Source organism: Paramisgurnus dabryanus, chromosome 12 (assembly GCF_030506205.2).
Source record: "Paramisgurnus dabryanus chromosome 12, PD_genome_1.1, whole genome shotgun sequence".
Classification (NCBI taxonomy): domain Eukaryota; kingdom Metazoa; phylum Chordata; class Actinopteri; order Cypriniformes; family Cobitidae; genus Paramisgurnus; species Paramisgurnus dabryanus.
Genome location: NC_133348.1, coordinates 14,635,251 through 14,779,429, shown reverse-complemented (window position 1 = coordinate 14,779,429; position 144,179 = coordinate 14,635,251). Strand labels below are relative to the sequence as shown.

The 144,179-nt window shown below is 37.5% G+C and overlaps 7 protein-coding genes and 1 long non-coding RNA gene across 9 annotated transcripts in view; 4 read left to right on the top strand and 4 right to left on the bottom strand.

The window, feature by feature from the left end:
- sesn1 (sestrin 1) overlaps positions 1–2,193 on the top strand; it is a 45,351-nt gene extending 43,158 nt beyond the window's left edge. For both annotated transcript variants that reach the window (XM_065256768.2, XM_065256769.2), the window contains 4 exons: positions 1–107; positions 189–379; positions 470–614; positions 698–2,193. The exon at positions 1–107 is cut by the window's left edge and continues 6 nt beyond it. In XM_065256768.2, the coding sequence (XP_065112840.1) occupies positions 1–107; positions 189–379; positions 470–614; positions 698–784 (530 nt within the window). In that variant the 3' untranslated portion in view covers positions 785–2,193. The remainder of the gene's footprint in view (positions 108–188; positions 380–469; positions 615–697) is intronic.
- On the bottom strand, positions 1,989–24,618 carry armc2 (armadillo repeat containing 2). Its single transcript, XM_065256770.2, has 18 exons — positions 24,548–24,618; positions 23,491–23,771; positions 23,316–23,388; positions 23,068–23,236; positions 21,505–21,634; positions 19,866–19,903; positions 19,259–19,357; positions 17,131–17,321; positions 16,903–17,005; positions 16,557–16,813; positions 13,265–13,410; positions 11,589–11,688; positions 7,965–8,247; positions 6,412–6,534; positions 6,216–6,329; positions 6,005–6,137; positions 4,555–4,694; positions 1,989–4,134 (listed from the first exon to the last, which is right to left on the bottom strand). Exons 2-18 carry the CDS (start codon positions 23,691–23,693, stop codon positions 3,995–3,997), a joined length of 2,442 nt encoding a protein of 813 aa, XP_065112842.1. The 5' UTR covers positions 23,694–23,771; positions 24,548–24,618; the 3' UTR covers positions 1,989–3,994.
- Positions 24,564–25,051, top strand: LOC141279863 (uncharacterized). Its single transcript, XR_012334694.1, has 3 exons — positions 24,564–24,722; positions 24,825–24,885; positions 24,974–25,051. It is a non-coding gene; the product is annotated as an uncharacterized lncRNA (long non-coding RNA).
- Positions 25,052–36,628: 11,577 nt separating this feature from the next.
- Positions 36,629–65,643, bottom strand: foxo3b (forkhead box O3b). Its single transcript, XM_065256767.2, has 4 exons — positions 65,118–65,643; positions 64,262–64,923; positions 39,585–41,011; positions 36,629–39,340 (listed from the first exon to the last, which is right to left on the bottom strand). The coding sequence occupies exons 2-3, from the start codon at positions 64,778–64,780 to the stop codon at positions 39,599–39,601; spliced, it is 1,932 nt and encodes a 643-aa protein (XP_065112839.1). The 5' UTR covers positions 64,781–64,923; positions 65,118–65,643; the 3' UTR covers positions 36,629–39,340; positions 39,585–39,598.
- Positions 65,644–66,904: 1,261 nt separating this feature from the next.
- afg1lb (AFG1 like ATPase b) lies at positions 66,905–91,613 on the bottom strand. Its single transcript, XM_065255977.2, has 13 exons — positions 91,475–91,613; positions 90,933–91,270; positions 89,995–90,046; positions 89,771–89,872; positions 89,114–89,241; positions 85,898–85,997; positions 79,878–79,936; positions 72,225–72,307; positions 71,753–71,823; positions 71,391–71,491; positions 69,807–69,947; positions 69,598–69,711; positions 66,905–67,733 (listed from the first exon to the last, which is right to left on the bottom strand). The coding sequence occupies exons 1-13, from the start codon at positions 91,581–91,583 to the stop codon at positions 67,611–67,613; spliced, it is 1,521 nt and encodes a 506-aa protein (XP_065112049.2). The 5' UTR covers positions 91,584–91,613; the 3' UTR covers positions 66,905–67,610.
- A 922-nt stretch (positions 91,614–92,535) lies between these two features.
- On the top strand, positions 92,536–112,861 carry snx3 (sorting nexin 3). The gene is made up of 4 exons (XM_065255978.2): positions 92,536–92,760; positions 108,731–108,826; positions 109,150–109,274; positions 112,044–112,861. Exons 1-4 carry the CDS (start codon positions 92,599–92,601, stop codon positions 112,147–112,149), a joined length of 489 nt encoding a protein of 162 aa, XP_065112050.1. The 5' UTR covers positions 92,536–92,598; the 3' UTR covers positions 112,150–112,861.
- Positions 112,862–116,241: 3,380 nt separating this feature from the next.
- Positions 116,242–123,261, bottom strand: nr2e1 (nuclear receptor subfamily 2, group E, member 1). Its single transcript, XM_065255705.2, has 9 exons — positions 122,810–123,261; positions 119,635–119,780; positions 119,121–119,208; positions 118,524–118,759; positions 118,246–118,392; positions 118,043–118,139; positions 117,688–117,837; positions 117,402–117,507; positions 116,242–117,246 (listed from the first exon to the last, which is right to left on the bottom strand). The coding sequence occupies exons 1-9, from the start codon at positions 122,865–122,867 to the stop codon at positions 117,084–117,086; spliced, it is 1,191 nt and encodes a 396-aa protein (XP_065111777.1). The 5' UTR covers positions 122,868–123,261; the 3' UTR covers positions 116,242–117,083.
- A 14,039-nt stretch (positions 123,262–137,300) lies between these two features.
- ostm1 (osteoclastogenesis associated transmembrane protein 1) lies at positions 137,301–140,973 on the top strand. Its single transcript, XM_065256764.1, has 6 exons — positions 137,301–137,747; positions 138,254–138,368; positions 138,499–138,593; positions 138,708–138,818; positions 139,115–139,280; positions 139,482–140,973. The coding sequence occupies exons 1-6, from the start codon at positions 137,370–137,372 to the stop codon at positions 139,535–139,537; spliced, it is 921 nt and encodes a 306-aa protein (XP_065112836.1). The 5' UTR covers positions 137,301–137,369; the 3' UTR covers positions 139,538–140,973.
- The last annotated feature ends 3,206 nt before the right edge of the window (positions 140,974–144,179 follow it).

Below are 144,179 nucleotides of genomic sequence, written 5' to 3'. Positions count from 1 at the left end.
AGGAGAGTGTACCGTCCAGAGATGTGTCAAGACACTTTGAAGATCCAAGTTATGGCTACAAAGACTTCTCCAGGAGAGGAGAACACGTGCCCACCCTTAGAGTGCAGGTAGAGGACGTTGTGTCACATACATAAGTAGCTATCGCAATGGAGAATGGAATAATGATGGTTTGTTTTCTGCATCAACAGGATTATAGTTGGGAGGATCACGGCTTTTCCCTTGTGAATCGATTGTATCCAGATTTTGGACAGCTGCTTGATGAAAAGTTTCAGATTGCTTACAATCTGACGTATAACACAATGGCGACACACCAGGGTGTGGACACCTCCATGCTCCGCAGAGCCATCTGGAACTACATTCACTGCATGTTTGGCATACGGTGAGTCCTTTGGGCTCAGTGTTTTGCAAGAATATTCAGCATTGTAGAAATGTGCTCATTCTCTGTATTTTTATTTTATTTTTATGGCAGATACGACGATTATGACTATGGGGAAATAAACCAGCTGTTAGACCGCAGTTTTAAAGTCTACATCAAGACTGTGGTGTGCAGTCCAGAGAAGATCTCCAGGAGGATGTACGACAGCTTTTGGAGGCAATTCCAGCATTCTGAGAAAGTAAGGAAAGCAAATATGAACAGAAACAGATCTGATTTAAATATTCTTGCGACTAATCATCGTCTTTATTTTCTCTCCACCAGGTTCACGTTAATTTGCTTCTTATGGAAGCGCGCATGCAGGCGGAACTGCTTTACGCTCTGAGAGCAATCACTCGCTATATGACATGAAGTGCAGTTCTCGTCTACCTTTTAAATTTAAATTTTTTTACTGTTGTTGATGTTGCTATCATGGGACACTTCAATAAAAGTAAAAACTACAAAAAAAAAGAAAAACGAAGAATAAACGACGGCCGACAAGAGGATCGGATTCATGGTTGTTTTGGTCAAAGAAGGAAAAACAACCGAATCACTTGTGTGGCTGCTCAGCTTGCAGGGCCAAATCTGGCCACTAGGGGGCGTCTCAGCATATTAAGCTCAAACTGGGGCTGCACAAGCGGACAACCTGAGACTGCGATTCAAGCTTTTGGAGGTCAAACCTCCTTTTAGTATTTCAAATGCATCTGCGATAAGATGCCGTATAATCATATCTTCTTTTTGTGAGATAAGAATAAAAAAACACACACATGTAGTAACTCCAGCACGGTGCAGATAGACTGCACTTAAATGCCTATCTATTAGTGTGTTTCCATATTGTTTTTATATTGTGTTTTTTTTATTTTAGCAGTGGCTAGAGATAGAAGCATCACTGATTTTGCATAAACGCGTGCCTAGTCATGCGCAGCACTGGCAACAGATGCTGATGTGCCATCTGTCCAAGCTGCTTTTCTTAATTGAGAGGCCTCAAGATACCCAAACCATCACCCATTTGTATAAGCTAAAGACTGTTCGTGTGCATGAGAGAGCGATGAATGCGATTCAAAAGTCGTAGTGGTCTGAGCCCTTGTTATAGTTTACTGTACGACACCACTTTGTCTCTCATCATTTCCAACGTGTGAATGTTGTAAGAAAAAATCTCATCATAGGCTCTACGATTTTGTTTTTGGATGCATTTAATATATCAAAGCACTTTTTTGAAATGTCAAGATATGCTTCAGCTGTTATGTAGCTATTGTTTTATTTTTTTGATGACTGTTTCTGTCTTTTATTTTTGTTGGCTGTGCTCAAAGCAAAAAGGTCTTCCTTCCTTGCTCTGATTTATTTGCCTTATCTGTCTTCCCTTTAATGCGTGGTCAACGCCTCAAGCTTTTAATTTTGGGGTTCATTATAACTAAATACCTCCTGTTATGTATCTTTAAATATCTAAGTGCTGTCTGGTGTTGTGTACAGACGCTAACAACCAGGCAACCCGAAACGACTGCGCAGTTTTGGGGTTAAATAATGCTCGTTCTCATTTCAAGTGGAACTAAGATGCGTTTTGTTTTGTGTGTGTGTGTTTTTCAGCAGGGTAGATTATCTGTTGTCTTTTTTTTGTTTATTAAAACCAGTCAAGTACTGCATTCTGATGGTGGCAGGACTAGTTGAGGAATGGTACTTTTTCAAGATGGATGTGAGGATGTTTTTCAACAGACTGATGTCAGTTACTGACACTTTTATAAAAAAAAAAATGTGATGAAAAGAAATAAAACATGGTTTTTAAATGGTTGGATCATTTGTAATTTAATCACACAAAAAACTTTGTTCCCAAAAAGTCACATTAAGAGCTATTATTATGTCAAACAAACATTCAGTATTAAATAGAAAAAGAATTGAAACTAAGCCTCTCGTGAATTTAAGGAGCTGTCCATATTATAAAAGCTTCAGAATATACTTCATATACATTAGATATCAGGACACGTGAGCAATATTTTATATTGGTGAACATCAACTCACAAGCAGAGAGTATTGAAGAGGTGCAGCTCAGAAAAACTAGGGTTATAGAAAAAAAAATGATTTAAACAGAACAGTGTAAGGATTAAAGGAAGTAACAATGTTGAAATGAGAACCATTACTTTATGAATTCTCCCTTAAAGGGACACTCCACTTAAAAAAAAAAAAATGCTCATTTTCTGCTCTCCTAGAGTTAAACATTAGATTTTTACCGTTTTGGATTCCATTCAGCCGATCTCCGGGTCTGGTGGTACCATTTTCAGCATAGCTTATCACAATACATTGAATCTGATTAGACCATTAGCATCGCGCCTAAAAATAACCAAAGAGTTTTTATATTTTTTTCTATTTAAAATTTGACTTCTGTAGTTACATCGTGTACTAAGACTGACAGAAAATTAAAATTTTCGATTTTCTAGGCCGATATGCTAGGAACTTAACTCTCATTCTGGCATAAAAATCAAGTACTTTGCTGCCATACCATGGCTGCAGCAGGTGCAATGATTTAACGTGGTGCCCGAAAATAGTCCCCTGCTATGGAAAGTAACCAATCGCAGCTTTTAATTTTCTTTCAGTTTTAGTACACAATGTAACTACAGAAGTGTCAAGTTTTAAAAAGGAAAAATCTCTTGGGTTATTTTCGAGTGCGATGCTAACGGTCTAATCAGATTTAATGGATTATGCTAAGCTATGCTAAAAGTGGTACCGCCAGACCCGGAGATTGGCTGAATTGATTTCAAAACGGTAAAAATCTGTTGTTTAACTCTAGGGGAGCAGGAAAATTAGCATATTTTCAAAAATGTGGAGTGTCCCTTTAAACTACTGGTAATTTCCTAATCTGTATCTTTGAATGTCTTTCCTTATGAGGTTTTGTTAATGCCAGTAAAGGGTCATCTTAAATGGAAATTACCACCAATGTCACTGGCTTATTTTCTGGAAGTCCCTTAGAAACTGAAAAAGTTGTTTCTGCCTATACACACTGGACATTGAAGGGAAAAAAAAGTTTCTTACCACAAACCAGTTAAACAAATTACCACCCATTACATGTTTTGGTCATTGGCATTTGTACATTTCTGTATTCCAATCACCTCTAGAGCAGCTGTGAACTGTATATTATTTCATATAGACTGTAGCTGTGAAGCGTAACTGTTGGTTGATTTAAGAAAACAGGAGTGCCATATTATATCCATTTGATGTGATTGTATTAAGAAAGAATGACAATGTTTCTATTCTGTGTTCCTTAAAACTGTCTGTTTAATAAAGTCTTTGAGATCACTGAGATGACCATTAGTGTTTTATACAAAGAACAAAATTTTTTTTAAACACATAATGCTTGTATAAAACACAATTTTTTCAATCTAAGACAAGTACAGCTTCAGGTTGCATATAATAGACCACCAATAGAAGTTGTTTTGCACATTTGTTGGTCATAATTACTTATTATCATTTACAGTCCAAAATATGTTTTAAATATTAAAAGTGACAGAGTATTAAAGTGCAATATATACACACAATACATTCATATTCGTGTGTGTGTGTGTAGACTGCAAAGAACGTGTGTATCAGACAAGCTTACTGACTGACTTCAGTAATGTCTTCAATATGTAAACGTTGTCTTAGCCTCTCAGCTACAGGCAGAAAGAGTAACTCCCAGCATGCTTCCTGGACCTGTCTGACTCCATCATTAGCAGACCACTGCAAACGCCCTCTGTCTGTCAGAAAAGAAGCCAAAACATCAACAAATGAAGAGCATCGATATTATACCTTTAAGTGCATTACAGCGCTTAAACATGGAAAAGTCAGATTTTCATGAAATATCCCCTTTAAATATGGATTTTCTCTTACAAAATTACAATGATTACTCTCAGAAGACATTTATTTATCCTCCTGGAGCCGTGTGGATTACTATTGATGCACGTTCTTGGGTTTGAAGAAAGTAGACCCCATTTTAAACCATTATTTAAACCGCATTTTCTGAAATAACTGAAAGTGTGTTTGTTTAAAAGATGATGGACATGTGTATCTCAGATGGCTTTAGAGTGAGTAAATCATGGAGTAATTTTAATTTCTGGGCGAACTATCTCTTTAATAACAGGTGTTCCCAGGGCCTGAGTATGATTGTGTTTGTGCACCTGTGTAGAGCTGTAAGATTTCTAGTAACTCTTCAGTATGTTGCAACTCTCCATCTAAAAAGCAGTTCCACAGGGTCTGACACAACACAGTAGCCAGATGCCAATCCTGAGGTCCAAAGTCACGCAGACAGTCAATCAGCCTGTAATAAAACAAGAGAGAGCCTATCAAAAACACAATGAAGAGATAGCAGTGCAAAATTCATTTCTTGATCTTCTACCCTTAAAAGCAGGGTGCACGATTTTTGAAAAACACTTTGGAAAAGGGAGTCGGGCAGAGTACCAAAAAAAACACTTGCAGCCAATCAGCAATAAGGGGCGTGTCCACCGACATCGCTGCCTAGGTTGCGTTTGTGTCGGGCAGGTCTATCAAAAGAAGGTCCAGATTCTATTTGGTTAGGGGTGTGTTTGTTTAAGTGATTTCAAATGTCAACATTTGCTTTAAGAGATCGTGAACCCCGTCTTTAACATGAAACATTAACTAAATATAATTAATTTATATATAATATAATTATATAATTTACTCACCACCATGTCATCCAAAATGTTGATGTCTTTCTTTGTTCAGTCGAGAAGAAATTATGTTTTTTGAGGAAAACATTCCAGGATTTTTCTCATTTTAATGGACTTCAATGGACCCCAACACTTAACGGTTTTAATGCAGTTTAAAATTGCAGTTTCAAAGGACACTAAAGAATCCCAAACGAGGCATAAGAGTCTTATCTAGCAAAACAATTGTCATTTTTGGCAAGAAAATAAAAAATATGCACTTTTGAACAGTAACTTCTCATCTTCTTCTGGTCGTGTGACGTGCCAGCCCCACCTCACGTAACACGTCTTCACGTCAAGAGGTCACGGATGACGTATGCGAAACTACGCCCCAGTGTTTACAAGTGTGGAGGAAGAGGACCGTTCCGACGTTGTTGTATGTGGAATGATATTAATTAATGTCTTTGTGTCAGTTTATTGTTTAAAATGGTCCGCAAATGTGCGTTTCATATATGGAACACGTGACCTTTCGGCGTCATTACGCAATTACGTGAGGTCGCGCTGGTGCGTCACACAGCCGAAGGAAGACGAGAAATTGTTGTTTAAAAGTGCATATTTTTTTATTTTTCTTGCCAAAAATGACAATCGTTTCACTTGATAATACCCCTATGCCTCGTTTGGGATCATGCAGAAACTGTTAAGTGTTGGGGTCCATTAAAAAAAAATTTTTCTCAAAAAACATAATTTCTTCTCGACTGAACAAAGAAAGACATCAACATTTTGGATGACATGGTGGTGACAAAATTATCTGGATTTTTTTTAAGAAAATGTACTAATCCTTTAACATTTTATTATATATCCAACAAATCCTATCTTAGGCTATTAAGCTTTGTTACTTAATCCAGTTTTAGCGTGATTAATATAATTGATTGGAAACCAACACTGAAATAATTTTTTAAGTTACTTCTGCATGGTTCCCTCAACCCTCAGTAGAGCCCTGTTTTCTGGATCAGCAGATAAATTGATGAGAACTCCACATGAAGAAAAACACACATCGGGGTTCTTCGAGTCCAGGAGGGTGACCATGAACCGATGCACTGAAAAGACAAACACAAACTTAGAAAAAAAGTGGCGGAAAGATGTTCGTCATGTTTTTATCGAAGAACAAAACGCACCTTTGTGCTGCATGATGAAGCGTCTCACATCTTCGATCTGAGAAAGATTTCCAAACACCCGTGTGGCCTCCAAAACACCTTCCATACTGGAGCCCAACAACAGCTTAAGTAACACTGCAATTGCACATGACAAGAAAAAAATGACACATTGGACAACACATACAAGATTTCTCCCACACAAACACACTTGTCTTACACTGCAAGATGTGTTTGTGCTGGGAACGGACCACTGAGCTCTCTCCCTGGTAGAAAGAGAGGTTGTTGATGGTGGCCACGGCATTAATCACAAGCTCCTCATTCTCCAGCACACACCTTGACTCTGAGTAAAAAAAACACAGGAAACAGCGTGGGGTGTGAAATATCATCAGCTGTTTTTAGTCCATCCCATCTGTAGCCCTCATATGGAGAAAGTCTGAATGCCCATTTGCCTACCACCCACTTATTATTTCATGTAAGAAAATTATGGTATAAGTAAGAAAAATTTAAAAGAAAACCCCTCCATTTTGTCTCTCGTTGTATAGGAGAAATTATTTAGATATTAAAGATGTCTTATGTGATGTTTATCCCCCAAAACAGACTTGTGGTCTCCATTTGATATTGAAGTGCAGTTCAGTACAGTAAACACAGATTTCTAATCAGGTATCACTTCTTCCTTCAGAGCTTTCAAAATCAATCATGCGTGTTTCCAAGTTAGTATTTCATGATAAATTTGTAAATGAAGTAGTCAGAATTTGAGTGCGTGTGATTGAAATTATATCCTGTATTTCCCGTTCAAAGTGCGGTTTTCTTTGTCAGTATTTGTGCGTCATGCTGCAAGTGTGTCTGTGTTTCGAAATGCCTTTTGTTGTGGCGAATGCTCTGTCATTGTTACCCTTCATTTCTCAGTATCTTTTAAATTTTCACCCTCTTCGATTTTTTATTTTCATAACAGGATGTAATCAGATATGTGAGATTACAGTTTTTTTTTTTTTTAAGCAACTGCATCCTCTAAGATCTTAGCGTAAATCCGGTGAGGGTATTTATTTTCTGTTTTCATATCTAAAAATGTCACTGGAAAATCTTTCCACAGGATAAAAGGTCTGTATTTCAAAAAGGAAACGTGCAACCACCTCTTCAACACAGCATACCTGCTAACGAAACTTTCATACAGCTAACCAAACCTTTGCATCCATCACCTACAAACCACATTGCAGCATCTCAGAGACACCAGGTATTTCAAATCAACTAAGAGCCATGCATTGTAAAACTGGCTCTGGGAAATGACAACTTTATAGTCTGCTTATTCTCGTCATTGGAGAGGATGCAATAACTTGAGCGTGTACCAGTAACTGACGTGAAGGGGACGACGTGACTGCAAAGTGCAGAGCGACTTGCACCATCGTGCATCTGAGCTCAAGGAAGCACATTTAAGATCTTAATGGTCTGTGTGTCACATTGCTTCTGCTAACATCAATTATGGTACACAGGTTTGGTAGCGTGAGAACTAGATGTCTAAAGGCATCCTGTGAAAACTTGCAGCTATGAACAAAAAACATGCATGCCAAAGTTTAAGACATAATGGAGCTATGTGTGACCCTATCTGTGAAATGCAGGCTAAAGGTTCATAATCTATTGTGAGTTTGCACTCAGTCATTGATCTAACATAGGTTTTAAGCTTTGATTTCAACATATCAAGATCACAATGTTATCTACATATTTATGTAGTAAATCAATTGAATTAAAAGATTTAATCATGATTTTGTTTTGTACCCAAGACTTGCAGTAGGAGCTGCACACACATAGCGTTAGCAGCCAATGCTGTGCCCACTGTGGGATGAATGGCTAGATTGGCCAACAATCTGATGAGTTTGACCAACACGTCCTCTCTTTCAGGGGAGGGTTGTTGCTCAGGAGGCGATGGTGCTTTTTGGTAGATCTGAAATAGATCTAAGAGGACATCTATCCCCCCTTTCTCCTCGTAGACACGTTCTCTGGCTTCAATGCTCTTGGCGGTCAGGTTCCCTAGTGTGAACAGGAGACGCACTACCAGATCCTGCAGAGAGAGAAAACAGGAAATAAAACAAGGGGGTGTATAAGAATTGACAGTCCACTTTATGCTAGAGGTCATTTTAGTTTTTTTTTTGTAGACCTGTGGATCGATTGCTTTTTTGAAACCGGGGGTTAAATGGTTAAAATGTTGCACTTTCATTTTGGTTCGGTTTGCATTCACAAGGCAATATTTCCAAATGGACCAGACTTTGATAATACAAGTCACGTTCGAGCAGTGTTGGGGGTAACGTGCACTACATAATAATATTACTTTTCTGAAGTAACGAGTAAAGTAACATATTACTTTATAAATGTACACATTAATATTTGAGTTACTTTTTTAAAAAAGTAATGCGAGTTACTTTTCAGTTTAATCAATTTGATGTAAAAAAACAATGTACTGCATTAAACTAAACAAATTAACGTAGATTTACGCACTCTATGTGGGCGCGCCTAAGCAGGAACAGTTTCAGTCAGAAATAGTGATGGCAGGTCAGAGCTTTACATTTTTGCGATGGAAAATGCAATTTCTGAATTTGCCTGAAAGAGATCAAGCCTCAGCCAAGTAAGAAAAAGTAACGCAACTTAAGAGTAACGTAAGCATTACTTTCCATAAAATTTTACTTTTAAAAGTAACTTTGCCCAAGACTGCGTGCGAGTAAATTATGCTTTAATTGGTCACAGTGTTGATTTATTTTCCAGGACTCCGCATAAAGTTGTCATCCATCAGATTGGACAGACAGCAGTATCGTGGGATTACTGGCTTTTTGGTAACTGTGGTTATAATACTTCGTTATTTTGAGCAGGAATCAAAACTTAGGTAACTTATTCTTACCATGTACCTATTGTGGAGAAAAGCAATCAGAAGACATGTTCACCAAAAAGCTATCAGGTATGTTCATGGTTAATCAAGCAATCAAAGTCTGTTCATTGGTCCATTGCTTTCACACTTAAACCGAAGCGAGTTCGTTTGTAGTAGGGCCGAGACCACCTCCTTCAGGCGGTCTCAGAGTGATTGTTTTGGTGCAGATCCAAGCGTGACTGCTGTGTTCACATATGCCCAAAAGAACCGAACCAAGGAAGAAAACGCACCAGGATTCAACACATAGACTCAGGTGCGAAAACACCCTTAATTAAAGGGACACTTCACCCATTTGCATAAAGCTTTGTATAGTTAGAACCCCAGTCATGTTTTTGAATGGTCATGCATCATTTCCTCAGTTGCCGCTGAGACAGGAGAAATACAGATTTAAGTGTTGCACTTCCTTCTTTCAATGATGTAAAAATCATCATTTTGCATCATTGAAATAAGGAAGTGCAATATCTTTTTTGAGGGGATGAGACTACAAACACCCCTTTTCTCTGTCAAATAGGCACCAAATTCTAAATTTCGACTACAAATATGACACACTTTCAATAAAGATGAATGTTTCTACGGGTGAAATGCTCCCTTAAGCAATGTTCTACTTTTAATTTCTGGAGCTTTACTGGCATTTAGGGTTCCCACCATGTCAAATTCCCTGACTTTCATTGACTAAAAAGCTGAATTTCCATGATCTATGTCTGGAAAATGTAGTGTACACCGTGAGTTTATAAAAATGTAGCTTAGATGAGCACCAATTATCCTATTCACGATTTTACATTTCCTTTCGTGGGTAAGTGTATTTTAGTACATGATGTTATCAATATGCAAAAGGTACAAACCCCAAAGTAAAAGATGACGCGAGTTATCGTCTCCAACATAAATCTCTTTTCTTGGACTACAACAAACACAAGGATTGTAGGCAACAGTGTACTTCCTGGGATAAGTGCCGTGAACAAGACTGACATTATCATAATTCCTCCCACTTTGACTCACAGTCTGTAAGTTATCACCTCTTAGTACTGCATTGTGAGCAAATCTTTCAAACATGGTACGGAGCGTCACATTTTCGGCTGACGTCAGAGGTATTCAGGCCAATCACAACGTACAGATTAGCTGGCCAATCAGGGACACACATGAATCTGGAAAATCTGGAGCTACAAAAATGTACGGTATGTGGAAAATAATGTGTTTTTTGAACCATAAACCACGCAAACACATTGTATTATACCACATACACAAAATAATGTTGTTTTTTAGCAATGAAATAGGTGCACTTTAACAAACCTATCACATTTTTATAAATGGATACTAAAATTTAAAGCAACAAACAAAAATCTTAAAATGTATGACTTTAAATGTATGGAAGTGGAAAAGACCTTTTAAAATTCCATGATATTCCAGAAATGTCATGACCCCCTGGTATTGCATTAGTAGTGCTAAGCTAAAGTGCAAAATTTCGGTTTCCAGAGGACACACAAACAGATAAAAACATATACCTTGATGACACTTTAATTTGCACTGCCAAATGCATACTGAATGTTAAATCATGAGTTCGCATTAACATTGATGGGATAAAGCATATTTGGCGTGCTGTCCAACGGGAGGGCTCTGAGCTCGGAATATTTTAGCCCAAACCACCTCTTTAACTGGGATAGATGAAACTAGCTGAAAGTGAGGTGATGGGATTGAGGAGGGATGCTGCAAAAACTGTTATGGGATAGAGGTAAGGGACAGCTATTTATAGGCACATCTTCACGCTGATTGTTTGGATCACATGACCATGCTTCTCCTGAACTTTAAGTTAAACAAACTTCATTAAATATAAATGAAACCTTTAACTCTGGGTTAAAAGCCACAAATTCATAAACAATTGGTATATCATAAACAATTTTAATTGTATAAAACCTATATGTGTGTTTACAGTAGTGCTTGGATGAGCCATTATACAGTCCCAAAAGATCCTTCCTATGATCCATCAGCCTTTAATGATTTCTGATTTTGACAAACAGGTTTCTATCGATCAACTGGTTGTCAACCCTTTTTGTTTTCAGAGACTGTATACATAAGAGAGGGTGAGACCATTCATCTAGAGGACAGTTTGTCCTTATGTGAAGTGTGTGGGTGGGACTGTGTTTATGATACCTAATACACAGAGTGAAGCATGTTTATTCTTTATGAGATTAAAAACACATGATCTCATAACTGTCAGAGCCAGCAGGCAAGTGAGATGAGCACATCTGAACTGACTGTACAAAAATAAAATGAACAGAAAAACACATGCAACACACACGCACACACACACACACACACACACACACACACACACACACACACACACACACACACACACACACACACCTTACTGGACCATTGCTCAAGTTTCACTTAAGAGCAGAAAGCGGAACACGGCCCACATGCCTATAAGTGTGCATGTGTGTGTGTGTGTATTGACACTGCACATATACTTGGGTTAAACTCACCTGTTTCCTGCTGTGTTTGCTCAGTAGGTCTGAAAATAGGCCGAAGCAGTGTGGTGTCTCAGCTAGTGCATAACAGCACTCGGTGTAGGTAGACAGCTTGCTGGTGACCAAACAGATATACAAAACAAGCATGTTCTCACACATCAGATGGCACTACTTTATAGAGTATAACGACAGTATATGAAAGCAACATAGAAAGGTTGGCATAGTACTGAACATGGGAGTTTTTAAGAGAATAGCTGAGTATGTTAACCTATAAAACCACTCTGGTACATTTGCACAACAAAGAGGATGTCATATGTGGTTGCCTGGTGTCTTTGTAGCCGTAAGACAATGATTTAACTTGAACTTTAACAGGCATACAAAAATCATGAGGGATGTTAGACATTATATTGACCTAATGGTTCCCTTTTTATTTACAGGCAAACACTTAAAGGATTACTCCATTTTCTTTGAAAACAATCTAGATAATTTACTCACCACCATGTCATCCAAAACGTTGATGTCTTTCTTTGTTCAGTCGAGAAGAAATTATGTTTTTTGAGGAAAACATTCCAGGATTTTTCTCATTTTAATGGACTTTAATGGACCCCAACATTTAACAATTTTGATGCAGTTTAAAATTGCAAAGCACTCTAAACGATCCCTAACAAGGCATAAGGGTCTTATCTACCGAAATGACTGTCATTTTTGGCAAGAAAAAGAAAAAAATCAGCACTTTTAAATCCTCCGGCTGTGTGAAGAGCCAGCGCGACCTCACGCAATTGCGTAATTACGTCGACAGGTCACGAGATAAATATATGAAACACACATTTGCGGACCATTTTAAACAATAAACTGATACAAAGACATTAATTAACACCATTCGACATACAACAACGTCGGATCGGTCCTCTTTCTCCACAATTGTAAACACTGGGGCGTAGTTTCGCATATGTCATCCGTGACCTCTTGACGTGATGACGTATTACGTGAGGTCGCGCTGGCGCGTCACAGGACCGAAGGAAGACGAGAAGTTCTGTTTTAAAAGTGCATATTTTTGATTTTTCTTGCCAAAAATGAAAATCGTTTCGCTAGATAAGATCCTTATGCCTCATTTGGGATCATTTAGAGTCCTTTGAAACCGCAATTTTAAACTGCATTAAAACTGTTAAGTATTGGGGTCCATTAAAGTCCATTAAAATGAGAAAAATCCTGGAATGTTTTCCTCAAAAAACATAATTAGTTCTCGACTGAACAAAGAAAGACATCAACATTTTGAATGACATGGTGGTGAGTAAATTTTCTGGATTTTTGTTTAAGAAAATGGACTAATCTTTTAACGCAAATATGCATTTCAGATACTCAAAAATCACTTCTTAAAAAAGATTACAATATAAACAGGGAACAGGGAATTTGCTACTATACTGCAAAGTGACAAAAGTTGAATATGAAGTGACATACTGTGTATCTTATAAATATACCATGATAATAGGCATATACACAGACCTTTTAATGTATACAGTTAATACTAATCTGCCAGTACTAACTAATGTACTAACTCAGCATTGTTGATTTATACGCATAAAAACAATATAACAGTACTTTCCTCTTTCTTCTCCCCTTTCTAAAATTTCCGAACTCCTGTCTTATCTTTATCCATTAAAATCATAATAACCGACAGATTTTTCCATTACCTGAATATTCGGGCCACATTAATGCAGATATCCAGATCACTGCGATGGGTCTCAAGGATCGTGCAAAGAGTAGCGAATGCCTTGCTGGACAGGAAGGAAGGCCGAGACTCAGACTGGTCAGCTATATTTCTCAAAGCTGCAGTGACCTATCAAGAAGTCCACACAGAGGGTTTAGATTGTTAAGCCAAATGTAAATAAATAAAAAAGACAAAGACTACCCATTGTAATGTATGACAAATGTGTGTATAAGGGGAACTGGTTATGTTTAGCAGGTGTGCTGCATGCAAGGCTGTACATAGAGAAAACTTAAAACGTTTCACCAACGCCTAAGGAACACAGATGCATGTAAGTGCTTTGCCGTTTATAATTAAGGAAAAATAACAGGAGGTTTTAGAAAGTGCCCTCATAAATCTCTCCATCAAGAATTTAGGACACTGATTAGGGGACATGCAGCCTGCCTGCTAGGGCTGCACTTTCATAAGAGCCCTCATTTCCGTCTGCCAACAGGCTAATGAGCAGGATGACTATTGACGGTGAACATCAAACCATGCATGCCGAAAGGAAGTTTGTTTGAAATCATTCCTGTAAAACACACTTTGGGTTGGAGAAGTATAACGGGAAATATGGACAAGTGGAAAAAAACAAAAGCAGCCTCGAAGAAAGTTAAAATCCACCCTGTATTTCGACCCTATGTTACCCCACCCCTACAAAAAGCTCATATTTTTTCCATTTCATTCCCAGGGCAGATTTTTGAGAAACATTCGGGTGGGGTTCAAGCATGCTGAATTCCTTCTGTTTTAAAGTCACCAAAACACATGAGAGATTTATCATGTTTGCATAGCAAACCTATTTGTTTATCTGTGGCGATACAGTATAGCACTGTTCCAGCATACAGGAAACACACCCTCAAGCACTGTAGAAAGGCATTGTGGGATCCTACAGGGTTTGTTAACAACAAGGAGGAAATTCACACCGCAGATTATGATAAACCAAAGAAAAAAGTCCTTTCTGTCCAAAACAGCTGAAATTTATATTTCTTCCACTGAAATATTTTAGCTGATCTGTGATTTAATTGGTTTTTGTGTGATTGCATATGCAGGGCCCTAAAATACAAACCAAACACCAAACAATGACAAATAAACTGGCAAACATACGTTGCCATATTAATTTTCTGACCAAGATACTTCTTTTTTATTAAAGTCCCCCTGCAGTCAATACATTTATAACTTAAAAATCATCTTTGGCCTATGGCTGTGATAGTTGGCGTAACCACCGCGGTGGGGTGTATGTAACAAACTAGGGCTGTCACAATGATTAAATAATCATCTCATCACGATTGTTTGACCCCATCGCAATGATTTCAGATCACCACAATGATTGCACATCTCTCTAAAAAGCACAAGGGGGAGCTGCAGCGCCTGTATAAACAAGACAGTATCAGATGGCGCTCCTTAACTGACAGTGCAACGTGATACATTGCAAAGCCATTCAATACATGTGTACTAATATGACCTTAGTAGGATTGGCTACTATTTAAGGTCTGTTCTGGTATAGTCAGTTTATTTTTGCATTTTTATTTTACGTTATTTTTCAGACACTTTATTGTGTTTATTTCTTATGAAAAATATTTATTTATTTATGCTATATATCTATATAAAAGATATATTTGTGTGAAAAACAAGCCAAAAATGTATGAGAATTAAATTTCAAAGCAATAAAACAGACAATTAATCGTCATAATTTATTAAACAATTAACCGTCAGTGATATCAGTGATGACCCGCTGGGTTGGGGGCGGAACAATGAGGCAAGATATTCTCTCTTGGTCACGCAAGTTTGCAAAAAAGAATCAATCTGCGCTACCAGTACACCGTCAGAAAGTGTTTTTAGCGCGGCTGAAAACATTATAACCCCAATAAGATTGCTTACTTGAACTGTGTGTTGTTTCATGGATGGAAGTGCTACAGTAGACAAGCACATAGGCGCCGATCCCGTGTGTGCTCCGGGGCTCACCCCAAGCACCCACCGATATGCAATATGCTCAATTACTTCCCATTTCGCGTCTAAAACACCCAAACACACTTTCGATAACTGTAAAATACTGCCACCGTCACAGCTCTATGTTGAGCATCACAATAACATCTGTAAAAGTTTTTCCTGTAACGGTAATTTCTTCATGCTTTGAAACAGCTTGAATGTACCTCTACACCCTTGCCTCATTTAGTATAAGCATATTTATAAATATGTAAATTAGTTCCTGTTTCTACTCAATTGCACAGCTCAGGACATAGATATGAATAAGCAAATTAGTCCCAGCTTCCACTATTTTGCACCTCCTTGGACCATAGATATATATGTAAATAGATGCTGCATCTGCAGTTTTGGACACATAACTGCTAAGTCCGGTTTCACACAATGCATACATGAACTGCGCGTTTTAGCCCTAATGTTTACAGGTTAGAGCATTTACACCACGTGTGAAGAAGTAATGCTGAAGCAGCATGTTGCGATCATTTTAGCACCGAGTCTATGTGGCATCCATACATAATATCTATGGCTCAACTACTGATCTACTCGTACAACTGTGGTGATGTGATTGGTTATTATTGTGACGTAGGAAACTGAGGCGATTAAAAAACTCAAATTGTTTGTAGAAAATACTCAGCAATGGTGTTGAATGATGAATTTGCACATGGTTTGTCTTAAAGCATATTAAAAACAGCATATAGGCATATAAACATAAATAAAACTTGATTGTCACCCCAAGTTTTTATATAATATTATATGCCGTTCTTATGCATCATATACAATATGATCCACTAAGGAAACTTTCAAGATGACACATAATGCTTGTTTTCCTTTTATTTTCTCGATGGCTTAACGCCAGTAATACTTCTCAGATGTGTCACCAAGTTGTGGCAATCTAGATAAACTTCTGATGGAAAATTTTAAGTGTGGTCAAAATGGTGGTGATACAACAGATGTTTTTTTTTAGTAGGTATGTCTTTGATTAGAGTCAGGCAAGTCATCAAGGGTCAGATTATTGTTCTGAGAATTTAATTAAACCATCTAGTTCCTAATAAAGTTCCTGCAATAAATATTACCAGCCAGCTAGCATTTCATTCACTTGCCAAAGCCTTTGGCACTTTGTGAGTGCTCGTTTTGGACCCTGTGCTTATGCATGTTTTGGCTAACACATGATCACAATAATAAAAATGGGATTATATTTTATTCTGTTACAAATTTGACTCCTTTGATCAACCCAATCCAATCAGCCTTCAAGAAGTACTCGCCTGTACCAGTACATGTCCTGCAATGGTATGCTGGCCTTCTCCCTCTGCCCTGTGATTAGTTACATTAGAAGAAGTTGAAGGTGTACTGTGAATAAGCTTCTTTGAGAGCTGTAGCAGTATGCTGATGAAGTCTTTAACCAGCAGCAGACTGCAGAGGGCGCTGTTTCCTGAGAGCAGCTTCAGTGAGCCAACGCAGTACAGCACAGCCTCACTTTTACTCCATACATCCTCACACTGCAGCAAAGAAAGAAGGGAGTCTGTGGAGAAATGCACACATGGCGGGTTCAGGTTAAATTAGTTAATCACTGATGAGAATTTGAATGAGTTACACTTTAATAAAACTGACCTAGGATGGAGCTTGTGAGGAACAGGGCATCATTACTAGCGTTGCGGCTGATTTTGAAGACGAGTTTGCAGATGTTCAACAAGTTGTTTCCATTCACATCAAGCTTTTAATATAAACATGTAAGAAGAATATTACAGAGACAAAAACATATAAACAGGCCGTAGCCCCAAATCTGCTTTTGCTATGCAAAAGTTTGTAAAAGATGAAATATTGTGTCTATGTACTCACTGCCAAAATGAGTTCAGCTACGGTTAGGTTAAGTCGATCTGATCCCATATCTATAAGTCTGAATAGTGTTCTTAGGATGATGGACCTCTTTTTACAGTGCCTTCCCAGCATGCCTCTCTCTGCCAGGGCATTATGGATTTTGGTGCATGCATTACACATTTGTCCCACAATCTCTTCTGACACTTCGTCTCCTATAGTTTTATTTTGTAAGAAAAAAAACTCATCAGAATATGTTAAATGTAGGGCACAAAACAAAATCCTAACTGCAGCATTGCCAACTGGTCCTTCAAAAGACTGCGAAAGAGGAGTAGTCTGTGGGTAACACAGCCTCTTTCATTCAGCTGAGCTGATGTGTACACAGCAAAAGGCTTACTGACATTTCACTGACATTTGGCCCACATGTCAACACCCACTGACAGAGTTAACATGGCCCTTAAAGCCAAACCCATAGCCCCAAGGATGGTATGCATTATTAGTGTGTGTAAAACAACTCTTTCACATTTCAAATAACAACATTACTGAGTAACTTTAAGCTAATGTAAAAATTGACATTGATATGATTTATTGTGGGTTATATTCCCAGGAAACACACACATACTAAAAAAAAGTTAGAGCTTGGCATGAAAATCTGACTTTTTCCATGTTAAAGTGCTATATTTGGGTCCCCAGTGCTTCTATCACCTAGAAAATGTGAAAAAGATCAACACAGTAACTTTTTGGTAAACCATTGTCTACAAGCACATGAAACAAGCTCTTATTATAACAAAACCACCCCTTAATCTGCACTATCCAACCACAGGACTAAGCATTTAGTGCATAGTGAAAGAGAGAGAGAGAGAGAGAGAGAGAGAGAGAGAGAGAGAGAGAGAGAGAGAAAATAATTCACAGCACAATTGAGTTTCAATTTCAACAAACCACCATCATGATGATCAGTGTTTGCACTTCATCTGCTGATTTGCATTTTAAAGGACACACCCAAAACGGCACATTTTTGCACACACCTACAAAGTGGCAATTTTAACATGCTATAATAAATTGTCTATATGGTATTTTGAGCTACAACGTCACATATGTGCTCTGGGGACACCAAAGATTTATTTGACATCTTAAAAAAGTCTTGTGACATGGCCCCTTTAAATGCACTTTAAGTTGTTTTGGATAAAACTGCATGCCAAATGCATAAATATAAATTTAATATTAATTAGAATTTGATACGTTTATATCAATAACTGAACATTCAACTGAATTATTTAATCAATAAAAAAAGAATTAATTTTATTCCCAAGCTTTTTTCCTTTAATTAAGTGTAGATCTAGCTTTTATATGGCTTGCAAAACAATAATTATCCATCTTTACATGGTCTCTGACCATTGTGTAGATTGGCAAGTGCTATAGACCTAACTTGCCTTTAGGGGATAAGGCAAAGGCTGCAATTTCAAAAGCTATTTTTGCTAAAACAAATGTTGTTCCTCAGTTCTGTTTCCAAACTGGCTGGCATATTCTTCCCATCTGCACCCTCTGATGATACAAAGGAGAATATGAATGGTATTTTATGCATGAACTGAGAGGCTCCTGGCACAATAAATATTTGATATTTATCTTTCAAATGAATTTCTATTGAATTTTGAAAGCGCTTAAATATTTACTGCTATTAGATTGCATTTCATGGTTCTTTCCCCCCACATGCTTTGACTTTAAAGGCTCAATACTGTGCCAAGCTCAACACAGCTCTGTTTTTCATTCCTCTGCATTCGGATCTTATGTTTTCCTTCTGCCTGGCGTTTTGCTTGCACTCTGGGACACGTTCAAGTGCCGAAGAGCAGCTCCTTAGTACGAACTTACATAAACAAAATTCAATAACCTAAAAGTTGGGATTATCTTTCAACGTTTAGTAATAAAACAAGTACGATAAATCGTTTAAATAAATTTTTTTGGACCATCAGGAATATATGTAAGGTTGAATGGATAAAAGGATTTTTTTTTTAAAGTTTATTTTTGATATGATTGAATTGATCATATTATTATCACAAATAGCGCATGTGTAATGATATGAAAGCAGAATACAACCATTTGCTTGTAAGTGTCAACAAAATATTATTAGTTTTTATGTAAATAATTCTAACATCACCTGGGGCAAAAGACTCAATTTCCTGAAGGACAGGAAGGACCTTGCAGTTCCAGAACTGAGACTCATCTATGTTATCGTCTTCTGTGTCACGCTTTGTTTCTACAGCAGAAAACATATAATAACAGACATGAGGACACATAAACCTTTAGATAAAGAAACTTATTTATGCAGATAATTGACCCCAGAAGTACAAAAGAGACAGCAGTTCTTGCTCTTAGGCCAAACGTATGTAAATACAGGATGCTAAACATCACAAAAAAAAGGTCAGAGCTTCACACCTACACATCTTTCTTTATTATCTGTTCTGTATACATGCTCTTTGTACATTTGCATTATGAACGAGCTGCAGGAAGCAGTGGGTTTGCGAAAACAACAGAGAAACAAACTGCTATCATCTGGTATCTGGTTAAAGAAGGCTTGAGAACAGCTATAGGAAATGTGGTTTGGGTTTCCTATCTGATCAGATGTGGCCACTGGTAAATAAAGCTTTGTTTTGCTTTAGCACACCATTAATCAAAAGGTGGGAATGTGTCGCAAAGCAATGTTGAACTGATGAGCAAAATAAATTAGATAAGTGTAGTTATTTATGCATGAAAATACAACAAACCTGGTTTTGATCCAGTTCTGGCTGACTGTAGCATCCTACTAATAACAAACACATACAAAGACACATGTAAACAGCAAATAGACTGCATAAATGAAATCCATGTGTTTAAAAGCGTGTTAAAGTAAAAAAATATATTTTAGAAACATCAAACTAAAATTACAGTAATATCAATCTCAATATATATATATATATATACATATAGATTAACATAACCACTGCTTTTTCAATATTTGACTTTACATATCTATTTTAATGGCAAACACACGGGGTCGCTGTTGTAATATCCTGCTCCATTATTGCATTGCCCAATTTTTTCATTTTCTCTGTTGCCTTCATGTGAGAGTTTTGCAAAAATCAGTTATTGGGTGAAACATTAAAAAGGTTTCATAATGCGCTTGTATAAATTGTTTATGAGAATGTTCGTGCATGTGAGGGCTACTGCAACAGACAGGAAACCACAGTTCACGTGCTTGTTTCAGATCGAGCCATGCACTGTCATGGTAAGTTTTATCTAAAAAATCAAGATATCCGTTAACACGGCTTTAACATGTCATGCCATGTACTCTCGTAATCTGTGCCATCACTGGTAGTAGATTAAAGTGACATATTATGTTGTACGTTATACAATTATAAAAAAGAATATAAAATACAATATAAAACGATTTATCATTATAGTACACTATCTCAAATGAGTGTTTCTAAGGGATTGTGGCAATATTTGGATGAGCATTTTTGTGGCATTGATCGTATTTAGGCTTTGTGCTGCATCGATAATGCCTCTTTGTTGATGGGATGCCTCAGCCCGAGACGTGATGTCATCTTGTGAATCTCAAATGAGACTGTACTGGCGGTCAACAGACCAGCTATCCAGCCGGCCACAAACAACCCGCATAATCTAATATTGCTCCATTAGCGACTATAACATTGAGATGGGCGAGAGAGAGGTAGAACAAGGAGGAGAAAACAGAGAAAAACAGAAGAGAAGGGGGGTTGATGCTTTGACTTATTAAATTCCAAAGTATCTGTAAATGCATCTAAATTGGAAGCATTGTGATTTTCATGAGTGGGAATACTGGGCAATGAATTAATAAGAGCTCTTGGAATGGAATAAAGGATCCTTTTATGCGCCCTAATGACGGATTACGCAATTCTGTTGCATATCCCAGAAGATGTACATGTGGTTCGTGAGCACAACTCACAAAATAGAACATCCATTTCTCAAATCAGTTAACAATAAATAAATTTACTCTCTTAACAGGGTTTTATGTGAGACAAAAAGCCTATAAAAATATTTTTATTGCTGTTCCTCACAAAGTCTTAATTGATTTACTGAGAATGTTTATTGGTGCATTGTTACCAAAGGTTGCTATAATAAAGCCTACACCTGATGTGGGTCCCTGTTATAAACATGGTGAGATCTCCAAATTTCAAAATGTCTGTCTGATAAAATTTAAATACACAAATATTCACTTGATGTCACCAAGCAATCTATGTGGCACTATGTCGCATGGGTGTTTCTTAGGCCAACTGTGGCGATATTTTGATTGTATGGATCCAAATCTCAATATGTCTGTTTGATGAAATTTAAATACACAAATAGCCACTGGACACAAAGCAAAATTCATGCTCAAATTCCTACCTGTGATTGGAAAGTGTGCACAGGTCCGTTTCTGAGGATGCTTTTGTCTTATGCTCTGTAACATCAGCACAATGCAGCCTTTCTCCATCTCCTGGTTGGTCTGTCCTTTTCTCTAGAGACCTGTTGGAACCTTAACGTTGCAAAAGGGCATAAAGACACACAATAATACTCACTTATCTAATCTATTTAATCTAATCAACAGGAAATTGAGGCATTGAGAACATGAATCTCTTTGCACATACTGTAAGCTAGACAAGTTGAACTTTAATTAATTTATCACATTACATTCTAGAAGTCAAGCAAGCAATCAATCTAGGAAATTATACACAGGACAAACATCTTTTGTACTCTCAATAAAGTACACCCACAAACACACTCGAGGCAGAGTTTCATCCTGGGAATGTAAACTGATTTATATCTGATTTTTTGAAGTCTATTCATTTGGGTTTTTTTGTGAAGCACTTAAGCACTGTTGTAAAAACTCACTGCCTTATAGGGCAGATTCCTAAACATTATTCATAATAAGTGTTTAAAAGTGATAATTCTTGAATTGTATACATAGGCTGCAACCGCGATCATGTGATTGTCATCATTTAAAGGTGCAGTTTGTAATTTTTAAAAGGATCTCTTGACAGATATGCAAAATAATATACAAAACTATATTATCAGGGGTGTATAAAGACCTTTTTATAATGAACCATTATGTTTTTATAACCTTAGAATGAGACAATTTTATCTATACACTGTCAGAAATAAAGGTACAAAACTGTACCTTTTCTGTCACTGGGGCTGTACCCTTTCAAAAAGTACAGCTTTGCACCTAAGGATTTCATTTTAGTACCTCAGAGTTACATACTGGGACCAAAGACAGCTTATTAATACCTCAAAAATACATATTAGTATCTCAAAGGTACATATTGGTACTAAATGTTTACATATCTGTACCTAATGGTCCATAAAATGACCTTTTTAAAGAGTGCTGCCCCACTGACAGCTAGTGTACATATTTGGACTTTTTTTCTAACAATGTAGGTCCTTAAGGTACGGTAATCTGCCCAAAATTGTATTCTGTTTTGTATTCCTGTAAATGTACCAAACAGAAACTTAGGGTACAGCCCTAGTGACGGAAAAGGTATAGTTTTGTACCTTTATTTCTGAGAGTGTATACACCGAGGGTCCACTTACGCGGAAGTCGCCGTTTTGTGCTGCCATGTTTCTACAGAAACCCTTAATGGACAGACTATTTTACTAAGTTGTCTTCGTCAATGAATTTTTTTTGGTGGTTACTGTAGCTTCTCCTCTATGCGTTTCAAAAGCGAGGGAAGAGCAGTGGACTGAGCCATTGGTTGCAATTCGCAACCTCACCACTAGATGCTGCTAAAATTTACACACTGCACCTTTAAACCATATTCATCAAAAGAGCTTTTTCTTTCTTTACAAGTCACTGTAATTTACTTCATACAACATGTCTAACTTTACCTTTGTCATGCTATGCTGACTGCTGTTTTTTCCTCACTCACATAATCCTTATTTTACTTTGAAAGTCGAAATTTCCTTTCTTACTCTTTGATTGTGATGCCACAGGTGGCAGCATGTTGATGGATGGCGTTCTAAGATGTCTGGCTCGAGACCCTCCCGAACCTCTCCTGGTATTCCCTCTCTCTGGAGGTTTGGGAAGGACTGCATCATCCTCATGACCATCCTCATCCAAAAACACAGACAGCCTGGGTTTCTGTTATTGAGTAAAGAGTATTATTAATAATTCCTGTTTATATCTGAACAGTCAGATACAGTGTTGAAAAACCTCTTACGTGCTCCAGTGGGCTGAGGCGGGTTCCAGAACCAGGTCTAGAGTCAGGAGCTTCAAAATTTCGGGCATGAAGACTAAAAATTCAAATTTTTTATTAATTATTAAATGGCTTATATAACATCAAAATTTTGTTATATGGGACAACCACTTAAAACCTTTATACGCATTGTTCATACCTAAATGCAGATGGTGGACGGCCGTCATGTGGACGAGAAGATGACTCTCCGAAGAGCTGCCGTTGCTTCTCCTGAGGTGTGAAAGGGCGTTGTGTGGCAAGAGTCCTAAGAGAGCGACGAGCTTCTGATACTATCTCAGCACTAGTCGGCCTCCTGGTGTAGATACGCTCACTCTTGTCCGGTTGGAGCGCCATTAAAGCCATGCTTCAGTGGTAAGGATGTAAACCAGTATTAGGGGCTTGAGACATTGCCCATCCCTATAAACAAAAAGGAAAGGAAGGCTGCATTCCCATGGTATAAGGAAAAGGAACACAAAGGTAAATTTTTGTTTACAAATTTTTGTTTACAAAATTAAATTGTTTGAGACATAACATATCCAACTTAAGTTGTCATATACACAAGAAGATGTCAGTGACAATACATTGAAAGGTTTGATGTGAAGCTTATGAATTTTACAGCTGTACAAAAAGCCAAGTAAAACACTAATTTAAGATAAAACAGTAACTGATTAAAATATATACAAATATATGTATGAATCGTAACAGGGTTAATGTACACGAGCTGCCCTACACACACATAAATAAATACTAATGGTTGGCTGAACAATACGTTTTTTTCATTCATTATCTGTTGTTCATTGCATTTAACAAGATGTTAAGACTTAAAAACCAGCACCATCACCTCAAAATATTGTGAAAATAAGACGTGAATTCGTTCATCGGCATGGAAAGACGAGCATGCGCGTTCACGCACGCACCATCACCATGGCAACACACAACGCTGTTACAGGGACTCGAGTATGACAACAACACCAAAACATTAAAAATCGCAAACGCCAAGGATTTATTAAACTTAAAACATACAAATCTAACATTCGGGACCTCATATCAAGATATTCGACAAAAATATCAAAGTAAACCAGTGCGGCTGTTGAAGTACAGTCATAGTTAAGTTTACCTACAGCCACTTGTTGCTCACATTACCGCGTTTTAACTTAAACAGCCCATATAACTGCAAAGAAAAATGCAAAACAATATTTACTTTTGACTCGGGTTACCTTGCTTTCAGTTAGGTCTTCCACTATTGTAACTTGATTATCCTCTACTTCGCAAAAAGGAGCCTCACACTAGAAAGAGAGGTGCACGCGCTTCGCGCCACAGGGTCACTGCCACGCGCGTTGTCACGTGACACACGAGAAGCTTTTGTTCTGTGAAACCCTTCATCCCGTTTCTGTGAGGAAAAACTAACATTTTCCTCGATTTGTTTAAAAACAAATGTTAGAAAGAATTATTAGTGGCAATAAATTATAATTTTAATGGATTCTTGCATTACAGGACAGGTGAGAATTGATCCTCGCTGGAGGTTGTCAGTTATTTACAACGGACAAAACGACAGGTGAGGACGTTCAAACCACAGCGTACTACTATACCAGGCAAATATTTTCATTGACTAATTCTTAATCCTTATTCCTCCTCAAAAACAGTATTTGCCTGGCCTTTAATGAAATATACAGTTCAGAGTAAGTTAAGGAGAAGCAGTGAGGCGAGAGATGACAGGTGAGCTGATCCTATACAAACAGGGGCACTATATAGGCTTTGGTATCATTATTGCAATGAAAACAACACAATCCGCTGCTTTCTGAAGTCATGTAAAATGTGAAGTAGGATACACAAAATAATGAATAATTTATATTTTTGTCTAATATTCAATTTATATTCATCTTCTATAGCTGTTCAATGGGTCATACCCTGTTACAGCAGATAAAAGTAGTTAACCTTAAATGTTGTTTCTACCACACCATACAAACCTTCTGTTTCACATCTTTTGGGCTCTGTGGTTTGATTTAAATAGTCCTACAAGGTTCATTCTCATAGATACAAGGAGAGTCATTGGTGAAGTGTGATTGGAGAAGCTAACCAATGAGGAGTTAGTACGAGGGTGCCGATTGGCCAATGGCTGCATGGTTGCTTTCTTTTATTGTCACTAGGTAAGGTGGAGTGTGGTGCCATAGATGCCAATCACACATGATAATGTTGTCATCCGTATAACATTTCTGTGGAAAGATGTAAGGGATGTCATATTGCATAGGCACACATTTGCATGCATTTAGAGAGCGGTTTAAGCAATGTGAAGATATTTTGTGAACCTTAACACATTTGTATAATAGCACATCACTGACCCACATTGCTCTTCTTCTACGTCACTGAGGTAAATGGGTTTGCTTTACAAGGACCATCATATTTCTTGCTGCTGTCTCCTTGGCAACTAGCTCTTGGTGGGCAGTCTTTGGACGCACACTTACTCCTTCACCTGGTGATAAGGAGAATGCAATGATGGCACACGTATGTGTGACAAATAGGTTAAGAAATGTGTTCGCTCAGTCTTTCCTCACAGTGTGAGGGACCATCTCTGTGTCGAAAAATGTAAGAATTGTTGAACACTTTGAGCTTTTGTCAACACCTAGTGAAGATCTAGGTCAAACATAAAGAAATGTCAACAGTTTGTTGTTATTCAAAGAAGACTTTCGGATTTAGATGTAGGGAAGAGCGGGACACAAAGTAAAGCTTTTTGGCTTTGGCTCTATTATTCAAAAAATATTTAAGTTAGATAGTCAACTCACACATTTCTGCTACAAATGAACAAATGAAGTTTGTTTGTGGGACCTACCGTTATCGTACAAATACACTGAAAGTTTTTTTCAGTGTATTTTAGCAAATGTTAAAACTTAGCCCATAGGCTAAGAGGGTTTGTTGTAACACCTGCTAGAAAATTTTGTTTAAACACAAATAATTCAATAAAATTCTGTTTATATACTAAAGACGGATATCTGTCTATGGTAGATGGATATCCAAACATTAATCCAACCTTCATCTAACCATCCTTGTATTATGCATCAATGCATATAAATAGATTTATTCATAGTTATCAGTTATTTCCCCTGATATTGTATTAACAGTTATCATTTTAATTAATAGTATTCACATCGTTTTCATTTTATTACCATTGTAACGCTGTGTTACAACTAACCCCGCTGTGTAAATTTTTTTAATCCCAGGCATCAGTTACTAGGAGTTGATGACATGTGTCAAAATGGTGTTATGTTGTAGGTAACAAGACCGTGATTACAATAATATAAGGTTGGATTTGATGACTTATGCACAGACTTGAAAAGCGCTGTGTCCCTGATTGGCCAGCTAATTTGTACATTGTGATTGGTCTGAATACCTCTGACATCAGCCGGAAATGTGACACCCCTTACCATGTTTGAAAGATTTGCGCACAATGCAATGCTAACAGGAGTTAACTTTGTGACAGGCTGTGAGTCTGAAGCGTGAGGAATTATGATAATGTCGGTCTTCTCTATGTCACCAATCCCAGAAAGTACACTGTTGCCTACAATCCATGGGTTTGTTGTAGTCCAAGAAAAGAGATTTACTTTGGAGTTGATAAGTCGCGGTGATAAGTCATTGGTTATTTTGGGGTATGTATTTTTTGTATATAGTTAACATGTACTAATACAAACCAAAGGAAATGTAAAATTGTGATTCGGAACATTGGTGCTCTTTAATGGATTCTGCTAACAAACCAGAATTTCTGAATGACCTGGTGCCAGGAGTAATCAGATTGTAAACAAAAATAGTATTCGATGAACGTAGTATATGTGCCAAGAGCATTCGATTAATATCATTATCTCATTTTTGACAGAGGTGGCGTTTAGAGGTTTTTGCATCTGAGCTCTTCAAATGCTTATTCACGTTTTGAAGCTAAATAAATCAGTATTTATTTTCCTTCATGATCATGCATCAAAGGGTTTTGACTGTGTTTGATCCATGAAAGCCGACTGGATATATAGACTGTGCCGGAAATGTCACCAATTGAGCTGAAGTGTAAAGATCTGTAGAGATACAGTGGTCATGCCTCAGTAGAAGAAATAACCAAATTCCAGGAAACTTAGCTGTCATTAGCCACTTCTCCACCGCCGTGCCAAACCAATCTCATTTTGTAAGTGTCTGGCATGGATATGGTTTCATTTTCCACTGTAGGGCTGATATTAAGAGCAGTCTTGGCTTAATGGTTAGAGAGTCGCACTTACTACCTAAAGGGTCGTTGGTTTGAGTCTCAAGGCAAAACATGTTTGCTCCTGGTCACTGCAGCTGCCCACTGCTCTGGTGTGGGTGTTCACAACTTGCAGAGCATGTATTTACTTCTCACTGGGATGGGTTAAATGCAGAGGTCACATTTGCGAGTATGGGCTACAATACTTTACAGTCACTTTCACTTCACTTAATCTGGTTTCATGATGTAAGAAATACCGTTTCCGGGGCCAAGTGTGCACTAATTTTAATTGAGGATTTTATTTAAACAGCAGTTTACGACCATTATTTATTCATATCACACATATAAGCCAAATATTTATACACTGTATAGAGTGTACACTGCAGTCTCCAAGCTAATGGACAGCAATAATTTGTAAAAAAAAAAAAAAAAACAGTGTCCATGATGAGTCTGGTCATCTCTGATTTAATTGTGGAGATAAAAATTGGGATTGGGTGTTTTTGGTTGTTTCGCATTATGATACGAGTGTATATAAGCATGATTGTTTTGTTATTTCCCTATGGCATTTGAGCATTTGATGTCAGGCTTGACAAGCAGATAGCATTCACGCGTTGGTCATTGCCTTGGTAGCATAGGAGTTTAATGATGGTATGCAATGTTAAGAGCGAGCACATTATGAAAGATGATGGTTTATTTTTAGGACTACTTTTTTCCTGATCATTATTTACTTTACTCAAACAATGTGCTTTACCTGCTACAAATAGAAACTTGTAGCTAGGCAACAGACACATAACCAATCCTTATAACATAAACAAAAGTACTCATGTATGGGTTTAAGACTTGTTTTACATTGCTCAGTGTACAGTAAATATATATTTAACCTCTATATTAGGGTGGTGAGAGACAAAGGACTGGTGTGTTTTGAGAATTACATAGACATAAATATAACTTGAGTTTGGTGTTGCTTTTGGAAACATATTTGTTGACTTTTACATCTTAAATAATCATTTGCTGAAAGAAAAAGAACTATGGCCAAGCAACAGACTCTTTTCTGCTCTAACATAATAGCTTTGATTATAATATAGTGACAAAAGACTGCTGATTGACTCATTTGCTCACAGTGCGGTCCAGAACAGTAAGACACACATTCTCATTTCTCATGTCACTCTTTCACTTGTTCTTTGAGATCTGAATGGGATCTAGATTTGAGATAAACAGGATAAATTCAGCTCATGTTGCTGGAGACACAATGTAATTCCACGCTGACCTCAGGTGCTTGAATGTTGATATGATGGAATGTGAGTTAAAATGAAAGGGTGATAGTGTTATCATTTGATCATGTCTTTTGTCAGTGTGGCACACCTCTGACGCCTTGTTCTTCTGTGGGTGTGCAGGGCAAATCATAAGCCTAAAGTTTGTCGCACCCAGCTACACCTCCTCATACAAAACATAAATTAATATGATGCGGCCAAAGTATTTAAGACATGGGTTGTTAACACAGTCAGCCTCAGAGCCTATTAAATGCAGTCATTATAGCAATTGACATGATATGTCATCTAACATGAATGTACTTTTTATAATTAAAAAACTTCTCATGTAGTCCGGCAATCGTACAGACTTCTCCAATATACAATATACAAACATGAATTAAGGGATTCAAAGATTATTATTTTTCTAAATAGTGAGTACTATTTTGTATTTTTATTAAAACTAGGATTTCACATTGGACACAATGAAAGTCTTTGTTTCACATCTTTGTGTGGTGGTGGTGGTACAATACCGTTGTTTTCCTTCCCCCTCTCCCCCGACCCAAGATTTATGTAGGTAGAGCATTTCTCCCTTAACTGCTGACTAGAAGGGTCCCTAAGGAGTGTCATAAATGTGCTTTATCTATTCTTTTTCTTTCCTCCATCTCTACTTCTGTCCTTCCCCCATCTTCTTTAGACACATATCACATATTACTCTGTCCATTTTATTTCTATGCTTATGTCCATGGGTCTGTAGGTCATATAATGAATTGAATCGGTGGCTCTCATCTGGCCTGGGAAACAAAGAGATGTGTGTGTAGTTGGTGTGTGTGTGTTAGGACGGATTGAATGTATCTAATGTTATGTGATAGATGCACATAATGGTGCTTATAAATCATGACATCCCATTTTCCTTTTGTGATAATGTCAGCAATCACCAGATTATTTACAGTGGATTATAGTGCCATTGTCTCACAGGCAGCCATAGGAGCTAATTTATTCTCCCAGTAAAGGAGATCGTAAAAAAGGAGAGAGGTGGTTTGGGGAAGATGAAAGGAACACAAATAATCATGGATCACAACAAATAGTTTACCTTTATGAGGAAGGTCAAAATAAGTTAGACGTAAAAAATATCTTAATGCTAGAGTCCATAACTTTGCTACAGTATGTATTTATTTTTTTTTTTACAAAATTGTTGCACAAAACACAGATTTAGACAAGATTAAAATCACATAATAAATATGTGTAATAAATATATCTAACATCTAAAGTCCCAATTGAGTAAGGCTTTAAACATTTTATTATTTAGTGCAGAATATAACCTTGACCTCTCAACTTTATTGCCTAATTTACAATTACAATGTAGGCTATAAACTGTGACTAGACCGCATTAGATATTCTGTGGTGATTATCATGGTTAACCTTGTCTGAAATGCTGTACAGGGCAATAAAAAGAGATTACAAAGACAGTGTCTTTCAAGAGATTATCTCCCTTTGACTGCTTGAAGCATAGACAGAGTTAGTAAATACCAGTTGCTGCTAATAAACTGATTATATGTAGATACACTTAGATCAGGTCTCTGTTGTTTGAAGAGATCAAGCGAATACAGAACTGTAAATGTGCTGCTGATTGAGTGGATTGATGTGTCCTTCACTTGACGACTTCTCTGTCTGCACTGATTTCAGGTTCTTACTGATCACAGAACTGCACGTTATCCTTACCATTCATCTGCTTTATAAAGACTCTATCACTTCCAATTTGCTTTTTATGTCTCTCACAGAGGCATATAAAAAGCTTCTTTTCTTTTACTTATGCACAAACAAAATTTTTAACTCTCTGCTTTTTACTTTGGTATCAGTGTGTCAATTTATACATTTGGAATTAGTGTGTTAATTTATATGTTTGCCTTTCTGTGAGGCACACCATCTTGTACAGATTCTCTTGCTCCCACTTAAAATTTTCTAGCTAAGTGCTGGACCTTACAAAGGTGTGCTTCTTATGAAATTCTTAACAAAAGTTCATGTGGAACATTGTTTATTCTGAGTGGAAATTTAGAGATATGATCTTTGTATTTGTTGCAATCTTGATGACTTGATAGTCAAGTTTCCCATCCCTACTCTAACTGTTGTGTGTGTGCATGTCCGTGTTCTGCAGATGTACTGTACGTGCAGTGTGTCATAAAGCCAGAGAGCTGGTTGTCCTGTTGCTTTGAGGCAGATTGTATTCTATTGCTTAATGGATAGTAAACCTGAGATCCCTCAAGCACAATCTCTTTCTTCTCTCTCTCTCTCTCTCTCTCTCTCTCTCTCTCTCTCTCTCTCTCTCTCTCAGTCTCTCTATCTCTCTCTCTCTGTTTTCTCTGTTGCTCATTTGACCATGTCACACTATCCATTCAGCAATGACATCACCACACCACAGCCTAGTTCTCAAATCCCCTTGTCATCAATCCCTCTTCAAATAGCATTGACCAGTCAGAGCACAGCTCTGAGAGTGCAGGCCTCACCTGAGGAGTCACCGAGTAAATGACATTCATGGCATGTACATGATTCACAATATAATCTTCCATGAGATATTTTAAGCACATTACTTGTTTTGTATACCCACATGCACTTCTCCCAAATACCTTATGCCATGCATACCTTCCAATTACTAATTGCTTTTACTGTTGTCTGTTATCTATACAGTATATTAATATACTCACAGATGAGAGGGAAGGAAATATCACAAGGCAAGTTGGGTCTTTATAAAAGTGATGATGTACCGTAAATAATATTATTCAATCGTGACGATATAAACTAGTTTTAAATTATATATTTATTTGTTAGTTTGTTTATTTATTTTAAAGGAGTGGTCATCGTAATTAAATAAACATCCAGAACTGAAACCATCCTTGTCACTGAAGTATAACTGTATTTGGCACCAAGCCCAAAAATACCAGGTTCTGGAATGTACGAATCCATGACGTAGATGAGATTTTAAACACCGCCTCCACCGGTCTTGCCCGAAGCATAAGCGAACTTAGCGGCTGCTTGGGGCCCGGTGGCCACCAGGGGGCCCCCAATATTTTTTTTTGACAATTAAATAACTTAAACAATCAATATAAATGATTGAATACGAATGAATAAATCAGTAATTCAAGACTAAAAAATCTGATTTGCAGACAACTGCTGTGTGTCTGCAGTGCTAGCGTTTGAGTCATGTGCAATATAGACACCTCGCGTGCATTGACAATTCGCACCGGCATGCAAGTGCGCGTAACTGTAATAAATGATAAGCCATGCCACAAAAAAGTATGTATCCTTCTGGTGAAGAAAAGAGAAAGAAGAAAAGGACAGAGCAGGAGAAAAAAGAGCAAGATAAAGGTATGTTTGCATGATTATTTACAGTATGTCTAAGTTGTGCAGCAGGAGCTAGTTGTGTGACAGATCGTAGTTGATCCATGATTGACCCACGGTTAGGCTCGCATGCGATTTGCGGATAAATACACAAATTTAAATAGGGAAAGTTGATCATTTCACGTGTTTCTAAACCAAGTGATTTTAAACCATTTAACCCGCAAAAAGGTGCTAAAGTGTCCAGATGTAATCCTCACTATGCCCTTATCAGAACTCTTGATCTTTTAAGAGAGTCACGCTTCTGTGTGTCATACTCTAGTCCATTTACATACATTTGAGGAATAAAACACGGAAAAACAACGTAACGTTTTTATACTGCACCACTTGTAATTTGTCCTCCATCTGTGTGTGTGTGTGTGTGTGTGCGCGTTTAAGTGCACTCAGTAGTGCACACATGGAGAGATGCGTTTCAGAAAGCAAGCGAAAATAAAATCTTTCTGTTCTTGAGATGGCACATTCAAACAAAATGATCGCCACAGTATTCTTTTTCCAATAAAAACATTTGTGTATGTCTTAAGTTTATGTATAGATTAGGCAGAAACCAGGTCCGTGCTTCTCTTAAAGAGACAGTAACCTCAATTAACCTACTTAAGTCTGTGTCATTAATGTTAATCAAACAATCCAAGACAAAAAGAAAATCACTTCTGTAGCTCAAAAAAATTATAATTATATTTAATTCATACAATAAAGACAGTGTTATGATTCATTTGATTTGATTTCTGTACCTAATGCTAATTTTAGCCCTGACTTAATGTGCAACTTTGTTCTTTTTATAAATGTTTGTAATTTCTTTATTTTTTTTAATAAAAAAAATTGGTGAGAGGGGGCCCCCAAACATGTTTAGGGCCTCTAAGAGGCTCGGGCAAGCACTGACCGCCTCCAAGGTGGAATGTGTTTGAAAGGTCAAACATTCAAAAAACAAAGCTTTTTTAATCATATCTGGGGTAACGTTACGTGTTCATAAGAGTAACCTCACAAGCACATTAGAAATATACAAAGTTAGTGATAAAGACTTACCAGCCGCGATTAAGATTCTGATGCCCGCTTACTGTGGTGTTTACGGTAATTTAGGCAAGTTGGCGTTTGAAAGGTCCAACACTCAATAAACAAAGCTTTTTTATCATATAACTGTGGTATGTAACGTTACGTGTTCATAAGAGCAACCTCAAAATCACATTAGAAATATACAAAGTTAGTGATAAGGTCTTACCAGCCGCGATTAAGATTCTGGTGCGTGCTTACTGTGTTGTTTATGATCAATTATTCACGTCAGGTTTGAAGATTTGTTGCTACTTCTCCATACATATTGTTGTTTATGTGTTTCATATCTAGCACCCAAAACCTTTTGTGGCTCGAACATGTATATGTTCGGCTACCATTTTTCCACATCTAAGATTTTCAAAACTATTCCCCACATGTAATGACGGTGTTTACTTCAAGGTCTTCAGTGAGGCCCGCCCATCAAAACAGAGCATTTCTCAAGCCAGCCTCAAAACCAGGGTACAAAATATCCTATTACTAATTGCTTGTTTTTGAATTTTAAAACAGTGTTCCTGTTTAGCTCAGTGGTAGAGCATTGCGTTTGCAGCACAAAAGGTCATGGGTTTGAACCCAGGGTCCTCAAGTACTGATAAAAATGGATATCTTATAATGCACTGTAAGTTGCTTTGGATAAAAGAGTCTGCCAAATGCATAAATATAAAAATAAAAACCACCCGAACGTCATAAATAGACGTCAGACAACAGTGGAAAACAATAAAAACAGCTGATTCATCGTCCCTTTAACAGGTGCAGCTGTGAGTGAAACAAATATGTGCACTGTTGACACATTTTTTTTCTAGATGTGTGCACATTATTATTACTAATTATGATTTTATGACTAGTTAGAATGATTCTATTTATGATAAATTACATTGACAGGTGTGGCTGAAAGGGGATTTTGGAACCTGGTAGTAAGTGCGGTGACATACCATCGTGTTGTGCTCACAAATTTTCCACTGGCCTTTACTGTGAATTTAGTCTGAACAGACAGGTTGAGTGAGCTAAACTCATGCACAGACATGCGCGCACACACACATGTTGAGGGGACATCATTGAAACTCATTAAAGACTTGTCTGATGTTTTTAACCGTCTAATGACATTTTTTATTCTCTCTATATATTTACAGTATTGAAAAATAACCCATTTAGATTTTTAAATCCATTACTCTCTTTTCTTCTTACACATTCTATGTTAATGCATTAATACATCAATATACAAATCAAACTTTCCTTCCAGTGTCACTTTTGAATCCCTACATAAATTAGCAAATCTGACCAGTTATTGTTTTTCTCTATTAATATCATAAAAAATGTTATTACAAGGATATTTAAACGATCCAAAACAAAATCACCACAACCATACCTGAAAATCACTGGTAATATCAATAGATTTGATCACACACAAAGTCAAAACCAATATCTATAGGAAAGTATACTTTCTCTTTCTTTTGTTGTTTGGTTGACATTGAGACAGATAACTTTAAGTTCTACACTGTAATGCGAGGATCTAATATAATGTTACACATCAGATATTTTTCCCCAACAGTTAACCAAACATTCACTTAAGACAACAGATTATATGTGTGTAAATTCTTGTAGAAACAGATATTTTTAGAACTGTACTTCTGTATAGCTATACTGTACGTGTATTTGGGGCCGCATGCTGTCTGAGAACCTTTATTTCTCTTAAAGGTGCAGTGTGTACATTTTAGAAGGATCTTTTGAGAGCAATGCAAAATAATATAGATAACTATTTTATCAGTGGTGTATAAAGACCTTACATAATGAACTGTATTGTTTTTATTACCTTAGAATGAGCCATTTTTATCTACATACACCGCGGGTCCCCCTACATGTAAGCCGCCATTACGCGCCGTCATGTAGCTTTAAACGGACAAACTGCTCTACAAAGCGCAGTCGTCACTACGTTGTCTCAGATGATGACATGTCTGTCCTGTGACGGCTATTGTAGCTTCTCTATGTGCTTCAAAGGGAGGGGTGCAATTCGCAACCTCACCACTAGATGCCGCTAAAATCTACACACTGCACCTTTAATAACTCTTTTTACATCATATTTTCTCATTACTGCAGTTTTTAAAACCGAAACCAAAACATCGTAGAGAATGTTATTATAAGGATATTTAAGTGCTTTGCTTCTTTTGTATTAGGTTTAAGATGTTGGACAGAACAGCTGTTAGAAAACGTGTTAAAAACATAATTTTAGATGTTTAATTGTTGAATTTACAAGTCATTTCAACTTAATATTATTTATCTTGACTAGAGATGAGTTGTTATAACTACAGATGAGTTGTGATAACTTATAAAATATAGTTGAAAAAAGTCAACTTCATTTAAGTTCAAGCAACTCATCTCTTGTCATGATAAATGACAACTTGCTGCCACAGGATGTGCAAAACAGTGGTAGTCTCCTTGTTTTTAAATCTCGCCTTAAGACCCATCTTTTCCGGGTGGCTTTTATGTGATTTTTTTAGGTTTTAATATTGTTTTTAGGGTTTTTTGACATTGACATTGTGTATATCATTACTAATGCCTGTTTTACTGTGTTGTAAGGTGTCCTTGAGTGTCATGTAAGGCGCCTAAAAATAAAATTTATTATTATTATTATTATTATAAATAATATACATGACTTAAATCTTGTAAAAAATTAAGGCAGCAAGGATTTTTTACAGTGTACTATTTGCAGCATTGGGATCCCTAGACGAGGGCTTAATGTATTTATTTTTATCAAAACCTCAAATCGAGATTTTTGCACTTCTTTTTTCTGTAGCTCAAAATTAGACCAACGCACACTGATACTATGTCACAGATTTTAGAATGATTTTAACCCTATCCAGTTCAGTTGAAGGAGACCTTGTAACTTTTGAACTCTTGAGTGGTTTTCTGAATCAGCGTGTTGTTCCCACAGCAAACACCACACCTTAAATACACACACATACCCATGATAAACAGTATTGGCAAAACAGATTTGACTTTAGAGTTATGTAACAACCCTTGACCTTTTGGCGCGGTGGCCTGTGAATGTGTCCGTGTTTCAGTGGGACAGGTGGAGGATTCCAGACATTTCTTATGGATCTGTGAGAAAGGGAAAGCCAACACTCTCTTTTGGCTGTCAGATGTTTCTCATATAACTTGTACATATAAGGGATTTGTGAACTCTAAGCTATAAAATTTAACTTTATGTACTTAAACCTAGCACTTAAGGCATACCACAGTTCAATGAACTGGTTAAAAATAAAGCTTTCTATGGGCATTGCATCATATGTTTACAGGGAACGTCCAAAGATTAAAAACTGTAATAGAAAATCAAGATGTATGGATTTCATGTTGGTTTAACATTTAAATATATGCATTTTCAAATAACTTCCAGTAGAGGCATATAGCTCAACCAAGCTTTATTTACATGCGCAACATTTCTTATACAAACTAGGTAACAATTCAAATGGAGTACACAGGAAAATACTCACAAACGTCTAGTAGAGAAGCCATATGACAATGAGATAAAGAGGTAAAAGAGCAAAGGTAATAAGAAGGAGATGAGGGAGGAAGGAAGGAAGGCTATAATCAGAGTGACAAGATGCAGAAATAGTGGTATGCTGATTATCACTACGGGTATAGTAAATAACACCTGTAACGTTTAAAGATGTGACTGGTTTTAATTGGGAAGACAGTGGCTTGAAAAACAAATGTAAAATGTTTTCTTCCAATTAAAATGAGGTGTAAAAATACATGCAAGGCAGTTATAGGGGAATTAATGATATATTAATTATCTGAATCAATTTATAGCGTAAGGTGTTTTCTACTGATGATTTTTTTTTTAACTATCACTTCACTGTGTACTGAATGTCATCAGTTACAGTTTGTCTGAAACACATAATGTAGACAAGGAAGGCAGAAATGGGTGTGGGATCATGCTATAAACCAGGGGTGTCAAACACAAGGTCTGTGGGGCATCTAGTCTGGCCTGTTAGATGATCTAGGAACAAAAAGTTAAATTATGCTGAAGACATGATGTACAAGGGATAATGTAGGGGTAATAAAGTAGTGAATTTCTCAAAGTAAAATTCTACCAAAGCTATGGTACATATTAGGGAAGATTCACATTTGGCGTCTTTTGCACATGCAAATATAATATTTCAAATGTAGCTGTGCGGCAAGCGTGCTCAAACAGAGAGCGACGCGGACGCGACAGTTGCCGCAGCCAGTTGAAGATACTTCAACTTTTTAGAATGCCGCTTTGAAAGCATTTTCCGCCCAGTTTAGACGTGAAATGTGAACCGCCCCTTACTAATTCAGTACTGTCAGAATCTGGTTTGTAACTAAACATTCTCTTTACAGTTTCTTAAATCGTGACCTGGTGCTTTAGTTTCTTGTTAATATTGCTGTTTGATTAATATTCCCTAAATACCATGGTAAATGATTATTGTCACCCCATTTTATGAGTATGCAACAAAATAAAACCTGGCCTGCATAAAATTGGATTTAATCTAATCTGGCCCACAATCTAAATTGAGTTTGACACCACCGCTATAAATCATGTCTGACCAACTCCCCATATAACAGTTGATTTTATTTAAAACATGTACTGTGAAAGATTTATCAGTTTTATCACTACATTACATAAGTATAGCAGGATGTGTATATATGCATTTCACACGATGCATATGCACATTTACATGCATGCATGGACGTATGCAATGAAGGGTCAAAACACCAAACATTAAGATTTGTACATGATTTGTGATAATAACAATGGGACAAAACAATGTTTAATACAATGACAATCCTCTCTGCCCACCCCCCAGTAAAGACATCAAGAAACTGACAACAACACAGGATGGATTCCTGTTGATTCATGTACAAATGTTCATAAAACATTGTTTTAATTGTATACAGCCAGGTTGCAGTTAATTCAAGATGAGGCTCTGATGTTGTAATGGAGCCCCCACTCTCCCCTGAGCAATAGTGATGCATTTTGCATATAGGAACAAAAGTCCCCAAATTTCACTTTTTGTGTTCTGTGATTTTGGCTGCCAGCATCTCCTATAATTTCAAGTAATTTGGCAAATATACAAAAGATAGCTTATTGTGTTCACTCAGTAAAGACGGCTTCCAGAGGAAAGTCCCATCCGTCGTTGAATGCTGCCATTTGCTAATGCTAATCATTTATGCTATGTCCTTGTGACCAGGGAAACACAAATGCCACAGAGGCTTTAATAAAGCACAGGGCTCAACACTGATAATTTAGCACCTGGTATGGCATGGAAATGTCCACAATGCAAGTAAATGTATATATTGTTTATTAATTTTCATACTTTTGGCTACATTTATATGTTCAACTTCCATAGTTTTTATGGCTAAATAAATGCCTTCACCTGCTAAGCTTTGAATTTTGTCACTTTTTCAGTTATAGACATTACACACAAATTCATTACTTATACGGTTATATTAAGTCAAATCAAAAAGTGATTATTTATTTATTGTTATTATTATGAGGCAACTATATTTTAGATTGGGAGCTAACTTCGTAAGGTAACAACGAACAAAAAATTAAAGCGAAAGGTGAAGTGCATTGTGTCTATAATGCTACATTACTCCACCTGATTACTACACCAGGTTATTTGTTGAGCTCTAGTTGTATTTTCACATTGATCAATGACAAAATTAGTGCTTAGAGGATGACAAAATTGCCAATCATTTAACAAAAATGTTGGGAAAACAGAGAAAGAGTATAGAGACCTTACCCAAAGAAAAGTAGATTATGAGAGAAAAGCTACAACAGGGCTCCGGTTCTCTTTAAACATTTAATCACAAAATTTTTTGTTTCAAACATTGCATAATGTTGCATAATGAACTTTAAGTTCACTATTCTGTTTGTTTCTCCATTGGGCAGTCTTTTGTTATAATCTGGGTCTGCTGAACTGAAGGTAAACATCTTGGGGATGTTGTAGTCAGATAGGCCTGTTAACAGGCATTTCATCCAGTGCTTGCTGCAGACAGCATACTTGGCAAAGGATACTTCAAGTCTGTTGGATTTTTTGTGCAGGATTTTAGTTATTCTTTAATTTGTTGTTTTCACTGCAGTTTTGAGCCTAGATAAGACATGGGAAGAAATATATGTGATGAAATAAGTCATAGTAAAAACATTATAATTTGTAGATCCAATAAACATTATTTTTGTAGTAATGGATCTAAGGAAAACTAAAAAAAAAGGGAAAAAAGGCAGTTGGTAACTCTTTAGTTATTTAAGTCTTTCTCTCTTTCTTGCTTTCATGACTCTCATCTGTCTTTTAGTTTCTACATAAAACGGACTGCTATGACTACCTTTTGGCTCACCTATGTAAATGCTATCAACCAGGCACCCAGCTTTGATTGGACTGCTTTGTCCCAGTGAAGTTTCCTACAGGATTCAGGCTAACAGCATTTTGCACCAATGCATCAAAGTTAAAATCCAGACTATCAGAGTCCATTAGTTCTGAGCGGATTATGGAATCCACATCACACTCCAGACTCCCGTTAAACATGTCCAGGTCCAAGTCTGTAGGAAACCGGTCTGATCCTGAGATCCCCATCCCATTACCTCCATTTAGCCCAGAGTAAAGTGTCTCGCTCATCAACAAAGAGGACTGTGGCTGGAGGTGCTGCTTTGCAGAGACTATATTATTAGCATCGTTAGCTAGACTTTGAACCCTGTTGTTGGAGAGGGAACGCAAAGAACCCTGGGCACTTGACCCCGGATGGTGTTGCTTAATCTGAAGATGGCTACTTCGACCATTTAACACAGAGCTAAATGATGACATCATGGGGTCATTACGGAGCATGAGGCCATTGCGAAGGCGAGAGTTTTGAGAGGTGATGGCAGTACTGGCCTGTGATATGAGCGGGTCCGACTGCGTCATCATGACATCACTATGATTATGAGAACCCAATGAATCAGAGTTCAGAAGCTCCTGTAGCGAGTTCCCAAAACCAGGAATGCCAGAGAATGTCGTTTGCTTGTTTTCCTGGATGGTTTGCATGGGTGTCTGACGAATGCCTGCCGGCGAAGGCCCAAAAATGGGGTTGGTGAGTCCTGCACTGTTGTTGCCCCCAGTTAGGGATGAAGTTGAGCTTGAGGGGCAAGTGGTGGTTTTGGTGCCGAAGGTAAAAGCAGAACCTCCTTGAACTACCTGCCCCTGTGTGTTGATGTTGTTCAACAAACCATCCATTAAGTTGTCAGCCTCGTTGAGATTAATTGTGCAAGTTAGATCAGCTAGTCCTGGAAGTTCAGCTGGGCAGGTTTTGGAGTTTGATGAGGAGGAGGAGGGAGGAGAAAGACTGCTGGGGCTGGAGTAGAGCATTGGGGAGAGAGGAGGCCCATCTGTGACATCGTCAAGCTCTGGATTGGCAAGAATGGGTGACAGGCGTCCACTCAGGGTGCTAGCATTGGAGTTAGTTCGTGAGCGGAAGTCAGTCCAACAGGTTTCTAGTTCATCACTGCTACGGGAAGTGGGACTTCCTGGCCATTTGGACAGACCGCCACCAGATACATTCTCCAGCGAACCCTCTTGGGTCGCCTGCAGGGCTGCCTTTTTCTTGGCCGCACGCCCACGTGCGCTCTTGGTGTATTTGTTACTATTGTCCATGGAGACTGCACGTCGCCTTGGTGCTTTGCCTCCCCGACCCCCTTCAGGATTGATCATCCACCAAGAGCTCTTCCCAGTTCCCTCGTTCTGTACACGGATGAAACGGCTATGCAAGGACAAGTTGTGACGGATGGAGTTCTAAAAAGAGAGCAGACAGAAAACAGGTGGTTATGAATCTTCCAGTAACCAACACACAGTTTAGTAAAGAAGTTTTAATGTTATTCAATTTATCTGGTGCTTCAAACAGTCTAAATCTTTAAGAAGTTTTTTTTTCAGAATTTGCATGGTACTGTTTATAAACGCTTCTGATTTTCATTCATCTTTACACTTGCACACTTGCATTCAGCTAGAACTCCTGTTGTTACATAAGTCAGCTTTGTTGAAAAAGACGTACAGATCTATACAGATTATATGAACCATTGATGTAACACACAAGAGGCCATAATAATGTTCCTTTCATGGCTGCCTTACTCACATCTGAAGAACAGGTATTTTTCAGTGTGAGTGAATAGGAAACCAGTGGAAAATAGATGCCATTGTGTATGAAGCATACAATGTGATCTCGAGAGGTTGAAAAAGGACAATGTGCTGTGTAACTATAGTAACTTAGCAGAGGAAATGTTTTAGAGCCATAACCTTGGGGGGTTGAATCTTCTAAAACATTGTTTTTTTTTCATAATAATAGATGCTTAATTTGTTTCTGCAGCTCAGTTGGCAGTGCATTGCGTTAGCGGTGCAAAAGGTTGTGGGTTTGATTCTCTGCACGGATAAAAATGTATAGCTTGGATCCACAGGAAGTACCTTTGGATAAAAGCGTCTGCCATAAACGTAATCTAAATGTAGTAGGCTTAAATTATTTTTCTAAAGGGACATAGAAGTATAGTGGTAAATACTAACAAATATATATTATTATATTAATATTATTTCAGATAATGTGCATCTTAAAACCAAATCTGTCAGTTTAAAGCTTAGTTGGTGTTTTCTTGAGTTAGGATGAACACTACCACAGATACTGGTGTTTACAGTGCACCAGTCAAGTCTCTTGAGATTAATGACATAATGTTTGTGTATGTGAGCAAATGTGTAAGGGAAAACGGGTTGAAGGGTATGACTAAAACCTCAATGGAGTAACATGTTATGAATGAAGTCATTAAGAACTATAATTTTCCTTCTCCACTAACTTGGCAGCTCATAACAAACATGGTGCCATTGACACCAAATGCATTTTCTTCTTTCTTCCTCTACTACGTTTAAAGGACAGTTCACTAAAGAAAAGAAAAAAACAACAACACTGTATACTCAATATGTTTTCTCACATAAAAAATAAAAGATGCAAAAGGTGCACACACCCTATAACCCCTATTATTATCCTCTCAGTCTCAGTTAGAGAGCATATACCCACAGTTTCCTTAATTCAAAACTCAACCTTTCCGCAGAAACTAATGAGGCATAACAAATTCCCAAAGAAGATTACATCAAATCAAAACAATACCACCTGGTTTAGATTATCACCTGTTCCGTTTAAATTTCACCCATGTTTTGTTTGAATGCCTAATCAATACAAATGCGTAAGATCTCTATGCATGTGTGTGTTTGTATGTGTAAGAGGCTGTTAACCGAGCGCCCAGCTGCACACTGAATCTCCCTGGAACACAGAGACCTTTTTGTCCGTCAGCAACATGTGGTAACAATCCATCAATGTCAGCAGCCACGCAATGCACACACACGCAACTACGGCTTCACTCACATTCTTTCGCTAAGAGATATAGAGGAGCGGGTGTATTTTGGTCATCTGGTGCTTTCCACGAATGTTATTGCGCTTTGGTTTTTTTGTGATGTTAGGAAGCCAGTGCTTCTGTAAATCTAAATATTATAGTGTATTAATAGAAACAATGATCAAGGCAAACTTATTGCATAAAGAATGAGGTTTGGGGTTGCATAATATAGGAACTAGGGCTGAGCGATATAGCTAAAAATATAACCCTAACAAGTAAATACAATTCACATCTCCATAGGAATCCATAAATCTCTTTCTCTCCACACACACATACAGATGATTATTTCAGCAGGAGTCTTACACAAGGCAGTAACTCAGGCAGTAGCAGTACTATTGTGTGAATGGGTTTGGCAGCTGAACACGTCAACTTTCAATGACAATTTTAATGACTATACATAGAAGTTTGTAAGTTTAATAGGGGGTACGAATTGCTGTAATATCTGAAAATGTGCATGAAGAATATTAGCCAAGAGTATTTTATTCACGTGGCATCATAATGCTTGTGACCCAAATAATTCCGTTTTTTAAGTCCATAACAGGGGTAAAGATAGACTAAAAGAAATTGAAATAAGTTGGTTTAGAAATAAACTGAGAAAATAAATACAGCAAAAATAAGGGGAGATGGAGTTTATACATACACTGTCCAAGCACAGAAAACTTGTGCACCCTCCCACTCTCCCTCATCCCATTCCCAGCTGCCTTGACTGCTGGAGAGAAGGAGAGAACATTCCATTCCATCCAACCAAAATGTGCATTTTCTGTCCAGGACAGGACGTCTCTTCTGTGCGTGTGTCTTTTATATGAAAGTGCGTGATTGTGTGAGAGAAAGAATGAGTTTGTATGTGAATTATCTGAAGGCTGAGGTGGACTGCTTGGGGATCCAGTTTTCTCTGGATTACATCCTGGATGTTTTCTGTTCTTACGCTCTATTATTTTTTGGCTCCTTCAGAGGTTCATAAGTCATGTCAAGCCATATAACAGTTTCCTCAGTTCACTAAAAGTACAAACAAGCAATTCTTAAAGCCCAAGTCATTTATTGTATTATGTGGGTAACGCATGACTAACCAGCTAGACATAATTGCTTACACACACACAATCAAAATCTATGGTCATGTTTATTTCCTCCAGAAATGTTATAGTTTTACACAGTACCAATAATTGAAGCAATGTTTCCAAAACATTTCCAGTACAAAGCACGAGAAGCCTGCGTGCAACAGGCACACACTACATATTGTGGCAAATTACAAGACCTCCTTGTTTATCCTTGGACTTTATATCCAGAGGTGGTGGCCTTCCCAGCCTACTCTCTTTAGCCAATAACAGTGCCTGTATACAGACACACCAGTTGGATAGCTAATCTCACAGTAGGTCAGTATGTTTCATTGGTGCGGTCCAGCAAATGTACAAAGTATTTATATCTATGCAAACACAAACATTCAGGTGCACATGCTAGGTGTGCAGGCATTCAAGAGCTAAGCAGACATTCAAGATATTAGCATGTCACGGCCACAGACTCGCCCAGACGCCTCGGTAATGTAGTAATAGTATTATATGGCATGAGTATCTTAGGACAACATGTCTTGGGTACAGTCAGTTCTAATATCAGGCCCATGTTGTGTGCCAAAGAACTGCAAATCCCATCCTTTCAATTCAGCCAGCATAAACAAATACAATTGATGTGGAAAATGGACAAAGGAAGGAAATGTGGTTTTCAAAAATTAGGATTAGAAATTGAATGTTAAATCATTCTGCAATTGCACATCCAAATAATATTTTCTTTCAATTCATGTCCATATTACAGATGAATCTAATGTTCAGTTTATGTTAGATTCTTCTTCCACGGTTGATATATACACCAAATCATACACCAATCAGAACGACTGAGAAATTGTCTTTATCTGAATCTTAGTTACTTTGATTGCGTACGCAGGATATGTAAGGTCTACAGATGTAGGATAGGGTAAAGGAGTAAAGCAAAAAGAGACAGTTGACTATTAAACCCATAAATAATGTCTGCATAGCTTTGAATGTGAAGTTCACTCATAGTAAATAACTCACCCTTGTAGAAAACACACACACACACACACACACACACATATGGCATTCCTTTCAACACATGTCTATTGTGTATTTAGCTTTGCTGCTTAACCCGCTTCCCACGTGTGTAACCCCTTACGATGCACACCCCTTTGGCATCTCTCTTGGAGTATGTTGGACCCATGCACATAAACAACACTGAACAGACATCAGCCACACACGTGATATTTTTAGCTGCAATTTGGAACACCGTGTCCCTTGATGTCCCAGGTTACACTGGCCGAATTGAAAGAGTTGAGAGCCATTTATACACTTGGTTTTAAAAGGTTTGCTAATAAAAGCTGAATTTCGTTTTCGAATGCTACAATAACAAAGCTTTTTCAGGAAAGCAAGAAAGCCAGCTTTCATTGCTCCAACAAATCTGTTCTCAATCATTGCAGTATTTGGTTCACACTTTATCGTGCCAAGGACGTGTTTGTATTGCAAAATGCACCCAGCATGCATTGAACAAGCAACACGTATCTGGTGAGCTACAGCTGCTGTATTTACTCATAATGGCAGAGCTTGTGACATATCAGTGAATAATTGGTTTCAAGAGTTCACATCTCTAAAACTGTCACATGGACGGTATTGCATGACCCTTTCTGGATGATTCACACTGTGAATACTGGAAATTAAGTGTAGACTAGTGTCATTTAACAAAGACTGGGAAAACAGGTTTTCTCTTTTTCTACGGTAATCATATTTTCTTCATAATGAATTTGTTTGTATTGCCATCGTATTCCTGTGGCCTTTGGCAATATATCATTGTTTGGCTTAGTCTCTATGCGAATGTTTGTCACTTTTGTGCACATCTGGGCTTGATTAGAAAAAGGCCCTGTTCTGTTTTATGTTCGCGGGTGTTTGGGATAATGTATTTGAGAACTGCTTTCCTAGCTATGATCATAAGGGTGTGGTTTGCTCATTGGGTTTTTCAATTTTAAGTACTGAAATGACTACCTCATCACTATTCACTGGAGAGTAAGATAATAAATCCACAATTAAATGTGATACTTTTAAAAGTTTGGTGTGCCGGCTTTTACATATAATTTTCTGATATGAACTTTGAGTTAATGTCTGAGTTGTTGTTTTGTTATCTAGATAGGAAGTTTGCACGCATTGCATGGTCTTAATGAGTAAAGGGCGATTTATAGTCGTGCGTAGGTCCTACGGCGTAGCAGGGACGGCGTAGGTTCCGCGTCGGTTTTCATTTATACTTGTGCGTTGCCGTCCGCGTCGACGTGCAAACACACGCGAAACCGCTGGTTGGCAGTAATCACGCGTGTAACCACAGTAGCAGAAGTCGTCGTCACAGAAGAAGAAGCTAAGCAAGTTAACCCACAAACGTAGAAGAAATAGCAACTTGTTGTGTATAATTTGAGAAGACCAGCAATGATGGAAGTAAATAAACAGCGACTAATGTTGCAGTTTGAGTTAAATCACTCCTCAACTTGGCTCATCTTTGTTTTCACCGTCTCAAACGGAAATACCTATGACGCAGCTTTTTTACCTGACGGGAGGGGTTCTGGTGGACCAATCACATCGCTTACGGTCCGCGTAGAGCCGACGTGCTGTTAGAAATTTTGTGAGGTGCGCGTCAGGCTACGCAGAGCTACACCCAGGCTACGGATAGCCTACGCCGTAGCTACGCCGTAGGACCTACGCACGACTATAAATCGCCCTTAAGTAGTGATACTTCATGACAGAGAGGACTTTGGAGATATTTCAGACACAACTTTGTGTTCTTTTTTTAGGATTATGATGCTTTTGATAAAAACATACTTACAACAAACTTCATACTTTTATCAACTTTGTGGTTTCATGGATGCAAGGAAAGAAGAGTTCCGTAAAGGTCCCGTTCTTCCTGTGTTTTTGAAGCTTTGATTGTGTTTACAGTGCGCAATATAACATGTGTTCATGTTTCACGTGTAAAAAAAAAACACTGTATTTTTCACACAATTTACTTATCTGTATAGCACTGTTTTCACAGTCCTAAAAATGTGCTGATTTCTTCCTTGTTCTATCAAGTCCCTTCTTCAGAAATATGTAACGAGTTCTGATTGTGTAGTTTGTTTAGTGTGTTGTGATTCGACAGCAGCTTAGCTTAACAGAGCTGTTTGAGCTTAGCTGGCGACTGACGTATTCCTGTGGGCGGAGTTTAGTTAAAAACTTATATATTGACGTCATTAAAGCAGGAAATAGAGTGCTGTAGGCCAAACTGGCCGTTCGCTGTAGGCTTTAAAAGGGGACTTCTGTTAAAGAAAATATATCGTCTGGCAGTGAACTTTGAGCATTAGCATTTTGCAGGTATTATTTATGCTCTAATGCTGCATTTACACCAGCTGCGGTAGAGGCGTCAAGCACGAGTGATTTCAATGTTAAGTCAATGTGAGGTCTCGCAGAGCAAAAGTGACGTTTGGCACGGTAGACGCAATTCCGCCTCATTGGTGCTTTTTGTGCATTTTGCATTTGACGCGAATTTGCGGCTGACGCCCAAGTTGAAAGATTAAACCTTTGTCGGATTTTCGTGCCGCGCTAACCAATCAGGAGCCTGCTTGCTGCTGTGGCGGCAACCCCATCCGGAGTCACTCATTCAACATGAAGGAACGCTTGATATTGTCCGTGAGCAGTCACCCGGAGCTATACCACACAAGTTCTTATTTCAATAGAGACAGGAACAAAAATGACCTCGCTTGGAAGAGTGTCAGTGAGGACTGGGCAACCTGGTAAGTTGTTAATACACATTTCACTTTTGAGTCACGTGATGTTTATCGACCCGCTGCATTCCCGCCATTTTTTAAACTATTGTCCCCCTATAGTAAGGTGACCAAATAGAAACCGGTAATTCTCTCGATAAATGCACAATCAACATCAGCCATTTTGCAAACGGACAACCGCATAGCACCTGCTCTCCCACAAAAAGCGGATTTCGCCTCTGATGCGCGTCAAATGCTTGCTTTTTCCGCGCGTCTACTTAACTCTAGACGCATGAATGCATTCAAACTGTTCAATTGGCAAACTAGGTGCGGTAGATGCGATTTTGATGCCTCAAACGCGGCTGGTGTAAACGCAGCATAACAGAAACATTACACACTAACTAAAGTTTAAAAAATGGGATCAGGAAGAAGGTGACCTTTAAAAAACTGCCCACCTTCAGAAATTCACCAAAATATGTTTTTCTTATAGTAAGGAAAGCATAAATACTTGGCAATAAGACAAAAATACTCATTAGTGGTCTATAAAAATCTGTGTGCTATATTTTAATATAACATATTGTGTTACATCTTATAATAATAGATGACACGTTTATACCTGGGTGAAAAGAATGCCAGAATAAAGAAAGTTGCAGCTTTGCTTTGCTAAGAAGCTGGACAAGACTACAGCTTTAGTCACACTTTTAAAGAGAACTGACCTTAACTTTTATCCCACTTAACATTACGAGACGTGCTGTTAAAACTGACTCCTAGCTTTTTTTTTTTAATGTGTGCATGTTTCCACCTTTGGAAAACTTGCATACAAACACACATTTCACTTTGCTGAGCTTGGCAGTGTAGGGAGGGGCATCACCCCCCACACATTTTATTCTGCAAAAAGTAGATAAGTACAAAAGGAACATTTCTTTATCACTCCTCACCATGCGACACTACTAATATTACTGTATGATGATTATGCACAGTAAAGCCAGCAGAGCAGGGATCTTGCTAACAATTCATGGGAGTCGCCACAAAAGAAGACAAAGAAACTAGCATTGCAGCTGAGAGGTTTTCTGCTGTACCAGCAATTCTCACTCCCCCTCCTGTAGTTCCTCCAGCCTTGACTTTTGGGCCACATGATTTCCTGTTTCTGCTGATGTGACACACACAAACAATAATACACTCGCTGTTATGCACGTGCATGCAGACACATACACAAAACATTGTATAACACTCAAATCTTTATACAATAATGTGCGGCCTTTAAAGAAACACACCAGGTGACCTAATTCAAAGTAACATCACATGGTCAGGGGAATTGTGGGAACCTACTGCCCTGACTACTATACTAATTAAGCTTAATGTTTGCATTTGTAGTATGCTACTGTACTTTGTACAGTATGTACACTATTCTTCTTACGTGTGATTAAGGGAGATAGAAGGAAAAGGAGAGAGAAGATATCATTGGTTGGTGCAGTGTGGCTTCAGATAAGGTGACAAGTTCATGTTGTCTGTGCAAACTTTGCTGAGTGCAGACTGCCCTTATCTTTAACCTCTCTTATACTGGAAACAGCGAAGAGAGGTGCGTGCCAGTGTCTTCCTTCAAAATAAACTAGACTGATTAGGTAATTAAGGCTGAAGTCATTTTGGCTGTGTACGTATGTGTGTTTGGATAAATAGGAGATTAAGTTCTAAACATAGAAACATTGGGACGTGCAGGAATACGCGTAACACACACCTCTCTCTGGGGAGAATTCAATAAAGAGTTGCGCAACGTTTGCATGTGACATTTTAACCTGCCAATAAACACATTGAAATAGATCTGCAACCTGGGTATTTAAATAAAGTCTTTCCTATACTTTTTAGTGCAAAACACACATGCACAAAAATACAACATGCCCTATAATAAGCTCTCAGAACTCAACCACAAGATCAGGATTTAGAAATTGTGTTCAGGACAGATTTCACACCGTTACTCAATTTGCATAATTATTTTAGTGAATCAGGCTGAATTTGACAACAACACAGGAAGCATAACCATCTGTACACTAACCAGAAAGCCAATCACACATCAGTCTTCACTTGGTAAACAAACCCTTGCTTTCATATACTTGGACAGTGTCTAGGGGTGTACTCACATACCAGAGTACGTTTGACCCCATAGTACAGTTCGTTTGGCTAATGTGATCGCTTCATACTGTACCACTGGTACGCTTTGCAGAGGTGGTCTCGGGTACGGCTCACTTTGATGCGGTGGTGGGACACGCACGCCAGAATGTGAAACTTCAGTTGTTACTGTAAAACACTCTGAAATGAGCTGCACAAATACATACAGCTGTGTGTCACCGCATCCCAAACAACCCCAGGTAACAGAGGTGTGTTTGACATCATGCCCGCTGTGCGGACTAATCGGTTTATGACATTAAAGCAGCTCGACAGTGATTGGAGGACAGACTGCTCCTAATATGCTTTTAAATCTCTCTTATTAATGTCATACGCCAAACAATTTGCACAGCGTGCATGAATTCAAACACACCTAATAACTCCATTGCACATATCTTTAGTTTTCTACAAAACAAACATATCTTTTAATGACGTAATCGTACTCTGGTACGGATCATAAAGTGTAGTGTGAGTGCAGACAAGCGGACGCGTAAGGAGGTTGGAAAATCGCACTCGGGTACAAGTCAGTCCAGTTAAGTATGATTTGAGCACAGTTGGTTGGAACATTCCTCTTTGTGTAAAGGTTAAGGATGCTCTGTACAGTCACCTCTATTTGCTTGTTCATCTTTCTGTCCTTGCTGTCCTATCTTTCATTTCTCTGTCCCTGTTCTGCTTTTCTGAGGCGCACAGAGCCTAAGCACATTCTCACAAATGCTGCAGCTTGACATCATGACGAAACTCACTGAAACATCACACACACATATCTCTCTGAGCTGTGGCTGTCTATTGATGCACCCATCCTCCTTCGCACTTTCCCTTTTGCACTATTTCCCTTTCACAGAGATCTATGACCATCTCTTGCACTCAGAGTCCAAAATTAACTTTTTTGTCACGTCAGCTAATAGTTAGTAATGTCTTAGTAACCATGTATTACTTTTATCATAAAAAGAATATTTCTCCCCTTTGATAGTGTGACTCTGTTTATCATTAAAAGTGTAACTGTCTGGCATGTAACTGTCAACACATGACTTTTATGTTTATTATTTGGTTGACTAACGTGAAGAATTGGGGAAGTTAAAATGCAGACAAGTCACAACTATTTTTTACAGTATTGATGAGATTATAATACGTGCCGATAGCATTCTGTTAAGAGTGAGATGGCATTTAGAGGTAGGAGTGTGATATTGCTTTTTAACAGTTCGACGCACGAGTTTGATACACAAAAACTAGAAAACGACAACAGTGATTTTAAAAACACTTTCTTCTGCCATGCATTTGGAAGCTCAGAATGACAGGTAACCCCTTCAGCCGTTTGTTTTCAATGTCAGTGAAAAAAGATGTAATAGCTAGCGGGTTTTAAGGGGGTCACACGCCGGACGCGCAGCTCAGCGCCGCGTCGAGTCACGTCTAGGACAACTCAGAGGTATCGTAGAACCGGAAGTGCACATTAAATAGGGCGAGCTTACTCAGATAGCGTCTACTTCAAAGTGCAAAATATATGTTAGCAGCCAATGTTAATGATCTGGGACAAATATGATGTTATATAATGTTAAACTATGTAAGTGGCGCTCAGTGGCGCAACTGCGATATGAGCAACTTCCTGAGTCGTAGCTGGGCGCCGCAGACAGGCGCCACCTGTCGGCACCGGTGTGCGTACACTCATAGAAAACAATGTGTTCAATTTTTTAGAATGGTGCGGCGCTGAGCTGCGCGTCCGGTGTGCGACCTTCTTTAGTGTGCCGCGGACCACAGCCTCATCTCGGACACCCCTATTTGATGCTGGATCTGTGTTTGATGGTCAAAAATGAGATCTTGTTTTGGGTTGATCAGACCAGCAGTCTTTGGTCTCATGAATCCTTTATTTGTTTCTTTTATTCATATTTAGTCTTTTTTGTTGCTATTTCTTTGGCGGATGTAAAAGCTATATGTTGGTTAAAAGTAGGTGGTGGTTGAGGAGAATCCCCCTTTCATATGTAAAGCGCTTTAAGTGCTGCAGAAAAAGCGCTATATAAATGTAACAAATTATTATTATTATTAAATCCTATTACTTAGAACTATATGAAACTGATTTTCTATTTAATCTTAAAGGGATAGTTCACCTTAAAATGAAAAAAAATCATCATTTCTTTTTTCTGATGAACACAAAAGAAGATATTTTGAGAAATGATGGTAAACACACAGCAGATAGTGACCATTGACTTTCATAGTAAGAATAAAAAATATGATGGATTTTAATGGGTACTGTCAACTGTGTGCTTACCATCACTTATAAAAATATTTCTTCATCATTTATCAAAACACTTCCAAAATATTTTTTCCCTACTATGAAAGTCAATGGTCACTATCTGTCACTAAAAATCAGAGTCAGAGAGATGTCGTTTCTGCGTCATCTCGTGTTTTAATATTCACATCACCGAAAAAAATCCCTAATGTGTATAGTGAGCCAGTGTCCTTACCAGTGCCCAAGCGCCTGTACACCATACTAGCTGGGTTAATTCCAAACAGCATGTGCCCTTTCAAAGAAGGGGACACGTGGAAACAGACGCTCCAGGTAAAAAGAAAAAAAGATTGTTTTCATTGCTCTATTAGCCAAGTCCACACTATGAGACACAATGACTGTAACTCTCTCAAAAGTTTACACATCAAGACCTCTGATCTTTGAAGGGATTCACGCTGATGTGATGCTCTGTTGGCAGCTTTTTCCAGTCACAGATAGAGCGACTGTATAGCTCAAGTGCCTTCCTCACTCATTTATTACCAGTGGCGGAATGATATGTAAACGATTCGAAATGTATACATATCCATCAACACATCAACAAATAATGTAAACGATACAAACACACACACACACACACACACACACACACACACACACACACACACATTCTGGTTTCCATGTTTAATGGGGACATTCCATAGACATAATGCATTTTATACCATACAAACTGTATATTCTATTCCCCTTACCTGCCCCATTCCCTAACCCCAACCATCACAAAAACCTTTCTTGTATCTTAGATTTTCAATAAACATCATCTTGTTTGATTTATAAGCTTGTTTCCTCATGGGGACATCAAAATGTCCCCACAAGGATACAAAAACACTGGTATTCCTATCTTTGTGGGGACAATTGGTATATACACACATATGATATGTAAACGATTCGAAATATATATAGTTTAAATAGCACAGTTGCCCTAACTATTTAGCTGTTAAATGACATTGGGAGATTAGTGTCATAGTTCTGGTCTGACTCCTAGACCTCATTTCCACAACCGTCAGGAGCTGTTTCTCCAACTATTTCCTGTTCCAGAGCTCATATACAATATATTTAGTGTGTGCAGTCAGTGACCCCAAAAACTATTTGGAAACTTAAGCTAATTTTAAAAATGTAGAAACATCTCTGCATTACAAAACAAACTATCAAACTAAGTAGCATATACAGCACAAAAACAAAATTTTAATACAGCATTCCTAAGAATAACAATAGATTCGCTTTTAAGACCATTAGTATTCAAATTAAGACCATAAGTGTTCAGTTTTCTTATTTTTCTGATCAGTTTCTGATTTATAAAAATTGACGAAGAATGATGAAATGTTAAAATAGTAAAGTAACTGATAAATGCTAAGATGCTTAAAAATAACTAATAAAGGTCTGTCTAGCACCATTTACAGATAACATTTAAATTAATAATTTGGCATTAGTACAATTTATTGTGTGAGTTGAGTGTGTAAATAGCTTAACTTAAACTCTTTAGTGGAGCTCATAGTTATTAAATAAGGAGAAGACACTTTGTTTATTAACATCTGATCTGTTAAATTAAAGGTGTCTATCAATTATGATGTATAAGTTCACAAAAAGTCCTGAGACCCCATGGCAAACTAAAATTCTTCGAAGTTTGCTTGAGATTACTTTGACTTATTATGACCTGGCACATATTTTTACATGACAGCGGTATCTCAGCATAATCTTAAAGGCTGTTAGTGAAATCCTTGATAATAAATCAGTCACACAAGTAGGACATTTGGAGTTTTTTTCTCTACTCTTTTTCCCTCTTTTCTCCCTTCTACCATTTCGACTGGATGACTCCTGTAAAGGGCTTTTCTCTAGTGGAACCCAGAACAAAAGCCTTCCAGTAACAACTCATCTACTGCTGAACTCTATGGCACAGCGCCAATTAATTCACACGCTCTCTGGCAAATCGGACCCCTGCCAGAATCGTTACACATGCACACACATAGATAGCTGAACCGGGCCTCTCTCAGGACTTAAAAAGGGGCGCTAAGAGAAAGAAGTGGACCTCTAAACACAATTCAGGCATATGTGAGTGAGCACGTAGTCCTGGTCACCAACCACTAAAGATCGATATGTGAGCAGGGTGCCACTTTTATAAGAGGTGACACTAGTAATCCCTCCAAAAATTGAGATGGAAAGAAGTGGTTTTGGTTGGAGGGGCAAAAAGTGCTGACAAGTTCTTCAGTTGTGGAGCTTGAAACTTGAAAAACCTGCATAGCAACTCTCTCTGACACGCTCTCACATGTTCGCACACACAAACGTCTACTCCATCATCACAGCATCCCTTTAGGCAAGATATAGCAGACTGTAAATGTACATTTAGGATTTGTGTCTTAACTGGATTTACCACACGCACAGGCACAAATATTAAATATGTATGCCAGGTACACATGCAAAGGTTTTTGACACACCTGCTGCTCAATTATCTCTCATTGCTGTGAATTTGATCTTATTGCATCAGAAAGAAAGCAACAGTATGTAGGCTACTTGGCATTCGCACCAGCAGCAATGACAAAGGTGGTAATTTGCTGTTTTTAAATAGTCCAAAAAAAGGAAGCGAGTTTGTATTCTATTTTAGTTTATAGACACAGACAGAAGTGGTGGTTTGATCACGAGACTCACATAAGCCAACTTAGATGTGCAGGATGTTTACTCCTCGGTTCCTCTTCGTCCATCTGCCTGCGGGGTCCAAAATTACTGTCGTAATGCTTGTGTGCTCTTAAGGTGTGGTTGTCAGCTGAGACTGTTTCACTCCCTACTTGTGTTACGATGTGTCAACGAAACTCTTGTTTGAACGCCATAGCCCTAGCCCAAAACCTGGTGAACCTAGTGACTTGCTGCTTACTGTGTACATAGGCAGATACTTTCATAACACCCACTATTGACTGACAAGTGATTGAAATAGAAAGTAAAATTGTTAATAACATATATACATATGAAGAGTTTGATTCCAAAAGCCATAAACACCTTTTTTTTAAAGTTACCGCCAAAATCAGTACTGTATCAGGTCAGTATTAAAAAGTAAATTCTTAATTTTATGCGAAATCCATGATCAACAACCAATCAAAACAAAAAAATGCCGGTTGCTTGTTCTCACGACAGCATCAAGCTTCTGTCATGCTAATACATTGACCCCAGGGGGATTTTTTGAGAAACTTTCCCTTATTTTACGTGAAGCCAACGAAAATTGATCAGGACCAAAAAAATTTACAGCTGATCGCTTTGAAACAAGTTCAGCGATGACGTCCCAAGTATAACCGCAGCAATGATAGTGTTCTTAATATGACAAAGTAAGTTTTTTAATTAATGCCATTAATGTTTAATCAGTGTATACCACTAGTCAAATAAATGAATATAACATGGCAAAGATGAATGCACATTTATAGATTGATTCAATAGATTTTTATCATTTTGAAAAAAAACTTTTTTATAATAAATCTTTGAAATTCAAATTATGGATTAGTATTTTTCCATGTTTTTATAAACTAAAGATGAAATGTGAAAGTTTGTAAAGAAATTAGTGGTTTTCATCTTGTCACCTTCTTGGTATAGAAAACACGTTTTTACCGAAATTATTCAAAATGGATTTATTGCGTTTTGGAACTAAACTCTTCATATATTGAATGTTTTATATATTCAGTATTTAATAAAACATAAGTTCATTTATAATACACATTTCTCTCGCTTTATCGTCCATTTTCAATTAATTTTTTACTGCGTATCACAGTGAATTCTGGGATTGCCTTACAATCCACAAAGGACCATGCTAAGCTACCTGGGAGCAAAAAAAATGTATAGAAGGCAGCATAATGATGGTTTTTAAATATGTAAGAAGCATTTGCATTAACTTTCTGGCAAAGGCTATAAGGACCTGACTGTCACATCTAAAAAGTATATCACTGCTAACAAAGTCTTATATGAAGTCTGGGTCATAGATCGTATGCCTTAAGTGTGCCTAACAACAGTGATTCATAATTCATTGAAGTGAAGTATGTGCCCACCAGGCTTTTTGTGTTTGTGTCTGTGTGCATACTGAGTTTGTTCACTGTAAAATGCACACACAGAGAAGCTCATGAGACTCTTTGTCTGACCCTTTTCTCTATCCGTCTAGACATCTATCGTCTGGAGATACAAAAGAGTTGATGGTTTCGCTTGTGCCAGGTTACCTTGCACATGTGTGTGTAATGGGATGTTTTTGGGAAGCTAGTTTATTCACTTTGGGTAAGTTTAGCATCTGAACACACTTTCTGTGCTTTTGTGGCAATTGCCATAGGGACTCTAGCAAAAAAATTTACTGTGCCAAAGGGAAGTGTTTTACAAGTGCAAGGGGGACTCTCAGGGCAAAGTCATTTAGAAAAGTGTAGTTTTGGACAACTCTCAAACCCTGCTCTTTCCTCTACCCACTCTGGCATTCCCTTTCACCCGACGCTCTCGTTTTCGTTATGTTTTTCTTCGAAAACACTTTAGCTTTCCAAGTCTTGGGCTGTTCGAGTGGCATGTCTGGTTACAAAAAGGGCTCACACACAAGCAAGAACCACTGTTCGTGTCCTTGCGTATTTATATGTAGTGGTTTGGGTAAAAGTTCATTTAGCTGTCATGAAAACTGGGCTGACATTTTCCGTGGCACAGAAATGATTTTTAAAGGATTAAATGAGTAAGTCTGGCCACAGGATTAAAATCTGTTTTAGAGTGTAGAAAAGTTCTTCTAAATGTTTGTCACCATTCGGGGACCAAACATTAATGAATTTAGTGTTTTCCAGACTGTATAGAAGAAGCCTTGCAATCTCCTCCCTCTGTCCTCTTGTTCTCCCCCTTCCCCCTTATGCTTTCGTCTCTTGCTCTGAAAGAGACCTGGAGGATTGCCAGAGTACGACCGAACAGTACACACACACGCAAGTGAACACGCCATGCTGCACAGCTACACACTGACCTACATATGCATTCACTGCGCTGATTGAGTGCCCCACTGAACCTCTCAGCCAATCAGAGGTGGGGGAGGAGTGCTAGTTAGCCAATAGCATTGTTTGCCCTCAGCACACACTCTCTCAGTATCCGTACAGTTTTTTTAGGCAGAATAACCATTAGCTAAAAATGGATATTATGTGCAAAGACTTTTTTATAGCCAATCTTATAGACAATTCTATTAACAGTTAGTAGTACTAATATGCAACATTTGATACACATGCTTGTTTAATAGCGCTATAAATATAACGGTCCGAATGCAACCTCCGATTTTATTGCATCTATTTCGCAATAACACCACATTTTCAATATGTGACCCTGAACCACAAAACCAATCATAAGTCACAAGGGTATATTTGTAGCATAGTCAACAATACACTGTATGAGTCACAATTATTGACTTTGTATGCAAAAAAATCTGAATATTAATTAAAAATCATGTTTAATGAGGATATTTTGTACATTTCTTACTGTAAATATATTAAAAATGTATTTATCATGAGTATTATGTGTTGCTAAGGATTTAATTTGGACAACTTTAACGGCAATTTTTCAGATTCCAGATTTTTAAATAGTTTTATCTTCGCCAAATATTGTCCTGTCCTAACAAACCATACAGTACATTAATGGAAAGCTTATTTATTCAGATTTCCAAAAATCCGTATAACTGGTTTTTGGTCCAGGGTCACATCTATTTCATAATATATGTCTAATATGTATATTGCCTGTAATATGTATTCAATGTAAACCTGCTTTGCTACAATGCTAAATTGTGAAAAGTGCTAAAGAAATACATTTGAATTGAATTTATACTTTTAATTTAAATTTCCTGATTTATGGTCTGCGGGAAATTTAGTTTGACTTATTTGCACATGAAGAGTGTAGTGTTGCCAAATCAAATGTAGGGCCAGTATACCTTAAACATACACAAAGAAACACAAACTCCTGTGTGAATGTATACACTTGCTAACATACAGCAAACATTAAACAGGGTCATGAGGAGGTCTTATTGTAAAGCATTTTTTTCATAGTTAAAGTCGGAGGGCACAATATTTGAAAGCCAATGTTGATATTTGAAATCACCTAAACATACACACCCGCCCCACACATACGCAACCCCGGCAAGGATATTGGGTAGTAGACACAGCCCTTACTGCTGATTGGCTACAAGTGTGTTTTGGTAGTCGGCACGATTCAAACATTGTGCATTCCGCCTTTAATGTAAGCAAACCTTTGGAGTTTGTGTGGATGAAACTTGTAGCACAATATATGTGCTTCCTGAAAAATTAAAAGGCTAGTATTAATGAAATGAAAGCGAGCATGATTTAAACTAGTCCGGTCATCCTCAAAGGCTTGTCCTGGTCAACAGCTGATAGAGAATTAAAGTGCATCCTTCATCCTATTTCATCTCTCTTGTTTTATCTGTGAGACTCTATAAGTGGCTTTTCGTTTCTCTCTTTTCCTATCCATCTTTATGTTTTGACCTGGTGTCATTTCTCTCTGCAATAAGTGTGATAGATGGTGTGATCGTGAAGCTGATGTAACCACAAAGAGGAGACAACCATGTGATCCATGGCTTTTTGTATGCGGATTATTCTGTGTTATGCACACTGTTTGTGTACATACACACACAATGTACACACTCAGTCAGCTCATATGACCAGTCACCTGGCTAAGCCTCAAGTTTAGACAGACTAATCCTCACACTGCACATCACACCATTAAAAGAAATAATCTTTACAACTAAATCATATCTATATCACACAAGTTTTGTACAAAGTAACACTAATTGGCCAGTATTTTATGCATTTTGTGTCTGCGGACTTTAAACAATATGCTGTGTTTTGGAAAGCTTGGCCATTGCAAGCCATTGTGTTCTCCTGGAAAAACCTTGGATCCCACTGCACAGCTGCAGGAAGGAGAAAAAAAGAAGGGAGTAAAAGGCTGGATGGAGAAAAAAAGAAAAGTAAAACAAACAGGGGGAAAAGTGGGGAGAGGCACACTAACCCATATTTACCAAGCAGAACTGAGAGAGTAAAGAAAATATGCATAGAAAAAATACAACACTACATATGCACATTATATATGATACTTTGAACAACAACACATGGCACTGACGTATTCTCAATCGCATGTGCATGAATCAATCAGTCTAAAAGCCCTTTCAGTCAAATGGTGATGTCATCTTCAGCTAGATCATCAGCAATCCTCTCCCACTGGACCAATCTCAATCTGTTTGTCTTTCTCTTTGCTGTTCTCCGTCTTTTGTCTTTCTTTATAATGTAGCTTTATTGGTAGAGTGCAAGGAGTGTTCAGTGCACATTACTTACAAAAAGCTCTAAATACTCCAAGTTTTAAGAGACTGTCCTTCACTTTAGCAATACCACTTTGCAAAACTTTGCATACCAAACTCACTACCACAAAGCTCTGACCAGAGTTGTTGTATAACTCCACTGCAATCAAGTAACACAAACAGTGTGGTCATTTTATGTTCTCTGGAAATTACAGAGATGGAGTAAAAAACAATGAAAACACTACGCACTTATATAAAGAAATTATATACATTATAACTAAAAATATTCAAATGTATGTGCAAGTGAACAGTTCATACGTAGTATTCATTCACTGTTTCACTGATAAAATCTTTCAAAATATTCAAAGCAACGTCAAAACTGTATGTTCCCCTCGCGGTCTTCATAGTACAACATGGGACAGTGTAACCTCACACCCCCACCCACTTTCACAGTAATCTGAGAGAAAGAGAAGGAGGGAAACTAAGATAAAAAGACTAAGGAAAAGAAAGAAAAAGTAAGGGGCCCCTTTTTGGTACCCCTTAATGGGCCTCTACATGGAGAGATAGAAAAAGCTGGGAAAGACACAGACATATATGGATGAATATGTAATTACATGTATATATATATGAATCTATACACACCACAGGAAAAAGAGAAATATGAAGTTATACATACAGCATGTAGTTTCAAAAACAAATGGGTATAATAAAAAAGCTGGGCTTGTGGGGTGTAGGGAGCGTGACTGTTTGTTAGTGCAGCCTATGAGGAGTACAGTATAGCTACTTATTTAAATATTAGGGATACATTTGTGTATGTTTAGAAAGTGGGTATGTAGGGAACTCTGACATCTAACATCTAATAGACTTTATTTTTCACTCAGTTTTTCTTAAACAAATGAATTGAGAAAGTACTTTCTGAACTTTGCAGGTTTGCAAATATAGTTATACACTGACCCATCCTACAACAACCGTTTTTAAAGTTTGAAAGTGTGTATCTTTATCTATAAACATATGAACAATCAGTCAAAAGTGAAACCAGATTTGTTTCATTTTGAGCTGGTAATCATGACTGAAAGTAAAATTGTGTTTAGTGACTCAAATGTTAATATAGTAACATATATGCAAAATCAGTGGGTTTCTATTGGTAAAAGATTTGAGTCTTTTTGAGAGAAATCACATTAGATACACACTGTCCTTCGCTGTAGGTTACAGTGCACCCACACTGACTGGGTTGAAGCTTTTGATCATTTGTTTCCAACGAGGGTGTAAATGGCGTATGCAAAGACAGATGACTGTACATTGCTTTTAAAGCGAATACAAATGAGAGACAGACAAATGTAAAGAAATACTAACAAAGCACAGCCTTTCAGTAATGGTATTCTAAGTAACACAGCACGTAAGATACCCAGGAGCTGTGGAGCAATTTCATGCCCCCATAAACACTGTATGACACATGGGAGTAGAGAGAGACAGACAGTGGTGGGGGAGGAGTACAGGCAGAGGTAAATGGGCCAAAACTGGACGACTATACCTTAACGACAGGCAGTGTTATATTTAGAGATTACAATGTTTGCATGAGATGAGATGAGCCACATTAATTTAGCCCATAATGATCCTCATAGACTGCTTCCTCGCTTTGCCTGAGCTGGCCGATAACAAGCTGCCGATGTGTCTAGCAGCTGGAACTATCGCAGACTTTACTGCTAAGTCAGCATTTTGGATCTATTCAACTTGATCCACTAGCCTCCCCTGACACCCATATCACCACAGCTGACCTGAGGGCAGGTTAAAGACAGGTGTGTAAACACTGAAGGTGCAGTGAAAAGAGAGTGGACTCTTAGATAACACACGTATGCCGATGACCTCATCATGCATGGGCATGGTGCATACAGTACATACAGTATTGATCCAAAGCAGCTTTACAAAGATAAACCCATTCGTTTTGGAAGATGACAAAACATATCCCCACACATCTACATATAAATTCACCTGACCAAATTTGCCCTCGGACTTATGAATGTAAGCGATGCTCTTCGGACTTCACAATTTGACTACCAAATCTCCAAAGTGCACATGGTCACTGTGGTGTTATGTCAGAGAAAATACATTTGTTTAGTCAAGGTAGCCAACTTCTATTGCATCCTCACAGACTCCAAAGAAACACCTGCTTCACTATCTATTTTCAGTAACCTTTAATCCACCGTAATATCAATGTAATCTGGGTTAATCAATCTAATTATGTGGCTTGACACACTTCACGAACACCAAAATAAAGCACTTGCGTCACCTAAGCTAGGCTAATAATCACCCACGCTAATTTGACAGTGTTTTTTTTTGTTATCTCTCAAAGAGCTGATGCATGAGATTGTCAGTGAAGACATATTTCTTAAAATTGTTTTCTCCGTTTACTGTAATGATCGCTCATTACAAAGCATCTCCTTTCATTACCCTTAGCTTTGTCTGGCCAAGAGCCCCTGACACAGAAAGCTAGCTTTATTGTACTCAATTAAATTTTAACTGAGAACAATTTATCCACCCCTGCTCAGAGCTCATGTCATGACAGACACAAGTAATTGGAAATGACGGACCAGGAAGAAAACAAATTAAACTTTTAAAAGCCTTAGGTCAAAGCTGCTTGCAAGTGCACCTTTACAAAGCAAGAGACGCACGGGTGTGCGATGAAGAAAAGGCTAAACAAGAAAGAAATTCAAATGTCCATACCACAGCGTATATGCTTCGTAGGCGCCACCCGATCAGGAAGTCTGTGTTTTTAATCAAATGTTTTCAAATATGAAAATGTCAGATGGGAAAGGGACAGTATGCATATGTAGGTGATGCTGGTTAAATGTATCATTGGAATTGTATGGCCCATATGTTTATCAGGCTTATCAGTGAGTAAAGGGAAAGTACGAAGGCAGGCTTACACTTTATCAAACAACATTTACGCTGACCTATCAGCCTACCTGTGCATCCATATCAACGTCCTTGTATGTAACCATAGTGAAACGTCTATGATCCCTTAATCAGTGACCCCAATGTTCGCACTATCTATACTTTCCTGTCCACACTTTTCCCTTGTACACACTTTGTGGGTAGAATACTGGACAGAAATGCATTCAAACCATCTTGCCATTTGTAACACAGACACATCCATCAAGTCTACCAAGTGAAATTCTCAGAAAACAGACCCTTTCATTGAAAACCCTTCTGAATGAAACATTTGAATAGGCCTAGCATAGCAGCTCCGAATATTAAGTGTTCCTGGAACAGGAACATGACAGTAGTAGTTTGTTTGTTATAAGTTACATAATCTAATTATGTATTTTAGATTTGAGATAAACAGAGAGGTTGTACATGGTAATAGCAATGAGAAAAGTATACAGAAAAGTGTCTGGTGGGCAAGATAAGAATAAAAATGCTAAGCTGGCAAGTGTGTGTGATTGAACCTGTCTCTTAAAAATTAATACAGCAACCTGAATTAATGCTTGATGGATGAATAATTTAATGGCTTACTTGTTTATAAAAGATAGTACATTATTTAGCAATGGTGGCATTATCTGTCATTATATGAGCTCATTTATTGTGAGGAGAGATTTGTTTCAGGGTTGAGTAGGAGGATCATTACGTAATACCACTTATGCTATAACAGTCAACCCCCTCTTTCTCTATTGATAAATTTAAATCGATGTTTGCACACATCCATCATTTATTGTTTGTGGATCATTAAAAAATGATTGCAGTTCGTAAAATTGTATTTGCATGTTGGCAGTTTAGCAGGTAAACTGCGGGAGAGTTTATCTAAGTTGTGTGGATACGGGTGTCTGAGCTCTGTACACAAATATAGTCTACAGACATGTGCTGGAATGCATGTCATATTTAGAGCATGCGTTAAATAACACTAGCACAAAGTTCATGTGGTTAGACATTTTTCTAATTGACAGAAACAGGCACTTTACGACTAAATTAACAGTGAGAGGTTTGTTTGTTTATTTGTGTGTACTCATGCTATAAAACATGTTTGATTGATGGATAGTTGAGAAACACGATCATTCTGGGGTGTGCATGTATGCGATCCCAAACGTTAGATAAGTCGATGTGCAACGGGATCTGTGCTGAGCTGGAGTCCATGTACTTTGCTGTTGCCACATACAGGCCCAGCAGTAACTCAGCTTTCACTATTATAATTCATGGCTATTTACAGCCAAAGGGACAGGCGAACTTGGGCCACCGCAGCTAACTCAGTCCTTGACCTTGTACCCACCACCTCAGTCTCAACCATACATACCCTCCCCCAACCCACTATCTCTATCCCTGAAATGCCCATATGTCTTGTGCTGGCTATGGCCCATGATAGCAATGACATTCCCTTTGAAGGCAGTTGTGCCCACTGACTGCTAAGGAGAACTTCGCGCCATTCGTAGTTACGCAATCCCTAATGCCATTCAACACCTACATAAACACTTCAGACAGTTTCTATTGCGGCTACTGTGCCAAGTTTTATGTAAGCAATGTGTGTGTGCATATGAAAATAAGAGCATTTGAATATACTGACATTTATTAGACTTGGCACTTTAGATACGTCGGGAATTTTAATATAATCACAAGACTGGTTTTCCTAGAGTACAAGTGTAGAAACCTTTTTTTGTGTATTAATTACCTTTTGTAAAACCACAGTTTTACTACAAAAACTGTGGTTAGTTTAGGAAAATCATGGGTAATTTGTGGTAACCATTGTTCATTTGTTGTTAAAACATGGGTTATTTTCCAGGGCTATTCCTTAATATTTTATTTTTTTTAAAACAAACAAACTTGCCAGTTATGTTTACTCAGACAAGCGTTTTATATACAGTGGAATAATGCTGGCGTCCGGAAAAATGGTTTGTTTACTGGTGACGTCATCCAACTCATACACCACCGAGGCACGCGCACGCGAGCTCCATCCAGTTGCACTTCTCTTTTCGTGCGCGCACGCACATGTCCAAACATACACGAACATGCCAGGACATGTGTTTCTTATTGCGACGTAGCGTGACATGAGTACAGAATTGAGCAGATACACGCGCGCGTGACAAACACGCGCATACATTTCGCACGCGCGCGCGCGCACATTTTCTAACGGAGCACTTACCTTCCAACCAGCGGAGCTGTTGCTGTCGCCTTTGTCTTTAAAGTACGGGACGCTTCTGACCATCCAGTCGTATATCTGAGACAGGGTCAGTCTCTTGTCCGGTGTGCTCTCTATGGCTTTAGTAATAAGGTCTGCGTAGGACAGGTTTCCCCAAGCGTTACGCCGCGAGGAGGTCTTCCGGGGAGTTTGCGGTTGGCTGCCCTGACCGCTCGCCCCTGGGCTCTCAGTGTTCGCAGAAGCCAGCTGAGAGGAAAGCGGAGAACCAGTGTTCTCTTGCCCGCTTGTAGCCAGGCTCGGACTGCAGCTGTCCTCTCCTTCACCCACGCCATTGGCGTTGATTGCCATCGCGCAGTCATCCTCATCGTCCTCTTCCTCAGGAATTATGTCAACGTCATTGTACGCAGGCTTCGCCGAGCTGGACTCCGGCAGTGGCCAAGTGCATGACCTCGGCCGTTTCTGCGGCTCGAAATCCGGATCAATGGCAACGTCCAGAGAAGACTCCAGGGTTGACTCCGCCATCGTCTCTATAGTCGCTTCACTTCACTTGCTAGTTCAAAGTTAGGACGCGGTCACAGTCGCATGCCATGAATGCGTCTCTATTCTAAATGGTGCGCAACGCTCCTCGAGCGACTACTGCAAATCTTAAACTTGAACACCACTCCCTGTGTTTTACAAAGACAAAATGCAACACACACACAGCCGATCATTATACAGTATTAAGCATTATGTATTGACATCTAAATTAGTTGCGCATGAAAAAACTGTACACTTTAAACTGATTATTATATAAATAACCAACATAAAATGTGTAGATACGTATGCATGAACATGATTATGCAATAATTTGCATACGCACCATTCACTCAAATCCCGCTGTGGTCTTTCTCTCTCTTCTGTCGCACTTGGTGCACTGATGTAATACAGCTAAATCTCTCCAGCGCACTTCGCCAGTGTCCACGGACAAAGCGCCACAACGTCAGCGCACGCAACCATCACAAGCAGCAAGTCGCTGTAGTGACAAAAGAGCTGTCAGAGTATGGCACGGCACAAAACGCACGCTAGGGACCAAAACGACAACTACAAGCACCAGAACTAAACTACTCGTGCTTGTCTAGTGCTTTAAAATCGTGTTGCCATTTGTCAGTTTGACCCGTTGTTCCTTCTTCAAGTGTCTTTAATAGTTAAAGCTCGAGACGCGATTGTCACTGTCTTGTTAGGGTGCTCGAGGTCAACGACAGCTTTACTGTACGCTGCGGAAAATTCCAATCCAAAAAGCCCTCTCACCTTATCTATCTAAACCCACAAGAGGACTGACTGGCTAAATCGTCTGTCAGCATGCGAGCCACCTCAATTGAAGACCGACTGACTGACTAGTGGAGAGGAGAGAAACGCAGTGTCTAACGCTGACAGGGACACGCCCCCTAGATTCCGCGCATGGGATCGCCTCTTAAAGGGGCCACTGCTCCTCAAGCACAGCTGCCAACAGGCAAGAGGACATGTTCAAACAAGTCACTTCAAGTGCTGAGACCCATATCAGTTTATCGAATTTCCAAATATAGATTCAGTTGCTAGAAATTGCAGTTCAGACATGCAAACAACAATATCTAGACATTTACGTTGAATGTGCTTATAGATTAGATATCACAAGTAGTAAGCATTTATTAAGGACAGTGCTCAAAGTGATAGTTTGGCTATAACAAATTTGTCTATAATAAGATGCTAGAGTAATTTATATTTATATGAAGAATATAATAACTATTTATTGACAGCAAAAATTAACATTTCCACTTTTAGATGTATTACAAATGTCTTATATTTACCTTTCTCTCTTGTAGGTTCAGCCAAGTTCCTCGCGTTGGCCCTTTAATCGCTGTGTGAAGTCGTCCGTCACGAAACGCCCCCTGCTGCCAACCTCGTTTTATTAAAACACATGACGTAATTTATCATCCAGAAAAGTCTTTGCTGCCCTTTCCCTTATTCAATGACGTACTCAGCATCATCTCATGTCTTACCAAAACACCAGCACGTCTTTGTTCTTCAACAGACGCGTATTTTTAAAAGGGCGCGTTTTGAAGGTGCGCGCTCCTGGTGCTTGTGAAGGAATGCGCGCGCTTCTGCCAATGCGCAACAGCGAATACATACCATTAATCGAAATGCGAGCTGAGATTATGCAGATCTATCCAACCTTTATGCATAGAAATACATGTAAAGCAATTGTGCAAAGTGCCGTTTACGCACGTATCAGTACGATATACGGGACCGTTCTGTGATCCTTTTGCATGTCCTATCTACGCTTTTGCTCATTTGGGCACAAAAGATTTCACACCGCATGGTTTGCACAAACAGTACAGCTAAAGACCCCCGCCTATATTCACTCCTTATCTTTTCAAAATCAACCCTCCCCCTTCTGTCTCCCTTCTACCTCCTCGCTCCTTTGTTCTCATAACCCTGCACAAATAAAAAGTCTACAAAGTCTACAGGTGAACTGTACATAACTGTAAACCCTCACACTAATCTTTGTTAACACATCTAATCATGAAGTCCTTTGTAATTCAATTTTCTGATTTAGTTTTAACGCTGATTTAATATATATAAACATTTATTTCATATTTTGCACATAGTAGTTATTAATGAAAGTCCCCTTTAAAACAGATCATTCTCGAAGAGGAACAGATAGGGAGCTGCATAATTCTCATCTTAAAACAATAACATAAAGCACGTGGGTGCGTTAAAGCAACATAACTAAGTTATGCTGACATCTTGTGACCAAAAAGAGAAATGAAACAAGAAAAAGGTTTGCATGTTGATGCTCATGGCTGATCCATCAGAAGGAAAAACATTTAATTTTAAAATCACTCATGCATTGCAGATTCTTTTTAGTTTGTGGATGTTCATATCTATTCAGTGTAACATTTCATACTTCCAGTCTTTAATGTTTCATAATGTTTATCCATTCAAATATTCAAGCAAGCATAAATCACATTATTTATATATAGTAATAGTATATATACTTTTTCATTACATTTACAATGAACATTTTTCCCTCTTATATCTGTTTTTGAATGATAAAAACTGCCACAAAGTTTCACTATCCACTAGAGGGCACTAGTCATCTTCTCATTTCTCAGCATGTGCACTGTCCCATTAATAAATGTGCTTTATTTTTTTCAAGTCTTGCAAGCATACAGCAAGAATATATATGATTCTTTGCTTTGCAGTTAAGACAGTAACAAGAAAAGGCTCCCAGTATCTGGCGGTGGTGATGGAAGAGTGCTGAATGTTTTGGAAGGTCTGCAAATGTTTTCTGTATAGAGGTAGTTGTTAAAGGCAATGGGGTTTTTGTTTACTTCTAACTCCGGTCACCCCTAACCCAGTACTGTTCAGTCTGCATCTCTGTGAGTCGTGACACCGTCCTCTGGAACGCAAAGGTCTCTTCCTCCGCTGTAAACAATGTCAAACGCCTACTGGCCTCCTGAATAAAACAAGCATAATTTGCAAATCATACGCAAGTCTAATGGGTGCTCACAAATGTTACAATTTGTCAACAGGAGCAAATAGCACATTATTGTAAACTAGTACAACATGATAATTATTTCAATGGGGTCATATTAGGAGTAATCAAATGTTCCATGTATAATGCAAACATACTTTTACATTAGGAAATATCTCATTCTAAAGACCCTAAATGACCGAAATCAGAACCTTCAATATAAATATCAACCACCAATGACCAACCATATATTTACATGACATGAGCAGTGATCAGTTACAGTGTGGTAATACAGAAAAACTCAGATAACACAAGAACTGAGAATATCGTGATACATTAGTTGTATTGTGTTTATAAGCAGCATAACTCTGATGTACTAGTGCAATTAAACAATTCTCCTGGATTAAATTTATTTTAGACTCAATTAATAGCATCTGTGACATATATGTTTTTAAAATAAATAAATATATGTGTGATGTGACATATGACTTTAGCAATAGAAATCTATAAATGTCTAAATGGTGATGCATTGTGGTAAATACTTCGATAGGTGTGCTAGCAACATAATTCCTGTGGGTGGTATTTATTCCACATAAACAGCATGTAGTAGACTGTTATGCAGTACCATGCCTCTTTTTGGTATTATTGAAGAGCTCAGACGCAAACCCCCCAAGTACGTCTCTGACATGTTGTCTTGTAAATGAGCATTTTTTTTACTCTTAAAGGAAAACACCACCATATTTCATTATTTTACTATGTTCTTACCTCAAATTAGACTAATTAATACATACCTATCTTTTATCAATGCGTGCACTTAATCTTTGTACAGCGCGTCGTGACTGTGTTAGCATTTAGCCTAGCCCCATTCATTCCTTAGGACGCTTAAAAAAATCGTCATGTTTTGTGCCACCATACTTACTTGTGTAACTACTCATGTAACAGTCTTTAAATAGGAAAAACATGGAAGTGTTTGGTGGCTTCTAAATTCATCCCTGTTTGGATCCCAAGGAATGAATGGGGCTAGGCTAAATGCTTACACATTCATGACGCGCTGTACAAAAATTAAGTGCACGCATTAAACAAAGATAGGTATTTATTAATTTGTCTAAGTTGAGGTAAGAACATAGTAATATATTGAAAAACAGTGGTGTTTTCCTTTAATAGATTCTGCCAACAAACCGGTGTGTCTGAATTAAGCCTCAAACTAACACACATAGGCCCGGTTTCACAGACAAGGCTTAAATTAAGACAAATCAATGGCAGTGCATATTTTAAGATCTTTTCAGTTAAAACAGCTTAAATATGTGTTTTAGTCTAGCCTTAATCCTTGTCTGTGAAACCGGGGAAACTGCTTGAGTGTTTTTGGCCATACTCAAAACTCAATATGTATTTTTAATGTTTATAACAGTGCAATATACAATATTGCCCCATAAACATCGATTTTCCACATCCAAACCCTATTTTGTCTGTTTTTATAAACTGAGGGAAGTTAAAATAATTTTCTGCAGCAAATATTAGCCTACCCCAGATGCTGTTAATAAAGCTTAACTTGCATCGAACGCAAAACATTTGTTTCAATGTCAACATGTTTGTGCTATTGTTATGATAATATGCAGACCCAGCCAGCATCTGTTGCATTTTCAGCACTGTTTTTGCCAATAATTTGTGGAATGGATTTTAACATAGTAAAATACGTTGACTGGAGCTGGTTATGTTACATTCATATTAATAGCCCAGACCATTGTGAAAACGGTATATATAATATCAAGTTGGTCCTGATGCTTCTAATGCTATAATGAATGTTATGTCTACATGCTTATGGTTACAGTTAGGTTGCCATAATTACATCTGTCAAGCCGAGTTCATCTATCATTAGCCGATCTCTAGCCTCCTCTCCACTCATCGGTCCCTGGTCAAAGAGACGATCTAGCGGTGCATGGGCCAACATCACCACCCTAACCTGAATAAGAGTGTTTCAAACAATGAGCAATGAGATGCTTTGGTGCCAACACATGCTTACAAGTCAATTTGCATTGTGGAATGTCATGACGTTACCTTCCTATCATAAAAGTTGTCAATGAGTGTGATGAGGCGTCTTGCTTGATCCTTCATTCCAACTCGAAGCTGAGGAACATTTCGTATGATGACGGTGTCAAAAAGACGTGCGATTTCCAAATAATCACCGGCACCCAATGGCTTTAACCAACAAATAAAAACACACAGAGAGAAAGAGATGTTAAATAAGGTATTTATTTGTAATACAAACTGTGATTTTATTTTTTTACAAATTCTTGATGATAGTAGGTGAGCCTTATACACATGAAAAACATAAATTCACGTATTCTTGCATCTCCACCTTGACAGCAAGCGAGTGGGACACTTCACCCATGTTGCATCTGAAGCTGTGACACATACATTTCAAGTTTTTCAACCCACCCATTTCTCTTATCTCATGTGCTCCCTCTTCAATTTCTGTCTCTAATCTTCCTTTTTGCCCTATATTTCTGCATCTCCTCTGGGTTACATCTCTCTGTGGTAACGGGCATTAAGTGGAAAGGCGCATTAACACATGCTGACATCGTCCCAACTGCATTAGCCTGACCATGAAGACTAAGAAGTTGAGAACTCTTCAGACGAACACACACATACTAGTACGCACACACGTACACACGCTCTCTCGGTACATTGAAGTGAGCAGCGCTCTGAAAGCACTGAAGGACGCAGAGACAGTACCTCGCCTCCATTAGAGAGCCGCGTGCACGTTCTTTCTTTCCTTCGCGAACAAAAAGGGAGCATCAAACTGGTAAACCAAGTCCAAGGTTACATACATAAACAAGCACACACACATATGAGCAAGCTGGCTGACTAGCTCTAGACAAGGCTGTGATGAAAAATTGAAAGGCACTGCAGGTGTAGCCTAGCGATACGGATAGATGGACAGACAGCGAGAGGAAGACTGAATAGTTTCGGGAGGGCGAGATAATGGCTGCTGGTTGTAGTCGAACATAAAAAAGTGAAAAAAGACTGTAATGAATTAAAGATATTTTAAAAGTCGGTATAAAAAACAAACAATTCTTGATTTTCAATGCTAATTTTAAAACCACAGCAAAAAAGTAATATGCTGTTGATGTTTGATATAAAAAATTTAATTAAATGACTAACTAAAAGGCAGTGCTTGTTATTTTTTAGAAATTGAATAACAATATCAAGAATTCTAGGCCTAAACATTTAAAATTAGAAACTGAAGCCTAAATGCACGGATCTGATATAGATATTTTGACACAAATTCATTTTTCTGCCCTGTTTGCCTTCACATAAACCGAATGTGTTCACATTAAAGGGATAGTTCACCCAAAAATGAAAATTCTGTCATTATTTTGTTCTGATAAACACAAAGGAATATATTTTGATACATGTTTGTAACCAAACCGATTAGAAGCCCCATTGACTTCCATAGTATAATTTTTCCAACCATGGATGCAGATGGGGTTCTGATTGGTTTCGGTTACCTCAAAATATCTTCCATTGTGTTAATCAGGACAAATAAATGTATACAGGTTTGTAACAACATGAGGGTAAATTATGACAAAATTGTCATTTTTCGGAGAACTATCACTTATACACTAAATTTGAACTTACTCGCTCACACAGTTCTTTAAAGGTGCAGTCTGCGATGGTCCCACAGGTTCGGCTCAGGGTAACCTCTCTTCCAAGCACATTTAACACCCTTGGTCTGGTTACTACAAACACAATTTATAGCTAGAAATACATAAATTGCATTAATTGCTTAAATTATCAAGGCAATAGAAAAATCTAACACTTCAATACTGTGTCTAGACATAAAGAGAGTCTAACATACAAAAACCTTACACACACACACACACACACACACACACACACACACACACACACACACACACACACACACACACACACACACACAAGTCATCCATACTTAACCTTTAAACTTCCGCTATGCAAAGGCAAATGAACTTGCTTACCATCATTTTGTCTGTAAGCCAGTTCCTCAAATAGCGTATTGACAGCATTCTCTGCATCAGGCTCACTTGATCTATGGAAAGCGAGTGAATGAGAGAGATAATGGAATATGAAATTAACTAGGTTTGAAGTGGTCACATCAAACAGTGCATGCTAAAGGCCCGTGTTTGAATTTTCAGTGTTTGAATTGAACAGGGTGTTGGATTCAAAACGCAAATATTGGGAGAGTGTGAATAAGAGCGAGCAACAATCATGTGGTAACACAAACACATGCATATTAACATGCCCTGAAGGAGCAGCTGCTGAGATAAAGGCTTTATAATAAGTCAACAGAATTATATTTATGTGCATTTACTCTCTTTTTCATAGTTTTCATTATCAGTTCAGTTTTCTCTATTATTTAATACAGTTTTGTAATAATTAACAATTTAATGCTTTTGTCCACTTCTGTGCTTTAAAAGTGAGTTTTCTTACATGTAGTATAGTTTTCTTGCTAGCTCCATTTCCATTGTCCGGTAGTCTTTTCCAGAGTTAAGAGAGATAGTATGACAGTGTTTCTGTATGGGAAAGGCATGGTTAAAACAGACTGACAATGTAACTGTTTTAAAAGACGCAGTTCATTTCTATTTGCATGCAATTTGCAATTGTCCCCTAGGGGGAGACAGTGCCATATGTAGATTACTATAATTAATGTAATTATTTTAATTGCTAAAATAAAACTCCATGGGAACTAAACCACGGTTTAGCTTTAAAATTTAACCTTTTTATACTCTTTGTGATTTACATTACCGTATTTTAATAACAGTCACATACATCTTTATTATACAACTGATTGAGAATGAGGGACGAAATTTAAAGAAAAACCTTTTGGTAGCATTGCACTGGTTTCAGTGTTTGTTTTATTATTATTAAACTGTTTAACTGCTCAACAATCAAGAACCAAAATAAACAGATATTTAGTTAAAAGTTAAAGTTATGTGAATATAAATGTCAGTATGGTAAAACTTTTAATCAGTCACATCTAACCAAACAAAATGCTGGGGGCACGTCGACAAAAATGACTGATAAAAAAGAAGGGTGATTATTTTTAACAGGATGTGGATAATACGTGGTATTTAGGCGAGAGGCCTTTGCCTGAATCAGTCCTCAATGACAGCTTCAGCGAATTATGAAATCAGTGAATTTTCCGCCACCCTCCTCCTTGAACTAAAGATAATTAGCAATCACCACACGGAGCGAGAGAGGAGCGATCTATTCCTCTTCTTCGTGTATCTCTCGCCTCTTCCCCCCATTCTCCAGCGCTGTCAACTTTTCTCTCTCGAGCGCAGAGTTCCGCGTCCGAGCCAATTGGCTGAATCAGCCGTAATGACAGGCTGACAAATCGCGAGCAGAAAAACACAAAAGGAAAAGTGTCACTTCATCAACCCTGCTCGACCTCGTCAGCAGGCCGCCGTGTAAACAGCCGCCACGGCCTCGACAACCACGCTTCCCCAACAGCCATCATATCGGGTTATTCCTGCGCACACCCCATCCTGTCCATTTTTTTTCTATTCAACAAACTTTCCTTTTCTACAAGTGTATCTTAACGGTTGATGGACCATCTTGAAGCTGAGCAATCGTGAGTAGGGGAGGGGGAGAAAAATACAATCAGTAATGATTCCAGCGCTTGGTTCTGTATAATCAGTTGAAGACACGTCCTCTTGTGGATCATTGCATGATTATGGCCTTTGATGGGTTCATTAAAGACTCATAACTCCTCGAAGATCTTCATTGTTGGTCCTTGTCAACTCAGAATGCACTTTGACACACACAACTCTGATGCCTGTCAAAACCTCCAACAAGGCCCCATGAGACTTATGTGTGGGATCTGCTATCTGACTAATCTTTTTCATTTACATGTATTCATTTAGCGGGCGCTTTATCCAAAGTGACTTTGAAATTGCAACCAAACAAAACATTTTAAGATTTATTAAGAGAGACTTACAAGAGCTATTTGTGGCTACTGTCTAGAGGACGAGAATCATTTACATTGCATTTGTGCATTATCCAAAACAACCTACGGTGCATTATATGGTATACATTTTTCAATAGATGTGTTCCCTGGGATCGAACCAATTACCTTTTGGGTTACAAACATCCTATACTCTGACAAAAAAAAAATTGTCCCCAGCTATCACTGGGGCGGTACCGAAGGGTGGATATTAGGACCTCAAAACTACATATTGGTATCTAAGGGTGCATATTAGTACCTCAAAACTACATTTTGGTATCAAAAGGTGCATATTAGTACCTCAAAGGTACATTGATACCAAAGGGTGAAATTAGTACCTTAAAAGGTACATATTTGTACCAACAGGGTGCATATTAGAACCTCAAAGGTACATATTGGTATCAAAGGGTGCATTTGGTACCTCAAAAGTACACTGATACGAAAAGGTGCATATTAGTTCCTCAAAGGTGCATATTGGTATCAAAGGGTGGATATTAGTACCTCAAAGGTACATATTGGTATCAAAGGGTGCATATTAGTACCTCAAAAGTACATATTGGTATCAAAGGGTGCATATTAGTACCTCTAAACTACATATTGGTATCAAAGGGTGCATATTAGTACATCAAAACTACATATTGGTATCAAAGGGTGCATATTAGTACCTCAAAGGTACATTAATACCAAAGGGTGAAATTAGTACCTTAAAAGGTACATATTTGTACCAACAGGGTGCATATTAGAACCTCAAAAGGTACATATTGGTATCAAAGGGTGCATTTAGTACCTCAAAAGTACACTGATACGAAAGGGTGCATATTAGTTCCTCAAAGGTACATATTGGTACCAAAGGGTGGATATTAGTACCTCAAAGGTACATATTGGTATCAAAGGGTGCATATTAGTACCTCAAAGGTACATATTGGTATCAAAGGGTGCATATTAGTACCTCAGAAGTACATATTGGAACCAAAGGGTGGATATTAGTACCTCAAAAGGAACATATTGGTATCAAAGGGTGAATATTAGTACCTAAAATGTACATATTGATATCAAAGGGTGCATATTAGTACATCAAAAGGTACATTGATACCAAAGAGTGAATATTAGTACCTAAAAGGTACATATTTGTACTGAAAGGGTGGATTTTAGTACCTCAAAAGTACATATTGTACCAAAAGAGTGCATATTGGTACCTCAAAGGTACATATTGATACCAAAGGGTGCATATTAGTAGCCCATAAGTACATATTGGTACCAAAAGGGGGGATATTAGTACCTCAAAAGTACACATTGGTACCAAAGGGTCCTTATTAGTACCTCAAAAGTACATATTGATACCAAAGGGTGCATATTAATACCTCAAATGTACATATTTGTACCAAAAGGGGGGATATTAGTACCTCAAAAGTACACATTGGTACCAAAGGGTCCATATTAGTACCTCAAAAGTACATATTGATACCAAAGGGTGCATATTAGTAGCCCAGAAGTACATATTGGTACCAAAGGGTGGATATTAGTACCTCACAAAATACATATTGGTATCAAAGGGTGCATATTAGTACCTCAAAGGTACATTGATACCAAAGAGTGAATATTAGTACATTAAAGGTACATATTTGTACCGAAAGGCTGGATATTAGTACCTCAATAGTACATATTTGTACCAAAAGAGTGCATACTGATACCTCAAAGGTACATAATGGTATGAAAGGGTGCATATTAGTACCTCAAAGGTACATATTTTTACCAAAAGCGGGGATATAAGTACCTCAAAAGTACATATTTGTACCAAAATAGTGCATATTAGTATCTCAAAAGTAAATATTTTTACCAAAATAGTGCATTTTAGCAGCTCAAAAGTACATAATGGTACCAAAGAATGCATATTAGTACCAAAAGGGTGCATATTGATGCCTCAAAAAAGTACATAATTCTGCATATTATTACCTCAAAAGTACATATTGGTACCAACGGGGTGCATATTAGTATCCTTAAAGGTACATATTTGTACCAAAAGAGTGCATATTGATAACTCAAAAGTACATAATTGTACCAAAATGGTGCATATTAGTACCTCAAAAGTAAATATTTGTACCAAAAAAGTTCATATTACTAATAGTACCTCAAAGTTACATATTGGTACAAAAGGGTGCATATTGCTACATCAAAGGTACATGCTGAAACCAAATGTATACAAATCTGTACTTAAACGATACATATTAGGACCTTTTAAATGGTACTGCCCCAGTGACCCAATTTTTGGCCATTTTTCTGACAGTGTATAGCATGGATGGCCTTAAATGAACTACCTGTATATCAAGTCATAATTTAAAGTGTCACATTAAATTCATATCGACCCCAGCTGCATATTTTGGAAGCCCACAGCATCCCTGCTCAACAATTCAGAATGAGAATGAAGTAGGGAAAAACTCCGTCTCTCGCTCTCTCTCTCTCTCTCTGTCCTACACTTCTCAAAAAAGTTGCCTTTGAGTTTTTCAAAGCAAGGGTTGCCATTGAGCTCCAACAAAAGCCAAGGATAGCTGGCGATTGGACCCTGATGAGGTCCACTACCTCATTACTGACAGCCGAAAACATTTGATGCTTTTTTCCCTCCTGTTTGGGAGGAAGGGGGGTGGATTGACAGAGCCTGGCTTAAGGAGCGCCCGGTGGGAGAACTGAGCAAAGAAGAGGTGGCAGAGGGGGACAGGGCTAAAGGTTGTCGTCCATTCATCTTTGTGTGTCTTACAGCCTCTGCGGTTGGAGAAAAGAAAAAGGGGGCTGGAATAAGGGGCGGGGTATAAAGAGAACGAGAGACAGCTTAAAACAGTGCCTTCATGCTTTTCAGGACGGGACGACTCTAACATCAAAGTGTTTTACCACTGTGGTGTGCGATTTTGTGTTTCTGTCTCTGTGTGTGTGTGTTGAGTGAATGCATTGAGAGATTAGGTGACTAGTGAGTGAGTGTGTGTGTGTGTGTGTGTGTGTGAGAGAGAGAGAGAGAGAGAGAGAGAGCTATGGGGGTGGTTAACTACGTGAACGCACTAATTACGCCTAATTATCTATTCCCTTTACATATAACCGGCTTTGTTAGTTACTCTCAAAACATACTCAAAATGTTCTCACAACCTCTCCTTGCCCTGTCCAGGACTCTTAAAGAAACATCACCTTTGGAACATCTGTTTGCTTTGAAAGCGTGGACCCCCCACACCTCCACAGGGGCCACAGGCCACAGCCCTTGTACTCTCCGTAACAATCACTTTCTCCTAATCTGTCCCTGCGAAAAACATGACTGACTAACTTTAGTGGTGACTTGGCAAAGATCTTTTGAGTGAATGGACTGTCAACAAATGCCAGGACACCTCTAAAAAGTTTGTGGGATATAATATGACCGATACGATTTTATAATGAAACTGATCCAAATTGTTGTACTCCAATGATTATTTTTGTTATTTTCAGAAGCCTTTTCATTAAAATAATTATAATAACACAGATAGGTAACAATATTTATACTGAAAAATCACTATCAAGTTTTTTTTAGATTATCTAATTTTTAAAGAATGTTACAGTAATAGAATACAACGGGAAATGGCCCCTAGCTATCACTGGGGTGGTACTCTTTCAAAAAGTACCACTTTTGCACATAAAGAGTTCATATAAGTACTTTAGAGGTATGTCCTGGGGCCAAAATTATACAAACAGTATACATATCTGTACCTAAATGGTACATATTAGAAACTTTTTAAAGGGTACTGCCCCAGTGACAGCCAGATACCATTTTTTGACAGTGTAGAATAGATTTGTTGCGAAAATGTGACCTGAGTACAGGGCAAGAATTACGATGACCAGGGCCAGTATGAAAAAGTTTTGGTCCAGTTGTCACAGATTTGTCACTTACCCCATTGGATCAGTGATTCTTTATAAATGTGAAACCATGATAATAACAAACTGTATTAATTTTTAATTTGCAAGGCAAGTAGAAACTGTCCGCAAGCAAAAAAAAAAAAAGTATTTATTACTGCTATTACTGGGTCACACTGACCTTACATGAGCAGCTCAAGAGTCACAATTTTCCCCAAACAGACATCAATAACTAATTTCCAACTTTAACATTTACTGACTTTGGTATTTAGGTTGCCATAAAGTTTCAGGTTGAGAGCTGACATTAAGTTACATTAAAAATGCCTAAGTCACAGGGTCAAAATGACCCCTTTACCATCAAAGGATTAAACATAAAATAGGACAGAGAAATAATGACAGAAAGAAAACAGGCATCATGCAATTTCCCGACCTCCTCCTTCTTTTCTCTCTCTATGAATGCTTTATCGGATTAGATTTCTCTCAAAGGTGGCTTGTCCTTATTAACTGCCTTGTCTAATTAACTATCAGATACCCAAGCAAGAATGAGTCAGCTTGTCTTGTCAACTATACAAATCTACGATTTCTTTCTAAATGTTTCTCATGCACATGCTTCTTTATTTAGGAAAAGAGGAATATAGGAAAAGATAAATATTAGAAATAGTAGGTTAAAAATAGATATTTATTTATGGAATAAATGGTTTTAAACCAAGGAAAAGATAAATAAATATTAGAAATAGTAAGTTAACCAAAGGTCAGTGGAACAATAGCGGCCATCCAACATAAATTGCCTCTTTTCATTTTTGCTCAATCTTCAAGATATTCAATCATCAAACACAAATCCTTAGCCAACAGAGACCTTCAACATGAAAACACACACACACACACACACTACGCACACACAGAGCCAAACATATGTACTTTTTAGTGATGTATATGGCAACAGCAGAAAAAGGAAAACATCTGAGCTAAATTAAAGTTAAAAATGTTTAATTAGAATTATTTAATTAAATACATAAACACTGAAGAATTATAAATAAATATAAACGAATGAGAAGATACAGAGTAATATTTTGTAGGGAAATATAAAATATACCACCCTAAAGACATAAATAAGAGGAAAATGAGAGTCAAGAGCTTGCAAGTGCATCCCACACACACACACAAGTTAGTCCATCACACATTATTAGGGTTGACCAGACATGAGAGGAGGTACTCGGGCCACCCCAGTTACCCTGAACTACAATCCCATGTTGCCCCAAAACCAGATGGCCTAACAAAGAAGCTTGAGCAGTAGAGGTGCAAAGAGTTTTCAGCATTCGTACCAGGCAAGATTAACCGAGGCCAGAACAGAGGGTGACTTTAAGGACCCAAGGGATTTAACGGAGACCGAGTAAACCACAGTGACTGTGCTGGGCCACTGACCATAAAAGACAAGGGGTCAAACTAAAAACCTCAAAACCTGAATAAAGAGTCTAGCCGCTTCTTAGTATTCTGCGAAGAGGGGCCTTGAGGCAGTGTATCGCTATTACGATTAGAGACAAGACGGCACACATCAGAAAAATGTTACTGGCCTTGATGATGGTTTTTAAAGCCATCTTTTTCAACTGATGTGTCCAATGTGTGTGATGGAAGATGACTGTCCAAAAAAAGAGCCAGAACTGGAATTAAAAAATATATTTCTTTCTTGATGGTTTCCGTGTCACTATCATAACCAAGTTCCTTCTCTGACCCCTCAAGATAAAACTCACTTAGCTGTTGCTTTAGCACTGCGTGCTGATATCAATCAAATGTGCAAGAATGTGGGCAGCTGTAAAATGCCTGAAAATGATCGTCTGATTATTTATGATGGAAAGCTGTCGCCGGATGATGATAATTACCCAGACAGCACACAGAATAATGCCAATACCTGCTTAAAATAATACAATTAACTTGCAAAGCAGATCAGAGCATCGCTGGCGTCTGTGGCTGGGTACACTTTGAAATGCAAGCAGTTTCATGCAATGCTGTCTCATTCCAGCCAACCCACGCCAGTCATTAAACGGCCTCTATGTCTGTCACACTCTCACTTTCTCTCTCTATTTGTCGCTCTCATCTCCAGGTATGATCAAAGCTGTCTTTTCTGTTTTTGCAAACACATATGGGGTTGTGTGTTTTTACCTGCGAATAAAATACATCAAAAACCAGGCAGAGAAGAGAAGGAAACATAAAGAGCGAGGGAGGAAGATAAAATGAAAGGATAAATAAATTAAAAGAGAGAGTGACTTTGTCTTTACCTTGAGTACACCAATGAAAGGCACAAAAGCAGCCCTCTGAAGCCCGTTTTTGTACAGTTCTGAGAGAGAGAGAGAGAGAGAGAGAGAGAGAGAGATGCTGGTTAGATTCACTCTTTAGCCTCTTCATAATGTCATTTTCCATCTGCGATTGGCAAATAAAGTGTCTACTGATGAAGTGAGGAACAGGAGGGGAGGAGGGACAAAAGGGACGAGGAGAGGCAGAAATTGATTTCTGTGGGCAGCGCAGGAGAAAGGCAGTACATGAAATTCATTACATTCCCAAACAATGAGCTCAAGAGAAGAAGTCTCTCTCTTTCGGCACAGACAATAAACCAGCATCATGGTGAATGAAGACTTCAATTAGCCACACAGGCATGATAAGCCACACACACGCGCACGGATGTAAAGAGACAATGAGGAGTATATGCTGCCTCTCTGGGCTGTAAAAGCTTGTTTAAAGCTGCAGCGAGCAAGAAAATATTAGAATCATAGTAAAAGAGGGATGTTGAGATATAAGCAGTCCAGTGAGGGACTGTTTAGCTGAAAAGTCCAGTTTTCACTCAAAAAATCAAATCACACTGTACGCCTTGTTGGCAAACAGATGATGATCATTCTGATTCAGTCTGGAACTGAATGAGCTCATCCTACAGTAACTTACTGACAGATACTGTTATTTTATCAATTCATATTTCCTCGAGATCACAGTATTTTAGTCAGGACTTTCCACACCAGAGATTTATGTAGCTTTTCATGATATTTTTATATACCATCTCTCTCAAGCTTTAAATTAAAAGGGCAATTTTTGCTGCTGTACCTTAAAGGGGTAGTACATAAAAAATTATTTATCTTTTACCCACCTTTAATGTCATTAAAATTCACTTTTTTTCTTTTGCAGAACACATAAGGAGATGTTTTGAAGATTGATGGTAACCAAACAACATTAGTCTCAATGGACGTCTGTGGTATGTACACAAAACCACTGAGACATTTCTCAAAATGTGAATGTGAAATCCAGTCTCATAATCTAATTTTAAGATTGGGAGCATTTCAATAATTGCTTTCACATTGATTTCAATTTCTTACATGGCCTTACATAAAAATATATCAAGGTTTTATTTTTACAGAATGTTCTTTACATCATGTACTTTAGGAAGATTGTAGAAAACAGTGGGTCTCATTCACTAACAATTGCGTACGTTTTTCGTTTTTATATGCACACTTGAACTTCTCACGAACATCTTCTGCGTACGCACATTAATTTGTTCTTATACTTGTTTTTACGTGAATTTGGGGTGTTTTATATGAGCGACCGCGTGCATTAGGTTGGTAGGTAGGTTTGCCCAAACCAGCTCCATATAAAGGCTTTCTGCTGGGCAGTGCTGCTCCACAGAAAATTTTAGAGCAGTTTGTCATAGAAGCAAAAGTGCTCAAAAAGAAATCCATGATCATATTTATTATCTGTAAAGATTTGTTTTGCTTTGCATTTTTTATTTGGGAGGTTTTGCTGTCGCTGGAGGAAGCCGGTGCTGTCCACCGACCCCAGTAACATTAAACAAGTACTGGATGCGTTAAAAAATATGATATTTTATTAATATGACGGAGACGCGCATCTGTATCTAAAATAAAACATACAGGAGATCAAGTGATTGACGTTAGCACTTCTCATTACATTAACATGACGTTTATATTAGGCATTAAGCAGACACTTTCATATAGAGATTTAAAAAGTGAGTAAGGAAAGCGTGAAGATTTGTCATTAAGTGCATCTTAATGCGGACAGGGATTAGACTAGTTCTAGACTAAAATAAATTTAAAAAATCTCTCCAAACTGAAAACAACTTGCACCGACATATCTTAAAATACATCAGTGCCCTTTACTTTGCCTCAAAATGCACACAAGTAATGTTTTCAGTTAGACATGTTTGTTAAAAATAGTTATTTCCTAATTAAACTAAGGCCTAGTCCTGGTTTAAGCTAATCCCTGTCCGGGAAACCACCCCTTAATGTGTAGCAAAAATAAGTAGACTATAATAATGTATATGTAATGTATATAATAATAATATAGATCATGTATAATAATATATAATACCAAAAATATTATAATATAAAAACCATGTAAATTTATACATCAACATTATTATAAACTTTATAATTATAGCAGTGTATTTGCTATATAGCGTATGTGATTTTTGCATACAAATGGTTTTAGGTTTTCTTGAATTTTTAGTAGAAATTTTGATACGAAAGTTTTTGTTGGATCACGATTTGTTTGTGAAAACATCCGTACGCACATCTCTCGCACAAATTTGTACATACGTATGCTTAGAGAATGAGCCAATGTCTCTAAACATTTTTTAGCTGGGATTTCATAAACTGGGACCCATACTATATCTTGTGTTCTACAAGTATAGAGGGATTGAATGACATAAAAATAAATGTTGACAGATTTTTGTTTTGGGGTACTATTCCTTTATGACTTCAATGTAAATGCCATTTTCTGTGTGAAATGAGGAGAAGTTACGTTAATTAATTAATTAATTAATTAATTAAAAACTGATCTTGATCCAAGTATTTATTCAAGACATGCATTTCCACAGACTGTAAAGTAAACAAACACATCTACATGATCTAGCATTAATCCTACAGCACACAGTTTATTTAACCATTATCTCTCTGATCATAACTAAAAGGACTTAAAGCATCATTTAAAGATTTAAGAAGTGAAGTGCACCCTCTGTGCATCCATTTCCCTCACTTCACCTAAAGAAATAGTACTGCAAACCGCTCCGGATGAAGATGAACAACCACGTTCAATCACGCGAGCCTCTTTAGCGGCTTTTCAGCTCCGCATCATTATATCAATAAGCGAGCAATCTCTCTCCATGCAATCTCGCTCTCCCCCATCTTTCATGTGTACCCGTCTATCCATTAGTCACCTAATTAAAATGGAATAAGATGGCTATTAAGTTTTAGCGTAGTCTTTGTTCTCAGTGGCTGGTTAATGTTAGGAGAGGATCTCTTTATGTAACTGCCGCTCACCGTTTTGTACTCGTCGCACAAGGCCACTTCATACAAGACTTTAGCAGCGCTCCGAGACTGAAACCAGGAAGAGAAAGCCGGCAAGACTGTCTTATCTCTACCCCTTATCACTCTCTTTCACATGCTCGCTCTCCAGTTTAATGTAACATCACAGCGATTGCAAAAAAACCCGACATCTGTTGAATCAACAATGAGGCTGAGGAAGAAAAAACCAGGATTGATGGAGAAAGATAAAAGAGTAACTGTTCACGTTCAAGCGGGCATCAAGTAATGTTGCCTCGTTTGACGCTAAACGGCAAGCAGGCGAAATATCTTTGATGCCAGTGAGACTATGATTTTAATTGAATATGATTTAAGATTAAATGCTAATAATTGATACGGGCTGTGCGTGTTGAAAGCTTCATAAATAACAAACAACCAAGTCTCTCTCTTTTCCTTTTACTTCAAGCACCTCAAACATATACCAAAAAGCAAAAAGGAAGTACTTGGGTGATAAATAACTTGTAGTTTAGGGAATTATTTCGCGAAGGTGACTATTTATTATAACTTATTTACACAATAAGAATAAAAACAGGTTGCCTGATGGGATGGAGACGTAATGATAGGTCAGTACAAGATTGAAAATTAGCTTACGTGAATGGGAAACCTGCTAAACATGTTGTTATTTTCAATAAGACAATGTTAAGAAGTGGCTTTCTGTTAGTTAAAGGGATGTTGTCAAAATTCAAAAGGAAAAGCATTGAACAGGGATAATAAAGATGCATACAAAACCAAACAAACAAACAAACAAGAAGATACCCATGTTTTGATTGAAATATTCAATTATACCCCATTGACATAGTACTTTGGTCCCAGAAAATTTCCGTAAAATTAGCAGAGAGGCTACTGTGTGAACACAAGCAAGTTCCGTAAATGTTTTGGGATCGCTCCCGTAAAGAGGACCTATACATTGGCATAACATTTACGGAAGGCATTCTGTGAACAAGAGGCAGTGTAAATAAGGGGCATGCCGTAGTAAGGATTTAAACGCAACATTCATGACAAGAAATGTCAGCAAACTGGACTGAAGCAGAGATCAGGGAGCTCGTCACTATCCACACTGAGTTCATTCACCAGCATGACAAAACAGCGCATCACATGCTCCTTATAATCTTGTCATAAACAAAAATGCATGCGCCTGGTTATTCTCGAGAGAAATCACGGATAATAAGCAAACTTTAGACGCTGTGGAAAAAAACTACCAAATGCAGAACTTTAAATACGTCACATGTCTTAATGGGATCTTTACGTTATGTGTGTGAATGCACGCACAGATTCCGGAAAATCATTGGCAGTGTGAATGAACCAAAGATCAAATGATCCCAGAAATATCCTGGATGCATTTTTTGTGTATATTCCTAATCTCTGTTTGAAAAGTGCTTTAGAGAAAGTAAAAAATAAAAACAATTTGGAATACACTTTTTAAAATTGCAAAGTTTACATTAAAAAAGTTCAAAATCGATTCAAACCCAGGGCTCAACGCAAATAATTTTTTATGGTTCAGGTTTCACTTGCTCTGCCAAAATTTTCACTGGCCCCAATAAAAAATGTCAGTGTCACATATTTAAAAATAATAATTCAAAAGTCAAATATAATTGTATACATATAGATCGGGCGCACGTGCAGTGACGCGATAAGCGTCTGGTCCAAACTTTACTTCCGGTTTCTGTTTGTTTAATGGTTGCTGAAACTGAACTCTTAAACAAATACCTCGTAGAAAATAACAAATGTTTTGGGTTCTTTGTTGATATTTATTCTTCGCAGAGTTTACCGGAAGTTACGTGATGACATGAAAGCCGCGTGTTTATGTTGTTACTGCTGAAACCGTCTATACAACATAAATGTTCCAATAAAAAAAGGTTCCCAACTTTGCTGCATTACCTGTAAACTGACAGCAAACTGTGCAAAATATTGCATTGTTTCTTTCATCATGTTTTACGCAAGTTAATGTCTGCTTCCAAGATGTTAAATAATATACATTAATGAAAATATATTTTAGCGACTGAGGGTGAAGCAGTAGCCCGATCGGGCAAGTGATTACTTTTTACTGGCCTGAATGTCTCTCACGCTTGCCCCGGGCCACCGGGCAGTCCTTTTATGTTTAGCCCTGAAACCAGTGTAATTTTTTTATATTTTTATTTATAATTCACCTCTATGGTTTTTATCACTTAATTCAAATATTGTAGTGCTCCTCTATAACTCAGCACTGTGTTAGCAACGCAAAAGATCATGGGTTTGTACCCAGGGAACACGCATACTGACAAATAATTCATACTTTTTAATGCACTGCAAGTCGCTTAGGATATAAGTGTCTGCCAAATGCATATTTAAATGTAATACATGTAAAACTGACTACATTTAATTTCATATATTATCTGAAGGAGATATAAAAAGTACTGTATAACAGGAATGACTCACTTTGACCATTGACACTAGATTAGTTTTACATAACCCACCACAGAGAAGCAGTCAATGACAGGTGTGCAGAAGAGGGAGGGAGCTATGACAAAGCAGCACAGCAGTGAGAGACCTTGCACAGAATCATGGCATCAAAATACACACATTAACTAAAGAGTGACTTAAAGGGGTGTGACCTTTAGAAAAGAGTAAAAGGGAGGAAACGCAAGCCTGATATATGAGATGGTACAAAACTGGATTAGAACATGGGCGTACGTGTAGTTTAGGAACATGTTTTACTTTCAGGACACACAAAAGAACGGCAGAGAGTGAGAAAGGGACAACTATCTATTGTTTAAAAGTTGGTAGTAAACAATAGAAGGTGCAAAGGTGTACAAGAGTCATATGTGCTGTGTGTTAACTGTATTGATTGAGAAAATGAAAAGAAATAAAGTACTTTTCCTTAAGTGTCAGATCTGTGTGTGTAAGCAAAAATCAGGCTATTACAAAAATAAGTGCACAACGTTATCCAGGCATCCGCTCACCTTCAGGTGGTCGATTTGAGGTAGCAACAACCACCACGCCACACTTGAACAAGCCTTCAAATAACTGTTTAAGAATCATGGCATCCGCTATATCCACCACCTGAAAGAGAATAAAAACTGATTATTGCTTATATAGCTTCCAAATCAGCTATTACCTTCGTCTTGCTCAACCAGCATCAGTTGACATAAATAGCTGCAGTTAAGTTTATGAGTACATTTATTTGATCAGTTTTTTTATGACCTGAGCCCACTGTCTAATGGCAAAATAATTGATCAGATTTGCATCATCTCTTATGTCGGGTGGTTCTGGGGAGTAAGTTACAAATACGAGGGCTTAGTGACATCACCTGAAAAGAGTTTGCATTGTCAGATATTTTGCGAAGCCAAACTGTGAACCCCATTCATAATAAGACCAAGAATATATTTAAGTAAATAGGGTTGGAAAAAGACACAGCAGTTTCCATTCTGTCCACTCACCAGGACCAGCACAGACTTCAAGAGCTGGGACAGGTGTATCAGCTAAAGATTAGTGAGACACAACCCTCACCCCTTTGGCCTTTCTCTCCCCTGAGCTAATGACCACAATTGTGTGCATGCATATACGTGTACTTGTGCATACGTGCGCATGCGGATGCATGAATGAAAACCAGGTGTCGTTACATTTTAAAACCGCAGGCTCGGCCAAGGTCCTTTGACATCACCCTCCCCAGCACGCTCGCACATACGAGAACCCACACAAAGCCACTCCACCTGACTGTAAAATGGCCACACAGAGCTGCGGCTTTCTGCTGGAGACAAGGACAAGTGGTCAAAGCAGCTTGAAAAAAGCAAATAAATGAATACATAAATAAATAAATAACTAAACAGCGATTCGAGGTAAAATCAGTGGCACAATGACAGCCAGATGGCCACACCGAGACAAATGCACACACATACACGCACAGATGCGCTCGCATTGTGCTCTTGAGGGCCTGGCATAGCTGTCCCTGAATCTCAGAAGCGAGAGGATGAGTGGGTCTTTCATTATTATCATTTTCATCATCATCATTCATTATTATCATTTAAACGTTGCCTTTTTCACAGCAGTGAGCTGTTGCCTCACACACATCTGCAGCAACACAGGGGCTGCTGACCCTCCCCTGGCAAAAGGAGCCCTTTAGTCAATACCACACAATGAGATCTTCCTTTAGCGACTCTCTCTCTCATCTTTCACTGTGTTTTTTATTACTTTCTCAGGGCTGAAATACATTTATACAGAAATGCATTTAGTCAAAAGCAGAATTGATGTACTCTTGTTGTGCAACACTTAATGCTATACACTGTATATGGTCTTATTAGTGTTTTGATTGGATATTTCAATAGCCAAATGTAGGGCCTGCGACGTTTTTGTCATGTAAAAGATGTCATTCATAGTTCTTACGAAGAGACACTTATCACTGCCATACCCCCAGCATATGTTGTTTTTCTTATATTGAAGTGTTTCCCTTTTTTTTGCATATTAAACCTTCGGCCTCATCAAACCCAATTAGAATCTTTTATATCAGCAAAGACAAGGCGCGCGCGTGTGTGCATTGTCGGAAGGGTGGTCTGCTAAAAAGATGAGGTGCTACGGGCATAAATTGGATCAGATTTCTCTTTAACCGTCCCGTCTATTCTTCATTTCAAAGGAGTCATTTAATTATGACCTTTTCATCCGTCCTGTATTTGTTTTTTGTTTGTTACGCAGGCACCACAATGTTTTAGTCTCAGGGTATTGATTGCCAGGTTGAGTGCAAGGAAGCCCTCCGCATGGCTCTTTGGCGTTGTTGTGGACGACAGCGAAAACAACGGCGCAGATAATCAAATGAGCATCCAATTACGGCAGCAAAGAGTCACTTTTGTGTGCTGCACACGGGTGCCAAATTGCACTCTTTTGATCTTAAACCTTTACTTACACAACTCTGTCGATGAGTAATTTCACCCGGCGACTGAGACAATGCCTCAAACGTTTTCTCGTCGCTCGTCCTCTCCCTCTTGCTTTTTCTATATCTCTCTTGGTGCTTCTCTCAATGCCTTGCATTCATTAAGGGAGTGAAGAGGGACAAAAGGGGAAGGCTACAAATTACTGATAATGATGCCGGACTAATGAAGAGAATGGAGAAATTTCATTAGCATTTAAGAGGCATGGATGCATGCGACCCGCCATAGTCACTCTCCATTACCCCTTACTCAAGGAAGCAAAAGGGCCGACTGAAACTCGATGCTTCATTTGCATGCTTAAGTGGCAGTGGCTCCTGATTGGTAAGGGGCTGTCAGCTTCTCATTTAAGCATCGTAAACAAAATATGTGTGCTTTGCTTTCCATATTGCCATTGGCAACGACTGTCGAGCAGATTGATGGTGTGCATCCAAGCATTAACAAGATGCATCCAGGACATAAAAATAAAGATCAGGTCTAAGGTAAGAGTTTTTATTTTTAAAAGCCATTAATAAAAAGAGCAGCTCTTGAACCTTAGTGATAGAAAGAGACTGATTATGAGACTATGTGAGATGAGACTCTTGAACAGAAAGAGTCTGCACAGGTTAGTTGCAAACTGTCTGAAAATCAAAGACAAAGATATAACAAAGCATTAATGACGGAGACCTTATTAAAAAGAAACCAGATCACACTCCTGATATAGAATAAAAAACAGACAAAGACTAAAAATGATTATATTAAGTATGAGTATATAACTAAATAATAAAAGTGTATTAAGATAATATAATAAGAAATATTTTCTTAATAAATTAAAAGTACTGATGACAGGTTAAGCTCATAGACTCGTAGACTTTTTCAAAAAGTTGTTTTTTATCATAAAATTAACTCTTGCTGCTACATCCATATATGTTTTCTATGAAATAATCCCAAACTTCCTTAGTGAGTGCTCCCAGGTTATTTTTTAAACTTGTGTGAAGGTATGTAACTCCACTAGATGGCTCCAAAATGAACAAACCTTATGTCTATGAACTTGAGTACTGTCGGCACTCCAATCAGATAACTGTAGAAATTGCATTTAGCATTGGAATGGCTGTGCTTTAAACATATCCTTAGCTTTTATATTAAATATTTGTGATAACTGTGACACATTATACCCCCACACATGCAAATTTACATTGTGTTTATGCATCAAATAGAAGCCTTGAAAAACTCACAAACACCCTGCACCCCCCTCTCCAAACTCTATACTCCTGCCCTCACCTGAAACTCATCAAAGCATATGAGACAGGTTTCCTCTGCAATCTCCATAGCAACCGGAAAGATGGGGTCATACATTGTCATTTTACCTATCCTTCGTTTTGGCAGGCTCTGTTTTAGTTTGTGGATCCCTGAATTGCAGAAAATGAAGTCAAATGTAAATCCTATCAAAACTTAAATTCAAACATAACAAACCTCTGACTAAATTCAAATTGCTATATTTTCCACTATTATGTTTCATCATAATTATTTAAAGGGGACATATCATGAAAATGTTTAAGAGCTATAATTGGGTCCCCAGTGCCTAAACCTAGAAAATGTGAGTAACTTAGTTTTGGTAAACCATTCTCTGCAAGCATGTGAAAAATTGAAATTTGACTCCCTTTGTGATGTCAGAAGGAGATAATACCGCCCCTTAATCTGCACTATCCAACCACAGCACTGCCATTTAGTGCAGACTAGAGATCCACTCATTTGCATTTAAAAGTACACACCTAAAACGGCACATTTTTGCTCACACCTACAAAATGGCAATTTTAACATGCTGTAATAAATTATTTATATGGTATTTTGAGCTAGAACTACACACTCTGGGGACACCAAAGATTTATTTGACATCTTTAAAAAGTCTTGTGAAATGTCTCCTTTAAGACAACTTACTTTTATGTACATCTAACATGAATGCGTTGAAGTGTACCCTCTTTTTTCTGCTGTTTTCCACAAATGAATAAAAAAGATCCATCAACATTGTTTTTCCAGTGCCTGTTAATTACAAAAACCACAAAATAAGCTATAAAGTTGTTGCCTATATAACAACAAATGTAATTACCACCATTGCTAAAATCTGTTGAAAGTCCTATTTAATAAATCTGACTGAAGCTTACCAACATCACCATGGATATAGAAACCACAGGGAGGTTGTGGCTTTGGGGTCTCCTATAAAAGATAGCAGATATTAATTACAGCAAATATGTGACCCTGTCTGTGAAATCCAAGCTAAAGTTTCAATCTGATTATAAGATAAGGATAAATTTAACAACAACCTAGAAGTGATGTTACAATGTAATAATTTTCCATGGTGCTTTTAAGTAGTGAGGCCTAACATATTGAATGGCACTGTATGACTTATCACTTATATAAGTTGTTATTGTAGCTAGTGGCAGTGGTTCATTTACAGCAGAGTTAACAACACAGTGGGGACAGCGAGCTGGAGAAGACACAGAGCCTGTCAGGGATGGATCCACAAGGTGGAGTCATACACTACACTTCCACAGGGCACTGCCAGGGGGAAAAGTTCACATGCCAACACTCTTAGGTGGAATAGCACTGTTTTCCAATCTTTTTAACTGAACAAATGGACTGCCGTTTGCTCTGGTAATGCTTTAAATAAACAGTAACTTGAGGTTTGAGTTGCATTATTCCAAAAGATTGACAGAAACTCAGACTGAAGCGGCCTTTCGCAACCTCTCATCAGATATATAATTAGCCTAATAAGTGATTAACTACTAATGATGGCCTAATTATTAATTATTGCGCAAATACATTATGCTGTTCAAGACCCCTCATTACTGCAGCAAGTGAGGGCTGGGGTGTCCTGACTCAGTAGAGAACTGTGCTATGATACATCAATAGGCTTTCCTCTCACTCTTGACCCCTATAAACACACAAATACACAAAAGTGTTGAAGTTCCTCTGACCTACAAATGACAGCACCTTAACAAATGTGATATTAAAAGTGTGAATAAAGGTTGGACTCTTATGATGTTTAATGTAAACAGGGTGTACAGCCCAGCTTAGCACAAACGGGACATACAAACCATACCTTGTGTGTGCCATTTTTATCATCTTTATCCTCTTCAGGACTGGAAACTCTCCTGCATGCTTCGCTTTCTCTTGACTTTAATATATTGTCCAGTTCTGAATCGTAGATTGATTGACTTTTACTGTGTTTAGGCAGAGGGAGATAAATATGAATGTTGTTGTAGTCAGTCATAACTCTCTTTAACTGTTCTAGTTGAAAGAGTGCAGCTCTTTGTTGGGCATCTTCTTTTAGTGAAGAGGAGCGCACCAGGCTGTCATAATGCTTGACCAAAACACTGCGTTCATGGGCACAACAAGATGCCGACAGGGCTGTAAGTCTTCCACATAATGATGAACAACCTTAATAAAGAGATATAGGGAAGTTGTTAAACACTATTATTCTGAAATAAGCTTCTTTTAATAGTTATATAACATAGATATGGTCCGTAACAATTAATTCATGTTTTATAACATTGTAAAGACGTTGTATTTGAGCTAGTGCGTTATAACGTCAATAATTTCAGTAATTAATAATGCACGAGGCAGATTAATATTTATGCTCACCTCTAACTGTGTTGAACCCTGCACACAAACCTCTTTTGGACAAGCTTGTCTCTTTTAAAATAAATCTTAAAAGACACCCCGTTGTCAAGTGCGACGCGTGTGCCGCCATGTTGATTCAAACTTACATAACTTTATTGATCTTTGTTCATAGACACTTAGAAGTTCTTCGTTTAAGTGTGATGACATTCATAGACTTAGGTTTGTTTCTTTAATTCAAAGAGAGAGAACACAAGGACTGCTGTTTGTTAGCAGCACAATATGTCTGCATGTCATAATATAAGAGAAATCAATCTGACCTGACTAAATGTCTCCATTAAATATAAAAGAGACTTAAAGTATATTGGTATATTACAGTATATTACTGCTTTATTTAACTTTGTGTTTAAGTTTTTGTTCTTATTCTTTTTTTATTTCTATAACTTACTATTTTACTTTTAATTTTGCACTATATAGTTTGTTTATTTTTCTTCGTTTTTTGCACTATTTGCAGCAGCCCAACTGCAAATGATTTTGCAATACAAATGTACAGTTTTTGTCACTGAAATTAAAATTGAGAGAGAGAGAGAGAGAGAGAGAGAGAAAGAGAGAGAGAGAGAGAGAGAGAGAGAGAGAGAGATCAACGGTGAATATCAGATAGAGTGTAACTAGACATAGTCTTTTTATCTATGCTCCCAATATAAAAAACAACTTTTTTGACAATATGTTATTATGAAAATAACAGCAAGATACAAGAATGAAGGAATGAAAAATAAAGAAAAAGAAAAATTTCTAACATTTACAGCTTACAGTCACTGAAGTAAGAAATACGTTTTTAAAGCCTTTTTTTGGCGATGTTTGTTTGTTTTAGACAGTGTAATGTAATCGATCCGATGTACTATATTACTGAAATGCTTTTATAAAACTTAAATAAAAAAACATATATGAATGTGAAATTTAGCAAGCAACAGTATATTATAATAGCATTTATATGTAATTTTAACTGTACACTTAAATTGTCCGTTTTTGCGTTGACAGCGTCAGGGCACTGTCACGTGACCGTGTTGGTGCGTCACATGTCAGCTGTTCCTCAGCTGATCGGAAGTACAGTCGATAGTTGCTTTTCGCGTAAACCTGTAAGGGTAGCGATGGCTGATGCCATAGCAGATACGAGAAGGCTGTACACCAAACCACAAAACCTAAACGATGCGTACGGGCCTCCGAGTAACTTCCTAGAGATTGATGTGGCCAATCCTGAGACTGTTGGTGTCGGTCGGAACAGGTTTACGACATATGAGATCAGACTGAAGGTGAGCAACGGAGGCTGGCCTGATCAGATCCTTGACCTCATTATTGAGCACACTAATGTCATTGTTGATGCTTATTATGGTTAAAAGTATTAGCAGTAAAGATAGCGACGAATAGAAAATGTTCCAACGAAATAATCAAGATGTTAATGCGTTAGTTAACTTGTTAGTCCAAGTATAACTTTGCATAAGTATGTGACTTGGATGGCAGCATAGCTTTGTTTTTGTCTTTGTTTTGATTCTGTTTTTGTCTAGGAGTGCATGGTATTGCCAGCAGCTTCATGGTTAAATCTTAATACGTTGAAATCCTACATATGTAGTAGGCTAATGGTCAACTGTCAAATTTTGTTCAGTGGACTACACAGTTTGGTTAGAATTAAATAACTTGGATGAAGACAGAGCAGAGTTTACACACAACTGAAAAACTTTCTAGCAATTTTCACTTGGAAAGTCAAGTGACTGACAGACCACACCCCTTATGCAAGGCCAAGATAGTAGCTAATGGCAAAGAATGGTAAAGATAAACCAGATGAGCAATTATGTACTGTACTGTGCACATCTTCACAAACTTCATTTCTTGGTTTGTAAGACAGAAGTGCATTGATGTTTATATATGTTAATCCTGGATCACTATATCCACTGAAGATTAGTTGTTCCATACATGCATGCATACATCCAAGACCCAGATTTGCTGCCCAAATTATTTGGAATCTAACAGAGGAAGTTTAAAACAGTGAGAGGAAGACACATGATATCCTCTGTTTTTGTTTCTGTGTGTGTCTGTCAAACATCTGCCATTTTAATAACAGGAACTGCATCTGAAAGGACTATGACCACTCTTTTTCGATTGGCTGCAAAGGCACATCTTTAACTTTACCTTACTTTAAGGCATTAGCCACACTCTAAAAAAAACGGTGCTATATAGCACCAAAAGTGGTTCTTTGCTCGTAATCATAGAAGAACCATTTTTAGTGCCATATAGTACCAGTGAAGCACCAGTGAAGCACCTGTGTAGAACCATATAGTGCTATGTAGAACCATATGTGGTGCTATATGGCCCCTATTTGGTTCTACACAGGTGCTTCACCGGTGCTATATGGCCCTAAAAACGGTTTTTCTATGATTACGAGCAAAGAACCACTTTTGGTGCTATATAGCACCGTTTGTTTTTAGAGTGCATTATTATCTATTTGTTTTTATAAAGAAGAGTTTTGTTGCAAAACGAGATAAATCCATTTTTAACATTTTTGTCAAAACATGTTTATTATTATGTTATCATGTTATTATTTTGTTTTATGGTGCTGCTTACCTGTATTTTTTTAAGTTATGAAGGTTTAAATCAAAACAAACCAACTGCAGTTGAATTTATATAAATGGGAATGCACAACCAAAAAACAAGATTTCTGAAAAAAAACTGAGTTATCTCGTTTTGCAACGAAACACTTCAAATTAGGGATGCTAAACAATTAATCGTGATTAATCGTTAGCAGAATAAAAGTTTTTGTTTACATCACATATGTGTGTAAACTGTTTATAATAAATATGTATATATATATAAATATGAACACATTCATGTATAATTTTAAGAAAAAAATGTATATATTAAGTATTTATATTTATATATAATATAAATTATACATAAATATACAAATGTATATACACATGTAAACATTTCTAAAACATATACATGCATGTGTGTACATTTATTTATACAAAGTTATTATACACAGTTCACACACATATATTATGTAAACAAAAACTTTTATTCTGCTAACGATTAATCACGACTAATCGTTAAGCATCCCTACTTCAAATGTAGTCTAATTACACAGAGAAACCTTAAGTCTAGTCCTGAACTAAAATGCATGATTGAGCTGTCTTAAAGTGTGTGTAAATTCCAATATTAAATATTTTTTCAGTTTGTCACACCACAGAAAAACTTGTTATTATTAACCACCCAGCAAGTTATCAAAATCTTGAAAAAATAGGCATGATTTTCTGCACTTAAATGCTCGGGGTGTGCCCGCTTTTGGCGCTGAAACCACGCCCAGTCGGGGGCAAGCTACAGTCTCTCTCATCTTTCAAATACCGCTACAAACTAAATGGATGCTCGCAATTTTTGTTTGGGCTGTGCCATGTTTTAGCCCTCCTCTAAACACAGAAATGTGGAAAAACTGTTTAACGGTGTAACTCCACAGTTTAGTACTACATAGTTCTAGGCATGCGACGATAAATGCTGATATACACTAATAATAAGTGGCCGATAACTACTCTGAATCGCACAGACAATATCAAGGCAGAGCTATTTCATGTACTACGGCTTTTGATCAGTAAGTCCTTATCGATCTGAATAATCACTCACTGTTAGTTTAAGTTGCTTATAACATGCAATTAAAAAAGCAACACTTGTCAAACATATTCATTATGTATATTCTTTATTATCATGAAATAACTAAAAGGTTTGAAGAACAGCATTATAAATATATGCTTAAACTATTTCCTGGAGCTGCGTGTGTACTGGTTCTTCTGCGCATATTGAGTTTCTGCAAAAGAGCGCCCTGTGGTTTTTGGATGTAGCGACATTTTACCGTAATTCATTGAGAAGCATAGCAAGCATGATCGGGCGATATATCGGTTCACCCTTACATAGTTTACAGTCTTTGTGGCATGTTTTAGCAATACATTTCTAACATTTATACTGTGTTTATAAACAATTCTTAAAAAATACTTTACACAGACTTTAAATTAAAACGGCCTGCACTTAAATATCCTAAAATATTCTAACGCTTACTTCTGGCTTAAAATAAAGCCCTGTCTGTAACCCCCCCCCATCATTTTTTTGAAGTCTTAGACTTGGAGATGTTTCAGACTCTTCCTAATATTCCTTAGTGTTTTACTAGCAAAAATACAATTGCCTTTTTTATTTTAAAGATGAAGTGAAAGTAACTGTTCAACCAAATATGAAAATTCTCTCATAATTCAAACTCCATAATATATCATCACAGATGCAGGACTTTTCTTCAACTAAACATAATTAAATAATTTTATATTAAATAATATTGTAATATTTTTGTTTGGAGGTCAACATAGCAAAGGTCTCTTCTGAAGCAAAATGAAAACTTTGAGAAAAGACATACAAATTACATGAAGGTCAGTGTATTAAAGGTCCCATTCTTCCTGTGTTTTTGAAGCTTTGATTTTGTTAACAGTGTGCAATATAATATGTGTTCATGTTTCTCGTGTAAAAAAAAATTTACTTAAGTTTACTTATCTTTATAGCGCTGTTTTCACTGTTTTCAAAACAGGCTGATGTCTTCCTTGTTCCATGAAGTCCCTTCTTCAGAAATACGTATCGAGTTCTGATTGTGTAGTTTGCTTAGAGTGTTGTGATTCGATAGCAGCTTAGCTTGCCGTTAGCTTAGCTCCCGACTGACATATTCCTGTGGGCGGAGTTAAGTCAAAAAATTGTTCTAGTGACATCACTAAAGCAGGAAGTAGAGGGCTGTAGTCCAAACCGACCGTTCACTGTAGGCTTTGAAAGAAAATATATTGCCTGACAGTGAACTTTGAGCTTTATCATTTTACAGGAATTGTTTATGCTATTATAGCAACATTGCACACTAAATAGGGATTAAAAAATGGAATCAGAAAGAATGTGACCTTTAAGTGTCAATGTTTAAAGGTCATGTAACCATAAGTGTTTAAAGGTCAATAAAATCAATTTTTCCGATGCTAACTATGTTAAAGAACAAATTTGGTGCCATCTATGTTCCGCCATATGAACAAAAATATAAAATTGTTTGTGTTTATCTGAAATGTGAAAGCCACATACATCTGGGATGGCATGAGGGTGAAAACTATTTGATAAGGATTGGTTCTCAATTGGTGGTCTAAGTGGTTAAAGTTCTTGTTTGTATACAAAAGATTTAGACCTTTAAACTCGCCCAATTTTCAATTCAGTTCTTGCAATGCATTTATAATAATACTTCCAAAAGTCTTCTTACATTTCAAAAAGTTTCAGCCTAACTAAAACTCACTATTACTATTTTTGTTAGGCATACTACAACTATCCAAACTTTTGCCATCCTAAAAAAGCCCATATTTTCCCCTTGACATGCTATACTTATAAATTCTCTGCATTCATATGAAGAAGGCGGCTGTAAAGATAAGACAATGTTGCAACCCCTTGCTGTCCTAGGCAGTCATTTTCCACAACTGATGAGTTTTGACAGGTGCCGTTGTGTCTGCTAATAGGCCACTGTCTTCCCAGCTTTCCTATAGTATTTTTAGCCTTCCCCTACCTACACAGCGAGCCACCGCCTGCCATTAGCCCAAATCTAAAGCTACTGTACTTGATTAGCGTATAATAATTAGCATATGCGTGTAATCAGTATTATTGTGTGTCTGTGAATCTGTGGTGACCCTGCTTTGCATAGGGAACACCCCACACATCCCTCTCACGCTATCACTCTCTCGCTCCAGCCTTCAAGACGAGGAGAAAAACAGGAGCTGTCAACTTTTGATTTGCTTTTGAAGTTGCCCAATTTCAACAATACGTGGAGATAAAGAGATTCTGTTTGTATTTGTCACAGTAACGCTGCCTGTGTTGATTACATGGTTTTGTTTGCCAGGGGCACCATCTTTCCTTTACACTTTCGCACCATACGCACACACTTTCTTTCCTTCGCTCTGTATCCAATCGACATTATCTTTTCTATCGTCATATCCAGCATCCCATGGATGATCCTGGCATGGTGTGTGAGAGAGCCAAGCCATATTTGTGTTGATTTATGTGTATCTTGGAGAAGAAGCGAGAAGCTCCTTAATCCGTTCATTGAGAATGAAACGTGTGAATGACTACGGGGTGCAAACCTCATTTTAACCCCCTGCCAAACCTACCCCCAACTGGATGGCACAAAACAGTGTCCACCCCCATCTGCTCCCCTGGTCTTATATTAGGGTGGGCACATCGGCTAGGGAAGTTTACAGTTGGATTGTGTTTTGTTAATCTGTATTTTAAGTTTTTTATACAGTAATACAACCTATAGGTTTGTTGTTATGAAGTTATAGCACCATTATGGTGCTTTTTTGGCCAGCTTACTTTTGGGGGCTTTCCCACTGGGTGTAGTACGTAGTACCCGTTACTTTTTTTAGTACCACCTCAGTTGGGGTTCCAAGCTAGTCGAGCTGATAAGAAAATGTGATGCGATAACAATATAGATCACTGATTGGTCTGAGAGAATCATCACTACCAGTGTCATCGCTATAATGTAAAAGATTAACTTTACCTTCGTGCCAGCTTGCGGTGTCTCAAGTAAACCTGTTGTCATCTGTGCTCTGCTGTAAGTTCCCAAACTCCCTTTAAGTGATAAAAAACATCCACAGGTTGACAATCAGGGACACCATAACAGTTTTTTTCAGACTTGCAGTTTGTGGCGGAACATTCGCGACGAGCACGTCAGCATTAAATGCTTAAATGCTACTTCAAGACGCTCAGCGCAGCGCGTCGACTGATGTTTGAACAGAAACTGTCATGTGAGACAGAGGTAGTGATAAACGCAATGTGCAAACATCTATTTGTGGTGGTCAGTTTTATATTAATCAAGCCAAAGTGAGGTGAGGTGATCTGACCGAAACCAAACCGTGGGGTACTATACAATGGAAAAGCGCCATGTGAGGATTATGTAACTTTAAACTGTGTTCCTGTAGCTTAACTGGTAAAGCATTGCATTAGCAGTGTATAAGGTCATTAGTTCAATCCCAGGGAACACATACTGATAAAATGTATATCTTGTAATCAGAGGTGGAAAGTAACGAATTACATTTACTCACGTTACTGTAATTGAGTAGTTTTTTTGTGTACTTTTACTTTTTTGAGTAGTTTTTAAAATCTGTACTTTTACTTAAGTATGTTTTTTTAAAGTATTGTACTTCGCTACATTTTAAATCATATCAGTAACTGAGTAAAAAAATATTTTAAAAAAGCAAGGTGATAAAGACACGCAACGGATGATTGATGGGCGGGGGAACGCGCAAAAAGAACCATGGAGACAGACAAGACAGGCATGCACTAATGCAGACCCGCCTCAGTTCAAATCTTATGAAAGAAACCCCTGGCCATGGCCATATTTTAGCGACAACTTTCCACTGACGCGAAGCAAGTGTTTCTTTTATATGAAAGGTAGGATTCATGCTCTTGAGTACGAAACGACCGGGTTTTTACCGCTCATTTGCATGACGCGTTTTTAATACCATGCGCATTATCTTCCGAGGTCTAACAGCTTCGCGTCAAGTCAAACACAACTTCAGAACATCCTCGAGAATGCGCAGGTCATTAGACATTGGAGAGAGACACAGAGAGAGAGAGAGAGAAGAATAAAGGTCTGACATCAGGTACCCAGGTCAGGAAAGCTAGAGGACAATAAACGTGTCAAAAGTATATAGCCATGGCCCTCATCTCATTATATGCTCATTTAAACTATATATAGTTTAATAAAATAATGTATGTTACCAGCAATACATCAATTACAACCTTACTATAGTGATTGTATTTACTAGCTGCTGACCACCTTCAAAAGTGCATAACTCAAATGTAAAAATCATTAAACAATTCCATAAATGTTTCTTAGTTTAAAAAAGCTTTTTATTTTATTAACTTTTTGTTATTGCACTTTAATTGTAAAGATGTTCCTACAATTAAAAACAACTAGTTTGAGATTGATATTCCCTTGTCGTTTTTGAACTATACTAGAATCCTCCACCTCTTCCCGCTGTAAAAAAAAAAAAGTAACTTTTACTCTGAGTAAAGTTAAAATGATTTACTTTTTACTTTTACTTGAGTAGATTTTAGACCAGTAACTTTACTTTTACTTAAGTAAAATATTATAAAAGTAACTTTACTTTTACTTGAGTACAGTATTTTATTACTTTTTCCACCTCTGCTTGTAATGCACTGTAAGTCACTTTGGATAAAATCGTCCGCCAAATGTATAAGTGTATATGTAGGATCAATTTTAATGGGTGCGTTACAAATAGAGCACATGTTATATTTACATTGCTAGATGTCCAGATAACCAGCCATGAGAATTCTACGAAACGTACGATTGTCAATAAAAAACAATAACGAAACCCACCCCTAACCCCAACGTCACAGATGTCAAGGCAAATCGTACAAAAATGTATGAATTAATACAAATATGCCACCTCATAAAATACATACGAATTGCCATGAGGTAGCGCTGGCATAACCAAAGAGCAATGCAAATGTCAGTGCAAATATCTTAGCAGGAGACCCAGAGGCCACATATAGGAGCCTAAATGCAATTTTTTATGAACAACGTTTATATTGTTATTAATATATAATAAGAATATTATAATTAAAGGAAAACACCACTGTTTTTCAATATATTACTATGTTCTTACCTCAACTTAGACGAATTAATACATACCTAGCTTTTTCCAGTGCGTGCACTTCATCTTTGTACAGCGCGTCATGAATGTGTTAGCATTTAGCCTAGCCTCATTTATTCCTTAAGATCCAAACAGGGATGAATTTAGAAGCCACCAAACACTTCCATGTTTTCTCTATTTAATGAGTAGTTACATGAGTAAGTATGGTGGCACAAAATAAAACATGCTGATTTTTAAGTGGATTAAAATGAGAACTATATTGTATGGCAGAGAGCACTTAGTTTGCAGCACTTTGATCTCGGGCATGTATGCATTGTTTATTGTTTTTGTCCATGTTTATGTTAAATTAACTACTGCAATGCAAGTTTAGTTTTGTTTGCTAATGTCACATGTTCATGTAATTTATTATAACATCCATTTTGTATTGTACTCTGTATGGCATCACATCTTGTTTTCGTGCTGAGTTGTCTTTAGTGTCATAGTTGTTGAAGTCGACTAACATTGGGGTCTGTCAACGCCATCGGGAAAGACTTTGCGATTCTGTGTTGTTTACAGGCTTCGGCTCCCCTTCTCTTTTCCAGTATCCATCTCCCACTCTCATTCTCCCCTCTTCACCTCCTCCTCTTCATCCTCCTTTCATTCTCTATCCATTTCCAAAACCCCTCTCTCGTTCTGCCATTAATAAAAATGGCTTGCTTGCCTGGTTGTCAGTCCCAGTCAAGTGTAATCCAAAGTCTACAGCATCCTCTTCGACAACTATTTTAATGTTAATGGGCAGCATATTGTATCAAGGCTACCATATCCTACTTGAGATGACAGTATCAAAAGTGGGAGTTGATGCTGTGGGAACAAAGACAGGGGCAGCTTTTTGCCAGAGTGGGGGTTTTAGGGTGGTGGGAGGGTGTGTTTGTGTGCATGTGTGAGAGTCTTGCGAGTTGAATGTGTAGAGGGGTGACGGTGGTGGGGTGCTTTCTTATTGTCCCGCTGTCCTCTTCTCTTTGGAGCTATGATGCGATGAGATGGCATTGTGCTTCCATTTTTGCTACTTTTATTTTGAAAAAGAGAGCAGAGCGGAGAGATGAAATGCTCGCTCTTAAACTTGACTTGATCCGACTCGCTAAAAGCTAATGCATAGCCGACGCAGGGCCCTTACACTGGGTGAGGTGACCTCTCCGGCTGTTTTTGCACCGCCCTCTCTCTCCTCCTAATGAGGATGCACCATTGTCCCCAGAACACACATGTATCTGAAAAAGAGAAGAGAGACCAGGTTTCTGCCATCTCCTCATATCGGCATAAGCCACGTGGAAGCTTTTAACAGTGAGGAGGAGTGACTAAAAGAAAAAGTGCTTTTAGTGCACCTTTTACACACAATTGGCTATTTTTGGGTGATGTGCATAAAATGCTCCTGGTTTTTTTCCCCCTCTCTCTCGGTCTCCCTTACTCATTTGTCCAGTTCTGACTGGGTTGTTCTGCTTTTATATTAACCACTTTTTATTACTGACATTTCTTGTAGACTTCAAGAGACTTCAATGTTCTAGAAAGATTGTCCTATGTTGGATTTTCTTTTCTCAATTGGTTTAAAAACTTGTTTAAGGATTGGCGACGTTACACTTTTTTACCGGATCAGATCAGTTAAATTATTCAGGAGCTTAATATAACTTGAATACACAAAATGACTTGATTTGACTTCATGATTAACATGTTGTTATTATTTAGTTAAAATAAATTAAAATTAATTTAACCCTTTAAATTAACCCTTTACAATAAGGTTGTACTTTTTATCTTAAGTAAATGCATTAGCTAACATGAATTATCATTAAGCAATGTAGTTTTCAGCATTTATGAATCTTTTTTAATGTTTGTTAATGCCAATAAAGTTAATTATGGTAGTTAATGATGCATTAACTAATGTTAACGGATACAACTTTTGATTGTAAAAATGTTTTAGTGGCAGTTTCCAGGACAGGGAAATTAATCCAGGATTAGGCTTTAGTTATTTTAGGACATTTTGGGGTGGTTTTCCGGACAGGGATTAGGTTAAGCCAGGACTAAGCCTTAGTTTAATTATGAAATATGATTTTTTTTTAAACACGCCTTAATAAAAACACTACTTGTGTGCATTTTGAGGCAAAACAAAGGGCACTGATGTTTTTTAAAGATATGTCAGTATAAGTTGTTTTCAGTTTGGACAGCTCTTACATTTTTTTTTAGTCTAGGACTAGTCCTATGCCTGTCCAGGATACTGCCCAATAAAGTAGTTTTTACTACTTTCTCTTTGAAAAAACACTACTGATGTGCATTTTGAGACCAAGCAATGGCACTGATATATGTTAAGATATGTCAGTGCAAGGCCTTTTTATATTAAAACATGCATTTTAATCTGGGACTAGGATAAACCTGGTCCAGGAAACCACCCCTTAGTGAATATTATAATTATGTTAATTGCTCAAATTAACGTGAACTAAGATTAATTAATGCTGTCAAAGATGCATTGTTCATTGTTAGTTCATGTTAGTTTATGCATTAACTAATGTTAACAAATGCAACATTATTGTAAAGTGTTACCGAAATGTCCAGGTCCAGAGAAGATTGATTGAAGTGTCCGCATAGAAAATAAGTAATCTATTACGATTGTAGCTGGTTAGAACAAGACCTTGGATTAACATGAAAAAGTAAACTTTTATCACGGCTTTATTGTGCTGTTAACCTTGATAATGAGAAGGTTTGGCGTTCTGCAGGTCATGTAGGTGTCCGGCTGTAGCTAAGGAAAGAGCATCATTCAAATATTAATATAAAAACACCCAAGCTGACCATCACTCTGAAAGCATTTGATGGTCTTGAGTCTCATTACTCGCTGAGTTAATTATGTCACACCATTTCCCTCTCATTTCAGCTCAGCGATATACGCACAGGTATTGATGGACCTCTTGAGAAAGCTCGTCTTACCCACAGCACGAGGATGCAGTCTTAATGAATTGGGTTGTTTTCATCTTGCTCATTGAGTGTTTGATGTGTAAGGGCTTCCGTCTGTGTGGTTAACTTTGGTTGCCACAGTAATCAGGGCTTTTGTTGGGCTGTTTTGTTTGCTTGTCTCAGGTTTGATTGAGATCATTAGTAGTGTGGGGAGGACAGTCAAACTCCTCTGAGTTTACATCTGCAGCTGTATACAGCCTCCGCTCTCATTGCACTCACACAAACAACGCCGCTCCGGTTATACCGTTTTTAGTGGCGCTTGCAAATATTACCATTACTGTTGCTTATTATTAGGGTAATGGATATATGAACAATCTATAAGTAATAAAGCTGTCTGTGTAGTTTGTGCTACAAGTATGACTCATAGCTTAGATTGTGCATAGTGTTAACTATTGGTGTCTGTCACTTTCTAATACCTGCACTGTAAAAAAAAAAAGTGATTCAACTTAGAAAAAGTAGGCCTAAGTTACTTAGGCGCCATATAATTTTTAAGTTAATTCAACTTAAAAATTTGATAAAACATTTTGTTACACAAAAGTTCAACCAACAAATCTATTTTTCGTTCACATTATAATGGTAATGATAACGTTAACTATAACAAAAACTATATTAGTGTCCACACCACGGGACGATAATTATAACTTTAATCTAATTCGCCCGCAAGGTTTAGTACTCGCGCAAATCATTTACCTCCAATTTCATTAACTAATATTGCATATTTTCTTAAATCAAAACGTTTGTAAATGTCATTAAATGTATAAATATGCTGTTATTGTTGCATTTCTCTAAATAGTGAATCTAGATGGTGTAAATCCAATATCTAACCTTCTGGTATAGTCAGTGTAGTAGAATAAAAACATTATGAAGTCAATTTCACAGCAAAACATCGCTGGACACCTGAGGTCATTTTATGTAATGGACCTCAGCTTCTCCACAGTGCCTGCCATTTCAAATGCACGTGCACTTTAGAGCCAAGTAGATTCGATTGGCTGTCATTGATTTATCATTTATAAGTTGGGGAAAAAGATCGCTTAGCAAGTAATCCCAATGATACCGTTCCTTGTATCTTTATTGTAATAGTTGTGGCGTGAACTCCGCTATTTTCTTTAAAATAAAATGATTTTAAAAACTATATTTTTATCGTTATCATTATAATGTAAACCCTTTGTGTGCTGAGAGAGTGGCCAAAACATTACATGGAGAAAAAGAGAAGCATAGACAGCACTTTAAACAAGGTTGGATGTTTAAACCCATGGTTGGGTCAGATATGGACAAACCCAACAGGCAATTTTGAAAATATTGGGTCCATATATATATTATTGTCCATATTTGACAAAACCTTTGGTTAAAATAGCCAAGAATTTTTTTAGAGTGATTATACATGACCAGTATTTCACATAGACTGTAAAAAATATGGACGTAGTGTCCGTGACGCCACCCATTGGTTTGTGAAGAGCATTTTTGAAGCTTAAAGTAGGCGGTGCCTGCGTCGCCATCTTGGCCGCGAATCACCACGCATCATTCGCGGATAATCGAAAATGGGTGAAGAGGCGGGACATGGGTGAAGCTGAGGTGGCTGGTTGCTAAAACCACACCCGTTTAGCTCAATTCTAGTGACAGCAGTGGCAGTTCACCCGTCACTCAAGTGGCCACACCCTTAATTATGCAGAACTTTGAGGGGGGTAACTCATCCTTTAAATTATGTTAAGCCTTACAGTTGTCGTGAAGGGCAAAATTAGCTATATAGACTATAAACACTTTTTGTACCAGCCGTAAACATGATTTTCTACTGTTAGGTTGAGCATTTAACATGAACGTCTATGGGAATTGACTCCCTTTTGAGGCCAGTCTCTTCCGTATTAGCTTCATCAGAGAGATCAGAAGGTTGCCCCTCAGTATTTCACAAAGACTCTTTTAATTCCTGCAACCACATAGCAATGCCCTGGATACCAACCACAAGATCTCAACTTTATGGTCAAGACTTCTGCATAAACCATAGAACCATTTACATTTTCTTTAAAAAATTGTCTAAGGGGCCTATCACACAGAACACGTTTATGGCAGTGGCAGGCGCCTTTTTTGAATGTTTTTCTGTGGGCAGTGAGAGTTATCCGTGCTGTTTATCCGTGCTAAATGCCTTGCGCTTTGTCCGCCATTGGTGCCACACTGTTTTGAAGGAGCGCTCAGAGCAGAAAAGCGCCTGACGTCATTCACGCTCTTCCATTGTCCAATGGAATGAGGGGAGAGCTCAACCAGTGATGTATGTTTGGAATGGGACTTCTAACCTATAGTTTGAAGCATTTGTTGTTTGGCCAGGAAGGGGAGGAGATGGCTAACCTGTTTGGATCTTTTTTGCTTTATTCTCATCCCCTCCTTTCCCTTCTTAGGGTAAGACTAAAGAACTAAAGTGAAGTTGATTATTTGTGTGTGTGTTAAGAAGTTTTTAAGATTAATAGGCTTTCACCTTTAACCCAAGAACTAATCCTGTTCAATAACTAACTAACTCTTCCTCCGGTGTGACTGCACACCACATAATAGTCCCGAAACCATGACATTATTGTCCAGAGTGTGCGTATTAAATTACCTGTAACTGGGATCATTTGACATGGGGATTAACTTCTTTAGACCTCCTTACTTCGTGGAACCCAAACCCAGCGGTTCAGCCATTCACACAGTATTAGCGAGCACCTCAGCGTGGTTGTTGCTAAACACTTCCACAGCACTGCAGTTATCTTGAACTCATAGCCATTGTGTTAATCCCCATCTCATATGACCACTTGGTTTGGGGGAGGGTCTAGTTTAGGGTTAAAAAGATGTAGGAGACCATATAATTTAAAGGAATGGTACTGCCAGTGGTGTGTGTAGATTCTGACATGACTTAAGACTTAAAAGGAATAATGTATAGGTTTTTTATTCGATTTTTCTGCTATTACTGCAGTGACTTTTTTCTACTTCATAACTCAATAAAAGATAATTTAATGAATTATGGTTGGGTGGATTCAATACAACGGGAGTACAGTATGATCAGGGCCACTGGAACCAACGCATGTGTGGTGTTCACATTATGGATTTTTTGTATTAAAAATAACTGTTTCCTGCTTTCTTAAAGGGGACATTTCACAAGACTTTTTAAGATGTCAAATAAATCTTTGGTGTCCCAAGGGTAAATATTTGAAGTTTTAGCTCAAAATACCATATATATAATTTATTATAGCATGTTAAAATTGCCACTTTTTAGATGTGAGCAAAAATGTGCCATTTTGGGGTGTGTCCTTTTAAATGCAAATGAGTTCATTTCTGCACTAAATGGCAGTGTCGTGGTTGGATAGTGCAGATTAAGGGGTGGTATTATCCCCTTTTGACATCACATGGGAGCCAAATTTCAATGACCTTTTTTTCACATGCTTGTAGAGAATGGTTTACCAAAACTAAGTTACTGGGTTGATCTTTTTTACGTTTTCTAGGTTGATACAAGCACCGGGGACCCAATTATAGCACTTAAACATGAAAAAAGTCAGATTTCCATGATATGTCCCCTTACAGGTGACATAGAATGATTGAACGGGGTATTTATCCTTGTTCTGTGATGTGACATGTAGCCAATTTTTTTTGTTTGGGTCTGTAATGCCTTTAGAAGCTTCCTAAAAACCTCTCTCCTATAGCTCTATTAGGGTGGGGGATTTTAAACAAGTGGTTTTGCACCTATTTGGCTCCCCCTACTGGCTTAACTTGCAATCTCATTACTGATTGGCTGAGCCACTCAAAAAATGTAGCCAATTATTTTAAAGTGGAGGGGCAGTTAGATGCCTGTGATGTCATAAGCATCAGTTTTTCAGATTGGGCCGTTTTCTGGCTGACATTCCTAAAAGAGGAATTACTATGAGACTGAGATGTTTAGCATGTCTAGCACTTTTTGTATGTTCGTGAATGCGTGTAGACTACCATTATTCAACAAAGACGAGGTAAAAATGGTTTTTCATTCTCTGTCCCCTTAAAATTAAAGTAAAAAAATAGAGCTGGTAAAAACCATTTAACACAATTCTGCAGTTTTCCCAAATAAATAACTTAGAAAATATGGAAGAAATTCACTTTTTGGTGAAATACACAAAATAATATTTAATACAATTTACAGTAAAATCACACAGATTGTCGTTTCGATCCACCCAACCTGGCATTTATTAAATTATCTTTTTTGTGTTCCCAAGAAGAAAGTCGTACAGATTTAAAAGGACATGATGGCGGGTAAATGATAACAGAATTTAAATTTTTGTGTGAATCATTTTTCTTAATGAGAACATAAGAAAAGCGAAAAGCTATGTATGGTTTGAATAAACAGACAAAGAATAGAGATGGCAAAAGATTACTGAAAGCTGGATTTTATCAATGTTCCTCATTATGAAGAAAGATCCACACTTTCTAAAGGGGAGCTCTCAAGGCTAAAGCGGCAAAGCCTGACTTGATGCTGCTATAAGGAGATGGAGGGGTTGAGAGAATGAGCAATTGGGAAAAAAGGAAGTGGCTGGGGATAACTGGAGATCGATGGACGTTTCAACTCCTCTCCAATTAGGACCCACATAAGACATTTTTCCCCAAAGCAGACAGTCATTTATTCATTTAACTTACTGTCTCTTCCCTCTTTTCTTGCATTCATCTGCTTTATGAGTCTGCATTGAGCAGATACGCCTGCGTAGGTGTATTGATCTGTACTTTTATTCTCCTCTGTCTGTTTATTACTTTTTCTGCCTTTTGCCTCTTCAGTTTCTCTTTGAATGATGTTTTCAGGATGTTCCTTTTTTACTTTACAAGACCTTCCTCCCCGGTCACCTTGTTTTAATGTCTCTGTGAGCCTTTTCTTGGCCTTGTGTGATGTTCAAATAACCGTTGCGCACATTAGTCATACCAGTTATGTTTTATTTTATTTCAATTTAATTTAGACATATGCTTTATCGCTGTACAACATTGCTGCGTCTAGACCCGCCTACTTCATACTATATAGTAGGTGAAAAGCAGCAGGTGAGGTGAGTAATATGTCTGATTTCATAGTATTCAAAATCAGTAGGCCAAAAGTACCCGGATGACCTACTACTTTCGGCAAGATTTTGAAGTATCCATTTGAAGGACACTTTGCTATCTTGTGAGCCCTCTGGAGAGGAGTCACTTAACAACAACAACGGAGAGGCGTTGTCGTATTAAAAAAAACGTCTGAAAGTGGTAACGCGACTCTATTCAAATGTAAATACATAACGAAAACAGTTGTTCCTTGTGGTTAAATTGTGCTTGTTTAACCGCATCCAAGTTAATGGCTCACCGGTTGTTTTGTGTGACATGATGGCGAATTTAGTACGTCCAAATTTCATTTACACTACCCATATTCATACTATGTAGATTATACTGTTTTAACGGTCGGTGGGTAAGTTCTTCATCTAATTCAGTATATACTGTCATAGCATGCGGGTTTGGGCACAGTGTATGTATTTATGGGTTAACATGATTTTCAGTAGCACACACTTATTTAAAACTTTGTCTTGTGATCCAAGATGGTCATCCTGGCTGGCTCTGCTGTTCACATCTCAATTCTTGTTTTCCACAGACAAACCTCCCTATCTTCAAGCTGAAAGAGTCCCGCGTACGGAGGAGATACAGCGACTTCGAGTGGCTGAGAGGAGAGCTGGAGAGGGAGAGCAAGGTGAAGAGGGGAGAAATATGGTTGTGGTGATGTAAAAAAGTAATGGGGGTTTGAGCAGTCGATACTTGGTGCACAGGATCAAGGTGCATGAATATGCATTATAAATATAACCATTTCCTTTATTTTACTGCTATAAGGGTCTGTTTTAAGTAGATTGAATTAAGACAATTTTCTGTATTACTGAATGGTAAAATTGAAGCTGCAAAAAACTCCATGATTCTGCAGTTCAGGTAATGACGTTCTGAAGTGATTGTAAGAACGAGATGATTGCATTTTGAGTGGGACTGTATGTGATGTGAATGAAGGTGTTGTATTTCAAACAGGTGGTTGTTCCTCCACTTCCTGGAAAGGCTCTGTTTAGGCAACTCCCATTCCGTGGAGACGATGGTATATTTGACGACTCGTTCATCGAGGAACGGCGACAAGCCCTAGAACAGTTCCTCAACAAGTGAGTGACCATCATCCGAACTTGCATCTCCTTTTTTCAGACAATTATGTTCACCAGATATGAAAGGAGAATACCTGTTAACTTTGTCTCGTTACTAGTCATAGTAGTTTTGCTTTTGTTATAAATGTAGCATTTAATAAACCTAACTGTACACATTGCAGTTTAGTAGTTTGCATTCACTTTACATTTAAAGGGTTAGTCAATTTTCTTAAAACAAAATCCAGATAATTTACACACCACCATGTCATCCAAAATGTTGATGTCTTTCTTTGTTCAGTCGAGAAGAAATTATGTTTTTTTGAGGAAAATATTCCAGGATTTTTCTCATTTTAATAAACTTTAATGGACCCCAACACCTAACAGTTTTAATGCAGTTTAAAATTGCAGTTTCAAAGTACTCCAAACGATCTCAAACGAGGCATAAGGGTCTTATCTAGCGAAACGATTGTCATTTTTGACAATAAAAATAAAAATATGCACTTTTAAACAACAACAACTCGTCTATCTCCGGTCCAGTGATGCGCCAGCATGACCTTATGACGCAATGCGTCATCACGTCAAGAGGTCACGGATGACAAATGCGAAACTACACCCCAGTGTTTACAAGTGAGGAGAAAGAGGACCGTTCTGACGTTGTTGTATGTGGAATGATACTAATTAATGTCTTTGTGTCAGTTTATTGTTTAAAATGATCCGCAAATGTGCATTTCATATATGTTACACTTGACCTTTCTACGTCACTATGCAATTACGCGAGATCATGCTGGCGCATCACAGGACCGGAGATAGACAAGAATTTGTGGTTTAAAAGTGCATATTTTGGTCAAAAATGACAATGATTTTGCTAGACCCTTATGCCTCGTTTGGGATCATTTAGAGTTCTTTGAAACTGCAAATTTAAACTGCATTAAAACTGTTATGTGTTGGGGTCCATTAAAGTCCATTAAAATGAGAAAAATCCTGGAATGTTTTCCTAAAAAAAAACATAATTTCTTTTCGACTGAACAAAGAAAGACATCAACATTTTGGATGACATTGTGGTGAGTAAATTATCTGGATTTTGTTTTTAAGAAAATTGACTAATCCTTTAATGTATGTAATTGTTGATATATACTGTATTTCCTTGTAATTTCGCTCTGAAATTTGTTTTCTAGTGAATCATAAAGAATCAATTGAAATGTCCTGACAATTACGCAGAGTCTTGTACAATATGTGGTACCTGAACTGTTTTTTTAAATACAAAGTGAAGCCGTTTTCGCATTAACAGCGTACAACATTTTTTCCTCTTTTAGTTAATTTTGAGTTTTTAGGTTAAGGTACTTTAGTGAACAAGAAAAACAGACACTTGTCAGCCTTTGTGTCATCCGATATCTTTCCCCACACTTTTTTCCTTCTCTCATAATTACCTACAGAATGATCGAAACTGATGAGAGGCCGCAAGTGCACCAGCTTTACTTTTTACATTTGTTTTATTTTTGATGTGTAATTTATGATAATTGCAAGTGAAATTACAGGCGTGCATACCTTTTCCCTACAAGATGTTGTGTGCACTCCTGCTTATTTTTGATCCGAGGTGCCGTTCCCCCGCCGGCTGAGACAATAAAAGTTACAGTTCGATTGTAATTATTTGCTTTGATTGCAGACTTTGCCATTATCTTTGTTTCATGTGCAAATGCGCCAGCTCTACCTGTTTGAATTTTAATACGAGACAAACAGCTGTAAATTAGGTTTGAAGAAAGAAAGGATATGGAGGTAATTAAGATGGGAATTTTTTCTTTTAACAAAAATTCCAGAATTAAATGTCATTGTTCAGTTCTAATAGCAACTTGGGGAAGGGGGGTGTGCGCGTACCCTCGTCGATACGATTTTTAGTTTGTGTGTGAGTGGATTTGTACAGAAATTTGTTGTACGTGTCTATGTCGTCTCTCTAATATGTGGAAATGATCCTCCATCATCTTGACTTGCAACGTCGTGAGCTGTCTAATTTTAGAGTTCTATAAAGTACTTTAATAGGTTTCACTGGTAAAAGAATGTGTTTTATTATTGTGATGGGCCATCTCACTATTTTGAAAGATATCCTTAATTATTACACGGCTTGTTGGAATGCTTGATTCTTATTGGCCAGTTGCGACATTTGCAGGTTTGTTATTCCCAGATAACAACCGCTCACAATGAATAACACACGGTAACCTGAAAATCATTTACAATTTAATATTACACAAAAATTAAGTGTTTATTATGTTTAAACATTGGAAATAAATAGGTTTTCGTCGCGGAAGGTCTGCATTAGTTAAAAATGAGCAAATAAAATATTTAAAATCAATATTTAGTTGTGTAAATAATAGACATGTAATAAGTGGGATAATGTACAGGCAGCCGATTGAAAAAAATTATTCATTCAATTTACTCAATTTTTTTAAGGTAAGTGGTTGCAATCAATTAATTTAAGCTACATTTAAACAAAAGTTTTTTTTTCTGATTTTTTTGTTTAAATGTAGCTTAAATAAATTGATTGCGGCCACTTACCTTAAAAGAATTGAGTAAATTGAATTAATCATTTTTTTTCAGTGAACCGACTGGCTATACATTATCCCTTACTTAAATCTATATATTGTTTTATAATCTGACAAAGAATCTTTTAAAATGTCACATCCTTTAAATATCCCAGGGTTGCATCTTGATTGCGGTCATTTACAATGCATATATTTGGGTAATATCTTTTTGATTATCTGGTATTATCTGATGTGTTATTTGTTTTTTCTTTTCCAGAGTGGCTGGTCATCCATTGGCCCAAAATGAGCGCTGTCTGCACATGTTCCTGCAAGACGAAACTGTGGATAAAAACTACACGCCTTCCAAAATTAGACAAGCCTGAACCAGTCTGGACTCTACACATTTTTAAAACGGCCCACAAGCAATAAGGCGGGTTTGAATCATTCACACCTGAAGCAGAATCTTAGCATGAACCATAGGGCACCGAAACATTTCCCTCTTGCAGAACACATATCGAACATCGAAAAAGAAAGATTCAAGAATTAGTCAGGTCATTGTGTCCCTTTAAATCTCCAAAAGCACCTGTCCCCCCTCATAGATTGATTGGATTCGGCCTTTATGAATCGAATATTGAACACTATGTCTGATCAAACTCTGATCACGTCTGTGCTTGTGTGTAATCAGTCGTGGTTAACGATAATTCGTGAAAGTTGTGTCTGAGAGCACCGCTAACTTTGATAGTTTTTAGTACAGGATATATGTCTCGAAGAAGGAAATCGGACAAACCAAATAACTATATCACAGTTATGCAAGCACTATATAACACACACTGACTTTTCTTTGTTATTGCTAATACCCACTTGTGTCGCTTTTCTTTAAATGCTGATGAACGCATACAGCAGCTCACAGTGCAGGAAGCACTTCATTGAGAACCTGAGGTGCTGTTGTTAATTGTGTGCTATGTATGCCTGTTTGTTGCAGCCAAGCCTGTTTTTACACGGGGAGTGATGCCTACAATGCATGTTTCCAGATTTGTATACTGCAGTGCCATTTGTTTGTTTATGAGAATTTTCCAATAAAACAGATCAAACACGTATGTGAGATGTGATTTGAAAAACGTCTCTGCTTAATGGTCATGCTATATCTTTTGCATGCAACTAAAAGGGTTTCCCATTGCTCTCAATCTTGGATAAAGAAGTTAATCAGTCAATATTAAAGATTTCATGGTTACATTTTCACAGAATGTTCTTTACATTATGTAGAATGATTTTATAGGAAACAGCAAATTACAAAAATTAAATTGAGCTTGGTTTTCAAAAGCAGGGTCACAAATTAGGTTTCTTGGTCATTTTAGAAGACAAGCGAATGTCATTGAACTACAACTACAAAAAACATACTCTATAGAAGTAAGTTTGTGATTTCTCTAACAATTACTTTCCAGTATTCTGTTTAGTGGTCAATAAACTTGCCAGTCTTGCTTTAAAGGAAAACACCACAGTTTTTCAATATTTTATGTTCTTACCTCAACTTAAACAAATTAATACATACCTATCTTTATTCAATGCGTGTACTTAATCTTTGTACAGTGTGTCATGAATGTGTTAGCATTTAGCCTAGCCCCATTCATTCCTTAGGATCCAAACAGGAATTAATATATTGTATGGTGGAAGAGCACTTAGTTTGCAGCACTACGACCTCGGCGCGCAGTGATATTGACGAATGTTTGTGCTAGGGGGGAGTAGTCAGGAGTGCCGAGGTCAAAGTGCTGCAAACTAAGTGCTCTTCCGCCATACAATATAGTTCTCATTTTTATCCGCTTAAAAAATCACCACGTTTTGTGCCACCATACTTACTTGTGAAACTTCTCATGTAACAGTCTTTAAATAGGGAAAACATGAAAGTGTTTGGTGGCTTCTAAATTCATCCCTGTTTGGATCCTAAGAATTGAATGGGGCTAGGCTAAATGCTAACACATTCGTGACGTGCTGTACAAAGATTAAGTGCACGCATTGAATAAAGATAGGTATGTATTAATTCATCTAAGTTGAGGTAAGAACATAGTAAAATATAGATTTTTCTTTAACCAATGAATATAAATCCTGCACAGGTATTGTTCATCCACACAACATGGGAGCTTATGAATTGACAAACTGATACAGAAACGATATTTTAAAATAGTTTGCACTATTCACACTTTATCCCAAGTCTGTTTTCTTTGCTTAATTAATTAGAGAACTTTGGTGGGGTTTTTTTTAAGAAGATTTACTACAACTATTTCCACAAAAACATGCTTAAGTGTTTCTGGTCAGCCATGTGCCACCATATGAAGTATAATTTGACCTGACCTGTTTTGTTTTTTTAAGTTTCAGTTGTAGCTAGTTGTTTTAAGTCTATCACTGTTCCTACAGTATCTGCATATGGGTGATTCTCAGGAAATCCAGACTTAGAAGGTGTCCAGCATCAGTTTTTTTTTAAAGCCCTTATTGAAGCCAATTTGTTTTGCACATATAAGATTAAGGTCTGAACTTACTAGCACCATTATTTTTAGAGGATTTGAAAAATATTTCCTATAGAATTATTTAAATTTTTTAGATTATCATTATCAAAAAATTATCATTACCGCAACATGAAATTACATTAAATAAATGCATTTACAAACTCATGTTTCGGTAATGAGAACTCTCCACAGTTTGTGCACAAAAGTTGTCTAGGTACCACGACAAACAAAATTTCAACTTTTATCTGGAGAGAAAAAAATAAGAACTGCTTACCTGGTAGCCATCTTGAGTGTCAAAGTCAATTATGTCCCTTCCAACAATTTTTTTTTTTAATGTTAGTTCCTCAAGGGCTTAAACAATGATTGAAAATTGTTGCGGAAGATGAGAAATTGCTCTTGGACACATTTATATTCTTTATATTGTCTCTACATTTACCAATGATCACCAAATACCACGTTTCTTTACTGTAAATGTTTATAGTATAACATGCACTGAAGCTTTTATTTTTTAGGTTTTTTAATTATAAATATTTCCATGTCAAAGAACCCAAATCCAGTCATGGACACGTTGCGGTAATGAAAATTTTCCCTTTAAATGTGGAAAAAACAACAAAATTGGTTTGTATGTCGTCATTTGAAATCATGTGCAAAATAGTACATGAAGAAATGTTTGTAAATTGATTCTTATTTTGATACTTTTACTTAGCATTTACTTTTTTTTATTAAAATGTAATCTTATAGCAAGGCAATATCTTTTTACTTAAAAATTAAGTTAATTTGTTTACCAGACTCTGCTTTACATTTTCCATAATCAGACACACAGTAATTTTTTATCAAATAAATTTGGCCTCCATTCAACACCTCTACACAGCTCTCTGAACACTGCCTTTAAGTTCTACTTTTTATAATGTTTCATATGTAATTAACAAACTGTGTTCTACATGCTGGTTTGAGAAACAGGCTGCCGACATAATGGTTAAAAAGAGAGGACTACAGTACAGTGATCTTAAGTGTGTGATCTACAGCAACACTGAGAAACAGGTGTGTTTGTATTGTTTGTAATTGCTGAACAAGATGCTGCAATTACAAGCCTAAATTCTATTTTACATCTAACACTTACTTATTTTAAATTGATTGTTATTTTGTGTCTTGCTTGGCAGATTGCACCGAAATTACTTTTGAAGTGATGCACATACTGTGGAGAGTCAACATGCGCAGCAATTCTGGATAAGGTAAAGAAAAGGGTAACGCCGCTTGGCTCATGTAACCTTGGAGTTCGCTCCACGTCAGTGCAGCCCATTAAAAAAGGAACTAGGCTAAATTGGATTGGAAGTTGTCATTGCAATCATGTTTCTTTCTATTGTGTCCTCTTTAATAAAAAATGCAATTTGGGCAAAGCCCTTGATTTGTGAAAGAGTGCTTGAAACCCTGAGCCGTACGAGGCACAGCAACTTCACTCAAGGTCCAGGGTATTGTATCGGCAATGGTTCAATATGCACTTATATACAGACATAACCCTCTTTCTATCCCCGTTTAGAACCCTGTTTAGGGTGAAATGGACCCTTTTATGTAGAAGAGGAATGCTTTGTAGTTACCCTAAAAACCTACACTGCATAAAAATGGTTCCTAGCTGTCACTAGGAACCGCTACCCTTTAAAAAGAGCACCTGAAGAGTTCACATTAGTACCTCAAAGGTACATATTGGTACCAACGAGTGTCTGTTTGTACTGTTAATACACATATTGGTATCAATACATATCTGTACCTATATTAGGAACTTTTTAAAGGGTACTACCAAGTGACAGCAAGGGACTATTTTTTCTGACGGACAATGTACACCAAAGGAGCCATTTACAGTGACAAACCATGTGATAATATTTAATATTTATTCTAATATTTTACAACAACTTTCACAAAAATTATCACTGTACAACGAGAAATGTATATACAAACTACCAAAAAAAAAATCAAGTGCTGACCGTGTTACTTTTTGAGGGTTAGTAACAACTCAAAGTTTAAATGGTGACCTTTAACATGGGCCTAACATTGAGCAGAAATGCTTTCAAACATCAATTAAATTACATTTGCAGAGTACAAAAGTCACAATGCTGAACAAAATATCCAGATGAGTTTTAATGCCCTGCCTGTGAACTGTAATGATATGTTAAGGACACAAGGATGCTGCAGCCTCAATCACGTGATGCATGTCCTGTTACCTTCCAGCAGACTTTTATTAGCAGGTTCAGGTGTATTTTTAATTCAGATTAGAGTTGTAACTTCTGCTGGAAGGTAAATATCTAAGCAAAGGGCTCATGTAACAGTTCTGACTTGAAGGCCTTTGGTTTTCAGCACTAGTCAAAGGGACAGCGACTTCTCTGCAATCCAGTCATGGTTTCTTTTTGGTTTTCTTTTGGACAGAACATTATACAAATAATCCCATCGTAATGACTGATTGTACATAGCCTCACAGACAGTCCATTCAAATATATGACTACAAACTCTATACTTCTGTATTGAATCTTCAACAAAAACAGATTAAGCTTGTTATGTTATTTCCATAAACGAACTTAAATAGATTAAAAGTAAATCAATTAGAAAATTGCTGTTTAGAAATCTGTTAAACCTTCTTTATTTCTAAGCAGTGAATTCAACTGGTAGAGATTCAGTCTATTTAATTTCCCTGCGTAATAACATCTTGACATTGGTAGAGCTTTGTTCTCCAAACAAGTGCATGAATGATCACATTAGGGCATCGGCGTTCCGGCGTCCATGCGAATGTCGAGGTCAAAAATACATTGTATTTCGATCTTTTGTCGAGCTCATATATCACTGGATTTGTACATGTCGGAGAGCAGTCGTGTGATGGGAACGTTTCCGATGGTCTTTTTGAAGAACACTTCTTCAATGGTGGATGGGCCAACTGAGCGCAGGGCAGGCAATAGCAATAGCAGTTTCCCAAAGCGACACGGCTGGGTCGGGTACCTGTAACGCAGACATTAAATCTCAATTTCAATAACATTTGGGGAATTTTTGTAGCTCACTTGAACAGTGCAGCACACATTAAATGAAACAAGAGTAGTGTTTTGGAAAAAGCGTCAGCCGAATGCGTAAATTGAATGCGTAATGCGGTGTTTTACCTGGTGTGGATGTAGCTGTTCAAAGTGAGCTGGGCTTCATCTTGAAGAGCTGCAATGGCACTGGCGTTGCGAAAGCTTCTCAGTTCAGATCCACTGTGTGTTGGAACTGCAATAAGAAAAGAAAAAACAGATTGGTTTAGTAAATCTAAATGGTCATGGCTTTCACAGTGCAATAGAGAAAATTCAATTCATTAAAATAACCATAAAAAAACTTTTGAGTACTGGACAATATATGCCGTCTATTTGATCGTATCTACTATTTGTGTGATGTTTTAATAAATTGTACCTGCTTTGAAGGTGACGATGCACTTTAGGCACGCAAACTCCGTCGCGTCTAGTCGGAGCTGTCTGAAACGCGTCACCACCTCCTGTAATGCCTGGATCTCTGAGATGATCTTGTTTAGTCTCTGCGAGTCTGTGTTGTCTGTGTTCATGCCTTACACGTGATCAAACATTGAATTGTAAGCAACAAATATTTGTAAAAGTAGAAACAACAACTGTCCGATTGTATGTCCTATTTAATCGATAATTTGTGTAGATTGAAAGTAATAAAAGTGCGTAATTGTTTGCCAAGTGCGTAAATGTAATGTAAATAATAGCCAAGGACAGTTACATCATTCTTACTATGTTGTATGCAATACCTGAAACAGCTAGGAGTGTGCTGGAGTCCACAGGGATGGCCCACTGCGCAATGCCCAACACAAACAACTCCCTCCAGGCGTCTTCTAAAAGGATCAACTGCAAAAAAAGTATTATTTCTTCATGATCATGTTTTATTATGGTTTAAATGTTGGCATAAATATTTGTTTTAATACACTGATACTTTATTGAACACTGTGTTTACCTGGTCAGGTAGGGGGAGAGTGGAGAAAGCCGGAACACTTTTGGCCCATTTAATGCTCATGAAAAGCAGACGCGCAGCTGATTCACACACAGACTCCGTCGCCACTTCATACAGGTACATAGGAGTGCCACTGACTTCATGAGGATACTGAAAGGCAATACATTTTGGAATGAAACTTCTGCAAGTAGACAATGGATTTAGTTACAGTTATGGTTACTTAAAGAATAAATTAATACATTTGATAAACTCTTTAGATTCACTAAACGCACTATAGTTACCTTTGGTGTGGGCTGGGCGAGTCCCACAATGGCCTGTCGTTCCGGTGTACTTGTGACTGTATTTAACTCCAGATTGTGAGGCTCCAATTGGGTAACTGTAGTAAAAAACGGCGGACCCGGGATGGACGCAGATGGGAAATGGGTGGAGGAACCGTTCACCTCCTTATGCCCTCGGAAATACAGTGCCACCTGCTTACGAATTGTCGACGTCCTCGGCCCTCTCTCGTGCTGCACAGCTGCATTGATGTTTAAAATACGTGAGTATTTTTATCGTAATAAAAGAATTGACATTAAAAAAATAATTTAATGGGGGTAACAGACATCATATAGTGTGGGCATAACCAGTCGAGGGAGCCCAGAGAATAAATGGGGGATGGAGCTCCAGTTCAAGTTACAGAGGATTTCCTTCATTAATCCACATAATAGCCTCAAAACATTATGCAAATTACACGCATAAATATAGTGGGATTTTTAAAATATAAAGTATGTCCTAACTAGAGTCCCCCCTCATTTCCATTACTGAGCATAACAATAGCTTTTTATAATAGTTATGCATAGGCCTTCTTAATATATAAAAATGTATTTATAAGCACTTACCATCTTTATTCATATTCACTTCTAAACACTTTTTCAAGCGACAAGCGCGACACTGATTTCTGTGCGTTTTGTCTACTGGACAGCCACCCTGAAGTTAAAAGAAATGAAAGAAGAAAAATCAGAAAAACACTGTAAATTTCGTTTTGCAATAATGACATAAACACAGCCTCTTCTACTATTCTCCAATGGTCTCCACTCCACAGGTATGTGGGAATGGCAGAGTAATGACGGCTATTGACTCGCTCCCCCGTCGCACGGCCAATAGTCTCATTCCCGCCTACCGCTCTCCAAATCCACCCAGTCCCGCCGGTGCGTTAGATTGGATTACACCTGTTACACTAGACGGGGCAAAGGGCCCTCAAAGGCGCGGGAGGGGGCTCACTTCTGGGATAATCTTTCAATTATGAAAATCACTGGCGCTGTAATCTAGTCCTTAGACGCGCTTACTTGGATCAAATTAAGATGATGCTGTTATGGCTCAAACACGTCGCTGTAATTGATGACTGTAGCTCACCTGTGTGCCAGATTTGCAGACATACGTTCTGTTTCTTCTTATGCTCCTCTTGAAAAATCCCGAGCAACCATCGCACGCGTAAACACCGTAGTGCTTTCCAGAGCTGCGGTCACCGCACACTTTACAAGGGATGTCCAGAATCCGACCTGCGAAGAACAAAAAGTATTCGTTCGTGTCATAAAACTTGGCTCAATTTCTTTTCTTTTGAATGAGAAATATACACAAAGGGCCAAACGGAGACCCAAATGCAGAATTGTATAATAAAATAAATTCTAAAAGTTTTTTGTTAGACATTTAATTTCCACAGATTAACTGCAAACTGCACAGGTAGCACAAAACGTTCTTTGAAGCCAAAAATGGTTATTGAGGCTTTTAAAGATAATAAAGAATTTGTTATTTTAAGAACCTAAATGAAAGGTTCTTTCTGTAACCAAAAATCTTCACAAATCGAGATTATAGTTGTGTCATTTTTTTTGTATCTTGTATTAATACTAATCTAATCATTTTAAGTTTATGGATTTGGCAGATGTATAGAAACAGGCATTTAGAGTAGGCCTATATATTTTTTTAAATCATCTGTTTGTTCCCTGGTAATCGAACCCATGACCTTTGCCTTTTAACGCAATGATTAAGCTACATGATAACTTTGGTTGAATTTAGAATACCTTGTCTCGATCAATCTCCCAGCAAGAAAGCAAATAATTATGTTTAATTAATGTTTAAATGCATATTTCAATAAATCAGTGCAAAGGAATTTGTTAACCGCGCATTGGTGGGAAGCGTCATATCGCAAGTCCCATAAAACAATGTTCAGTAGACGCGCACAATGGCGACATTAGGAAGAGTGTTAACTTAATGATTTCCCCATTGAGCCTCGTCTGACTGGCCTGGTCTCTACAAGCTGCCAACCCCGCTTCATAATGAACCTCGACAACTGCTTTCTTCGCGCCGTCTATAGGCTCGCGGATTAGGGAGTGACACGGGAGAATAATGCGCACCAGCGCGTTTCAGCGACTCCAGTGAAGTGTATGCAAATGAACGTGGAGTAAATGAAAATTGTGATTTTTTCTTGTGTGCGCAGAACACTTTTTTTCTGTATTTGAGTCTGTCAATAGAGCTATATTTGCATGTATATAGGAGAGTCGTTTAGAGGAACGGCTATGTAATTACACTGACATATGTCCACCTGCTCATTGATTTTCCAGTGACCCGTCAAAATGGGTAGCATGGGAATTCGGATATGGACCGGTGACGAAAGAGAAGGAAAACGACTTAGTGCCCTCAGACTTTTTTTAAACAGGAGAGGCAAAGAAAAAAATCACTCAGTTGCATGCCAGATGTTTTAATAGATGATCGTCAATGTCCTTTTTTTTTCTAAAAAAAAAAAAAAACCCACAACACTTAAAAATTAAAATGCTACATGATGCCATGAAGGACCTCCGAAAGTTTGTGTGGTTCCATGCAGAACCTTTAACATCCAAATAACCTTTCCATTTCATCAAAGGTTCTTTGTACTAAAAACTGTTATTTAAACTATTAAGAGTAAGAAATAAATTATCCATTTAGGAACCTTTGACTATGGGTAAATAAAAAAATCTTCTTTTATGACATCGCTGTGAAGAAACGTTTGCAGCACCTTTATTTTTAAAGTTAATTCATTTAACCTGAAATGTTTCATTAGCAGCGGTCTGTGTTTGCATCTTGCATAAAAGACAGAAAACTTCAACTTGTTGCATTTTGCCACGGGGTCGTTTTTTAAAACTTGAATGCTGCTTTACTATAAAGTGTTTAAATTTATATTTGCTTTCTATTTTAAACTGAATTTACAACAACTTTCAGTCTATTTCCACTGTTACCAAAGTCATAAATCCTGAGGTTTTAATGTCTTAATTTGTAATGGTAATTAAAAAGCATCAAGACAGCTCCTGTTTCGAAGACGTCATGGCCTACTCCCCACTTCCAACAACGTCAAATACCACCATAGCATAATTTAACAATGGTGTGAAAATAAAATTAATTTAAATTAATATCTAGGTTAATAAACATATAGGCGAACCAAAGACAGATTTGTTTTAACGGATGGACCACGTCCATAACTTTTACTATGGAGGTCGCAGTCTATTGCATTTTGCAGTTGTTTAAAGACACATAGCATATTTCATTACTGTAAACAGCATCCACATGCTGCATTGGGTGGCGTAATTCTGAACCTAATTGACTTTCGACCACCCAAAGAGTGCAAGTGCTCACAGTTTCATTTCTGTAAAATATTTTTGTTATCTTGATATTATTTGTAAACATTATATAGGATAACATAAAAAGTGAAACACATGTAAAGTGTAATCACAAAAGTTGATGAGCTCAACGTTACAAATAACAAAGAAAAGTTTAGGCCTTAACATTATTTAATGTTTCGGTTGCACTGTGGGGAATTACTAATTTGGACTAAAATTATAGGTAACATTAAATATTGTTTAATCTAAAAAAAAAATTTTTAAATTCTGTTAATTAAAAATAATTTGCAAGTGTGACTCAGAAACAACTGTACCATTTAAATTAGTTGTTGATTTTTCTCATTTTTTTCTGAGTTTCCATTTATATTAATCAAAAACTCAAAGAAAAGCGCAAATTGAAAGTAGAACCAACTCATTATACTGGTATATGAAATAAGTATAATTTATTTTCTTAGAAATATTCTGTCACTCAATTTTCTAGAATTAGTAGAAAACTTTATACATTTTAAATATCAGAGCACTCCCATTCTTGTTGCTTTGAAATTAATTTATAAGTCATAGAATAACCAAAATAGATGCTCAGAGCACCCAAATAGAGAAAACTTGTTGTTAAAACATTATGCACAGTTTACGCACACTTTACGCATTGTAATTAACATTTTTAAAGAAAACGCGCTGTTCAGCCTATCTGTAGAATTTAAAGGAATTGTGTCAGTGTGCTTCCAGCAGTTAAAGAGCATAACTAAAAGTGCTACTTTTAACTTATTTAGGAATAATAATTAATATCATCTTTTTTTTCGAAAAAAAAGTTTATTTTTCATTCTAGTGGAGGTAGGCAACATTTGCAAACATTTTAAAAAGCGTATAACAACTCTGGAGAATCTTAACACCATAACCATTACTCAATAATCGTATTTCGAAATCAAAACAAGATTACTTACTGGATTTGACATTTAAAATATCCAAACAACCACTTGTTGAACCAGCAGGCTTGCTCATATTGAAGAAGTCTTCTGCTCCAAGAAAACTGTGTCGAAACTTTTCAGGCCCAGGGAAGTCTAACACTTATAACTTTGATCGAATTTAAACATAAATTTGTCATCCGTTTCACAGTGTCCAGATGCTGCACTTGCTTCTGTATTTATTTCTTTGATTATGTCCAAGTCGCTCCTCTTGTTTTTCAGCAAATAGAATCCGGATTTGGTTTGCCTTGATTGATGAGATGGATGCTGCCCCACAGACAAGATACACACGCCGGTTCCTGGTCTCTCAGCGCTACGGAAAGTTGACACCAACTACACTGCATAAGCAAAGCGTCTACCTGCTCGCAGGTTCAAAAGTACAACACGAGCTGGGAAATGTCTCAGCCCGAAGCCTCGGTGAGTGACTTTGTGATGTGTATCGTCAGATTAAAGGCTTGCTAATATGTATGAGATGTATTAGAGTAAGAGGGCGGGAGAGAGGGAGGGTGGGAGGAGAGCCCAACTTCCTTTGACCACTTAGCTTTTCCCTGCCTTCTGCTTCAACTCCTGCTCGCGCATGACGTCACATGGAGGATGAAGTGATATTGCATACACAGTGAGTCAGTGAGAGACTGTCAGAGGCTAATGCTGAGCTCTATAGGAATGGATTAGGCTGTTTAAATGACTAAATTAAATGTTTGTCTATAGCTTACTCCTTCTTCTCACTGATTTAGGGAAAATTGCCATCCCCTTACAGATTTATGCTGACCACAGACAGGCTATAGTAAATAGTTTACACGATTTAATATTCTATTACAATAAAACATGTGAGCATAATTACTTTTTGTCTGTGCAGCGATCTTACTTTCTATCGATGAGCGAGCTGTCCTCGCGCATGATTTCTGAATCCTTTCGTAGCGCGCGTGCACCTGTTGCGTTCGCAGGTTTCGCAGAGCCTCTTTCAATCCCAAATGTTACACCGACGTTTCTTTCTCGTCTGAGTAGGTTTTTATGAATGGCGTCAAAACTTATTTTTTTTTGCCAGGCCATATAGGCTAGTGTTTGTTGCATTTTAATTTACACGTTTCGCCTATAAGATGTAATCATTTTTTATTTTGTATTTTGCACTGCACGCTGCTCCATAAGAGCAGACCAGTTCAACAAAACATTTTTCCTGTGTGTTCCTCAAAATAGTTTATTTATATTGTTATTATTTAATTTGTTTTAATTTTTCTCATTTACGTGGGGGATAAAATAAATAAATAAATAAATAATAATAATAAAATAAATATGTAAAACATACAAAAATTATGTATGTTACATATTTGCACAAATGTGTCAAATGTAAAATAATTTTTATTGGGTACAGGTTGATTGGGTAATTGAGATGTGAGAAACTATCCCAGTTTACTTGATTATATATTTATAGGGTTAGCAGTGCAAAGGTCATGGGTTCTAACCCATGTCACGTCGAACACGGGAATAGCAGTGATAACAAATAAAAATAAAACCGTCTGCCATTAAAACTAACCATTTTTACTCGGTGTGTTGTCATGTAGCCTATATATAAAAAATATAAAAAAAATAAAAAGCTGTTGTCTTGAGACTGTTCTAAACTGATATTGTCTGTTTTCAAGGGCGCAAAAAGTCGAAAACAGTCTTGGTTTTGATGTGCGCTCTGGTTTGGAGAGGACAAATGCGCGCGACAGGGAGAACCACAACTGTACCCCTTTGAGAACGTGCTCAGTGACATCTTGACCTTAACAGCGTGCCATGTTGTGGCCACCTCCAGTAGACATCCATATATTAGATTTAATTATGAACATTCCCACGGTAGCTCGAGGCCATATGGGAACCCTAAATCTGAGCGTAAACGTGGCGAGCAGGGGCGTATCTAATCGCAATTAGTGATTGTCATGTCCTCCTTTAAACGGTGCTCTCTGTGCACTGAAAAGAAATTAGGATTTTTGACAGGTGAATGACTGGTGAGTTTTTAAAAACGTTGTATGTCAAAGGACGCAAACAATTTCTCTGTAGGCATCAACAAACTGCAGGTCACGAGTGACCAAATCAAAAAATGAAAAACTGAGTCAAATGACCTATAGTTATTTATATGATCTTTATTGTTTATTTAAATATGATATATTTGATTGAAAACCCATTTGTCAATACTGATTAGTCTTTCTGGCTCATCTCCCACTTTCTATGTGTTTTTATGTGTGTGCGTATGAGTGTGTGCCTTATAGGGGTGGGGTGGTCTGCTCCTAGTAATCTGCTTAACTTGCCCTAATCCTGTCATTCATAGATAGTCTTTACACAAACATAACCAACATCATGGTTACCCTGGCTGCTTGCTTTCACTTTTTGTGCTTGTGACTCTCCTCTCAATAACAGTCAATGAAAATCTCTGACAAAGAACCATCTGATTGTGTATCTAGTTGTTGGCTTGACAGAATCAGTATGCAACTGCTTACTTAGCCCTTAAAGTGGAGAGGTCCGTAACCACTTCGGTAGCAACATGTCGAAGATGCTGAAAAAGACTTTTCAATGATGAGACTTTGTTCTGGAAATATCTTGTATATGTCACTGAGGGGGCATTAGACCATAGGGGAAGGATGCAAGTGTTGATTTTGGCTATAAAGTACATCATGCATTATTTAAGTAACTGTTGAAGACCGTTGCACTGCTATCAATATTTGAAGATGTAAATTACTGCATAATAAAGACAGCAGATTGACTAATAAACCTTACAACACAGAATTAATTTATTCACAATGCAATGGACAAACATTAATTGTTGGGTGGACATAAATGGAATCATTATTTATTGATTGATATGATAAACAATAAGAACAAATATTTCTTTTCAAATCTTTAATTTATCAGAAAAAAACACAACCCCAAAGCTATGGTCATTTAATAATTAAAACCAGACATATTATTATTGTGACAACAGTAATGATGTTTTCTGCAGGGCCATTTATTTGTCAGTTCAATAACTACACAATAAAAGACTAAGATACTGCTGAGATTCAAATCGTTACATGTCTGGAGTTTACAAACGTAAACTGTGTATATTATGATGTTATTGAACATTATTGAAAATCAATATTTGTAAAAATTATTTTGTATATGTAACTGCTTGTATCCATATTGCAATCCATGGTTTTCTCCAGATATTTCACCTGATTACACAACACTAGTTGTTGTTTTTCAAGAGTCATAAAATTATCTTTATATTTTCTATTTTGTAAATAATTTGTTATTACAATCGTTGCATACAGAAACAATATTTTATTGTTTCCGTTTTCATTCTGGGTTGCTAACAGTCTGATTACACTCGTAAAGTTCACTTTGGTGTATCTATCTGTCTTTGTAAATATAAATTTTTAAATATAAGTATAACTAAGATATTAAACAACCTGAATTGACTATATCTGCAATTTCTAAGGAAGACTAGAAATCTATTTTTTCCATAGTATGACGTTTAATCACCTCATTTGGATATTTTACCCATATTTTACAACATCTTTGCTAATGTGCATTTTTTAACCTCTTATTATAACTGATGAACATTACAGATTCACTTAAACAGATTTTTTAACATTTAACCTAATATCAAAATTAATTGTATAATATTTTGTCTCTCTGTACAGTCCATTTAATGTGCATTGTTATTCATTTAAGGGTAACTTACCAGCACACCCCCACACACCTATTAATGCCAGCCTACACTTTTATATAAAAAATATTAATTATATACCATTAATAAAAGCCTAACACATCCTCACCCAGTCTAACTGGCAGGTCGATGGACGCTTTCTGACAAATCTATTTGGGGCAAATTGTCAGTGAGAAACTTCCGCCTGAGCTAGCCCGGACAAAACTGGCTGTTGGACGGACTAAATCCTACTGCAGGAGGGTCGGGACAATGGTCTGTGAATGTGTTGATGTGCTGGCAGTGGCTTGGGCCTGACAATGGCTGGATTAATTGGTCCCTTGGCTGACTGATTTGAGATGGCTTCACTCGGGTCCTCTCCATGGGGAGCCCCATTGTCCTTCTCCTGATTCCCACTTTTCACAAACTCCAAACAAAAGTCAATTTCTTTCTCAAGGGGTTTTGGAAGAAGAGGAGAAATATCGAGACCTCGCGGTTCGGCCTCGCAAGAGGTGACTTTAAAAGAAAGCTCCTTTCTCCCCTCATCGTCTAAGTTTTTAAATGGATGACTTAACTCGTTCCGTTTCCCTTTCTCACTCCTTAAATCACCCTGTTCCTCCCGGGACTTGAGGTGTTACCGTGTGTATATGAGAGGCTTCTCCCGCGGGCACCTGTTGAGAGTGCTGGCAGGCCGAGCTGAAGAGCTCCCTCTCATTAATATTAAAACATCAGAGATGCCATCATGTTGCTGCGCTGAAATCGGTCTGATGTTGTCCCCCCCGACCCGACTCCCTGGGGACCGACTCTCCGCTTCCACGGTCACTCAGGCAGGGCCCCCCCACCGCCCTCTCATCACTGGCTGTCTCTTTTTCTGTCCTCTCATTATCATTCTGTTTTTTTTTAAGTCTCGTTAACAAATTATGACAGCTGGCTGGAGAAGCTTTAGACGTTCACACCATTTTGGCAAACAGTTTAAGGGCCCAAATGACAAACTTTATTTTGCTGTGACTTCAACTTATTTCTGTGTCTTTGCATCCTGTGACAGCTTAGCAATGGAATATTAAACAGAATTATTTTGCCTGCCAAAACCCATCAAATCATTATAAGACCTTTTGAGTACAATATACTGTTGCATATTAATTTTTTATGTTTCAGACTTAAGCTTTTAGCCATATTTCTCTTGCAGTTGCTTGAGAAAAGTCAGATCATTTTATAGGCTGTTTTGTTTTTATGCAGAATTACACTTCACCAAATGTTATGAGTAAATAAAGAGAAAAGAGTCAATAAGCAACACTTGTTTATTCATTTATTTTGTAATTATTAGGCTTTGTATTTAACTTAAATGATAAATAGATTAAATGAATAGGCTACAGAAGAAATAAAAAATAAAAATAAAAAAATAATAAAAAATAATAATAATATTAATAATAATAATTAAAAAAATTAAATAAAAAAATGTAAAAAAATAAATAAAAAATAAGAATGTAAAATAAGAATGTAAAAAAAAAGTAAAATAAAAATGTAAAATAAAAATGTAAAAAAAATAAAAATGTAAAAAAATAAAAATGTAAAAAAATTATATTAAAAAATAAAATAAATGAAAATGCCATAAAATTGAGTGTGGGTCTAGTTCTGACCTGCAGACTGCTTTTTACACCAAAACATATTTATTATTCTTCCTCCTGTCTAGCCTATTGCATGTGCATTTTTAAGTTTTGGTAAGTGCACAGACAGTTGAAATTGCTGACTGGATGTGAATGATGCTGTGATGCTGAAGCTGGACACTCTGACTGTGGGAATATCACACCCCACTCATTACATGAGGCTTCATTTTTGGGATAAGGCAGAGGGAGGGGATGTTATAAGGGAGGTGAGGGTTTGTAGGTTTAATTTATTGTTTTCCAAATAATTATGTGTGTTATGTTCATGCTCCATAATTCTCACATGCTCAGTCGATTAATAATTTTTTTGTTACATTTATGTAAATCTTAGCAGTTGCTAATATTTATGGCCCCCACATCTCTATTTCCTACACTGTGGGGAAGAGAGGTGGGTTTGGCTGGTAGGTGGCCTAATTGAATGCGTTAATAAGGCTACAGGCCAATAAGTGTAATTATACCTTCACGTTTAAAACTTTGAATTTCTGGTCGAGAAGCGATAATCATACAGTTGCCAGACAGACTAGAAAGTTTTTTCCCCAAACTCTGGGTTTTTCAAAAGGTTCGAACACAAATGGTACACAGAAGACTGGCCCTTGGCCCTCACTCCTGAGACCCCAAACTATCATTCATAACCTTTCCGCGTTACTCCGAAAAGGAAAAGAGAAGAGAGGAGAGTAGAGAAGGAGGGGAGAGGAGGACTGTGGGGAGGACCATGGACGCTTATTTAAAAAGACTTCCTTTATTGGACCATGTGCAGGCAGTTCACTCACAAAGGCCTTAAATAGGATATTTTCTGTTCCCTATAGTTGCTTTCCCTTTTAAGTGCCGAGGCAAAAAAAGTAAGTTTACAACTCCTCTTACAATGAAGCTCTTCACTCCCAGGTTGCTGAGACCCGGGCTGACCTGGGAAAGTTAATTAGGAGGCCAACAATGAGCGAGCCCGAGCAAAATACCTCGCCTCTCCTCTAGCCAAAGATGTCATCCATTAATTAGGCAAATCTTTAAGGTGGGCTTATTGAATTTACAGAAAGGCCGCAGATTGGGCGGGCCGCGTTTTTTGATCAGGCCCTCGCCCCAAACAATGCCTTCTCCTGGTTAAGGAAAAAGGGAGGGGATTGGTGGAAGGAGAGGAGGAAGAGAAATAGAAGGAGGGGAAAACAGGAGAGAGAGAGAAAAAGAAACGTATGGGTTGCAGAGGCTCAATGGGAATAAAGATGGGGAGATTCACAGGGGCTTGGGGGCATGCTTCAACGATGATGTCATGCAAAGGCAACCTGGGGGCTTGGGAAGAGTGGAAAGGAGGAGGGGGTCTTCAGCCACGGGGGCCACTCAAAGTTAACATGGCTGCATCTGGGCCAAAGCCGTCTCTCTAAAGGACCAAAATGCATATACACCCCTGCTGATCAGTGCTTTCATTCACCTAGCATCTGTGTTCCACCATGCTATTATTAATGCATTTTCTCAAGTACTACTACACATTATTTATTTCATCTGAAATCTCATTTACTTCAAATTCCTTTAGTTGACGAACATTTTTGATGAATAAGCTATCATACAGATATGATTGGTCAGTCTGATCTCACAGGAATTCGTAACTTTTATATGGTTAAGTTATATGCATACAATGTGAATCATACAAAAACTATGCATGTTAGAAAAAGCAATAATGAAGCCCCACCTCAAATCTAATGCCACATGGGGCGAAAGCAAATCAGACAAAAAGCGTACAAATGAGATATACAGAGTAAGTGTTATTCATCTCTTAAAATTGTTATGAATTGAGATATTGATATTGATATTCATTAGAATATTCAAAGTTCATTGACACATGTTTTCAGCATAGGTGGCAGTAAATTTCAACTTTTTTATTTTAGTATTCTCTAAGTATTTTATGTAAGGAATGATTGACGACGGGCCATTAAATTATAAGAAAATAATGCACACCCAAGGTGCAATGCGGCACGGCGCAAATTCAAAGGACCGGAGTCAATTATTCCTTTTTTACCACGGTTACCACAAACATTGCTCTGGTGCCTATTTTTAAGACATTTGAGAAGTTAGGTGTGCGGTTATGAGAAATTCATGCGTACCCACGGAACATTTCTCAGCCAATCAGAATACAGCATTCAACAGTCCCGTGGTATAAAGTATGTTAATTGTGCAATGATTCTAAAAAAAATTCAAAGTTTCCATTAAAAATTTACATAAAGTTTCTATTTATTAATCTAAATGTTTTCAGCCATTTTCTTTTTCAATTAGAAGACTTGGTAACACTTTACAATAAGGTTGTAATTAGTTAATGCGTTAACTAACATGAACTAATAATGAACAATACTTCTACAGCATTTATTAATCTTAGTTCATGTTAATTTCACTATTTACAATTTATAAAACCAAGCGTTGTATCAGTTAACACTAATTAATACCCCATGAACTAAAAATGAATAATTGTATTATTGACATTGACTAACATTAACAAGAATTAATACATATTGAAAAACTATATTGTTCATTGTTTGTTCATGTTTATTTTTTATTTTGTAACCATTCTGCTCAAAAGGAGTGGGCTGAAGCAAAGGAGCTTATAAGCACCCTCCCCCAAAAATTTATAAAAATTTATTTTACATAATACAAAAGCAACAACACAACGATACAACATCAACAACAAAAAACAATACGAAAATAAAACAAACAAATGGATTATATACACTTGCAATATCTGATCATGGTAGCAATACTCCTAACTTCTTTGTACTTATCGAAATCTTTTGTTTGTATTTATATTTAAACAGGTTAATATTTGGACATAGTTTTATCTTCTTTTTCAAATTATTTCACAAGGCTAAAACTTTTCAAGGTTGTACTATGTTTTGCATCCTAAAGTTAATTTCATCACGTAATGCATAACCACAAGAACGTTCTTGGAACCTTCTTTGTATTTGACTTTGTAACAATTTGTGCCTTGCTTTATATAGCATCTGTACTGATTGGAACTCAACAATGTCATAAAACTTCATGGTTTTTGATCATGTTAGTTAATGCATTTACAAATGTTTACTAATATACAATCTATGAAGAATTAAACTCTACATAATGTATTATATTATTATATTAGACTCTTCATGATATTATAAAAACTTTAACTTTTTACTTACCAAACATTTAGGTTTATAAGAGAATCAAATGCCAGTGTATGCTTAAAATCAATTAAAATGCTTTGGTGCTTTAATATTATCTTGACATGAGTGTATTAAAATGCAGGTTGCACCGAAATGTATTTCCTTGTATTGTTAAGTTTTCCATGCTCTCCAAAGCCAAGCTGCTCTCTTATTCAATGATGACTAATAAATCATCAACCCAAACTTTATACTGGCTTTCACTCTTTTAGTTTTCAAGGATTTAGGGCTGAAATTCAGCTCTTTAGGAATTTGATTAGAATTCCAGGCTTTTAAACACTGAGCTCTGGCATGCAAAGTCTTCTTTGCTGACTCTTGTACACAGGCAGGCAGTAGTTTGACATAAAAAAAAATGGGGCCAGTCAGATAACCACAGAGAGAGGCTTTGCATCCCTCTGTCCTTTTTGACATAACCAGTCTTTGTGAGCAAAAACCCTTTCTATTCAAGGCCAGATCCCTCATCTCATACAGCTTTAAGGGCACATGGGCTGAGCACTACCTCCCTAAAAACACCCTCCCCTGGTCGTCCTAATCGGAGGGGTGGATCTATGTGTTTTGTTGCTTGTCAAAAACAATCACTCTTCGGGCCATTACAGTTGCTGCACGTCCTCCTTTAATTGGTGTAACGCACGAAGGAATGAAAGCCGGGGCGGCCCACAAAAGCCGGTCAGTGAATGAGAGCCGACTCGCACTAAACTGCTCTTCAGGGCAAAAAAAGTTCATAGATGGCAACTAACAAGGGGCTGTAGGGGGGTCTTTCATTCGGTGATATCACGGGAGACACTGTCAACTGCCAAGCCCAAATCACATTTGGGCCTGTTTGATGTTAGCCTTAAAAATAGTTTTGAGGCATGATAAGAATGTGATAAATGGTTAATGGCTTATTTAAAAATTGGTCTGAAGTACAATTAAAAATTAAAATCATACTCTAACACACTTTCTGTGAAACTCACAGTGAGTGAAGGCTTACTCTGTTCATCCTTTTCTCTCTCTCTCCCCGGCCTGTGTTTAGAGGTTGTCAACCGGGTTTTATGTCCAGTTCGCTGGAGCTGAAAGAAGTCAGCATCGTGTCTTGTTATAAAACAAGACGTTCCTGCCTCCCGTTCCGGGTGAACGATGACCGGGGTGACTTGCACAGAGCGGCGGCCTCATCATGGCGCTCCACAGAGGCGACCAACAGTGAGGAAGTCAATGCCGCATTGTGTATCAAGCTAGCCGGCTACATGTTTGGTAATTATCCCGTCTGTTTGTTGGAGACTTAGATCTGTGAGCCAAGCAGGTCAACAGTGGAGCACAACACCGTCAACAAAGATTAACTTCCTCACGAATCATTGACATGTCTAGTTAAGGGAGGGAAACTCAAAATGCCACTGCTGATAAAACAATAGGAATGATCAGAGAATTTTTTCGAATTTAATGTTAGTGGAAACTCCAGTGGGCTCTGTGGGTCTTCGGGGTAGTGTTTCCGCATATTTTTTTAAAGGCAAAAAAGTTTTTCTGGTTAAAAATAAAAATAAATCAGTCAGTGAGCAAGAACATAAAAATCAGTGTTTAAAGGGACAGTAAGTAGGGTTTTAAGTGTTTTATTAGTCAAATTCAATGTCTTTATTCATAAATATGTCCTTGTTGGTGCCAAATGACCTCTGCCAATGATCTGACTTTTCTTTGTAAGCTTAGAATTTCTTCTCTTTACTTACATTGAACGGGTAAGTCCAAGGAGACTTCCATGTCGTTCCGCCATACTGAAACCATAATAACAGAGAGGGACAAAAAGCACTAGCCTACCAACGCGTTTTCGTTCAGAACACGTGAACTAGCTGAAACAGACAAGGAGATCAGTGATTAATAGCGGCTACCGTAGTTGCAACACACATTTGGAAAAGCGAGGCGCTAGAGAGCACTATTCATTTGAATGCAAAATACAATTTCACCACTAGATGGGGGTACATCCTATTTATTGTGCCTTTAAAACATTCTCCTTATCTTACTTTGATTTACAGTGGTAAGTAGGCTATATAAAGATTTTTTATCATTTGAACTGGTACAGTTTGTCAGTGTGACATAATTTGCCTTCAAACCACATAAAAAACGCTACGCAAAGTATTACTACAATTTTACCTTTCAAACAGAGATGGCGATAGAGAGGCAAAAATGTTTAGACTGCAGCTTTAACAGTAGGCCTACTTTCTATTTAAAGAGCATCTATTATCTTGCTAAAAACAACGTTTTTATTTTGTAAATTTTGTGAAATACAACATGTGCGCGTGGTTTATGGTTAAAAAAACACATTATTTTCCAAAAAACGTACATTATTGTTGCTCCTCTATGCCCTGCCTCCCTGAAACTCGTTGATTTTGTACAAAGCTCATTGTTCCTCCGATTGGCCAGCAAACAAAAAGGTTCTGATTGGCCTGAATACCTCTGACAGAGAAAGTTATTTTAAAAAGTTGACTTAATCAACTTTTTCAACACAGCTACCAGATCCGTGTACTGATTATATTAGTGCAACCGTAAACGCAACAACCCAGACATTTTAATGCTGGGAAACCGTTTTGATAAACTTTCTGAGTTGCACGTTAGAACCACTGGGGAACAACACCACGTCCGTTGCCAAAATGCACGCGGAGGCGTTTTAACCACGTGTATGGGATAATATGAAAATATGTTTGTTTGAGCCCGAGAAAAGAGACTTAAGTTGGAAACCATAACTCCAACTGGGATTTGTACCTTTTGCGTAATGGTAACATCTAATACACACTTTCACACCAAAGTAAATGTAAAATTGTGAATCGGATAATTGTTGCTCTTTAAGATTAAATACACAACCTGATTAAATATTTTAATATAGATCTATTTAATATACAGTTAGTAAATTTTGGTAGCCTATATGATTACTTATACAGTTTGTTAGTTAATACTATAATATTCTGTAATAATGGATATACTGTAATAAATACTATAATTATGTGGTATGGTTCCAAAACACTTCAGGGACTTTATATATAAATAGACTACTAAAGTATACTACAGTATAGCCTATTTATTACATGGGAATTCCCAATAAATCCACAAAAGACAAAAAAATAAGATAAACCACTTATGTTGTCTTTATCAGAGTGGCTTAAATGGACAAGTTAATGAAAATATCTGTCCAAGACTAATTTGGGGGGGGGGTAGTCATCTCCACAAAGTATGGTAGCCTAAGCAAACTAGTGAGGTGCTGGTATTTAAATTTTAACGAGAAAGTTAGGAGTAATTAATTAGGCAGCACGGCTTTATTTAAGGGCATCAGTTCATTGAACATTGAGAGCGCGTTTCTCCTGTCCAAGGGCTTTTCTCCCGTCCAGCTCTTCTCACTTCACATTGGCTCTCAGAGGGCAGAATAGCCCAAGCCTTGATCCACGTCAGTTGTCATCCCCAGTTCGGGGCACTTTGGCCGCTGCTAGTGGGGAAGTCAGGCTTAATCCCTGGAAGAAATCAGGGCAAAAGAAAAGCAACAATAACCAAGTCAACCGTAAAAAATGAAAGCGAAATCTCTATTATCAGCCTCAACATTTCCCAGCGATGCAGTGAAATCAGGCTGGTTTGTCATTCGAGTCAGACACCGGGGGGAGAATCTAGGGGTCGCTTTGGGTTGGTAGACTCACACGACGTTTAGAGAGCAATATTTCGGCGAAAGGGGGCCTCGCATTTGCAAAATCCCCCTCACATCCCGCCATAAGCATTAAATGCAGTCTGACTTTATGTTGTATAGGCAGCGCAAAACAAGAAAAGAGGCACAGTTCTCGCATAAAAGAACGCGGTTTTTGAGGATTAGGGACGGCCCAAAGGATGGAGAATAACTTCTGCATAACTTTACAGATCTTCTCTCTCCTGTTTCAAGGGGAAAGCAAGGTTTAGTCTATGAAAGGGTAAAAAGCTCAGTGTCTAGTTAACCCTTAACTCGTCCCTTATAGGTTTCATAAATGTAAAAGTTATTGAAAGTTGGCTAACTGCACTCTTAAAAATAAAGGTGCTGAAATCAATTTTTGGTTCTCAAAAAAAAAAGGCAAAAATCTCAAGAAACATTTCTTTCCGGCCTTTTTATAGTCTGGTTCTAGCCCTACAAAAATAAGAAAACTCATAGAAACAGACCAAAACCTGTTTTAGGCTCCTCTTTAAGTTTAATAAAACACTTTGCGTTGGGGATACTTTTATTTATATTATCATAGATTTTGTATTCTGATTTTTAAGAGGTTTATAAAACTAAAAACGCATCATGAAATGTTATGCTTTATTTTAAATGTCTGAAATAGATTAACAAAATGAATCATATGGCTGTTCCTGACACCAGTGATATAGAAATGATTTTGAGTGTTATTTATCTTTAAAATCAATACCTCTTGTAATTTCTTCAAACCCTGCTTTTTGTTTTAAAATTTAAATAGGATAATCTTTAGCGACACATATTTTTAATGCTCAAAATTTAAGCAAAGTTACTCCAGACTCATCCCATTGCTCAAGAGCTCTCCAGTCGATGAAGATACTTCACGTGCGCAGACTAATTAGTGATTTTTGTCCTCGCTCAATTGCCTGTCTCCGTTGTGCATTCAAATGAACTCCTTAATGCATTTGGTAATTGTAGGTCTACCTGTATAAAAAACACCATGAAACCATATTAGTTTCACACTAATCAATATGATCTGATTTTTTTGCTTTGCACTGGTATCAAAGATGATAACCTGTGATTTGTAAAACATTCATAAGCTCTCTGCTTGGAAACCTGCTCTAAAAAATCAGCTGCTGGGAAAGGGTGGGGGGAGATATGACTTGGATCATCCAATTTAAAGCTAACACAATAACACTGTAGTCGTGGAGAGCTAATGCCACAATCCACGACATAAAACCTGTGAATTTACCCTCAGACATCAGCTCACGCAACAGAATAGCCCTTAATGTGAGGCATTCTCAGTCGCCCATTTCCATCAGGCTCTCATGACTGCAGAATTGCCGCGGACTGCAAGTTATCAAGAGGCACTAATTTCACATTAAAGACCATTGACTGCAATGGCTTGATTCGAGGGTTTGCGACAATTAACACAATCAGAATCGGAGCCCAGATCGTTTACCTTGACTCCGTCATTATTTTTTGGCCGCGCGCTAACGCACTCGAAAATTGCAAGTAATGTCAAAAACCGAGGAGAGAGAGAGAGAGAGAAAGAAAGATAGAGATTTCAAGTCACTTTCTCCATACCACCAAAACACACAGAAACACGGAGAATAAAATGTAAAACAAATGATTATAATAGAGAAAATATTAAACGGTTTATTCTCATGAGATACATTAGTAACTTTTCCCCCACATAAAATAGGCAACTGTATATACAGGAGGCTATTTACTGTAGTAAAGTGTATAAGCACTGTATATTATAGTTAATTATGTGTACTATTATTCTTTAGTAGCATATTAACCTGTAGGCTAACATATTTACTGCGGTTTAAAAACATTATAGTCTATATACTATCACAGTATGCTGTAAGCCAATGCAGTATTTTGGTGGGATGTAAGAAATATGGAAATATGTAGGAAATATGGGCTGCAATAATTTTGTCAAAACTGGCAAAAGCAGATAGATTAATTAGTATAAGCAGAACGTAGCCTATTAGTACTACATCCTTAAGATATTTATACGCATACTAGTCTTTGTATGGGTTTTGAGAGAATACGCTTTGGTTCTTTTCCAAATATTTTTATTAGGAATTGTTTAAATTAAATTACTGTCATATTCAAATAAAAAGAGAATGTTATGCGTAGCCTACAGATTAAAATACTGCCCATTGTGTTTAAACAGTTTATTGATTCAAAATACTGCACAAAGGCTGGCTGAAATGCGTGAAAATAAGGTAAATGTTCATTCAAACTGGACACTCCAGGTGCGCCTGAAGTCCCGTCCATCGCGAGATTACTCACGTGTCACGTGACCGAGACGTAGGAAAGGAACGAAAACAGGAAGCTGTGCGTATTCCTGAGACGCAGCGGCGAGTTACATTTGGAGTAAAGCGACATGGGCTATTCGCTGAAATGTGGGTTTTTAATATCATGTCTATTTGCAGGGTGGGCAGTTACACCAATTAATGTTGCTGAATGCTCGGTTTATCCACTGGAGGTGAATGGCGATGGTTCACAAAATCTTTCGTTGTCAATGGACTCTGTGTCACCTAGTTTTCAGAAGAGTTTGGGATTCTTCTACTCTCTCAGTCTTTCATCCATCTTTCCAGATGAGGTTAACGAGTATTGCACTGAACTGCTTCACGTTTTCGGTCAACGCTATGATGCTTTTGCGAACTGTTTGGTGTCTTACGCACGACCTGTCAAAATCTGTCAAAACTGTTATCCAGCGTTCAACAGTCTGGGGGAAATATATACAAATATATCTGAAGACGTAAGTGTTAAATGCAGTTGTTTCTGGATAAATGTTCGTTTGAATGTTCGTTTAACATAATTTCCACCCGCTCGATCACATGGACATCTGTCTCGTGATTATGTGTGGTCAGTAGATGTGTTGGACTTTGTGCTGCGCAGACTGTTGGCATATGAAATCAAAGTACCGCGAGAGCGATTCAAAAGCTGTGTTTTAAAAACGGTCTCGCGGTACTGTGATGTCGTAAGCTGAGGGGTCTTGCGCAGCACTGAATTATGTTAGGCAAAAGAGACTTTGAAATATTGGTCTTTAAAAACTTACGGATGCTTTTAAAGATACCAAGTGTTATTTCAGTTTAATACAACTTAAGAAAGCTACCACTACATATTGTGTATTTTTTTAACAATTTAGCAGTTTAGCTCCGTCCGTCCGTCTGTCTGTCTGTCTGTGAATATGTCAGTCATGGATTGCAATTGTGTAAGTTAATACTAAATGAACTTGTATGTAATTATGTGTTGTTCCCATAGCTGGGCCCTGGAAATGTCAGTTGCCATGACAGCCTGATGCGTTCTGATAGACTGATGCTACTCTTTACTCTCTTCAGCAAATTCGATGAGATCTGGACAATAGCAGGATGCAGGCGTAAGTAAAGTGACACAGCCTTAAACATTGTAGAATCAATTAAAACTGTATTAGATTGTATGACTAAGAAGTGTCCTTTCTATTGAAATGAATGATTTTGAGAATTCTTTTTATATTTTGTGCTCATTAGAATGTCTCGCTGAAAAGCAACAGTCTTTGTCCAACGACACTCTTTTCTTCATGGGCACTCTGAATCTGTCACTTTCGTGCTTTGAGAAGTATCAGGTAAGATCAAGTGGCTCATATAAATACAAGGAAATATTTAATTTAATTGAAATTATTGACAGTTAAGTATGATGCTATCGAATAATCAAATTCATATTCAATGTTTTTAAACAGGGGAATCACTCTTTACTGTGTAAAGTCTGCAAAGCCACATACAAAAGGTTGAATGAGCTGTATGGTAGAATGGAGAAGAACCATACACTTTGCATTGATATAGAAGATGCAGTAAGTCTTTTATGCACAAATATATTACTCATACACAATCATTTTGTTCATCTTGCACATGACATGTCTGCTTTGCCATGTTTGACGTTATATTTGCCAGATAATAAATCAGCTGAAATGCTTACCATACTAAATGCTGTCTACTAATGAGAAGTTCATCACGAATTTTGATTTTGAGGTTTGGGCAAACTGTAAACAGCATCCTCTATAGCCCTATACCTGATGCAATTACAAAAAAAATAAAAAAACCAGCATAAATATCAGAACTGTCCGACTACCTTGCCTTTATTTTTTAGATGAACATGACACGACGTTTGTGGAGTACAAACTTTGGTTGCTCATTCCCTCGCGAGGAGACTGTGCCAGTCATTGCAGTATCCAGCTTCATGCTCTTCCTGCCGATCATCTTCTACCTAAGCAGCTTTCTGCATTCAGAACAAAAGAAACGCAAGCTCATACACCGTAAGTAACTCGCTGTTCAGTTTGTCTGTACAGGAAGATAAACGAAAAGGCGAATGTTTGTCCATTGTTTTTTTTTCTGCATCTTTAAAGAGTGTAGTACACAAAATGTGTCCTTTTCCCAAAGTTTTTAACTTTAAGTGAAAATTCTGTCACATCTCCTGCCGGTCTGGTTTAATCTACTTCTGTTATATCGATCCACAGCCAAGAGAGCCAAGTCCAGCAGCAATCTAATAAATATCATGGACAAATTCAATTGAGTGAAAAGAGGTGAGCGGGGAATCACTCACCTCTTAAAATCACCTAAAATTGACTGGCAGTATCTGAACGGATGGGTGGGATTCACTGCTTCCCCTGGACTCCTGGTTTAATGACATTATGGTGATGTCAAGCTGCTGTCATTACGTTCTGTTGTTTTACTTAAGCAGAATTATTTACTGTAAGATTTGCACTATTAATCTATTACAATAGGTCTTGTTGTATTTGAACTAAAAAGAGATAATTCTACCATTTGTCAATGAGGCTTTACAATCATTTCAATATTATGAGGAAAGTTAGTAGTATTATTTTATGTACAGCATGAAAAAGAGAGACTTTTATGTGAGAATTTTTTTACTGGACAAAGAAACCACGTTACATATTTATTTTGTCTATTTTGCCATGTAATACTGATTTCTAAACAATTTATGTAAACAAGAAATACGAAAATATAATTAAAAATGTTTAAAGCTTCCTGAGAGTATTATATAAAATGTAAATCTAATAACATTTTTCATAGGATCTATTTAATTAACAATGCCTTTTTTGTTGACTTATATATTTGCAAGATTTGTCCTATCCCATAGCTTCCGTATACCTTGCTATTAAAATGTTAATTTAATTTAACTCCATAAGCCTTTTCCGTGGTGCGATTTTTAAGCTCATTGTTTTCAGGGTTACGTGGACTTTCCTTCGGATTGCAAAGTACTCATTTCCCCCTTTATTAGCAGCTAATCTAAATGTAGGATAAATTTGCTTGGCTGAATAATCGACACCTTCATTTAAGCTGCATTGGCTTTTTGGTCTTAGGGAGCTGAGCCGTTGCCCATCACGTTGGTTGTTAAGCGCATTTTGCTTGATTTGTTGAATCATATGATTGTACAGGAATATGTGGGGAAAAATAGGCTTCTCATAGCCGGCTCATGAGCGCAGTATTACGGCTTTCACCAATGCAATCTGTTAAGCGCTGGCGAAAGTCATTACTCCTGACCTGACTGGCAAATGTTTTACAGCCACGTGTTGAGGGAACTGAAGCAAAACCTAAAATACCTTTTGAGGCACATGACCCAAGTCTTTTTTTTACCTGACAGGAACCATAGAGAGAATGAGCTCAAAACTGGATGGGGATATATGAGACTAACCCTCTTTATGTTTGCCCCTGCAAGAATCAGAGCAGTAACTTTGGACAAAGGCTTTAGAAATCCACCAAACCAATGTCTTGAAAAGAAAGATTGTCAATCTGTTTAAATGGCAATCTGTTTAAATATTGCCATTAGGATTTTGGATAACCTGTTAGAAATCATTGTGTTTGTGTTGATGATTGCTGTCTGTGCTATATCAGAGAAACTTGTATACTAACCAAAACTGTGATTGTATTTTGAAACTTTTGGAATGATGTGATTTTATAACAAATAATAAAATGACATCTAATTCTAGAGCTAATCAGTGTTTTATTATATTGTTTTTATTAAGAATAACAATATGAATTGACATGATGCAAATCCCATACATGCTTTTTTTCATAAAACTCATCTGGCTTAGCTTTATGTTGCATAATAAGAAGCTTTAAAAAGGAATTAACTGTAAACGTAAGTCTTAGTTGGCAATTTGTCCTCCACACTGAAAAAAATGATTCATTGAATTTAATCAATTTTTTTTAAGGTAAGTGGTTGCAATCAATTTATTTAAGCTACATTTAAACAAAAGTTTTATATTTTATTTTACTTTACTAATATTTTTTGTTTAAATGTAGCTTAAATAAATTGATTGCAACCACTTAAATTAAAATGTTTTATTAAATTCAATGAATCTTTTTGTTTACATTTTCTTTACCAGTTCTATGTAGGGTAATAGGTTTTGAATGAATGAAATTAAGGATAATAGTTAGCCATAATTTGTTACAAATTGGTTCAAATGCTGTGTTTTTACAGCATGTTTAATACGTTTTATTGTGAACAGGTGTTATTTTTTACATTTATTTGAAATATATACACTGAAAAAAATGAATCACTGAATTTAATAATTTTTTTTAAGGTAAGTGGTTGCAATCAATTTATTTAAGCTACATTTAAACAAAAATTATTAGTAACGTAAAATAAAATATAAAACTGTTGTTTAAATGTAGCTTAAATAAATTGATTGCAACCGCGTACCTTAAAAAATTGATTAAATTCAATGAATAATTTTTTTCAGTGTAAGAAATCATTTAAAAAGCACCAATAAATGCAGGTTTTATTCTTTATTAATCACTGTGGGCTTACCATTTATCAAAATATCTTCTTTTGTGTTTAACAGAATAAGATAATTTATACAGGTTAACAACAACATGAAGGTGAGTTAATAATGACAGAATTTTTATTATTGGGTGAACTATCCCTTAAAACTCTTATAAATAAAGGTACTGCACGATGCCATTTTTTTTAAAACTATAAATACATAAGAAAGAAACGTAAATGAACAGATTTGTGGAATCCAAAAATAATTTTTTCATGCCATCGCTGTTAAAAATGCTTTGTAGCACTTTTATTTGTATATAAATAAGCATTGTATTTTATCATATATGTTTGACTTTGGTAGTTGCAAATCCTTTAAAACTGACAATTACTTCATTATCTAAAGCCAGCTAAAGTGTTTGCAAATAAATATGTTGCTTTGTTAAAGACATATAACACAGGAGCTATTATTAGAGAACTCTGTACCAACATGTGTTACTGAATGAAGGGGAGCATTATGATCTTATGAGGGTCGAAGTCTGAAGATCATGGGATTATGGTATTATGATACAGGGAACTACACTAACCTTTTCCACTGGTGGCACTTGCGCTACCAACTTTTTCAGTTACTGGCGCAAAATATGATTTGGTCGCACATATTTTTTTCAAGTTAAATTAAGGCGCTCTGGATAATAATGAACAATAATGAAACTGTATTGCATACAGATATGCTTTTTATTTTACTTGCCATCTTTTAAACCACATGCCGCCTTGTTTTCTTAAACGTTGCAGTGTTTCCCACAGATCTGAAATTTACTTGTGGTGGTAGCCGGTGAAAAGGGCAATTATTACCCACTGACAAATAATGGTCTACTATACATGTGATGTAGAACTAATAATGTGTGACACAACACAATACTTTGATTCATTGAAAATTAATATTAATTTCACATTATATTTCATTAATCTAACCACCCCAAACTTTCTTTGCCATTAACAAAGCTGACACTGTTTGTCAAAGCACCACGAAAACACTTACTGTTTTTGCACTGATATATGAAGCAATTAGACCCCTTTTATCAAACTCAATATAATACAATACTATGTATAGTATATTAATAGACAGTGCAGGTCTATAGATTATAAATGTGACTGATGTTATAATGGTTATAATTTCTATTAGAAAGGCACTTTTACTGCTTCTGCTCTATCTTTCTATTTCTCTCTTGCCGATTTAAAAAGCTTAATCCACTCATTATTTCAGATTTAAAAGTCTACTTGCTGTCCCGGTGACAGACTACATTGCTTTGCTCGTTCAGTGCAATTGGCTTGACATTAGCATTGCTTTTTGCTACAATCTCTGTCCAAACTTAATATGGATATGGTTTTAGAAAATATATGGTTAATTAATAATAAGATTATTAAAAAAAATGTGAGAAAGAAAAAGCAGCGCGTGGTCGTAACAAGAACCATCGCCATAGAAACCGGAGGCACGCTGAAACTGCACTCCAGCTTTAGCGCGGTAGCGCTCATGGCCGTTTTCCGATCGACTCGGGTTATAAACACAACATTAATCAGACTTGGGACCCAAAGTAATTAAACTAGGACCTAACCGGACCCGACAGACCATTTAAAATATAAACCCGGAACCATACGAGTCCCGCGTCCTCAGTGAAGAAAGACCTCTGCTCAAGTTCAGAAACAAGGAAGACACTGCGCTTGCGTCGCGTCGCACCTAATTCATTGAGAAACAGCTGAGCACGCAAACGCACACTGATAGGGAGAGACACGACGTGCTTTCACGCAAAATGAAGCCAACGTGTTGATGGCTCAGAGCACGTTATAAAACGTATTCTTAAGATCCACATTTCTGTTTTAATAAATGCTCATAGTAAATCATAGCATATTGTCTAAAACATTAGGTAGCACATTTGCGACCCATTAAAAATTAGGGTTGCAACGGCAGTTCAAAAGGTCGCATATGCGACCATTTTGGTCGCAGTGTAGCTCCCTGTGATATATTACAGAATCACTTCTTTGGCAGTCACTTAGCATTGTTGATGGTTGCAAAGCTTTCGATGGCAGTCTCCACTTGCTGCTGATCATTCTTAAATGCATCATCCCCTTAAAAAGGTCGTATGAGAGGTCAGCTGGAGGAGACATCAGAGATGCTGATTAGTGTGTCAGAAACCTAAGGTGGATGACTTGTGTACCCTGTGGCCTCTTTTGATTAAACAATAAAATCACAGCCAGCAAACCTTACACAGACCCAGGAGGGCTGGCAGATTGAGTGTATTTTATAAAGGGACCATGGCATAAGGGCAGAAACATCTGACCCTGTTGGGCATCCCTGCCCACTTATCTCTAGGTGCGGTTCATGGCCCATCAGCTGGAAAAGACGGCAATAAAGCCTCTTGAGAAGAAGAATAAT

Bases quoted from the DNA above. Each gene is read 5' to 3' on its own strand.
- armc2 (XM_065256770.2), bottom strand. From the start codon at position 23,693: ATGGCTTTAATGGCGCTCCAACCGGACAAGAGTGAGCGTATCTACACC. The intron at 23,237-23,315 runs GTAAGAGGTTTT...ACTCAATAACAG, and splicing joins GCCTCAGCCCACTGGAGCAC to AAACCCAGGCTGTCTGTGTT. The intron at 11,689-13,264 runs GTAATGGAAAAA...TTTGGTCACCAG, and splicing joins AATGTGGCCCGAATATTCAG to CAAGCTGTCTACCTACACCG.
- snx3 (XM_065255978.2), top strand. From the start codon at position 92,599: ATGGCTGATGCCATAGCAGATACGAGAAGGCTGTACACCAAACCACAA. The intron at 108,827-109,149 runs GTGAAGAGGGGA...TATTTCAAACAG, and splicing joins AGCTGGAGAGGGAGAGCAAG to GTGGTTGTTCCTCCACTTCC. The intron at 109,275-112,043 runs GTGAGTGACCAT...TTTCTTTTCCAG, and splicing joins CTAGAACAGTTCCTCAACAA to AGTGGCTGGTCATCCATTGG.
- ostm1 (XM_065256764.1), top strand. From the start codon at position 137,370: ATGGGCTATTCGCTGAAATGTGGGTTTTTAATATCATGTCTATTTGCA. The intron at 137,748-138,253 runs GTAAGTGTTAAA...TTGTTCCCATAG, and splicing joins ATACAAATATATCTGAAGAC to CTGGGCCCTGGAAATGTCAG. The intron at 138,369-138,498 runs GTAAGTAAAGTG...TGTGCTCATTAG, and splicing joins GACAATAGCAGGATGCAGGC to AATGTCTCGCTGAAAAGCAA.
- afg1lb (XM_065255977.2), bottom strand. From the start codon at position 91,583: ATGGCGGCACACGCGTCGCACTTGACAACGGGGTGTCTTTTAAGATTT. The intron at 89,873-89,994 runs GTAAGCTTCAGT...TGTAATTAACAG, and splicing joins CTATATCCATGGTGATGTTG to GCACTGGAAAAACAATGTTG. The intron at 67,734-69,597 runs GTAATTATGGCA...TGTTTTATTCAG, and splicing joins ATGAACTCGGCTTGACAGAT to GAGGCCAGTAGGCGTTTGAC.
- nr2e1 (XM_065255705.2), bottom strand. From the start codon at position 122,867: ATGAGCAAGCCTGCTGGTTCAACAAGTGGTTGTTTGGATATTTTAAAT. The intron at 119,209-119,634 runs GTGAGCTACAGT...TTTTAACTTCAG, and splicing joins TCTGCAAATCTGGCACACAG to GGTGGCTGTCCAGTAGACAA. The intron at 118,140-118,245 runs GTAAACACAGTG...CTTTTTTTGCAG, and splicing joins CTCTCCCCCTACCTGACCAG to TTGATCCTTTTAGAAGACGC.
- foxo3b (XM_065256767.2), bottom strand. From the start codon at position 64,780: ATGGCGGAGTCAACCCTGGAGTCTTCTCTGGACGTTGCCATTGATCCG. The intron at 41,012-64,261 runs GTAAGTGCTCCG...CTCTCTTTTTAG, and splicing joins ACAGCTCCGCTGGTTGGAAG to AACTCCATCCGTCACAACTT.